Consider the following 144,179-nt stretch of genomic DNA (forward strand, 5'->3'; position numbering starts at 1 on the left):
TGTATAATAGTGCCAGTCTATGTACTGTATAATAGTGCCAGTCCATGTACTGTATAATAGTGCCAGTCTATGTACTGTATAATAGTGCCAGTCTATGTACTGTATAATAGTGCCAGTCTATGTATGGTATAATAGTGCCAGTCCATGTACTGTATAATAGTGCCAGTCCATGTACTGTATAATAGTGCCAGTCCATGTACTGTATAATAGTGCCAGTCCATGTACTGTATAATAGTGCCAGTCCATGTACTGTATAACAGTGCCAGTCCATGTACTGTATAATAGTGCCAGTCTATGTATGGTATAATAGTGCCAGTCCATGTACTGTATAATAGTGCCGGTCCATGTACTGTATAATAGTGCCAGTCTATGTACTGTATAATAGTGCCAGTCCATGTACTGTATAATAGTGCCAGTCTATGTACTGTATAATAGTGCCAGTCTATGTACTGTATAATAGTGCCAGTCTATGTATGGTATAATAGTGCCAGTCCATGTACTGTATAATAGTGCCAGTCTATGTACTGTATAATAGTGCCAGTCTATGTACTGTATAATAGTGCCACTCTATGTACTGTATAATAGTGCCAGTCCATGTACTGTATAATAGTGCCAGTCTATGTACTGTATAATAGTGCCACTCTATGTATGGTATAATAGTGCCAGTCCATGTACTGTATAATAGTGCCAGTCTATGTACTGTATAATAGTGCCAGTCCATGTACTGTATAATAGTGCCAGTCTATGTACTGTATAATAGTGCCGGTCCATGTACTGTATAATAGTGCCAGTCTATGTACTGTATAATAGTGCCAGTCCATGTACTGTATAATAGTGCCAGTCTATGTACTGTATAATAGTGCCAGTCTATGTACTGTATAATAGTGCCAGTCTATGTATGGTATAATAGTGCCAGTCCATGTACTGTATAATAGTGCCAGTCCATGTACTGTATAATAGTGCCAGTCCATGTACTGTATAATAGTGCCAGTCTATGTATGGTATAATAGTGCCAATCCATGTACTGTATAATAGTGCCAGTCCATGTACTGTATAATAGTGCCAGTCCATGTACTGTATAATAGTGCCAGTCTATGTACTGTATAATAGTGCCAGTCTATGTATGGTATAATAGTGCCAATCCATGTACTGTATAATAGTGCCAGTCTATGTACTGTATAATAGTGCCAGTCTATGTACTGTATAATAGTGCCAGTCTATGTATGGTATAATAGTGCCAGTCCATGTACTGTATAATAGTGCCAGTCTATGTACTGTATAATAGTGCCAGTCCATGTACTGTATAATAGTGCCGGTCTATGTACTGTATAATAGTGCCAGTCCATGTACTGTATAATAGTGCCAGTCTATGTACTGTATAATAGTGCCGGTCTATGTACTGTATAATAGTGCCAGTCTATGTACTGTATAATAGTGCCAGTCTATGTACTGTATACAGGGGCGTAGCTGAAGGCTCATAGGCCCTGATGCAAGAGTTCAGCTTGGGCCCCCCCTTCCCCGAAAGGGCAGGGGTGCATTTAGCCTTTCTGCTGCCTCTTACATCCAGGGTAATACAGCGCCTCATACCTCTTACATCCAGGGTAATACAGCGCCTCATACCTCTTACATCCAGGGTAATACAGCGCCTCATACCTCTTACATCCAGGGTAATACAGCGCCTCATACCTCTTACATCCAGGGTAATACAGCGCCTCATACCTCTTACATACAGGGTAATACAGCGCCCCATACCTCTTACATCCAGGGTAATACAGCGCCCCATACCTCTTACATACAGGGTAATACAGCGCCCCATACCTCTTACATCCAGGGTAATACAGCGCCCCATACCTCTTACATCCAGGGTAATACAGCGCCCCATACCTTTTACATACAGGGTAATACAGCGCCCCATACCTCTTACATCCAGGGTAATACAGCGCCCCATACCTCTTACATCCAGGGTAATACAGCGCCCCATACCTCTTACATCCAGGGTAATACAGCGCCCCATACCTCTTACATACAGGGTAATACAGCGCCTCATACCTCTTACATCCAGGGTAATACAGCGCCCCATACCTCTTACATCCAGGGTAATACAGCGCCCCATACCTCTTACATACAGGGTAATACAGCGCCTCATACCTCTTACATCCAGGGTAATACAGCGCCTCATACCTCTTACATCCAGGGTAATACAGCGCCTCATACCTCTTACATACAGGGTCATACAGCGCCCCATACCTCTTACATCCAGGGTAATACAGCGCCCCATACCTCTTACATCCAGGGTAATACAGCGCCTCATACCTCTTACATTCAGTGACGTCTCCTCTGATGTACCACCATGATTACTTCTTTCACCCATTTCTTGTCTCTGCAGAGTTTGACAGAACCTCCAATACTGTGCCCGCTCTGCTAACCAATGCTATACTGCAGAAACAGTCCCCATGAAAATACTTTTGCCACACATACAGTGCCCTAAAAAATAACTACGCCTAGCAAATAGTGTAAACATAATGACCCCAAAAAATAATTGTGCTGAGCTGATACTGTGCCAGGGTGCCCCCACAGTAATAGTGCCTCCAAAGTCCCAATAGTAACAATTATCTCCCAGAGCACATAGTGTTAAAGGGGATGTCCGGGTTCAGAGCTGAACGCGGACATACCCATATTTTCACCCCGGCAGCCCCCCTGATGCTAGCTGGATCGCTCAGGGCATGGGCTCTTTTGTTTACAACAGCACACTGCCGGGCGGAGGCTTCCGCCCAGCAGTGTGTTCGGTGACGTCACCGGCTCTGATGGGCGGGCTTTAGCGCTGCCCTAGCCGTTTTACTGGCTAGGGCAGCGCTAAAGCCCGCCCACCAGTGCCGATGACATCACCGGGGTTCCTGGCAGCCCTATGGAGAGCCCGGTACGTCACCGGAACTCCTAAAAATGCCTTTGTCCTGCGCGATTTAGCCTGTCCTCTGAACCCGGACAACCCATTTAACAGTGCCCCCTATTAGTAATAATACCCACATTGTGCCCATACTAGTAAATCACATACACCATAGCCCCCCAGTACTAAGACTTTTACCTTAATAGAGGATACCCTATACACACACACACTATATAGATGACACCCTATACACACCACACAGTATGTATATATATAAACACCCTATAAACCCCCTACACACTATATAGATGACCGCTATACCCACACTAGATAGATGACACCCTATATACATACACACTATATAGATGATGGCTATACACACACTACCCAGATGACACTTACCCTCTCCACAGTTCAGTCCTCCTCCTGTGCCCTGCTTGGCTGAAGGACCTTGATCAGGTGACTGTGACATCACCAAAGGTCCTGCAGGTTTCTGCTGTGTACAGCTTGTAGCCCCGCCCACTCCCCAGACCTCTGCTCACTGCTGGATTGCTGCTGGCTCTGGAGGAGAGGCATCCTGTGCAGGAGAAGGACCTGCACAGATCGCACAGTCCTGAGCACAGCCTGGAGGAGACCAAACTGGAGGGGTGAGTACAACTGGTGTAAAGTAGAACTTCCTTAGTTGCCCATAGCAACCAATCAGATTACTCCTTTCATTTTTCAGCGCTCCCTTGGAAAATGAAAGGTGGAATCTGATTGGTTGCTATGGGCAACTACGCCAGTTCTGCTTTACACCAGTTTTGATAAATCTCCCCCAGACTACAGTAGTTTCCCCTCCTCTTTTACACCCGATTCCAGAGCAGCCTTCTTCATTTCTGCCACAGAGGAGAGTGGAACCGGAGTGACATCACTAGTGCTGAGCGAAGCGAGATCCGTTTCCGTACAGCAGTCAGTTGTATGGGCTCCGGTGCGGTGACATTCGTTGTCTCTGAAGTGTCGCTTCCGACTTCGATTTTTAAACTTGAAAACCATTTTAAAACTTGAATCCGAAGCCGACTTCAGATCCAATTTTTATGGATCGCCGTACGGCAGTTGACACTAGTCATCACCCAGGAGCCGGAGAAGGGCTCCCTCTTACACAGTGGGGGTCCTACCGCTAATAACGAGACTGGGAGCCCTGTACCCCATACAACCCCCTGAAATGAAGGACGTGGCCGCTCTATTCATCTCTATGGAACTGCTGGAGATAAAGTGTTTCCGGCGGGTCCCATATAGATAAATGGAGCAGCAGCGCACCCACCAAATCTGCTGATCTGTTCATTTCAAGGGGCCCTGTGGGGTATGGGGTTCCTGTGATAAGTGGGACCCCCACTGATCTAATCATTATCCCCTATCCTGTGTATAGGTGATAACTCAAATTTGCTGTTACCTGGCCTCCGCCTGTGCCTACCTCATTCCTTCCGCCCACCTAAAGGGGGGATCTGCCTGTATTGCACAGAGCGCCCTCCGCTCTAGCATTTACTGACAGTCCTTTACCACCAGTCAGAGGGCCCTGGATTGGGACCTCTCCCTCTTTATGGCTCTGCAGCCGTTCCCTCACATATCTCAGGAACGTCTGGGAATTTGCAGGAAACCACAAACTTCACCTTGTCAGAAGTAAAATAATCAGGAAGTGGGGCCCCGGCTCCGTCAGGAACGTCCATAACCATCACGGTTTAGGCAGAGAAGGAAACACCTGCCTGACACAGTGAAGCAGAAGTCCAGCTGTGCTGACTCTGCGTTCATAAGATAAAGAGGCTGAGGGGTGGTGGCTGCTGCAGAACTACAACTCCCAGCAAGGATTCCAGCTCTGCTGCCGATGGAGGCTCTGCACACAGAATCAGCACCGGCGGGCAGATTTCTGACAGTCACGTGTCATTAAACTGCAGCTACTATTATAACTCTCATCATTGGATGTAGCGTTATTCATGTCTGCCACTGTCGGTGTTGTCAGCGGGACCTCAGGGGCGGGGCTTAATTATCGGGGCTCAGCCAGTCTCCTGCGGAACGCTCTGCATTCCTAAGGGAATGGGATGTGCGGTAAAATCGCGTGCCCATCGGCTGCCACAGGTGGGCAGTCTGCAGTTAGCAGCACCGTCGTGGCGTACCCTAACAGATATTAACATTTATAAAAGTTATGCAATGTTTGATAAATTTGATTCATCCAAATAAGACAGAAAATACAGCGGATCCGCGGCAAATACTGCTTCACCGTCTTCACTGCGAAGGGTGAAAGCTGCGATGTCAAATCCAGCATATCCGCCACGTGTGACTGTCTTGACACTTTTCTCCGCTTTTTGTGCCGACTCTTTGCTGGAGTCAGATTGAGACAATTTTTGCAACTTTTTCTAAACGTTCAATTGATAAATCAGCTCGACTGCTGACCACGCCCACTCCCCGCCCACTTCTCAAAACTTGAGTGAATGGTGTAAAAGGGCAAAAAGTTGCAAAATTTTGTGGAAAAATAAGCCCTAGAAACCTCAAAGCCAAATATATATATATATAAACTTTTTGAAGCCAGGATGCATTCACAACTGAGGGTCCGTTACAATGTATCCAGTCCAGACAAACCTCCTCCTGGACTTCTAACTATTGGGACAAGAGACGTTTGGGCCGGAGTGGTCAGCTCACAGAGGATTGTTTAGACTGGACATGATTGTAACGAACCTTCAGCGGTGAGAAGTATTAGGTTAAGGCAGGTTTTCAGCCTCTGTATGTAAACAAAAATGTACCGATTCACTGACAGCAAGCAGCATGAAAATGGTCAGATCGGAAACTATTACAAAATCGCAGAGCTTTGCATCTGCACAAATCCAGATCTCATGCTGATCTGACCAGACGCCTCCGCTGCCCTGAGATCACATATGAGCACGGCCTGTCTGACAATGCTGGGGTTTGTAGTTCGCCCCCCCATTGTTCCAGAGGACGCCTCATTCCTCAGATCTTGTAAACCGCCTGCGCTCAGACTTTCTGCTGCTCTGTTATTTTCTCCAGCTCCGCTCACATTTCCTTCAGTCTCTAATTACAGTCCTCAAAGTCTTATCCGACGAGCAAGAAAATGGGGCCTCACCGCAAATCTGTGAAAACAGCAGCAGAACGAAAATAGATCAAGATTCTGGGCTGCAGCCCCATGAAAGTACGCACAGCCGCCCTAGCAGAAGAGCTGGAGTCTGTGCTGCCGACGGATCCATCGAGGAGCTGTCATTCCCTGCACTAACGAGCCCAGAACCTCCGCACTATTCCCAACGAGCCTCACGTGAGTTTTTGGCAACTTTCACTTTCCTTCCAGTATCCTATAGAGCCCTCTATATCTGTAGACTGTTACAATGTATCCACCTGAGCGCGGATGTAACAATGTTACTTGTGGAACCGATTACCATCGGACACACAATTACAATCAGCAACAGAACGTGCTGCCGACTGTAAGCAACAGAGCTGTGCTGTGATTGGACGTTGTAGTAACGAGCAAATCTGCGCATGAATCAATCACCACGTAATGAGAGAGCTGCAACTTCTGTCCTGCTGTGTGTAATACTTTTCCAGCTAAGCTGTCCACTTGCTGTCAGCGAATGGCAACATACTTGTTTGCAGCCTGGGTTTATCAGTAGAGGTAAGCCAGAGCCTGGTCATAAATTAGACGCTTCCTCTGTTAGCACAGGGGGGAAACAAAGACCCCCTGTGTGTAAATGACCCCCAATGAATGTTTCCATTCACTGACAGGAAGCACAGATCTTAGAAGCATTACCAAATTGAAGTGCAAAGAATGGCTGCTTTCATAGAACTGTATTTTAGGGGGTTTACTATGACTACAACACAGGGGCCGATGAGGTTCTACTAAACCATCAGAGCATTGTGTTGGCCGCTCTAGAACATTCCTTTATATGGCGGCGCAGATTTATTATGTAAATCCCTTTACAGAACGATCTTATTATGCAGCTTCACCCGCTTTATAAAGGAAATTCACTTTCTATTCCTTCGTGGATTTTTTTTTTGGGGGGGGGGGGGGAATTCTGTATTTCTCTTGCTGTGATGCAGTTTCTTTAAGAGGACTGCCAAATTCCTGGGTAAAAGTCCAGACCCCTGTCACTGAGAGTAAAATCCCCACAATGAGTGAGGAATGTGGGGAGACAATGGGGCTCTGTGTGTGAAGGGCCCGAGGATTCTAGAGGCCTGCAGAACACTGATGCATTCTACAGACCCTGAGAGACGAGTGAGACAATGCATCGTCCCAAAGGCAAAAGCGACACAATGCATAGTCTTAGAGAGAAAAGTGATACAATGCATCGTCTCAGAGAGAAAACCGATACAATACATCATCCCAAAGGAAAAAGGGATACAATGCATCTTCCCAAAGAGAAAAGTGATACAATGCATAGTCTCAGAGGGAAAAGCGATACAATGCATCGTCTCAGAGAGAAAAGCGATACAATGCATCATCCCAAAGAGAAAAGTGATACAATGCATAGTCTCAGAGGGAAAAGCGATACAATGCATCTTCCCAAAGAGAAAAGTGATACAATGCATAGTCTCAGAGGGAAAAGCGATACAATGCATCTTCCCAAAGAGAAAAGTGATACAATGCATAGTCTCAGAGGGAAAAGCGATACAATGCATCGTCTCAGAGAGAAAAGCGATACAATGCATCATCCCAAAGAGAAAAGTGATACAATGCATAGTCTCAGAGGGAAAAGCGATACAATGCATCTTCCCAAAGAGAAAAGTGATACAATGCATAGTCTCAGAGGGAAAAGCGATACAATGCATCGTCTCAGAGAGAAAAGCGATACAATGCATCATCCCAAAGGAAAAAGGGATACAATGCATCTTCCCAAAGAGAAAAGTGATACAATGCATTGTCTCAGAGAGAAAAGTGATACAATGCATAGTCTCAGAGAGAAAAGTGATACAATGCATCGTCTCAGAGAGAAAAGGGATACAATACATCATCCCAAAGGAAAAAGGGATACAATGCATCTTCCCAAAGAGAAAAGTGATACAATGCATCGTCTCAGAGAGAAAAGTGATACAATGCATCGTCTCAGAGAGAAAAGTGATACAATGCATCGTCTCAGAGAGAAAAGCGATACAATGCATCATCCCAAAGGAAAAAGGGATACAATGCATCTTCCCAAAGAGAAAAGTGATACAATGCATCGTCAGAGAGAAAAGTGATACAATGTAATGTCCCAAAGAGAAAAGTGATACAATGTAATGTCTCAGCAATGCGACTAAATACTGTTGCACAGCTGGTCAAAAAAGGGGACTTGCGACAATTTCACACCTAAAATAGTTGCAAGTCCCTTAGTAAATGTGCCCCAACATGTTGCCTCAAAGAGAACAGTCCTGAGCAGGTTCCCCCTCATCTTCCAGACGCAGAGCGGAGAATGTAAATGGCACCAGCAATATATAAGCCTCCAAATGAAAAAACAGCGCCCCCGTGACACCAGTGGAGACGGGCAGAGCTGCAGGTGGTCTGTGTGCCACCATATGGCGCTGTAAGCACAATTTCATACGGAGCATTTACCGCATTGTTGGTGGCATTTTCACATGTCTCAGAGATCAGCATCTGAACCTCATGGGGGTCCCTGGCATGGGTCGATCTATTCCTTATATCTAAGACTGATTTACTGGCAGACAGGTGAGGACTGGGAGACACCTGAGACACAACCTGCAGGAGATACAGGCAGTCATGTCGGGCTATAAACACACGGTCAGGTTTCAGGAAGCAGTTGTCGAAGCCAAAACCAGGAGTGGATTAAAAAAAAAAGAGTAGTCGTGTCCGTCCTTAGCCTTTTCTCTCCTTTCATGATCCACACCTGACTTTGGCATTAAAAAGCCTGACTGTGGCCTCGTCGGCGGGTAAGATGGACTGCACCGCGCCAAACCCTCAGCAGAAACTGCAGAGGAGGAAAAGAAAATGAAACCAGTTAATAAAAATAAGAACTATTTCCAAAAACCTGAGAGCAGCTGCCACGGAGGAGACCCCTGAGCAGGGTAAGGGGTAGCCGCACTGAACAGCCTCTCCTGTTACAGCTGAATGTTTAATGAGTGACAGGTGACGTCACTGCCCCGATCTGTTACACCTCCTGCCTCACCTCTCAAGCCTCACGTACCCCCAGAAATGACCTCCAGGTGAGTGTGACCAAAACCCCATAAATCCCTGAGCGTGACCTCACCATACAGTGTGCAAGATATACTAATATAGGGATGTGGAGCATGCTGGTATAACCTGGGCATCTCCTGTATATTATTATATATGTACAGCTGGTATAACCTGGGCATCTCCTGTATATAATTATATATGTACAGCTGGTATAAGTTATACACCTTCTTGTATATAGTGGTATGGAGCATGCTGGTATAACCTGGGTATCTCCTGTATATAATTATATATGTACAGCTGGTATAAGTTATACACCTTCTTGTATATAGTGGTATGGAGCATGCTGGTATAACCTGGGTATCTCCTGTATATAATTATATATGTACAGCTGGTATAACCTGGGTATATCCTGTATATAATTATATATGTACAGCTGGTATAACCTGGGCATCTCCTGTATATAATTATATATGTACAGCTGGTATAACCTGGGCATCTCCTGTATATAATTATATATGTACAGCTGGTATAACCTGGGTATCTCCTGTATATTATTATATATGTACAGCTGGTATAAGTTATACATCTCCTTGTATATAGTGATATGGACCATGCTGGTATAACCTGGGCATCTCCTGTATATAATTATATATGTACAGCTGGTATAACCTGGGCATCTCCTGTATATAATTATATATGTACAGCTGGTATAACCTGGGTATCTCCTGTATATTATTATATATGTACAGCTGGTATAACCTGGGCATCTCCTGTATATAATTATATATGTACAGCTGGTATAAGTTATACATCTTCTTGTATATAGTGATATGGAGCATGCTGATATAACCTGGGCATCTCCTGTATATAATTATATATGTACAGCTGGTATAACCTGGGCATCTCCTGTATATAATTATATCTGTACAGCTGGTATAACCTGGGTATCTCCTGTATATAATTATATATGTACAGCTGGTATAAACTGGGCATCTCCTGTATATAATTATATATGTACAGCTGGTATAACCTGGGCATCTCCTGTATATAATTATATATATATGGCTGGTATAAGTTATACATTTTCTTGTATATAGTGGTATGGACCATGCTGGTATAACCTGGGCATCTCCTGTATATAATTACATATGTATGGCTGGTATAAAGGAGATGTTATTTACTGCATATATACACTCAGCTTTTAGGGCTCGTTCACACGACCGTTGGTGTCCCGCGCCTGTGCTGTGAACCGCAAATTGCGGTCCGCAATGCACGGGCACCATCCATTGGGCAGGCGCATGGGGATCGCAGACCCATTCACTTGAATGGGTCCGCGATCCCTCCGTTCCGCAAAAAGATAGAGCATGTTCTATCTTTTTGCGGTGCGGAGGCACGGAACGGAACCCCAGAAAGCACTACGTAGTGTTCTGTTCCATGCTTCCGTTCCGCATCTCCGGATTTGCAGACCCATTGAAATGAATTGGATCCGCATCCGTGATGCGAAATGACAATGGAACTGTGCCCGTGTATTGCTGATCTGCAAATGCGGTCCGCAATACGGGAGCGGGACACCAACGGTCGTGTGACGAGCCCTTAGTCTGTATTTTTTGGATCCTTTCATTATTGGTTGTTTGCAGTTTTATGGATTTTTCGTGATCCGCTGATCTTGTCTTTGGTGGGGAGACAATGGGGCTCTGTGTGTGAAGGGCCCTCACAGGCAGACGGGGCCGCGGAATCAGATGTAAGGCCTCCGGCTCCGCTGCACTGTGATGACTCCATTGAATGACATCATACTGGTTCATAAACCTGAGAATGAGAGTGATGTCATCATTGTCCTGGTGTTAGCCATATGTCATGGCAGAGGAGGTTTAAAGGGAGTCTGTCACCAACCTGACTGGTTTTAAACTAATTGCTTCGTTCAGTGGGACACAAAGACATGACATAGATCTTACCTGTGTTTCGTTTTTCGGATCCTCCAAATTGCCGAAATATAATAAAACATATAATAAAAACTACTTTTTCGGCGATTTGGAGGTAACATCTGTGTCATGTCTTTGTGTTCCACTGAACGATGCAATTGGTTTACAACTGGTCAGGTTGGTGACAGACTCCCTTTAAGGAACTGTCCATATCTGACATGATGTTACCTTCCTGTCGAGGGAGCGGAATTTATTTTGCCAGAATATTATCTCCCATGATGCATCATTTTCCTGGAGCTGAGGCTCAGTTTTGATTCGCAGAGAGGAAAAAAATAGAACATCTCAAGTAGCGTCCTGGTCCGCGTGCACACGGCCGAAGCCGTTATTAGCAGTTCACAAATTGTGGATCTACAAAACATGTGTAGTGTCCCACTACGTAAAGGTGGGCACTACTAAGGGTCAATTGGGTCATGTCGTTCCCCACCTCCTGTGGGAGATTGCTTATTGTATTTTGTATTGTATGACTGCATATTTCCCTGTTATTTCCTGTGTACCAGGCCTGCTAGGGGTGTAGTTTCTCCTCCGGAGCTGTAGAGGGAGCTAGGGAACCCCCTGGTAGATATAGTTAGGCCCAGACAGGAAGTGGGAGTTGAGTCTAGTCCAGGAGGCTAAGCAAGTTCAGTCTAGACTGCCTGAGGTCCTGAGTAAGTGAAGCTCAGAGGTTAATCCAGGAGAGGAGTTTTCTCCGGAGTTATCCTGCACCCTGCAGAGTCCAGAGCAGTGCTGATCCTATACAGCCAAGTGGAAAGCTGAGGGGCAGAAGTTTACTGTCAGCAAGAGAATTTATGCCAGAGGAGGTTTCCCTACCCAAGGATAAAGCCAGCTATTAGGCATACGGGCCTTGGAGAATGCCAGACAGGGTCTTCAGAAAGTACAGCCTGATCTGTGAGTCACCTTGCTAGGATTCTACCTGCCACCTATGTAAAGCCTGCCTGCTACTAAATATTCTTCATATGGAACTGTTTGGAGTTTGTACATAGTTTGAACTGTTCAGTAAAGAAGAATTCTAGTTCACTGCAATCGTGTGTACCTCCATTATTCCTCCTAACAATCGGTGTGCCACCGTTACCGGCACTGGCGTCACGAACTGTAAGGGATCTTGCCACAGGCACGCTAAACCTTCAACACCCAGGGCACCTCACCTATCACCCGGCCTGGTCCCTATATCTAGAGAGTGCCCCAGAGGATCTACGTGCCAGCCTCTTCATCACTGACTGTATGCCTGCCCAGGGTATACTACAAACTGTGAGTACTAAGAGCAACCCTGGGTCTGTCTACTGACCCCCGTGACCTCACACTCGCTCACCCTGAAGGACTGGCGTACTGCACATGGACGCCAGCCATGTGCGCTCCGCATTTGATGGATCACTAAGTCATGCCCTCTTTTAAAACTGCACAATCTTTTCCGCAAAATGGGTCATACGGATGCGGACAGCTGCATCTTTTGCAGCCCCATTGAAATGAATGGGTCCGCATCCAACCTGCATCTCTAGTTTCAGGAACACATTATGCCTCTACTATCTCCCGAATTTTGCTTCCTAACTCCATGGAGATGAGGCCTCCTCGAGTGAAAGGAGCTGGACACAGACAACCTAAGCACTGGTGCAAGATCTGTAACCGCCCCCCACCCCCATCCACCAGGATAGCATTGGTGCATGTTATGTAGCATGCTGGTCTTCAACGCAACCTGTTGTGGCCATTGATCTCTTCATTCTGTACGATCCCTTGGCCCTGGCTGGAACCACATCTCCACCAGTCACCGCTCTTTCATGTCTCGCTTCAAGTTTTGGTGATTTCTATAAATTCCTCTTCCTTTCTGGATAAAGAACGTGTCTCATCCCTCTGCATCTTTCCAGTTGGTTTGCTGGATATTGTACAGACTCTTTATACTGGATTACATTGTCCCCGAAGTCAAAATAATCATTAAAGTAACTCTGCTTCAGTGAACTGATTCTCTGCATTATATTTTGGATGACGATTCCCCATCAACAACGTCAAAGGGTCCAAATTACAGGAAGAAGAAATCGGAGAAATATTCCCATCCATCAGCACGCTGATATCTGACTTAGAAAGCTACATCAGAAACTGTAATAGATCAGGAGCTGAGAACAAAGAAAACTGTGTGCCCATAGAAAGACAATTATATACTACCATGCAATACACAGAGCCCAGGCTAACGCGAACTGAAGTGCAAGCTCATATGACAAACACTCAGAAGGTGATTAAATCTCAAAATACTATAATACTACCTCCTATGTACAAGAATATAACTACTATAATACTGCTCCTATGTACAAGAATATAATTACTATAATATGGCCTCCTATGTACAAGAATATAACTACTATAATACTGCTCCTATGTACAGGAATATAACTACTATAATACTGCTCCTGTGTACAAGAATATAACTACTATAATACTGCTCCTATGTGCAAGAATATAACTACTATAATACTGCTCCTATGTACAAGAATATAACTACTATAATACTGCCTCCTATGTACAAGAATATAACTACTATAATACTGCTCCTATGTACAAGAATATAACTACTATAATACTGCCTCCTATGTACAAGAGTGTAACTACTATAATACTGCCTCCTATGTACAAGAATATAACTACTATAATACTTCTCCTATGTACAAGAATATAACTACTATAATACTGCCTCCTATATACAAGAATATAACTACTATAATACTGCTCCTATGTACAAGAATACAACTACTATAATACTGCTCCTATGTACAAGAATATAACTACTACAATACTGCCTCCTATGTACAAGAATATATCTACTATAATACTGCTCCTATGTACAAGAATATAACTACTATAATACTGCTCCTATGTACAAGAATACAACTACTATAATACTGCTCCTATGTACAAGAATATAACTACTATAATACTGCCTTCTATGTACAGGAATATAACTACTATAATACTGCCTCCTATGTACAAGAATATAACTACTATAATACTGCCTCCTATGTACAAGAATATAACTACTATAATACTGCTCCTATGTACAAGAATATAACTACTATAATACTGCTTCTATGTACAGGAATATAACTACTATAATACTGCCTCCTATGTACAAGAATATAACTACTATAATACTGCCTCCTATGTACAAGAATATAACTACTATAATACTGCTCCTATGTACAAGAATATAACTACTATAATACTGTTCCTATGTACAAGAATATAACTATTATAATACTGCCTCCTATGTACAAGACTATAACTACTATAATACTGCTCCTATGTACAAGAATTTAACTACTATAATACTGCCTCCTATGTACAAGAATATAACTACTATAATACTGCTCCTATGTACAAGAATATAACTACTATAATACTGCTCCTATGTACAAGAATATAACTACTATAATACTGCCTCCTATGTACAAGAATATAACTACTATAATACTGCTCCTATGTACAAGGATATAACTACTATAATACTGCTCCTATGTACAGGAATATAACTACTATAATACTGCTCCTATGTACAAGAATATAACTACTATAATACTCCTATGTACAAGAATATAACTGCTATAATACTGCTCCTATGTACAAGAATATAATTACTATAATATGGCCTCCTATGTACAAGAATATAACTACTATAATACTGCTCCAATGTACAGGAATATAACTACTATAATACTGCTCCTGTGTACAAGAATATAACTACTATAATACTGCTCCTATGTGCAAGAATATAACTACTATAATACTTCTCCTATGTACAAGAATATGTTTACTATAATACTGCCTCCTATATACAAGAATATAACTACTATAATACTGCTCCTATGTACAAGAATACAACTACTATAATACTGCTCCTATGTACAAGAATATAACTACTATAATACTGCTCCTGTGTACAAGAATATAACTACTATAATACTGCTCCTATGTATAAGAATATAACTACTATAATACTGCCCCTGTGTACAAGAATACAACTACTATAATACTGCTCCTATGTACAAGAATATAACTACTATAATACTGCCTCCTATGTACAAGAATATAACTACTATAATACTGCTCCTATGTACAAGAATATAACCACTATAATACTGTTCCTATGTACAAGAATATAACTATTATAATACTGCCTCCTATGTACAAGAATATAACTACTATAATACTGCTCCTATGTACAAGAATATAACTACTATAATACTGCTCCTATGTACAGGAATATAACTACTATAATACTGCTCCTATGTACAGGAATATAACTATTATAATACTGCCTCCTATGTACAAGAATATAACTACTATAATACTGTTCCTATGTACAAGAATATAACTATTATAATACTGCCCCCTATGTACAAGAATATAACTACTATAATACTGCTCCTATGTACAAGAATATAACTACTATAATACTGCCTCCTATGTACAAGAATATAACTACTATAATACTGCCTCCTATGTACAAGAATATAACTCCTATAATACTGTTCCTATGTACAAGAATATAACTATTATAATACTGCCCCCTATGTACAAGAATATAACTACTATAATACTGCCCCTATGTACAAGAATATAACTACTATAATACTGCTCCTATGTACAATAATATAACCACTATAATACTGCTCCTATGTACAAGAATATAACTACTATAATACTGCCTCCTATGTACAAGAATATAACTACTATAATACTGCTCCTATGTATAAGAATATAACTACTATAATACTGCTCCTATGTACAAGAATATAACTACTATAAAACTGCTCCTATGTACAAGAATATAACTACTATAATACTGCTCCTATGTACAAGAATATAACTACTATAATACTGCCTCCTATGTACAAGAATATAACTACTATAATACTGCTCCTATGTACAGGAATATAACTACTATAATACTGCCTCCTATATACAAGAATATAACTACTATAATACTGCTCCTATGTACAATAATATAACCACTATAATACTGCTCCTATGTACAAGAATATAACCACTATAATACTGCTCCTATGTACAAGAATATAACTACTATAATACTGCCTCCTATGTACAAGAATATAACTACTATAATACTGCTCCTCTGTACAAGAATATAACTACTATAATACTGCTCCTATGTACAGGAATATAACTACTATAATACTGCTCCTATGTACAGGAATATAACTACTATAATACTGCCTCCTATGTACAAGAATATAACTACTATAATACTGCTCCTATGTACAAGAATATAACCACTATAATACTGCTCCTATGTACAAGAATATATGGAGAAATGATTCTCCTCCATCCCTCTTGATGTGGACCGAGAAGGTGGATCAGCTTACCGGTTTGAGGAGCTTGCACACTGGGAGACTCACTCTAGAGCAAAGTTTATCAAAACATGGTCCCCTTGGAAGCTTTATCGTAACTTCTAGATTCACACGAAGCATATGATAGACATCTATTACCCCCCCCCCCCCCCTTACCTCCTTTTCCCCCTCCCCTCTTCCCATGTCTTGTCTTTACTTTTCCGTATTAATTACTTTTATGCACATGTTAATGTGTTATTGAGTCATGTCGCCACTGCACTTGAATTGATGCGCTTAGTGAATAAGCATTTGTCCAGCTGCGCCTGGTATTTAAGTGATTGATTTGTCACATGACTATTTGCGTTTTCTTCAATAAAAAGAAATTTGATTAAGAATATAACTACTATAATACTGCCTCCTATGTACAGGAATATAACTACTATAATACTGCCTCCTATGTACAAGAATATAACTACTATAATACTGCTCCTATGTACAAGAATATAACCACTATAATACTGCTCCTATGTACAAGAATATAACTACTATAATACCGCTCCTATGTACAAGAATATAACCACTATAATACTGCTCCTATGTACAAGAATATAACTACTATAATACTGCTCCTATGTACAAGAATATAACTACTATAATACTGCTCCTATGTACAAGAATATAACTACTATAATACTGCTCCTATGTACAAGAATATAACTACTATAATACTGCTCCTATGTACAAGAATATAACTACTATAATACTGCTCCTATGTACAAGAATATAACTACTATAATACTGCTCCTATGTACAAGAATATAACTACTATAATACTGCCTCCTATGTACAAGAATATAACTACTATAATACTGCTCCTATGTACAAGAATATAACTACTATAATACTGCTCCTATGTACAGGAATATAACTACTATAATACTGCTCCTATGTACAAAAATATAACTACTATAATACTGTCTCCTATGTACAGGAATATAAGTACTATAATACTGCCTCTTATGTACAGGAATATAAGTACTATAATACTGCCCTATATTATTTGTAGGAGGAGATTTATCAAAACTGGTGAAATGAAAACTAAGTTACTTTTCCTCTGCACCATGTTGACAGCTCTCCCCACGTGTGCGGTTTTTCTGTCCTGTCTGGTTGCAGTTTTCTTTGCAGAGTGTTGGGAGCAGTTCGGGCTTTATTTTTGTGTTCTGCGTTCCTCCGGTCGGGGGAGGGTGAGGCTGCTCTCGCGGCGTCGCTCTGTGTACCTCCACGTCTGTGCTGCACAGTTTTTGCACTTTCTTCTCTGTAATTAAATCATTTCCTGTAAATTGCTGCCGTTTACCGTTCTGAGCAGAAGAGAATTATTTGCCAAATGGATGTGAGGAAGTTCTGGTTTAATGTTTTGCGGGGCACGGACTACTGACTCATCAGACGCGGGGATGGAGGGCGCAGTCACTTAGGGACAATTATAGAATTGGATTTTGTGACCCAATAAATGTCTGGAACTTTCCAGCAATTATCTGTGAGTGACACGCAGAAGCGCGAAGATCCGCGGATCTACAGAAAAAGCGTAATGTCGGAGATAATCTGCAGTCATCTATATCACTATATAAAGGATCGGGCAAGTCCACATCCGCCATCTTTGTGTGCCTGTCATCTGGCGCCCCGCCATGACCGTTGGATCGCTCACTTTTCCTGCCGCCATTGGTTTCATGTATAGGCTTCTGTAGAATTCTATTCATTATAATATGACATGTTATATTATAGATGACTATATATATAGTTTATAAGGCTTAAAAAAGACATCTGTCCATCCAGTTCATCCTGTTATCCTGCAAATGGATCCAGAAGAAGACAAAAAAAACCTGTGAGGTAGAACCCAATTTTCCGCACTTTAGGGGGGAAAAATTCCTTTCCAACTCCAATCAGGCATCAGAATAACTCCCTGGATCATAATAGCCTGTAATATTATTACACTCCAGAAATACATCCAGGCCCCTCTTCAACTCTTTTAGTCAATTCACAATCACCACCTCCTCAGGCAGAGAGTTCCATAGTCTCACTGCTCTTACAGTAAAGAGTCCATAGTCTCAGTGCTCTTACAGTAAAGAGTCCATAGTCTCACTGCTCTTACAGTAAAGAGTCCATAGTCTCACTGCTCTTACAGAAAAGAGTCCATAGTCTCAATGCTCTTACAGTAAAGAGTCCATAGTCTCACTGCTCTTACAGTATAGAGTCCATAGTCTCACTGCTCTTACAGTATAGAGTCCATAGTCTCACTGCTCTTACAGTATAGAGTCCATAGTCTCACTGCTCTTACAGTAAAGAGTCCATAGTCTCACTGCTCTTACAGTAAAGAGTCCATAGTCTCACTGCTCTTACAGTAAAGAGTCCATAGTCTCACTGCTCTTACAGTATAGAGTCCATAGTCTCACTGCTCTTACAGTAAAGAGTCCATAGTCTCACTGCTCTTACAGTATAGAGTCCATAGTCTCACTGCTCTTACAGTAAAGAGTCCATAGTCTCACTGCTCTTACAGTAAAGTCCATAGTCTCACCGCTCTTACAGTAAAGAGTCCATAGTCTCACTGCTCTTACAGTAAAGAGTCCATAGTCTCACCGCTCTTACAGTAAAGAGTCCATAGTCTCACCGCTCTTACAGTAAAGAGTCCATAGTCTCACCGCTCTTACAGTAAAGAGTCCATAGTCTCACTGCTCTTACAGTAAAGAGTCCATAGTCTCACTGCTCTTACAGTAAAGAGTCCATAGTCTCACTGCTCTTACAGTACAGAGTCCATAGTCTCACTGCTCTTACAGTAAAGAGTCCTCTTCTATGTTTGTGTACAAACCTTCTTTCCTCCAGACGCAGAGGATGTCCCCTCGTCACAGTCACAGTGATGGGCATAAGTAGATGATGGGAGAGATCTCTGTTCTGCCCCCTGATATATTTATGCATAGTTATTAGATCTCCCCTTCTCTCTGTTTCCTGTCATTACCCGGGTGTTGACTAATTAATGCACCCCCGGTGGAGGATCAGGGGACAGGATACAGAGAGGCGATGCTAAGCATTTTGTGGTTTTGAGAATGTCCCCCGAGCGCAGCTATCGCAGAGCTTACCAGCTGACATCTTGGTTTACGAAGCATTAGAGGCGGTAAGACAATTCTGTACAGTATGGGGGTGTCCAACCACAGCCTCCCGATGGAGGGGGTCCGACCCCAGCTTCCTGATTGGGGAGGGGGGTCCGACCCTGAGGGGGTTCGACCACAGCTTCCCGATGGGGGCCGGGGGGTTCTGACCCCAGCCTCCTGATTGGGGGAGTCCAACTCCAACCTCCTGAAGGAGGAGGGGGGCCCTCACATCCTGATAAATCACATTGTGAAACTTAAAAACTTTTTTTCTACTGAAAAATTAAACAATTTGAAAAAATGGGAAAAAACAGACAAATGTTCATCAAATGTAACATGAAAGTAATCTGCATCCTGTCCAACGCGGCTGTGGATCGGAAGCAGCAGGAATGTTGGGCGCAACCTGCAGATTTCGGGTCTTTCCTTCCCTCTGGTGGTGCCTTCTCTCTCTATCTGTACTGAGTGGGCGGAGTCTTCCTGCTGTGATGTCACAGCTGAGTGTCTCCTCCCTCTCACAGCACAGTGCAGCCGCATCCCCCCTCTGCCCCACGCACAATATACTCCTGTCTCTCCAGAAGTGAGGGGCGCCAATCTGATCTGAAGGGATATTTGATGTAATATTAGATTTTCTAGTCTTCATTCCGTTCCTTCTCTCTGGTCAGAGACTGAAAGTGTTCTCTGGACCGCCACGGTTAGGGTAGGACCACGCAGCGTTTAGGTCACGGCCAGCTTCGGTCAAGAACCATGTGGTCAATTAGGCCGCAGCAGGTCTTCATTGTTAAGGGAAACGCAGACTCTTCAGTAACTCGCGGCTATTAACAGTGAATACCGCGTATATAGTGCGGTCGTCGTTGGTTAAATAAAAGGCAGCTGCGGCCTGATTGGCCACGCAGTTCTGCAGCCGGCCGTGACCTGAACGGCTCATGACTGCACCGTGCCGTGTGCACCTCGAAACACGGATGCGGACACATTCACTTGAATGGGTTCACAATCCGGAAGGTCCGGTGCAAAATGGAGGCACGCACCACAAAAAAGTAGTGCATGCACTGCGGTGCGGACGGATCGCAGACCCATTCAAGTTGAACGGGATCCTTCTGCAGAATCCGCACAGATGTTGCCCGTGCATTGGGGACCGCAAATTGCAGTCCCCAATGCACCGAACGGCCGTGTGCACGAGCCCCTAGGCGGGTGGTTTATTTCTGGCTTTCACGTGATGTTATAACACTGTATAATAGATTATATAATAATGCTCTATAATACAATATACACATGCATTTCAGTGAAAATCATATATTCTATAGCTCCATTATACACACAGTGATCTCTCATATATTCTAGGATTGATTATACACAGTGATCTCTCATACAGTCAGGTCTATAAATATTGGGACATGGACACAAATCTAACATTTCTGGCTCTATACACCACCACAATGGATTTGAAATGAAACGGACAAGATGAGCTTTACCTGCAGACTGTCAGCTGTAATTTGAGGGGATTTATATCCAAATCAGGTGAACGGTGCAGGAATTACAGCAGTTTACATATGTGCCTCCCACTTGTTAAGGGACCAAAGTAATGGGACAATTGTCTTCTCGGCTGTTCCATGGCCGGGTGTGTGTTATTCCCTCATTATCCCAATTACAATGAGCAGATACAAGGTCCAGAGGTCATTTCACGTCTGCTATTTGCATTTGGAATCTGTTGCTGTCAACTCTCAAGATGAGATCCAAAGAGCTGTCACTATCAGTGAAGCAAGCCATCATTAGGCTGAAGAAACACCACAAACCCATTATAGAGATAGCAAAAACATTAGGCCTGGCCAAAACAACTGTTTGGAACATTCTTAAAAAGAAGGAACGCACCGGTGAGCTCAGCAACACCAAAAGACCCGGAAGACCACGGAAAACCACTGTGGTGGATGAGCGAAGAATTCTTTCCCTGGTGAAGAAAACGCCCTTCACAACAGTTGGCCAGACCAAGAACACTCTCCAGGAGGTAGATGTATGTGTGTCACAGTCAACAATCAGGAGAAGACTTCACCAGAGTGAATACAGAGGGTTCACCACAAGATGTAAACCATTGGTGAGCCTCAAAAACAGGAAGGCCAGATTAGAGTTTGCCCAACGACATCTAAAAAAGCCTTCACAGTTCTGGAACAACATCCTATGGACAGATGAGACCAAGATCAACTTGTACCAGAGTGATGGGGAGAGAAGAGTATGGAGAAGGAAAGGAGCTGCTCATGATCCTAAGCATACCACCTCATCGGTGAAGCATGGTGGTGGTAGTGTCATGGCGTGGGCATGTATAGCTGCCAATGGAACTGCTTCTCTTGTATTTATTGATGATGTGACTGCTGACAAAAGCAGCAGGATGAATTCTGAAGTGTTTCGGACAATATTATCTGCTCATATTCAGCCAAATGCTTCAGAACTCATTGGACGGCGCTTCACAGTGCAGATGGACAATGACCCAAAGCATACTGCAGAAGCAACCAGAGAGTTTTTTAAGGGAAAGAAGTGGAATGTTCTGCAATGGCCGAGTCAATCACGGACCTGAATCCGATTGAGCATTTCACTTGCTGAAGACAAAACTGAAGGGAAAATGCCCCAAGAACAAGCAGGAACTGAAGACAGTTGCAGTAGAGGCCTGGCAGAGCATCACCAGGGATGAGACCCAGCGTCTGGTGATGTCTATGCGTTCCAGACTTCAGGCTGTAATTGACTGCAAAGGATTTGCAACCAAGTATTAAAAAGTGAAAGTTTGATTTATGATTATTATTATGTCCCATTACTTCTGGTCCCTTAACAAGTGGGAGGCACATATGCAGACTGCTGTAATTCCTGCACCGTTCACCTGATTTGGATGTAAATCCCCTCACATTACAGCTGACAGTCTGCAGGTAAAGCACATCTTGTCCGTTTCATTTCACATCCATTGTGGTGGTGTATAGAGCCAGGAATGTTAGGATTGTGTCGCTGTCCCAATATTTATGGACCTGACTGTATATTCTATAGATTCATTACACACAGAGTGATCTGTTTCAAGCATTTATTTATTTTAATGTCTCAAAATTGGAATTTGAAACGGCTAATGAAAACCCAAAAGAACAATCGCACATTTTTTTTTAAGGCATTATATCTGTGTTATTAAACGCATTGCATTATAGCAAAAGCATTCTATGCCAACACTGACATTTTTATACCACTCCTTTAGGGGGCTGATGGCGTGCGCTCAGCCTCTGTGGAAGATTCCTAGCCTGCATTATTTCTCCCAAAATACCGTCCCTGCCTTGTACTCTCCCGTGATGGAGAACATGGGCCACTCCTTGCAATTGTCACCATGCAGCAAGGTTCACGCCACGGTGGAAACCTGGAGCAGCTCTTACAGGCGGGGACAGTACACGTCTTTCACGGCCCACTGGGTCAGTGTTGTTGGTGGCGGCGGGGCAGCACCTCAGCAACATGGCCAGATCCTATTGCCACCTCTACCATTGTGTCCGTGCGGCTCCCACACCCGGTCATCGGCCTCCTCCACCATGGGCAGCAGCAGGGCACACTATCACTCGCACTACACCTCTTTCCTATTACATGTATCAAGTCAAGCGTTGCCACGCCGTGTTGGAGCCGATCAGCCTGAGCACCAGTAGGCACCTCTGCGAACATTTGCTAAAGTACATCAAGCAGCAAACATCCAGCGGGGCACGGTGGTCAGGCAGTGGCAGCTCATCCAAGATGCCTCTCGAGTGCTGATGCCCTTCAAAAAGGTCGCAAAGTTTGTCAGCAGGGTCAACTGCGGCATGAACGATGTCATCCCTCTCATATTTATTTTAGATGCTGACGCTCATGCAGCAGGGGACGATGGTGGAAGAAGAAGAGCTAATGCATCTTGCTGTTCACCTTGTAGTTGTTGGGGAACACAAAGGATAAACTCCCATGGAGGAGGAGGATCAGGAGCTGCCACTGGAGGAGGAGGATCATGATGACGACATCGGAAACGACACCCAATCGTCACAGTGGGGGGCAGAGCTAGAAAGAAGTGGCTTCTTGGGCACGCTGGCCACAATGGCGACCTGTAGACTTGCTTGCTTCCACAGTGACAGGCGTATCGTTGAAATCAAGGGACAGCCATGCTTCTAGACCCTCGCTACCAAAGCAAAATGGGGGGAATGTTTTCCTCTGCCGGAAAGGGAGGACAACGTTACGTTATTACCAGGAAACACTGTGTACGCAGCTCATGGCGAGCAGACGCCAGGGTTCAGGCCTACCTACACTCTGGCCTGTCTCTGGCGCATATCCTGTTCCCTGACCCCATGGATTCCTGGGCAGGCAGACTGGAACAGTTGTCCGAACTGGCACGGCACACTCTCTATCTTTCTTGCCCAGCCTCCAGTCTCATCTCGGAGAGGGTTTTCAGTGCCCCAGGGGATGTGGTGACACCCAAACAGACCAAGTTGTCCTCCGTCAGTGTCCAAAACATCACATTTGTCAAAATGACCCAAGCCTGTATTCGGGAGGATTGTCACGCTCCTCCGGCTGAGGCAGATGAATAGATCTGGCCTTGCTGATGGTGCACCATCTTGCCACTGTCTGCCTGTCTACCATCATGTGCCGTACCTGCCGCCGCCGTCATACCAGTACATTTTTCTTGCTTCATGTTACTTTGTTTCCTTTTTTTGCGCTGACGTGTAGATGGCAGTGTTCGTCTTTCAGGGTCCGGTCACATGTAGCAGTGTTAGTGCGGCTTCTGGGATGTTGCATCTGTAGATTTATATCATTCAAGTCAATGGGAAATATCAAAAGATGAGTAGTGGACAGAAAAAGTTGCGGTTATAACGCTTGGCGACTTCTAATAACGACGAGGTGAGCCTGAACATGGCGGCCGTGCAGCTCTAGCCTTCAGCTACACCTACACAATGGTAGGAAGACGTGAATCATCAGACACGCGTCTGCGCGTTGTACTGCGGCGGGGTCATAGCAGCAGATTGCGCGGTATTCTGTGCGGCACTGTGACCGCTACCTGATAGAACGGAGGGCTGTCTGCACTGATACATTGTAACATCAGCTGTTGGAGCAGGAATAGGTCAGGGTGGGGTTTCAGTCTCAGATGTAAATCCCATTTGCTGACAGCAAGCAGAGATCTTGAAGATTGTGAGGAAGTGAAACAAGTCTATTGGGAAGTAGCACGTGTTTCAGTTTACAGTGATGACGTTTTATTTACTGGCCCTTTAAGGGTGAAGTATCACACCCCTCATCCTCTCTGGAGGAATTACCTGTTGCTCTATATGACAGGTCTTTTTTTTGCAGAAGATGTGCGCCAAAATGGTGACCGCGCACCGCAGACGTACGGAAATGCGTCGGCTGCACAGTAACGTTCAGCCGGTCGTTGCGCCATTTCTACCTCTGATCTTGTGTGCACTCCGCCGGCGCCCCCTTCTGAGGCGAGCTGCAGCTGCTTCTGTCTTGGCCACCATCGCTGGAGCCGCTTCGCCAGTTTCCCTTTCACCCGGAGTCTGACCACAAAAGCTTCTGGGCGGCTCATTAAAGGAACGCGGAATACGCGAACGGGAACTTTCCATTAATCTAAAAGGTTTTCTGCTGCTCGCAGCTCCTAGGGGCTGTGAATTATTCATCAGGCTGTTTAGAGTGTCAGCTCCTGTGCGCAGGGTTCACCATCTGCCGTCTCTGGCAGCGGCTTCGCGGATTGTTTGTCTCATCAAACCGTTAAGTGCAATTATTGTGAATGAAAAGAAGAACATTTGTCCTGGGAGCGGCGACTGAGCGTCCACAACAAGAGTGTCGGGGGGCCACCATAGATCGCAACTCCCTGACCTCCTATAGTCCCTGTGTGTGGGGGGAACGTATAGCTCTGTTCATCCTGAACCTCCTGGTTTATGCCCGACATGTGTGTGTCCATCACATGACCAGAACAGATTTTATCCCCTGGGTTAATTCATCATGAATGGCAGCAAGCAGAGATCTTGAAAACCATGAGGAATGGCTACAGAAGGTATATTGGACAATTATAGAACAGGAACAAGACCTAACGGCCCTTTAAGGGCTCATCGTCCGCAGTGAACGTCGCCCTCTTTTTCTTGGGCAATGTTCTCGTAGAGGGAGCCACATCAGCAAACCTATGGGCAAATCCAGAGTGCACAGATCCTTAAAGGGCCGGTGCACTCAATCCCATCATAGCGTAAGAGACTTTCTAATAATCTTTGTAGTTCAGTCTGTCACCATTTTAAATAGATCTGCTTGCTGTCTGCGAATAAAAGTATTCTTGTTTACATCCAGGTGCTGAAATACATCCTAGCCTAATACTACTTCTAGCTGGGGATTTGTTACAATGTCTGTCCTGCTCTGATAGTTTGTTACAATGTGTCAGTCTGGAGTCCAGGCTGCTGTTTAGGGGATGTTCTTCCCTGGACTGGGAGGCTCGGCTGGTCGGATCGGCAGTGGAGGTAGGAGTCATGTAATATAAGACAGAGCCCCCCCCCCCCACTCTATAACTTGGAGGGGTCTGGGTGTGGATTCCACTTTCTGTTCTTGAATAAACTTTGTGTCTTGTCCTTTCTTTCCAGTCCGATGGTCCCAGTAGATGCCGAGCGCAGAGGAGGATGGACACAGACTTACTGAGCACGCTGCCCGTCCAGCGGTAAGACCTGCGCCAGACATCCGTATTATTAACACTGGGTCATGTGATCGTATTATTGCATCCTGTTGAGGTCTGTTCAGATGACTTGTGGTCACTGCTGACAGTGATCAGTAGACGTACTACATGTCCCAGCAGTGCTGTCAGCCTCTGATGAGGATCCCTGAGCTCCGCCACACTAGCAGACACGGTTCCAGGGACATGGCGGAAGACATATGGGTCCTAATACAGAAGTTCAGCGTGGACCCCCCTCACCCTCCTCTTCGTTCCTGCCGGCCGGACACAACCCAATGCAACTTTCCGATGTGCCCCTGTCAGTGGTCTCCCTTTGCTTTTGTGAGTTTGGCAGTTTGCTGCTCCTGCAATTGCTGAATTTGGGGGTGCCTCCAACACTACGCTGAGTCCCCCGGACACTGTTGAGGGGTCACCACGTGTTGCAGCTCTCCGGGAGGGATGGTAAGGAGTTGTGCACCCAAATGGGAAATAAGTCGAGAGAGTCGGGGTCTGCAGTAACCAGGGGGCTTCTTTATTGGAGGAATTCAGGTGCAAAACAATACAGGTGAGGCATAGGGCTGGCTTCTCCAGTCTCCTCCCTGAGACGAGGCATAGGGCTGGCTTCTCAGTCTCCTCCCTGAGACGAGGCATAGGGCTGGCTTCTCCAGTCTTCTCCCTGAGACGAGGCATAGGGCTGGCTTCTCCAGTCTCCTCCCTGAGACGAGGCATAGGGCTGCCTTCTCCAGTCTCCTCCCTAGAACGAGGCATAGGACTGGCTTCTCCAGTCTCCTCCCTAGAACAAGGCATAGGGCTGGCTTCTCCAGTCTCCTCCCTAGAACGAGGCATAGGGCCGGCTTCTCCAGTCTCCTCCCTGGCAGAAGAAGGGTTTGATGCTGAGGAAAGGCCTGAGCGAGCTGTCCCCCTCTCTCAGAAGCCTGGTACCCCGGCCAAAGGCTGGAGGACCACGGTCTGTAGCTCAGTAAGTCCGGGTGGCTCCTTGGTCACAGGGCTGGCGACCCATGGTCTGTGGCTCAGCGTCCCCATCTCAGCGTCTTCTTCTGGTCACTCATGGTGACTGGCATAAGTCTCCCTCTCCAAGCCCTGGCCCCTAACTGCAGCACACTAGGGGCTCTGATTAATCTCCTTATATACCATTTCTAGTTAGACTGGAACCTTCTAGTGGGAGGGGTGGAGCGGAGAAACTTAGCACAAACAGTTTCAAAGTTACCACTCCTGTCTGTCATAGACTTACATTAGAGCTTCAGTGACACTCAATGGCAATGACACAGCAGTTTTTTTCAGACAAAGACAAGTTTCCAGACATAACAACAGAGCCAAACCAGACATTCAAAAGGTCAGACTGTCTGGGTTTGGTGGCAAACAAGTCTGGGTTTTTCCCTCCAAAACATGCTCATCTTTAAACTCTATGGCAGCTGTGGAAAATTACCAGCTTCTCATTCAAAGTCCCAAAAGTCTCTCTGTATCCATTAACCCTTTCCACAATTACAATGCAAATGGACAGGATATATATAACAACATACATATAAAATGCAGTTACACAGTATTATGACTTTGTGTAGGGACAGTAGGCAAATGTCCAGACTTCAAAGTACCCCTGCTCCAGGGCACTACTCTCCATGTAAGATAACATAAGGGCTCATGCACGCAAATGTATTTTTTTTGTCCGTGTCCTTTCCATTTTTTTTGCGGCCCATATGTGGAAACATTCATTTCAATAAAAACGGAAATGACTGCATGTGCATTCCGTATCCATATGTCTGCAAGTTCGTTCCGCCCAAAAATCCTATTCTTGTCCATTTTGCGGGCAAGGATAGGCATTGTTACAATAGATACGGGAAAAAAACATTTAACGCGGACATCACACGGATGACGTCCGTTTTTTTGGGGTTTTTTTTTCAGACGGATCCGTGTTTTGCGGACCGCAAAACACATACCTTTGTATGCATGAGCCTTAAAGCAGACAGATATACAAAGCCGATAGTATTATCCAGGTCTAGTGGAGTGAAGTGGTTATGGCATGCATCCCTGGTGGTCTTGGACTGTGAAGGGATTAATCTCAGTATAGCTGGTGGTATAGGGCAGTGAAGGGTTAGTGTAAGGATCCCTGGTGGGTGGCAGTTGAAGGGTTAGTGCTGCATACATGGGGTCCAGCGATCACCTATCTCCCCAGGTTCCAGCGTAGTCCAGGCTGTTGCTCCTGCGCTGATTATATTATAGCAGAAGGGGATAGAGTGGACAGAGCAGCTGTAACTCTATGGCTGCACAGTTCTCCCTATGATCAGGCAGAGTGATTAAGGTATACCCTACCTGTTCAGCTTTAGTGTGATGAGGGGGCAACCAGGTTCCTCTTCCCTGCAGGTTTTTTGTCTCTAGATCCTATAGATTTCTATCTGTTGATGTCCCTCAAATTCATTTTCTCTGGAGGTTCCACGGATTCCTCCTCTCTCTAGATCTTGCAAGTTTATTATCTCTCTAGGTCCCTCAGGTTCCTTATCTTTCTAGATCTTGCAAGTACATTACATCTAAAGATACTGTAGGTTGTCCAGGGGGCGTTTTTTTTTTTTTGTCTTTCTAGGTCCTACAGTTTTTTTTACCTCCTTTAGATCCTGTATTTTTATTTATTTTTTATGCTTTCTAGACCCTGCAGGGTTTTGTATTTTGCCTCTCTAGATCCTGCAGGTTTTCTGGTCTCTCTAAATCCTGCAGTGAGTTTCTCTCTAGATCCTACAGGTCTTTTCTTGTCTCTCTAGATCCTTCAGGTTGTAGCCTCTTTAGAACCTGTAGATTTTCTGGTCTCTCTCTTGATCCTACAGTTTTTTTTTTCTTTCTCTCTAGATCCTGCAGTAGTTTTCTTGTCTCTCTAGATCCTGCAGGTTTTTTTCTCTCTCTAGACCCTTCAGTGGTATTCTTTGTCTCTCTCTAGATCCTGCAGTTTTTTTGGTCTCTCTCTAGATCCTGCAGGTTTTTCTGGTCTGTCCAGATCCTGTTATTTGTGGGATCAGCCACCCAAACCTTGTATGAAAGACGTAAGAGCAGGAAGCGTGGCCTGGAGATCACCACGAATCCCGGACTGAGGATCACCTGTGCTATCATGTATCATCATGTATACCGGTCCGATTCTCCTCCGCTCGGCCGACTGACGCTTCTGCTAGAAGATTTTTCTGATTTCTCTTGATTCAGTCATTGATCCTGGAATTAGTTTTCTTTGCCATATGTGGAATTCTCACCTGATGGGCGTCAATACTTTTCCTGTCCCGTGTCCTTGTTGTCCACTTGTCTCCACATCTATACAGGCATGTTCACATTTAAAGGATTTTCTGCAGAGCGAGCATAATGGTTTCAGCATTAATCGGTGCAGATTTGTGGGTGTGCGGAGATCTTTCATTCATTCTTTATCCTACAAGCGAATTGCCTATTACATAGCCGATGGCTAAGGCGCTGCATGTGAACATGATCTAATGACTCACTGAGTAATGGCAGCTACATCTTGCCTCATCCTCCAGTCACATCCCAAGCCGCAGTCACAATTCAACTCTGTGCAATCAGATAGGTGCTCCCGCAATGCACCGCACTGTGATAAGGGGAAGCTGGCAGAATTTTGAATACAGCTCTAGATGTGTCTAGAGCATAAGACATGATTTTTCTAGAGTCCTCCACCATGTGCAGGTTACTCTCGCTTTATTTCCATGTAATCCGGAGGACAGACGGGGTGACTGGCGCCATCATCCAGGAAGGGCCCCCTCATGTCGTAGGACGCAGCTTCATATCTAGAGACAGTAATGAAAATGTACAGGGAGTAGTCATTATTGTAGACGGAAAAGTTCTATAACTTCCAAATAGATTTTGTGCTTCAGAGCCTCACCATCTTCCACATCTGTGCTGTCAGTGAGTGGAAACATTCTTGTTTTATTTAGAGACTGACTGGTCCTGATCACACAGCTGTGGGTTTGTTACACTGTATCGGTTTAGACAATTCTCTCTGCCCTGATACACTGTAAAAACCTGTAGCCGCAGGATTAAGAGGGGATTTTCAGTCCCTGGATGTCAGCAACAATTTTTCTACTCATTGACAGGTGCAGAGGTTTTGAGAATCCTGAAAAATTACAGTACAATGACTATTAAAAAGTTGCAGAACTTTTCACTCTCCAGTGAAGACGCTTTGTTGACAGAAATCTGGATAAGTGCGACCTGCCGACGGCGCCTGTGGACGTGGCCGCCAACGGCTCTGGACATGCCGCCGATGGCTCTGGAGGTGCCGCCGATGGCTCTGGACGTGCCGACGACCCCCTTGGACGTGCCGACGACCCCCTTGGACGTGCCGACGACCCCCTTGGACGTGCCGACGACCCCCTTGGACGTGCCGACGACCCCCTTGGATGTGCCGACGACCCCCTTGAACGTGCCATCGATGCCCCTGGACGTGCCGATGATGCCCCTGGACGTGCCGACTACGACTCTGGACGTGCCGACGATGCCCCTGGACGTGCCGACGATGCCCCTGGACGTGCCGACGATGCCCCTGGACGTGCCGACGTCCTTGATGGCAGCCAATCAGATTATGAGCCTGGGTCAGACAATGGAAGCTGAGACCTGAGGGCCTGTTTTGGGTGATTCCTCCACTTTTCTTCGCACAGTTTTCTATATTTGTAGGAAAGTGAATGAAACAAAACATTTTTTCACAGCTGCTCCTCGGCCGCAGAGCGTCTCATCGTCTCTCATCACTTCATTTTTACTGGTTGGTTTTTGCGATGTTTGCTCATTAGCAGTCAGGTATCGGGCCCCATTTGGAAGGCGGCGACCCTGTGTGTACAGGAGTATATATAGTGTCGGGGGCACTGGGTCAGCCCGCATTCGCGCTCTCGTGTGGACGTCATCGCTCGCTGCCATATTCTACATTCTAGGGTTCTCGTGGTGAATAATATATAAAATGTAAATTTCGTCTGGAGAATAATAGGCAGGTAATCGCCCTCTTGTCGGCTGAGGATCCGGCCCTCTTACATTAGCGCCGCAGCCGCCTCTATGAATGCATGCAGAGCGCGGGGGTCAATGAGGGGAACGCTCTTACCTCCTCTCATCATTGTGTATTATTGGGTCTGTAGATGAAGGGTATAAATAAGCTGCAGCAGATAGAAGTGAATGGAGTTGGGGGCTCGTGGCTAGCACGCTCAGGGGGTCAGTATACGGAATAGTGACACTTCCCTAACGGACTGATCTGCAGCGAAATGTGACGGGTCCGTGGTGATACTAAACGTGGATCCAGGAAAGTCCAGGAAAATCTGAAGGACGGGTCATGTGATCCCCCGATAGTTTACGGAAGTGCAGGAATGTGGATACAATGTAACCTGATCCCCAAACCAAATGTATCATCGTAAGGTCACACCTGTAAGACAGACGGACGGACGGATATGAGAAAAAAACAACGCTCCATAGTGAAACCATCCGATGTAGAATAAGCGCTCACCACACCTAGGGTCCCACGTGTGGTATGGAGAATGGCTGCTGCTCCCTCTGTACGGTCCCGGACCACGGAGGCCACAGTGAAAGTTCAGAAGAGAAGTAAAAGAACAGATCTCGGGGGGCGTTCCCCCTCCACAGTGTCATTAACGCCTTTGTGTCCGTATATATACACCCTCATGTCTATATCTGAAGAAGCCGATCGTCCAGTGGCGAAACGCGTTATACTTTTTTGGTTTTGATAAAAAGTTTTAATTGGATTGGCAGCGACCCGAGAACTGTCCTTTTAGTTCTCTTCTGGAGATATGGCTATGAGAGAGATAGATAATAGATAGATAGATAATAGATAGATAGATAGATAGATAGATAGATAGATAGATAGATAGATAGATAATAGATAGATAATAGATAGATAGATAGATGGATAGATAGATAGATATGAGATAGATAGATAGATATGAGATAGATAGATAGATAGATAGATAGATAGATAGATAGATAGATAGATAATAGATAGATAGATAGAAGGATAGATAGATAGATATGAGATAGATAGATAGATAGATAGATAGATATGAGATAGATAGATATGAGATAGATAGATAGATAATAGATAGATAGATAGATAGATAGATATATATGGGATGGATAGATAGATAGATAGATAGATAGATAGATAGATAGATATGAGATAGATAGATAGATAGATAGATAGATAGATAGATAGATAGATATGAGATAGATAGATAGATAGATAATAGATAGATAGATAATAGATAGATAGATAGATAGATAGATAGATAGATAGATAGATAGATAGATAGATAGATAAATAGATAGATAGATAGATAATAGATAGATATGAGATAGATAGATAATAGATAGATAGATAGATAGATATGAGATAGATGGATGATAATGGATTTTGTGAAGCATTTGCTGACATTTTCTTCCATGCGGGGAGTGAACTTTCTGTGGGTTTTTCTCTCTTGGATCCATTAACATTTGGGCTCCCCTTCTTGCCCGGATTCCAGACAATTAACCTTCTCTGATGAGTTTCCGTCCTCGCACCTACAGGACTCCTGATCTCATCTGCCGCTCCTTTAAAGGGCAAGTGTCGCAGTGAGGGGGGGGCCTGGCGCTCTGTCACTAGATGGACGATTCCATGGTTATCGCCGTTGGAGATTTCTTGGAATTAAGGAGCACTCCTCCCGAAGCGCTGTCCGGCCGCCGCCTCCTGACTGCATTATCTAATGACATCCCAGGCCGGCGGAAACAGATCTCCTCATCCTGCAAGACAATGTCCGGCCGCACCCAGACGTCAATTGTTATACATTTCTAGGAGGAGCAACAGCAGGAGTACAACACAGACGTAGGGCGCAAGCACTCTACCGCGCCGTGTTTTGCAGTCCGCAAAACGGACAAGAATAGGACATGTTCTATTTTTTTTGAAGGGGGGGGCACAGAACGGAGCAACGGATGCAGACAGCACACGGAGTGCTGTCTGCATTATTTGTGGCCCCATTGAAGTGAAATGTCACGGGGCATCCAAGTATTTACTGCAATAAACCAAAAGAAAACTACAAATCTCCAAATTCTGAACTAGAAAAAAATTAACTGATTTAATAATAATACCAGAGCTGAAATCCCTGAGCATCTCCTGCTTGTACCTCAGGATCAATTATGTAAGGTGTGACCACAGCAACTCCACCAGCAGAATAGTGAGTGCAGCTCTGGAGTATAATACAGGATGGAACTCAGGATCAGTACAGGATAAGTAATGTATGTACACAGTGACTGCACCAGCAGAATAGTGAGTGCAGCTCTGGAGTATAATACAGGATGTAACTCAGGATCAGTACAGGATAAGTAATGTATGTACACAGTGACTGCACCAGCAGAATAGTGAGTGCAGCTCTGGAGTATAATACAGGATGTAACTCAGGATCAGTACAGGATAAGTAATGCATGTACACAGTGACTGCACCAGCAGAATAGTGAGTGCAGCTCTGGAGTATAATGCAGGATGTAACCCAGGATCAGTACAGGATAAGTAATGCATGTACACAGTGACTCCACCAGCAGAATAGTGAGTGCAGCTCTGGAGTATAATACAGGATGTAACTCAGGATCAGTACAGGATAAGTAATGTATGTATACAGTGACTGCACCAGCAGAATAGTGAGTGCAGCTCTGGGGTATATTACAGGATGTAACTCAGGATCAGTACAGGATAAGTAATATATGTACACAGTGACTGCACCAGCAGAATAGTGAGTACAGCTCTGGAGTATAATACAGGATGTAACTCAGGATCAGTACAGGATAAGTAATGTATGTACACAGTGACTGCACCAGCAGAATAGTGAGTGCAGCTCTGGAGTATAATACAGTATATAACTCAGGATCAGTACAGGATAAGTAATGTATGTACACAGTGACTGTACCAGCAGAATAGTGAGTGCAGCTCTGGAGTATAATACAGGATGTAACTCAGGATCAGTACAGGATAAGTAATGTATGTACACAGTGACTGCACCAGCAGAATAGTGAGTGCAGCTCTGGAGTATAATACAGGATGTAACTCAGGATAAGTACAGGATAAGTAATGTATGTACACAGTGACTGCACCAGCAGAATAGTGAGTGCAGCTCTGGAGTATAATACAGGATGTAACTCAGTATCAGTACAGGATAAGTAATGTATGTACACAGTGACTGCACCAGCAGAATAGTGAGTGCAGCTCTGGGGTATATTACAGGATGTAACTCAGGATCAGTACAGGATAAGTAATATATGTACACAGTGACTGCACCAGCAGAATAGTGAGTGCAGCTCTGGAGTATAATACAGGATGTAACTCAGGATCAGTACAGGATAAGTAATGTATATACACAGTGACTGCACCAGCAGAATAGTGAGTGCAGCTCTGGAGTATAATACAGGATGTAACCCAGGATCAGTACAGGATAAGTAATGTATGTACACAGTGACTGCACCAGCAGAATAGTGAGTGCAGCTCTGGTGTATAATACAGGATGTAACCCAGGATCAGTACAGGAGAAGTAATGTATGTACACAGTGACTCCACCAGCAGAATAGTGAGTGCAGCTCTGGGGTATAATACAGGATGTAACCCAGGATCAGTACAGGATAAGTAATGTATGTACACAGTGACTGCACCAGCAGAATAGTGAGTGCAGCTCTGGAGTATAATACAGGATGTAACTCAGGATCAGTAATGTATGTACACAGTGACTGCACCAGCAGAATAGTAAGTGCAGCTCTGGGGTATAATACAGGATGTAACTCAGGATCAGTACAGGATAAGTAATGTATGTACACAGTGACTGCACCAGCAGAATTGTGAGTGCAGCTCTGGGGTATAATACAGGATATAACTCAGGATCAGCATAAGATAAGTAATGTATGTACACAGTGACTGCACCAGCAGAATAGTGAGTGCAGCTCTGGGGTATAATACAGGATGTAACCCAGGATCAGTACAGGATAAGTAATGTATGTACACAGTGACTGCACCAGCAGAATAGTGAGTGCAGCTCTGGAGTATAATACAGGATGTAACTCAGGATCAGTAATGTATGTACACAGTGACTGCACCAGCAGAATAGTGAGTGCAGCTCTGGGGTATAATACAGGATGTAATTCAGTATCAGTACAGGATAAGTAATGTATGTACACAGTGACTGCACCAGCAGAATTGTGAGTGCAGCTCTGGGGTATAATGCAGGTATCACTGTGTCTAATCCATCTCATTGCTGCAGTTTTTTCCCAGGATCCTCACTCCTATGCATTGTATGTTTGCACATTTGCTCTTTTAGGTTTTCGGTCCAGTCCCCTAGTCATTGGTCTTTTCTGCTGTTTTTGCTGTATCTTGTAATGCGGTGAATCACTTATCAGATAATCCGGGCTTTGAGAACACGTTCCAGGAGTATAAATTTTCTGAGTGACTCAGAGTTGCACATTTGTACAGTATCTGCTGAGTAAATTTAACATTCTCCATATCCTAACACTAAAATCAATGAATTTAATTACTTTTATTAAAACGGAGAAGACACGATGAGGAAAAGCTTCAGAGAGGAAGCAGAATTAAAGTGTGGTGGGGGAGGGGATGCTGAACCTCCACTCGTGACAAATGCTGGAAATCGCTCTGGTTTCTTCCAGTACCACAGAGTCCAGGAGCACAATGGCGACGTCCGTCACTAGCCGCCTGACTACTAACCCCACCATTGCAGTCTGACCCACCCTCCATAGCCTACAGTCAACTACATCCTGTTGTAGTTGACTTAGCCACAAGCCCACCGCAGCTGTCCTGCCAAACCAATGGGATCTGACCTGTGCTCCCCCACAGACAGGACATCCCATTATATCAGTGTGTGGCCTCTTTAAATGTAAGAACTATGGGGTGAAGTGTCACGACCCAAGCCCTGTGTAATGAATCTCCATATAATTTTCTAAAGTAGACAGTCGACTAATAGCGAAAGGTTTATCCAAACCTCCATGTGTGTCCTAATCTCCTGCCCTTGGTGGCGCTCAAGTAATATGTGGTGTCTGTTGCAGGATGAACCTCATGCAGGTGGACTCGGTTCAGCGGTGGATGGATGACCTCCTGCTGATGACGGAGTGCGAGTGCATGTGCATTCTCCAGTCTAAACCCATCAGCATTGACGATGACTCTCAGACCGACCTGATGTTCTCCTCACAAGACAGCACTCAGAACAGCTTGGAGATGCTGCTGAGGAGAGCTTGGATCATTAGCACCGAGCTCACAAAGATTGTCCAAAAGCTGGAGAAGAACCGCTGGAAACGGGTCCATTCTATGAGCATCAGAACCGACTGCCATGTGCAGTCCATGATCAAGGAATACAATATGTTCAGCAGAACATCAACAGAACAGATGCAAGAGGTAAGGTGAAAACTGTGTAGGCCCGTCAAAGTGTGCACATATTGGTCAAGAGGAAGTAAACAAGGTCCACAGGGTCCTGTCACCAACACTGAAATAGGTCCTGTAGATAGGAGGTGTAATTCTAGATGAGGCAGCCAAAAGGGATTCATGTCCATCTTTTTGCCACTTCCTACACGAGAGTAGATAGCTGTGAAGGTCTACTGGGTACTGTCCACCTTCCTGTCTCTTCATACACCAGAGTATCTAGCCACCTGGGTCTACCAGGGTTTTGCCACCTTTCTGTCTCTTCCTACACCAGAGTAGCTAGCCACAAAGGTCTACTGGGTCCTGTCCACCTTTCTGCAATTTCCTACACCAGAGTAACTAGCCATGAAAGTCTGCTCGGTCCTCTCCACCTTTAGATCTTTTCATACACCAGAGTAACTAACTACAAGGGTCTATCAAGGATCTGCCCACCTTTTGTATCTCTTCCTACACCACAGTAGCTAACCACCTGGGTCTACCAGGGTTCCGTCCACCTTTCTATCTCTTCCTATACAAGAGTAGCTAGCCACAAAGGTCTACTGGGTCCTGTTCATCTTTTTGCCCCTTCCTACACCAGAGTAGCTAGCCACAAAGGTCTACTGGGTCCTGTCCACCTTCCTGTCTCTTCATACACCAGAATAGCTAGCCACCTGGGTCTACCAGGCTTTTGCCACCTTTCTGTCTCTTCCTACACCAGAGTAACTAGCCATGAAAGTCTTCTCGGTCCTCTCCACCTTTAGATCTTTTCATACACCAGAGTAACTAACTACAAGGGTCTATCAAGGATCTGCCCACCTTTCTATCTCTTCCTACACCACAGTAGCTAACCACCTGGGTCTACCAGGGTTCCGTCCACCTTTCTATCTCTTCCTATACAAGAGTAGCTAGCCACGGGGTCTACTGGGGTGGTGTCCACCCTTTACTGTCGCCTCCAGCACTGGAGTAGGTAGCCACGAGGTGTCATTCTAGGAGGGGTCTAAGAGGGTATACCAGGTTCTGTCCATTCAGGGGAACAGACTCCTCTGCCATCACCTTAGCAGTTAGCACAGGAACTAGTTAAATAGTTGGCCGTGTCATTGGTGGTTGCCCTTCAGGCACTAGGGCACACGTTTGTCTTCCACCTGTACTGGGTCAATGCAACATTGGAGTCCACACAGTCTCTGTGTCTGCTTGACCATGGGCTCACTACTTTGCCCTGTGCAGCAGGCACTCACTGCCCCATCTGTCTAAACTCTAGCAAAGCCCCAGAGGATCGCTCTCTCTGCAATGTCCTGCATCTGGTGCCCAACTCTCTGCTGCTGAGTCCTAGCAGTGCGTCACCACCAAGGGATCCAAGCATCAAGAGGGGAATTGTGTACAGAGCACAGGTGCGTGCTCGGCCAAAGTTCTGGTTCCAGCTTTCCCTTTTTATAAGGTCCTTTTCGCTGCCCAGAGGAACACTATGGTGCAATGTCCTAAGGTCCCTGCTTTACATCGTCTCAAGCCACCCTGCACATGGCCATACCCAGGAAGCCTGTGCCCCATCCTGCTTACCAGGACTACACTCTGTCATACAGACCGCCATTGTCCATCAGACTCACCGTGGCCTGTGCAGAACACAGAGTTCTCTGCATCGGTGACCCCTACGGCCTGTGGTGCCCTCTATTTATGCACTAAATACTGATGCAGCACTTAACAAGTTAAAAAATCGGTCACAAGAAACTTTATCTTGACTTTTCAGTGGATTTTGTGTTTTATGTCAAGTTAAAGTTTGCAGCAACAGTGTATTTAACGCGTTGCCACTTGTAGTTCTTTCCTTAATAACCTCCTTCGGATACAACAGATTGGAGGCTTTAGGTCATTCAATGTTTTTGAGCTCTTTCTGGGGGGCGTCCAGGACCCTCACAGACCTTGAACCCGACAAGAGCAGATGGTAAAGATCAGGCATCCTTCTGGGGAAAGGTGCACAGATTACTACTGGACAAAATGAGCATACAATTGCCAGATTCACCAACTCGATATATACAGTACAGACCAAAAGTTTGGACACACCTTCTCATTTAAAGAGTTTTCTTTATTTTCATGACTATGAAAATTGTAGATTCACACTGAAGGCATCAAAACTATGAATTAACACATGTGGAATTATATACATAACAAACAAGTGTGAAACAACTGAAAATATGTCATATTCTAGGTTCTTCAAAGTAGCCACCTTTTGCTTTGATTACTGCTTTGCACACTCTTGGCATTCTCTTGATGAGCTTCAAGAGGTAGTCCCCTGAAATGGTCTTCACTTCACAGGTGTGCCCTGTCAGGTTTAATTAGTGGGATTTCTTTCCTTATAAATGGGGTTGGGACCATCAGTGGCGTTGAGGAGAAGTCAGGTGGATACACAGCTGATAGTCCTACTGAATAGACTGTTATAATTTGTATTATGGCAAGAAAAAAGCAGCTAAGTAAAGAAAATCGAGTGGCCATCATTACTTTAAGAAATGAAGGTCAGTCAGTCAGCCGAAAAATTGGGAAAACTTTGAAAGTAAGGGCTATTTGACCATGAAGGAGAGTGATGGGGTGCTGCGCCAGATGACCTGGCCTCCACAGTCACTGGACCTGAACCCAATCGAGATGGTTTGGGGTGAGCTGGACCGCAGAGTGAAGGCAAAAGGGCCAACAAGTGCTAAGCATCTCTGGGAACTCCTTCAAGACTGTTGGAAGAGCATTTCAGGGGACTACCTCTTGAAGCTCATCAAGAGAATGCCAAGAGTGTGCAAAGCAGTAATCAAAGCAAAAGGTGGCTACTTTGAAGAACCTAGAATATGACATATTTTCAGTTGTTTCACACTTGTTTGTTATGTATATAATTCCACATGTGTTAATTCATCGTTTTGATGCCTTCATAGTCATGAAAATAAAGAAAACTCTTTGAATGGGAAGGTGTGTCCAAACTTTTGGTCTGTACTGTATATATTCCAACATAACACATCGCACCAGCATATCCCAATGATAGCACATCTCTTTCTATGAGCAGCGAAGAGATTATTATTGCATTGGCTGAAGTTATTTCCCAGTTAAAAAAAAATGCTTAATGCTGGAGATAGTAGAGGTGGAAAGTAAAAAAACAAAGATGACAAACACCTTATTTTAAAAAAAAAAGGCAAACTTTTATTGAGAGTTTCTCAACAGACGAAGAAATACAAATGATAAGTGACACCTTTCCAATTAACAACATTGTATCTCTTAGGGAAACAGATTAGGCAGACTTCAGATAGAACTCCAAAATTCCACTGGCAGAAGGGAGAGTAGAGACAGATGAAACATAAAGTACTCCAGACATAACTTGTTACATCACTCAAAGAAAATCCTATGTTAGGAGCTCAAATAAATAACAGGAGACCGAACCACAATGCGACTATAAGATATCATTAGAAAAACAGATGACTGTGCTGAGAGAAGGGGTGGAAGGTAGAAAGGGAAGTTGGGGAAAATAAAAATATTGTTTAATAGTAAATAAAGCATATTCTATATTGTAAACACAGGATATATATTTCTGTTTACAGATGTTTCAAGTACCGATATGTGTAAACAGGTGATTGCTTTAATGAAAATAAAAAATGTTTAAAAAAAAAAAGATCCGGCGTCCTATGAGGAAGATGAGGGTTGTTGTATTTCTTTTCTTTTCCGTCTAAACTTTGTAAAATGTGCCGGAGCCTGGAGCAGAGAGAACGTCCAGACCTTCATTCTGCATTCAAGGCGCTGGGCGATGGCGGCTGCTAGTTAATTGTACGGATGACGGTTTATTGCGATAATTGAATGACTTCGGACGGTTCAGATGTTTTCTCTTTCAGCGTGAAACACAACCTGAATTATCTACTTGTAATTTCCCGAGGTCGGAGCCATCACATTCGCGGTGTGGCTTCTCGTCGCCGCCTCTCCACTCTCACACACTTATCCTTGTAATAGTTGCTTGGGATCGACATAAATTATGGGAAAAAATAATGTGTTATCAGGTTTCCGAGTAGAATAATAACGTCTAATGAAGTCGTTTCCGAGGAGAGTGAATGCAATCACACCGCGGCGGATGAAAAATATGTTTTTCGGACGATTGACTTGTTGGGTGGATGTTCTGCTGACCGCTTCGAGTATTTATAGATCGGCTGATAGTTACGGGCGGACAGCACATCAGCTTGATGTTTATGGGTGCTGGCCCTTTAAATGAGACCAATAACAAATGTTTCTTTTATTCCTCCACAGAATGAAAGTTTATTAATGGAGAAATGTTCTGAACTCACAGAAATCACTGAAAGGTAAGAACGAGTCATGGCGACATGAATGGCGCGAGCCGCTGGGTCTGTGAATATTGGTTCAGGGCACAATCTCTTATTACTTTAGGGGTACACTCACAATTATGGGGGGCAGCGGCTGCAGCTTGCTTAAAGGGGCTGGATGAGGAAAGAAAACTTGCTGTTTTTCCAGAAACAGCGCCATCCTTCTATATGGGCTGATCAGGTACTGCAGCTTAGCTCTTCCATTCACTTCTGTAATACCAGAGACACCCCTGGTCCCGGCCACATTGTGCTGCCCTCTGACCCTCCCCAAATTCTCTTCTAGATGCACCCGGACAAGTGATGAAGAAGTCCTTTCAGCAATGAAGGTCTCCATCAATGAGGTCCTGACTGCGGTCGGACAGTCCTTCAGTCAGCTGATTAATCTGGCTTTGATCCAGGAGGTGAAGGTAAATGAATATCAATAATATAATACATCAGAATACAAATAATATGTAATACAAAATAATAACAAAAGGAAAAATATAGTTCCATGCAAATAACATAATGCAACAGAATAATTCTAATAACGATTATAGAAAAATATAATTTCATGGAATGTAATATAATATAATACAATAATCCCACCCCGAGAAGTTGTTGTTGGGGTGAAGTTTCCTTCTGCTGAGCCCCTGGGAATGGTCTGGGCAGAGACGGGTGTAATGCAGCGGCCGCCTGGGTCTGGATGATGGGATGTCACACCATTCTCTCTACTGGTGTCTGTCTGGGCCGTCCGGAGCCTGTTCACCACGTTGGTGCCCTCGCGTAACCACATCTCCCAACAGAAAGGTCAGAACATCGAAACCACCATCCTGCTTCTCTCAGTCCAATGATGCGTTGTTATGAGGCATGTCTAGCCGTCACAATCTCTGACCAAGAAGTGCACTGCCCAGAAGTAGCCTCTGAGAGCCTTTCTATAAGGAAACAATTTTACGCACTCTTGTACAAAGACCCAGTGTCTAATCAGACCTCGCCTGTAACTTCTATTAGGACGGAATGAATAACGGAATGCCTGGTCCGTGGTAACGAAATCCATAACGCAACTCTTCTTTTGCCACCAAAGGAACCGTGAACGAATTTGAAAATATGAAATTCGCTCATCTCTAGTGACATTGTATCACTCAGTAGTTACTTTGTATACGGCGCAGCCAAAGAACATGGCAGATATGTCGTCACTTCCTGATCACGGAGGGTCTGAGGACTCTGCCACCCGTCCAGATCATACCGTATCTACCGCCTGGGGGTCTTTCATGCTGTAAGTGATAGAGTTGGATGTTTCAGTCTGAAATCTGCTACAAATCCGCAATGTGTGAACCCGGCCTGAGGCTTGTGGCGCGGCTGCTGCAGAGCTCGATGGGGATTTTTAGATTTAACCCTTTGTATTTTATAGTCTGAAACTCCCGATAATTCTGCAGCTTGATAGGGGCTGGCGGTTAGCGGCACGCCCTCACTTCCCTGCAGTGTTCTCTGCTCCATCTACACGGGGTTATAAAACCTCCATTCACAGGTATTGTAAATCTGTAGAGGATTTTTGGTGCAGTTCTGAAATAAATCTTTCACCTGTGAAATGGCTGTAGCGTACAGCATATTCCAGCGCAGCCGTCATTTAGGTTTTTTTCTCACAAATTCAGTACAATTTTTTCCCCACAGATTCAGGATAGTTGCAGCAATCAAGCTGTGAACATATGTGCAGTGTGAATATGGCCTAAGGGCGTGTTCAGACATAGCCACAAGCAAAGCTGAAACTACAAAGATGCGTATTAACCACTGACCGCCAGGGATCGCAGCACACACAGGACACTCCTTAAACCTGCAGCAATTAGTGGTAAGATGTGCCTGTGATCTTTGAGGGGGGCTTTGTCCTGCATGGACCTCCTGCACCAGGATTTGACTGGTGGAGGATTTGTCCTGCATGGACCTCCTGAACCAGGGCCTAACGTGGAGGGCTTTCTGTCCTGCACGGACTCGCTACACTAGGACCTGACCGGTGGGGGCTTCGTGACCTGCACAGACCTCCTGAACCAGGGCCTGACGTGGAGGGCTTTCTGTCCTGCATGGACCTCCTGCACCAGGACATGACCGGTGAGGGCTTTCTGTCCTGCATGGACCTCCTGCACCAGGACATGACCGGTGAGGGCTTTCTGTCCTGCATGGACCTCCTGCACCAGGACCTGACCGGTCGGGGATTTGTCCTGAATGGACCTCCTGCTCCAGGACCTGACCGGTGGGGGGCTTTCTGTCCTTCAAAGACCTCCTGCACCAGGATCTGACTGGTGGGGGGGGGGGCTTTCTGTCCTGCACGGACCTCCTGCACCAGGACCTGACTGGTGGGGGGCTTTCTGTCCTGCACGGACCTCCTGCACCAGGACCTGACTGGTGGGGGGCTTTCTGTCCTGCACGGTCCTCCTGCACCAGGACCTGACCGGTGGGGAACTTTCTGTCCTGTACGGACCTCCTGCACCAGGACCTGACCAGATGGGGGGCTTTCTGTCCTGCACGGACCTCCTGCACTAGGACCTGACCGGTGGGGGGCTTTCTGGCCTGTACGGACCTCCTGCACCAGGACCTGACCGGATGGGGGGCTTTCTGTCCTGCACGGACCTCCTGCACCAGGACCTGACCGGTCGGGGATTTGTCCTGAATGGACCTCCTGCTCCAGGACCTGACCGGTGGGGGGCTTTCTGTCCTTCAAAGACCTCCTGCACCAGGACCTGACTGGTGGGGGGCTTTCTGTCCTGCACGGTCCTCCTGCACCAGGACCTGACCGGTGGGGGGCTTTCTGGCCTGTACGGACCTCCTGCACCAGGACCTGACCGGATGGGGGGCTTTCTGTCCTGCACGGTCCTCCTGCACCAGGACCTGACCGGTGGGTGGCTTTCTGTCCTGCACAGTCCTCCTGCACCAGGACCTGACCGGTGGGGGGCTTTCTGTCCTGCACAGTCCTCCTGCACCAGGACCTGACCGGTGGGGAACTTTCTATCCTGCACGGACCTCCTGCACCAGGACCTGACCGGTGGGGGGCTTTCTGGCCTGTACGGACCTCCTGCACCAGGACCTGACCGGTGGGGGGCTTTCTGTCCTGCACGGTCCTCCTGCACCAGGACCTGACCGGTGGGTGGCTTTCTGTCCTGCACAGTCCTCCTGCACCAACACCTGACCGGTGGGGGGCTTTCTGTCCTGCACGGTCCTCCTGCACCAGGACCTGACCGGTGGGGGGCTTTCTGTCCTGCACGGTCCTCCTGCACCAGGACCTGACTGGTGAGGGGCTTACTGTATATACAGCTATAGTGGATCGTACACCGCTACATCCATTATTTCAGGGGACAGTGAAGTTCCTTTAGTCTGCAATCTGATTATTCAGAAAGTCTGAGGGTCATGTGAGTGCTGAACAACATGGAGTCTCACCAGAACAGAAGCAATGCGGTGACTCCCCTGGTGTGACGTGGTATTTCGGGCTCCTTCAGGTTGTCAGGCCTTACATGTTAAGCTTATGGAATTTTCTATGACCAACATCTGATAATCTGGCAGCAGTCGGATGCACTGGTTCCGGATTTCCCTGAATATTCTTGATGCTCCCACATTGCGTTGTCCAAGGGCTGGCAGCTGTTGGGTTAACCCCATCATGCCTCTCCGCTCTGATCGTTATAATTGGCCGTTGTCTGCGACATTTCCACAGCCCGCTTCCCCCCGTTAATCCAGAAGGGTCACCGTCTGCAGGATCGGATGTGACAGAGAAGATTATTTTTAAGGAAAAGAACGTTTTCATGTCAAGAGGAATCGTCAGGACTGAGCGTGCGGGGAATGGGCGCTGACGGGGCGCTCGCTTTGTGAATCCGGTGAGGTCATCGCTGAAGACGGATCTGTGTCTGCTGCGCCGTTCACTAATTCATATTGAGTGATGTCATCTGATGATGTAATGCTGCGCAGTGGAGCCGCACGTCTGCCTAAGGTCACATGGCTGCAGGAAAGGCCGCCGCTTATTGTCATCTCATCCAGATTCCACCGAAATCCACAAAAAGCTTTCATCCATTATTTACCAGAGTGACAGGCACTGAGCAGATCCGCACTGACATCCCAGGGGAGAGGGGGTGGCCTGACGTCCACTCTGGGGGTAGTAGTGCTGAGAATAATGTCAAACTGCTGAATTGTGTGGCCTTTCAGAAAGATCACCTCCTGCACCCCAGCTGGTTCCCCAAAAAGAGCAGAGCTGCAGGGTAAAGCACATGGGAGAGGCAGAAGCAGGTTGAGCATCCGATGAGATAGGTTGCTCATTTCAGACTCCAGCAGACCATCCAAGTTGGAGTCGCTGATTATATATGTGCCCTGTGTGCGGATTTGCTCTGGTAGTTAGGATTAGCGGGTGCAGCACAGAGGCAAAGTAAAAGTTCTTGGTTCAAAACATCAGTGTTTATTCACACGTGAAAGCAAAACAAAAATGCAAGTTGCTTGGTGATCGTTCACACACATGAAAAGTTCATATACAAAACAGTCACCTTTTCTCCTGGGTGTTACTTCACACCCTGTTGGAAGTTCTGCCTTGTCAAGTCCACAGGCGTTAGGCGGCCTGTTCGCCCTCACAGGGGTCTGAGCCCTCCAGCCCAACTCAAGCCGCGGATCCCAGGACAGCCCTCAGATCCCAGCACACACACCTCCTGTGCTCCACTGTCAGACGGAGGTAGTCCTCTCCACCTGGAATTGCTGGCTGGTTTTTATGCCTGACAAAACCCGGCCTGGAACATGGGGAGTAGTCACCCACTAAGCACTTTGACTACTCCCAGTAACAGCCATCCCGGATCAGCTATTATAGCCATACTAAGTATCAAGGTGTCAAACAGCAACTGCTGCTGACACATAAAAACCGCCTCTTACTCCACCGAGGCCAGGAACCTCAGTGACACGTACCTATCATCCATGATGATTCCTTGTATCTTCTTACCTCCCCCCCTTTTTTCAACACTGAGAGGGTGAACACTCGCCATACAGTATACTGGGGACAGGGCATCTGTGTTTCCCTGCAACCGGCCTGCCCTGTGTTCTATGGAGAGCTTAAAGTTTTGTAAGGACAGGAACCACCTGGTGACTCGGGCATTCCTCTCTTTGGCCTGGCTCTTCCACTTGAGAGGGAGTGATCGGTCACCAGGCGGAATGTTCTCCCCAACAAATAATAGCGGAGAGACTCGAGTGCCCACTTGATAGCCAGGCACTCTCTCTCCACTATACTGTACCTGGTCTCGGCTGGGGTGAGAGTCTCCTCTAACCCTATCGCGGATTTTTTGGGGTTAGTGGTTAGTTCAGCTTTCTGAAGGGAGTCCACTACAGCCTGCACTTTGGGCAGGTGACTTTCCCAGTCGGTACTGTGGATGACTATATCATCCAGGTAAGCTGAGGCGTACCGACGATGTGGTTGCAACACAATGTCCATTAGTTGCTGAAAAGTGGCGGGGGCGCCATGCAGACCAAAGGGTAACACTGGTACAGCCCCTCCGGTGTGATGAAGGCAGTTTTCTCTTTGGCAGCCTACGTTAGGGGCACCTGCCAGTACCCTTTGGTGAGGTCCAAAACAGAAAAATGCCAGGCTTGTCCTAACCTCTCAATCAGCTCGTCTACCTGGGGCATGGGATACGCTTCAAACTTGGAGATTTCGTTTAGTTTCCGGAAATCGTTACAGAATCGGAACGACCCGTCCGGCTTTGAAATTGAAATTAAGACTATCGGACTGGCCCATTCACTTCTAGACTCCTCAATGACGTCTAGTTGCAGCATGAGCTGTACTTCCTCCGAGATGGCTTGTCGCAAAGCCTCAGGTACCCGGTATGGTTTCAACCGGATTTTGGCCTGAGGCTCAGTGACAATGTCTGGATTATGGAAGTGCGTCCAGAGAGGTCCGAGAACACGTCCGTGTTCCGACTAACAAACTCCCTGGTCTCCTGAGCCTGTTTAGAGGAGAGGCTGTCAGTAATCTTCACTGTGGCAACCGCTTCTCTTGCTTTAGACAGAGGGGCCAGTACCTCTTTTCCTAGAAAACCCGGCCGCGGTCTTCTGTACAGGTTTCCCTATCCTTCCACGGTTTCAGTAGATTCACATGGTACACCTGCTCCGGCTTCCTCCGCCCTGGCTGGTGTACCTTGTAGTTTACTTCTCCAACCTTTTTGAGTACCTCGTAGGGTCCCTGCCACCTAGACAGTAACTTACTGTCCACTGTCGGTACCAGAACCAAAACCCGATCTCCCGGGTTAAAGATCTGGACCCGAGCCTGCCAATTATACACCCGACTTTGAGCTCGCTGAGCGGCCTCCATATGCTCCTTTACCAGTGGCAACACGGTTTCCATACGTTCCTGCATCTGGGTAACATATTCAATAACGCTTTTATATGGTGTGGGTTGCTGTTCCCACGCCTCTTTGACTATGTCCAACAGACCACGTGGATGTCTGCCATATAGAAGTTCGAAGGGCGAGAACCCAGTAGAGGCCTGGGGCACTTCTCGCACTGCAAACCTAAGATAGGGCAGAAGAAGGTCCCAGTCCTTCCCATCCTTAGACACTACTCGTTTTAACATTGTTTTTAACGTTTTATTAAACCATTCTACTAGGCCGTCAGTTTGTGGGTGATAGACGGATGTCCGTATCTGCTTGATGTTCAGCAACTTACAGAGTTCCCTCATGACCTTGGACATAAACGGGGTCCCCTGGTCAGTCAGAACCTATTTAGGTAGCCTCACTCTGGAGAACATCTCCATTAACTCCTTTGCTATGAGTTTGGCCGATGTATGTCGCAGTGGCACTGGCTCCAGGTAACGAGTGGCGTAGTCTAGGACTACCAAGATATGTTGGTGCCCTCTAGCGGACTTCGGTACTGGGCCTATGAGATCCATAGCGATTCTTTCAAATGGAGTCTCGATAATAGGGAGAGGCACTAAGGGACTGCAGAACAGGTTATGGGGGCCAGTTGTTTGGCAGGTTGGGCAAGACTTACAAACGTCATCCACCTCTCTGGGCCAGTAAAACCGTTGTAGTATCCGGTCCTGTGTCTTCTGCAGTCCCAGATGACCCCCGAGAACATGTTGGTGGGTTAACTCTAACACGAGTTTTCGATAAGCCTGGGGCACCACCAATTGTTGAATGGGTTCACCCCACGGCTGGTTTACCCGATATAGCATATTCTGGTTGACCACAAAACGGGGAAACATCGACTTGGCCCCAGGTTGTTGGGGTACCCCATCAACTATTACCACATTCTCCCAGGCCCGGGATAGGGTTGGGTCTCGGTGTTGGGCTGTACCGAAATTCTCCCCGGAGACGTCGAGGTTTGCCAACTCCGGTCCCGGTGGCAATTTATGAGTTCGTAGTGCAAGTTTGCGGCGACTGCCACTTCGTGGATCCACCTGCCAGCTACGGTGGTTAGAGTCACCAGCGCTGTGTGGTAGTCTTTTAAGTCTCCGTGAATGCACATCACCCCAACTTTCCGGCCAGTATACTCAGCGGAACGTACTAGGGTAGCCCTTACTAGGGTCACCAAGCTCCCTGAGTCCAGCAGCGCCTCAGCTTGAGTGTCTCCCACTTCCACCTGGCACAAGTGGTCTAGAGCCTCCGGGGTACCTGTGGCACACAGTTTCATAGCATACAGTGACTGACGGTAACCACAATTAGTGTCCATGTGCTCAACCCGATGAGGACACTCAGCTCTAGTGTGGCCAGGTTCCTGACACCGCCAGCAGATTACCTGGGTCCGGCCCATAGTGGAAACCTCGCAGATGGGTTTCACCGTCTCATACCGCTGGGCCTTTTGGGTTTACCTGCCATCTCCCAAAAGAACGCCCCTTAAGATTCTTAGTGGTCTCATAGCGTACCACCAGGTCCACCATTTCCAGGGCATTTCCAGAAGACACTTGGCCAATCCAGAGCTGGAGAGGGGGTGGCAGCGCCCTCCAGAATATGTCAGCCAATAGTCTATCCAGCATAGCCGTGGGACTCAGCACATCAGGCTGTAGCCACTTTTGCAAAAGGTGTAGTAAGTCATAATACTGGGGTCTCACGGGCTCAGCCGGATTAAATCCCCCACTGATGTACCCGCTGGGCCCGGAACAACACATTTACCTCCAGTCTTGCCAAAATCTCACCCTTTACCTTCGGGTAGTCGGCCGCTTGATAGTCCGGCAAGTCGAAATATACGCGCTGGGACTCTGATGCCAGGAAAGGAGCGATGAATTCAGCCCACTGGTCTTCGGGCAGCTTTTCCCTGGGGGCCACTTTCTCGTACATCGGCAGGTAGGTTTCGTTGTCGTCTGCGGGTGTCATCTTAGAAATCGCTGCACAGACTGCTTTCCGGGTATCGTGGACGCTTGGGGTTGCTCCTGCTGTCTGCAAAGCCATCACGTGTTGTAGCAGCAACTGGTTGGTCTCTTGCTGCTACTTATTAGCCTTGCATTGATGCAGGTTTGTCTCTCGATGCTGAAGATTAGCTTCCACGAGGGCCTTCACAACAGCCTCCAATTTGTCGTGGGGTACGGGTTGTAATACAGCTGGTTTAATGTACGACAAATAACCGTGCCCAAAAATGCACGGGGATTCGCTCTGGTAGTTAGGATTAGCGGGTGCAGCACAGAGGCAAAGTAAAAGTTCTTGGTTCAAAACATCAGTGTTTATTCACACATGAAAGCAAAACAAAAACGCAAGTTGCTTGGTGATCGTTCACACACATGAAAAGTTCATATACAAAACAGTCACCTTTTCTCCTGGGTGTTACTTCACACCTTGTTGGAAGTTCTGCCTCGTCAAGTCCACAGGCGTTAGGCGGCCTGTTCGCCCTCACAGGGGTCTGAGCCCTCCAGCCCGACTCAAGCCGCGGATCCCAGCACAGCCCTCAGATCCCAGCACACAGACCTCCTGAGCTCCACTGTCAGACGGAGGTAGTCCTCTCCACCTGGTAGTGCTGGCTGGTTTTTATGCCTGGCAAAACCTGGACTGGAACATGGGGAGTAGTCACCCACCCAGCACTTTGACTACTCCCAGTAAGAACCGTCCCAGATCAGCTATTATAGCCATACTAAGTATCAAGGTGTCAAACATGAACTTCTGCTGACAAAAACCAGGGCTGACTCTTACTCCACCGAGGCCAGGAACCTCGTTGACATGTACCATATTCCTTGTACCTTCTTACACCTGATAGAGCAGAGCTGCAGTGTAAAGCATTGAAGAAAGGACAGGGTCTGATTAGACTTGACGTGGGTATCGGACTCCAGAAGAGAGCGCAGCTGACTCCACGTAAATCTCTGTCTGCTCACCCTTGTCCTCCGTGAGATCCTCCACTGCACAGGGGGTGTGGACCTCACAGAACAGACGTAAGGTCTTGGTCAGCGGTCTGTGCTGGGGTCCGGGGGTCTCCAGGGGGTCTGTGATGCACTAATCCTTGTCCAATAGATTATTTATACATGAGTTCCTGCCTCAGATGCTGCAGAACATCCCCCAGGGCAGGAGCGCTTCGTGTGATGAGGGCTCAAGGACAACCCTGTAACATCCGCTAGGTGATGCTCCCCAGAGAGCAGCGACCTTCAGCGCATGTAATATTCTCCCGCTCCCTCCTAATGCACTGAGAATGTCTGGGCCCCCAGCACTGGCCCCTAACCACTCGACTAGCACAGAGAAAATACAGACAGACAGCTCCTCTGCTCTGCCACCTGATAGTCTGGAATGTCCTCTGCTCTGAGATCTGATACTCCGGAATGTCCTCTGCTTTGAGATCTGATACTCCGAAATGTCCTCTGCTCTGAGATCTTATACTCCGGAATGTCCTCTGCTCTGAGATCTGATACTCCGGAATGTCCTCTGCTCTGAGATCTGATACTCCATAATGTCCTCTGCTCTGAGATCTGATACTCCGGAATGTCCTCTGCTCTGAGATCTGATAGGCTGGAATGTCCTCTGCTCTGAGACCTGATACTCCGGAATGTCCTCTGCTCTGAGACCCGATAGGCTGGAATGTCCTCTGCTCTAAGATCTGATAGGCTGGAATGTCCTCTGCTCTGAGATCTGATACTCCGGAATGTCCTCTGCTCTGAGATCTGATAGGCTGGAATGTCCTCTGCTCTTAGATATGATAGGCTGGAATGTCCTCTGCTCTGAGATCTGATAGGCTGGAATGTCCTCTGCTCTGAGACCTGATACTCCGGAATGTCCTCTGCTCTGAGACCTGATAGGCTGGAATGTCCTCTGCTCTGAGATCTGATAGGCTGGAATGTCCTCTGCTCTGAGACCTGATACTCCGGAATGTCCTCTGCTCTGAGACCTGATAGGCTGGAATGTCCTCTGCTCTGAGATCTGTTAGGCTGGAATGTCCTCTGCTGAGCTCTGATAGTAAGGAAGGTCTTCTGCTCTGCCGCCTGATAGTCCAGAATGCCCTCTGCTCTTCTACCTGATAGTCTGGAACGTCCTCTGCTGTGAGATCTGATTGTCTGGAATATCGTCAGCTTTGCCACCCAAAGGCTTTCCTCACCCACCCCCCTGGCACCCAGAATGATGGGCGAACGCACCTCTATAAATATTACTGAAATATTTACTGTAACCCTGTGTGTACCCTCGATGGGTGTGGAACAAGTAACTGCTTTTGGGGCATGAGGGGCCCAATCCAATAATATGGCCCCCTTCCCTCCGTTTCATGGAGAAAGGGCGGCACAAGGGAGGCTTCTCTCCTGTAAAATGACGTGATTCAGAATAAGTGCGTCATTATAGCTCGGGAATCGTCCCTCCGTCCTCGTCTCCAGGTTTCGCTCGTTAATGATTCCTTCACGTTGTTCTTTATTTTCTTCACGAGTCGCTTTAGTAATTGGGGCCACGGAAGGACAAGTCCTGATGAGAGCAGCGAGGGGTTGCCCCCGCATTTTATTACTGATCCACACAGTGTAGTATCCATTACTGTACAATGTGATAACGGGGTCAGTGATGTCACCGCAGACTCTGTGATGTCACTCTCACATTGATGAAACATATCTCTGATTGATTTCAGGTGCTGGTAGAGGAGCTGGACACCTGTGAGAACGTGTACAGTATGAACACCGCCATACACAGCCTGTTCAGCCTCACCCAGGAGGGAGAGAGACTCTGCCATCTGGTTGCGCAGGTGAGAAAGTTACAATCTGTGAGATAACTGTGCGAGAAGATATCATTGAAAAGAAATCGCCGTAATGTACAAGGCAAGTCCAAAGAACATCATGTGGAGGAATGGCAGCTCCATCATCAGCATAGGAAAGAGTTCTTTACAGTAAGAGCAGTCACGGAATGGAAAATCCACAGCCACAGGACATAATGACGGCAGATACAATGACATCATCTATACCAGATAATGACATCAGAGGTTGTGATTAATGCAGACATGAATGGCATATAATAGATCTCAGGGAAATTATATGACTTCAATTTGGCATCAGGGGGGCTTGTTCTGGCCTCCTCTCCCCCAAACAGCTTGAGATGAAAAAGGTTAAAGAAGCACTCCAACACAGTAACATGGAGCACCCTGGGTGCACCTTCTGTATACTTGTTTTAGTTGATGAGCCATTTGTGGGATTTCTGCCATCTTCATTCCTTCATCCCCTCGGTTATGGTTCCCTCAGCCTACATTTCCCATCAGGCCTCTGATTTTGCAGACAATGGGTGGATTGGGTTTCATCAGTAATAAGTGACATTGAACCTATGCCCCCTAGCTCACACTGCAATGTAATAGTGTATCCTTTGAGATGCATCTTCAGCCCGTCTTCTCTACCTCCTGCTTGTGATAGGTTTCTCCCTGTCAGCTCTAAAAAGTAGGAGTCAGAAGAAGCAGTGTGAAGCTGTATCTCATAGGATACACTGGAGATTCGGTATACAGCAGAGAGATAGTATAGACATTGTGAGGCAGAGGACATCAGTGTGAAGCTGTATCTCATAGGATACACTGGAGATTCTGTATAGAGCAGAGAGATAGTATAGACATTGTAAGCGGAGGACATCAGTGTGAAGCTGTATCTCATAGGATACACTGGAGATTCTGTATAGAGCAGAGAGATAGTATAGACATTGTGAGGCAGAGGACATCAGTGTGAAGCTGTATCTCATAGGATACACTGGAGATTCTGTATACAGCAGAGAGATGGTATAGACATTGTGAGGCAGAGGACTGCAGTGTGAAGATATATCTCATAGGGTACACTGGAGATTCTGTATAGAGCAGAGAGATAGTATAGACATTGTAAGCGGAGGACATCAGTGTGAAGCTGTATCTCATAGGATACACTGGAGATTCTGTATAGAGCAGAGATATAGTATAGACATTGTGAGGCAGAGGACATCAGTGTGAAGCTGTATCTCATAGGATACACTGGAGATTCTGTATAGAGCAGAGAGATATTATAGACCGTGTGAGGCAGAGGACTGCAGTGTGAAGCTATATCTCATAGGATACACTGGAGATTCTGTATAGAGCAGAGATATAGTATAGACATTGTGAGGCAGAGGACATCAGTGTGAAGCTGTATCTCATAGGATACACTGGAGATTCTGTATACAGCAGAGAGATATTATAGACATTGTGAGGCAGAGGACTGCAGTGTGAAGCTGTATGTCATAGGATACACTGGAGATTCTGTATTGAGCAGAGAGATAGTATAGACAATGTGAGGCAGAGGACATCAGTGTGAAGCTGTATCTCATAGGATACACTGGAGATTCTGTATAGAGCAGAGAGATAGTATAGACAGTGTGAGGCAGAGGACTGCAGTGTCAAGCTATATCTCATAGGATACACTGGAGATTCTGTATAGAGCAGAGAGATAGTATAGACAATGTGAGGCAGAGGACATCAGTGTGAAGCTGTATCTCATAGGATACACTGGAGATTCGGTATACAGCAGAGAGATATTATAGACATTGTGAGGCAGAGGACTGCAGTGTGAAGCTGTATCTCATAGGATACACTGGAGATTCTGTATAGAGCAGAGAGATAGTATAGACAATGTGAGGCAGAGGACATCAGTGTGAAGCTGTATCTCATAGGATACACTGGAGATTCTGTATAGAGCAGAGAGATAGTATAGACAGTGTGAGGCAGAGGACTGCAGTGTCAAGCTATATCTCATAGGATACAATGGAGATTCTGTATAGAGCAGAGAGATAGTATAGACATTGTGAGGCAGAGGACATCAGTGTGAAGCTGTATCTCATAGAATACACTGGAGATTCTGCACACAGGACACACATAGTATATACAGCATGAGTCAGGGGAGTTATGTAACTCAGCAGTTAAACACTGTATAGATCATTTTACATGTCTGCTCTCCTGGTCCTTTAGACGGGGCATAACATATCTGCTTATTTTTTCATCAATAATCCATGAATTGGGAAGGGGGTGGAATGGTGTCTGAGAGCTGCCAGGAGAGATTTGATAGGTGATGATGCAATCCTCATAATTTAATAGATGCCACCTGCAGTCCTATGTAACACCACAGCAATAACACTTTGTGTACAGATAATGTAGTGGATGTCACCTGCAGTCCTATGTAACACCACAGATAACACAGTGATAACTCTGTGTACAGATAATGGAGCAGACGTCACCTGCAGTCCTATGTAACACCACAGATAACACCAGTACAAGAATATTTAGCAGTTTCCCGAGTTGTAGATGAACTTAGTAATGTTGGCTGCGAGTGGGGCGAGCAAGTGACCTCACATTTACACTGCGACTCCTGGGGGCAGGAGGAGCGACCTTCACACTGTGATACATATTAACCTGCTGCGGATACAATGTAACAAGTGACTCTCCAGACCCTGGAGAAGATGAGGCTGCAGAGCCCATAGGATCATGGGAAACAGACATCAGTGACAACCATAACGTACGGAGAGGGGACGAAGGGCCAGCAGGGTGTCACACTTTACGAAGCCCCTAGTTATATAGGGATATAGGAGTACCCTGTCATAATGAAGTACATTTCCTGAATAAATAGTGGGCACAATGCCAAGAGAGCCACTTACTGCATGCAAGTACATAGTGTGTCATACAGCTCCTGGCTGGTGCTATATGTATGACATGGTTACATGAAACACACCAGAGTGCCCAGAATACCACCCTTTGTCCCCATAGTGCTTCCCAATGCCCACACACAGACCTATTGTGCAACCAGAGTGCTATATTGTGTTTATACATGTAGCGTCCACATGGTGCCCACATAGAGCCATACTGTGACCCTCAGTTGCCAGACATTGTTACATTTTGCTTACATGGTGAAAACCGTTTTTCTATCCCAAGCCGTGCACAGAGCGCTATACTTTGCACAGTGCCCCCACAACGCAGGGCATCCATCATTGGTCCACCTCCTGTCAGTGCTGAGAGGGCAGAGATGGAGATAACGGCAGCTGATCCCATTCTTTGTACTGCAGCAGATCCCAGTGCCAGGGCGCCTTTCCCTATGAACACAATGGGCTCTGCTACCTTTGCACTCGTTAGCTCCCGGGCGATTAGCTCGAAAGTAAAAAAGATTGATTTAAACTTTTATCTGACTCATTGGACCTGACGGCCTTTTGAAAGTTCTATAAACTGCAGCTGGTGAGCCGTACAGTGAATAGAGCGGACGGTGGGTAAACAGAGCGAGGACGCAGACGTCGAAGCCTCAGTGTTTGCATTTACAATTTGTATGGAAAACAATTTATTTGAATCGATTTGTAAATACAGAAGTCGCTCTGTGAATATCATGTGGGCCCAGCGATGCCAGGTCGCCTTTGTCTGCAGCCAACTGCGCGGACGCTTCAATGGAAGATGTAAACAGAACATTTCTCTGCACCCGTCACATGGGGATAAGGAGAGTCTCTAATGTGGACTGGCATGAATATGTCTAGGACAAAAGCAACACTGGGATTCCTAGGGCATAAGGTCAGGTCTCCAGCCTGGAATCACCCGACATACATGGGGCTCTGTGTACGAATTATTATATATTAGAAATGGCACACGAGTCTCACCCAGCAAATCACCTGTAATAAACATAGAAATCACACTGTTACATTATCCACTCAGATAAACTATTTATATACAGTTGCAAGAAAAAGTATGTGAACCCTTTGGAATGATATGGATTTCTGCACAAATTGGTCATAAAATGTGATCTGATCTTCATCTAAGTCACAACAATAGACAATCACAGTCGGCTTAAACTAATAACACACAAAGAGTTAAATGTTACCAAGTTTTTATTGAACACACCATGTAAACATTCACAGTGCAGGTGGAAAAAGTATGTGAACCCCTAGACTAATGACATCTCCAAGAGCTAATTGGAGTGAGGTGTCAGCCAACTGGAGTCCAATCAATGAGATGAGATTGGAGGTGTTGGTTACAGCTGCCCTGCCCTATAAAAAACACACACCAGTTCTGGGTTTGCTTTTCACAAGAAGCATTGCCTGATGTGAATGATGCCTCGCACAAAAGAGCTCTCAGAAGACCTACGATTAAGAATTGTTGACTTGCATAAAGCTGGAAAGGGTTATAAAAGTATCTCCAAAAGCTTTGCTGTTCATCAGTCGACAGTAAGACAAATTGTCTGTAAATGGAGAAAGTTCAGCACTGCTGCTACTCTCCCTAGGAGCGGCCGTCCTGTAAAGATGACTGCAAGAGCACAGCGCAGACTGCTCAATGAGGTGAAGAAGAATCCTAGAGTGTCAGCTAAAGACTTAGGCTGAGTTCACACGAGCGGATGCCGTGCGTGGCATCCGCTCCGTGAAAGAGTGCCAAGACCCGATGCAGACTGCAGAGGCACGGAGCATTAACATGACTGATAATGCTCCGTGCCTCTCTGTGATCTCTTTACTACAAAGTCACAGTTGTCACTGTGATTTCGTAGTAAAGAGATCACAGAGAGGCACGGAGCATTATCAGTCATGTTAATGCTCCGTGCCTCTGCAGTCTGCATCGGGTCTTGGCACTCTTTCACGGAGCGGATGCCACGCACGGCATCCGCTCGTGTGAACTCAGCCTTACAGAAGTCTCTGGCATATGCTAACATCCCTGTTAGCGAATCTACGATACGTAAAACACTAACCAAGAATGGATTTCATGGGAAGATACCACAGAGGAAGCCACTGCTGTCCAAAAACACATTGCTGCACGTTTACAGTTTGCACAAGAGCACCTGGATGTTCCACAGCAGTACTGGCAAAATATTCTGTGGACAGATGAAACCAAAGTTGAGTTGTTTAGAAGAAACACACAACACTATGTGTGGAGAAAAAGAGGCCCAGCACACCAACATCAAAACCTCATCCCAACTGTGAAGTATGGTGGTGGGGGGGAGGGGGCATCATGGTTTGGGGCTGCTTTGCTGCGTCAGGGCCTGGACGGATTGCTATCATCAAAGGAAAAATGAATTCCCAAGTTTATCAAGACATTTTGCAGGAGAACTTAAGGCCATCTGTCCACCAGCTGAAGCTCAACAGAAGATGGGTGTTGCAACAGGACAACAACCCAAAGCATAGAAGTAAATCAACAACAGAATGGCTTAAACAGAAGAAAATCCGCCTTCTGGAGTGGCCCAGTCAGAGTCCTGACCTCAACCTGATGGAGATGCTGTGGCATGACCTCAAGAAAGCGATTCACACCAGACATCCCAAGAATATTGCTGAACTGAAACAGTTCTGTAGGGAGGAATGGTCAAGAATTACTCCGGACCGTTGTGCACGTCTGATCTGCAACTACAGGAAACGTTTGGTTGAAGTTATTGCTGCCAAAGGAGGTTCAACCAGTTATTAAATCCAAGGGTTCACATACTTTTTCCACCTGCACTCAGATCACATTTTATGACCAATTTGTGCAGAAATCCATATCATTCCAAAGGGTTCACATACTTTTTCTTGCAACTGTATACCATAATACTGCCCCCTATGTACAAGAAATAACTACTATAATACTGCCTCCTATGTACAAGAATATAACTGCTATAATACCGCCTCCTATGTACAAGAATATAACTACTATAATACTGCCTCCTATGTACAAGAATATAACTACTATAATACTGCCTGCTATGTACAAGAATATAACTACTATAATACTGCTCCTAAGTACAAGAATATAACTACTATAATACTGCTCCTATGTACAAGAATATAACTGCTATAATACTGCCTGCTATGTACAAGAATATAACTACTATAATACTGCTCCTATGTACAGGAATATAACTACTATAATACTGCTCCTATGTACAAGAATATAACTACTATAATACTGCCTCCTATGTACAAGAATATAACTACTATAATACTGCTCCTATGTACAAGAATATAACTACTATAATACTGCTCCTATGTACAAGAATATAACTGCTATAATACTGCTCCTATGTACAAGAATATAACTACTATAATACTGTCTCCTATGTACAAGAATATAACTACTATAATACTGCCTCCTATGTACAAGAATATAACTACTATAATACTGCCTCCTATGTACAAGAATATAACTACTATAATACTGCTCCTATGTACAGGAATATAACTACTATAATACTGCCTCCTATGTACAAGAATATAACTACTATAATACTGCTTCTATGTACAGGAATATATCTACTATAATACTGCCTCCTATGTACAAGAATATAACTACTATAATACTGCTCCTATGTACAAGAATATAACTACTATAATACTGCTCCTATGTACAAGAATATAACTACTATAATACTGCCTCCTATGTACAAGAATATAACTACTATAATACTGCTCCTATGTACAAGAATATAACTGCTATAATACTGCTCCTATGTACAAGAATATAACTACTATAATACTGCTCCTATGTACAAGAATATAACTGCTATAATACTGCTCCTATGTACAAGAATATAACTACTATAATACTGCCTCCTATATACAAGAATATAACTACTATAATACTGCTCCTATGTACAAGAATATATCTACTATAATACTGCTCCTATGTACAAGAATATAACTACTATAATACTGCTCCTATGTACAAGAATATAACTACTATAATACTGCCTCCTATGTACAAGAATATAACTACTATGGGGGCGGAGCCTGGCTGTGTAGCTGAATGGCTGCAAGTTGCTGAGCTCCTCAACCTTACCGGCGAATTAACCCCTAAAATAAGCTCACAGCACCGCTATGATGGGCAAAACGGGCAAGGATCGATTTAAAGATCAGGCAGATTCGACTCCTGCGAGATCCAGACAACCTGACATGGATCAATTTGTTAAAAAGCAACCGAAGCTCAGGTCGGCTGAGACCCCCAAGATGGCGCCCGCTCCAGCCCAGGCATCTGACATGGAGGAAGACACAGATGGCGGCAGTGTCTCAGATGCCTCGACTAACAAATCGACTAGACAGAGGGGCTCATTCACCAAAGCGGCACTATTGGAGGTGATGAATGCGGCACTAGCCCCTATTAAGAGGGACCTGTCTGAGATTAAGGAGGACCTCCGGAACATGGGTCACCGGGTGTCGGATCTAGAAGGCGCGCAGGACGCGGCTCTCCGGAGGGAAGAGAGATCCTATAAAGCACTAAACTCCCACACTGACCTGCTTAATGAAGCGCTCCTGAGGGTCGAGGACCAGGAGAATCGGAGCCGCAGGAGGAATCTCAGGATTCGCGGGCTCCCAGAATCCTTCGCCAGTGAAGCGCTGGAGAAAGTGGCGCAGGAGATATTTGCTGACCTGCTGGGGCCTGAGAGAGCGGGCCGAATAATAATCGAGAGGATTCACCGGGCGCTGAGGCCTAAGCCGAAGAATACAGAACCCCCACGGGATGTCATCTGCGGCCTCCTTAGTTTTATCGACACCGCAGCGATTATGAGAGCAGGAAGAGAAGCGGAGCAGCTGCAGTATGGAGGTACGCCGATTATGTTTTTCCAGGACCTGGCCCCATCCACGCTTGCTAAACGGCGCATCCTCAAGCCGCTCCTGGATGCCCTTAGAGCTGCAGCTACCCCGTTTCGGTGGCTTTACCCGTTCGGGATTGCGGTCCTCAAAAACGGACGCCAGATTTCTATTAGGTCGCCGAAAGATCTACATACCAGCTGGGCTCAGCTGGGATTAAGCCCGATTGAAATTCCATCATGGATGCCGGCCGACATGGAGGATCCACCTCTCCCGCCACCCCAGGCGGCTGAATGGCGCCCTGTCTACAACAAAAGGTCTCCCAGGGCTAGGGCTGAAAAGTCTGACCGCCCTCCTACCTGAGCATAGAAGATGTCTGAGGAATTTTCTATTCTGTTCCTGTTCCAAGCGAAGTTCCTGGGACTGATTGCCTGATGGTGAAGTTAGCTGATGCTTTTATGTTCTCTGAGGGCTTTAGGCCTGACTACAGGCCAGTCATGTCCGCCTGTTGCGGAAAATAATGTCTTAGACTGCAGTTATAGTCTGATTCATGTGAGGTTTTGTACCTTGCCTGTTCCCTGGGAGCTTTAGGCCTAAATACAGGCCAGTCATGTCCGCCTGTTGCGGAGAATATTGTCTCGGCGTGCAGTTATGATCGGAATCAAATGAGGTTCTGTACCTTGCCTGTTCCTTGCTCTTCTTTCTAATATGCAGGGGTTAACCCGGTCTTACCTTTGGGTCACCCCTTTTCCTTGTTAGATGGCCAGTATATGGTCTTCTGTAGCTCTGCGGGACCCCCCACCTGACAGACCCCGGCTGGTAGCCGTGATGAGAAAGGGTCGTACAGTCAGGTGCTCAGTAGAGTTTTCTATGCAGAATATATTTGCACTATTGTTTAATGTCTTATCTGTTTGTCTCCCCTCCTTACCTCTTGTGTCTCCCCCCCCCCCCCCTCATCCACCATCAGATGTCATATATGTCACATATTGCATATTCAAATGCTGATTGTCTGTTTTCTATTTCAGAATGTCGTCTATTGTGATCTCTTCCTTTAACGCCCGGGGAATGAACGAGCCTTGCAAACGATCCCAAATCCTGGCCCTTTTACAGAGGGATAAAGTGTCTATAGCATTCTTCCAGGAAACCCACTTCCGAGAGGGTAAGACCCCCAAATTGCCCCCCAAAAGATTTTCCCAGTGGTTTCACAGCACGTATAGTTCGGCTAGCAGGGGTGTCAGCATAGCGATCCACAAGCAGCTCCCCTTTAAGCACTCTGCTGTCTCTGCAGACCCTGAGGGTCGTTACCTGTTTGTTAAGGGCACTATCGCTGACACTCCTGTTACCCTGGCAACTGTATATGCTCCCAACAGAGGGCAGGTTGCTTGGCTCGTTCAGACCCTTGGCCTACTATCCTCCTTTAAGGAGGGAATGGTGATTCTAGGAGGTGACCTTAATGCTACCCTTGATCCTGCACTAGATTCTTCTAATGGGAAGTCTGCCATTACACATGCCCGTTTGCGGCGCCTTAAACTGGCCCTACAGAGGTTAGGGGTTCTAGATATCTGGCGCACCACAAACCCTACTGGTAGGGATTTTTCCTTTTATTCAGCTGCTAAACTATCTTACCATAGATTAGATTATCTATTCTTATCCAAATCCTTTGCTAACAGAGTTGTTAGTTCCCATATAGGGAACATCACCCTGTCTGACCACGCTCCGGTATTCCTGAGTATGTCTCTGCAGGACCTCCCAAAGAGGGAATGGAATTGGCGTATTAATGAGACCATTATCTCAGACCCCTCCCATGCTGCTAAATTATCTTCTATCATAACTGACTTCTTCACAACTAATACTTCAGGCCCTGATGCTCCCTCCCCGTCCATTATTTGGGAAACCCATAAAGCGGTCCTGAGAGGAGAACTAATAGCCTTAGGTGCCCATATTAAGAAACAACGGAATCAGGCTGTGGCGACACTCCTCTCCCAGATTCAGGCTCTAGAGCTAACGCACAAAGCCTCCCAGGCCCTTAGCTGTGCCTTGGAGCTCTCAGAAGCCCGTACTAAGCTCAAGAACCTGCTAAATGTCACGTCAGCTAAGCTGTTACTTAGAGCCAAATTCCGCTCATATGCGCACGGGGACAAAGGGAATAGGCTAATGTCCGCTTTAGTGAAGAAACAAAAAAACTGACTCCTTCATTGCTGCAGTTAAAGACGACAAAGGCGTCCTTCATAAAGGGACTCCAGACATAGCAAAGACCTTTTGTGCCTTCTATAGGGACCTATACAACCTTAAAACACCAGATAATATGTCGCCAGCTCAATTAGGTGAGGCAACTGAGAAGTTTCTCTCCTCCCTCCAGTTACCTACTATTACCCCAGCTCAGTCAGCCCAGCTCTTATCTCCTATCACAGACGATGAAATTGGTAAGGTTCTCTCCTCCATACCCTCAGGGAAAAGCCCAGGCCCTGATGGTTTTACCATCTCTTACTACAAAACCTTTAAGCAGACCCTAATTCCCCATTTTAATACCTTATGTAACTACTTACTCCAAGGGGGCTCCCTTCCTCCCCAATCGCTTTCAGCCCATATCACAGTAATCCACAAGGAAAATAAGGACCCCCTAAATTGCGGGAGTTACCGTCCTATCTCGCTTCTAAATACTGATGTGAAGTGGTGGGCCAAAATTATGGCTCAAAGGATTCAGTCGGTTCTCCCTGGCATTGTCAACGAGGAGCAGGTGGGATTCGTCTCTGGCAGGCAGGGGAGTGAAAATACGGTCCGTGTCATACAATTGATCACGCATGCTCGCCAGCACTCAATACCTTTAGCTCTTCTCAGTACAGATGCAGAAAAGGCCTTTGACAGGATCAGCTGGCAATTCATGTCTCGGGCACTGTCGAAGTTTGGCCTTCCGGACCAGTTCATTCAATCCATTTTCTCACTTTATTCGCTCCCCTCTGCCAGAATACGGATTAATGGAACACTCTCTCCAGCTTTTCCCATTACTAATGGGACGAGGCAGGGGTGCCCACTCTCACCTGCCCTCTTTGTTATTGTCATGGAGACCCTGCTGGCCAAGATCAGGCAGGATCCAGACATTAAGGGGATCACCTTGGGGTCGCATACCCATCTAACGGCCGCTTTTGCAGACGATCTTTTGGTCATAACGTCCAACCCTCTAACCTCTTTCCCCAGACTTCAAGCCCTTTTTGAAGAATATGGAGCGGTCTCAAATTTTAAGATCAACTATACTAAGTCACAGGCCCTGAATATTTCTTGCCCATCCGCTACTGTAGACACGCTTAAAGGTTCCGCTGCTTTTTCGTGGGCCACTAAGTCAATCCCTTTTCTAGGTACCCATATCTCAGCAAAACCAGAAGATCTTTTCGAGTTAAATTATGTCCCTTTACTGAAATCCATTAGATCACACTTACACTCTCTAAAACTTCCGTTTATCTCTTGGATTGGGCGGAAAAACTTCATTAAAGCTTTTATTGTCCCCAGACTGCTCTATCTCATCCAAACACTTCCTATCTGGCTACCCCATTCCTTCTTTGTGGAGGTCCGCAGGGTCATCTCAACCTTTGTTTGGTCTGGCAAGTCCCCTAGGTTGGCTTATGCCACTCTCACTCGGGAGAGGAGGTTGGGAGGCTTCGGCCTACCCGACATCTACCTTTACTACAAAGCATCGATGCTGAACAGAGCTTTGAGCCTCATTTCTTGGCGCCCTCTCGGCCTTGTTTCCCGACTGGAGTGTTATTTGCTTTCATATAGGGACAAGTTAGTTCTATGGGGCTTACGCAAATGTACTGCTAATAATAAGTTTACCTCGCCCTTATGGAAGGGTCTGTTACTGGAATGGACTAAACTATATGGGTCCTCGACCCTTAGGTTCCCAAGTTTGAGTCTCCCCTTAGATCTGCTGCAGGCACACGTTCACCCTACCACCTCTGATGCAACAGGAATTTGGGCTTTACTATCTAACTTTAAACTGAAAGACATCATAACTGTATCAGGTGCCTTAAATTGGAGTAAAATATATGAAATCCCGAGGGTTCAAGGAGCCTCTTTCTTGGCGCTTATGGCCTTTAAGAAAGATTTGGCGCTTTTGGAATCTTTTCCCAGGCCTACGGTAGATCCCTCTTGGTTGGAGGGGAAAATCTCTAACGCCCTTCGCCCCAAGAAACCTCTCTCCACATTCTACAGGGAGCTACTCTCCTCCGCACCTCCAGATCTGTGGTTCCTTGCAGCCTGGGAAAAGGAGCTGTCTCTGTCCCTGACAGAACCTGAAAAAGCGTTCATCCTCACACACTCACATGGTTTCAACCGTTGTATTAGAATACAGGCAAACTCTTATAAATTACTTACAAGATGGTACAAGACACCGGAGTTCCTTCACAAGCTCAATCCCGCTATCCCAAACAGTTGCTGGAGGTGTGGAGGAGACATTGGTTCTTTATCTCATATCTGGTGGAGCTGCGAGAAAATAAAACCGTTTTGGGTTGAAGTAGAAGCAGCTATCAACAAGATATGTAATAGCCAGATTACCTTAGATGCAAAACTCCTGCTGCTCTGGTGTCCAAATGGCACGCTAACCCCCTCAAAGTATAATCTACAAACCATGCTTATTACAGCAGCTCGATGCTGATCCTCTATTGTGGAAAAATGAATCAGCTCCCTCGTTCTTGATGTGGACCGAAAAAATTGACCAACTATATCGGTTTGAAGAATTAGCCCATTGGGAAAATCACTCTAGAGCAGTTTTTGTAAAAGTATGGTCTCCTTGGAAGCTATACCGCAAATTCTAGGCTTAGATATGTCTTGACTTAAGACTTTGATTGACATCCAACTCTCCCCCTCCCCTCTCTATCCCCCAACCCACCTTCCTTTGTCTTGTTATAGCCCCCCCCTCGTCAGATATTTGTTTACGTATTTCACTCCATTATCTGAAGTCGTGTATGCAATCATCTTGAATATATTGTGTTTGCTGACTGTGCACTTATCCAGCTGCGTCTGGACACACGATGTATGTCTCTCTACATGACTATGTATTTTTCTCAAATAAAAAGAAATTTGATAAAGAATATAACTACTATAATACTGCTCCTATGTACAAGAATATAACTACTATAATACTGCTCCTATGTACAAGAATATAACTGCTATAATACTGCCTGCTATGTACAAGAATATAACTACTATAATACTGCTCCTATGTACAAGAATATAACTACTATAATACTGCCTCCTATGTATAAGAATATAACTACTATAATACTGCCCCCTATGTACAAGAATATAACTACTATAATACTGCTCCTATGTACAAGAATATAACTGCTATAATACTGCCTCCTATGTACAAGAATATAACTACTATAATACTGCCTCCTATGTACAAGAATATAACTACTATAATACTGCTCCTATGTACAAGAATATAACTACTATAATACTGCTCCTATGTACAGGAATATAACTACTATAATACTGCTCCTATGTACAAAAATATAACTACAATAATACTGCTCCTATGTACAAGAATATAACTACTATAATACTGCTCCTATGTACAAGAATATAACTACTATAATACTGCTCCTATGTACAAGAATATAACTACTATAATACTTCTCCCTGTGTATGATATAATTACTGTATAGGTTCACGTAGATGTTACTGCAGACAAGCAGAACCTAAATGCCAAAAACGCTACAATACCGGTCTTATTCAGTATTTGCGGTATGAAACTACGTTGTATGATGTGGAGGCACACCAATTTGTTGTAGTCCTTGTGCAGTTACTGTGGCCACAAGATGTATGGGTCCCCTTAATACTGCAGCTTGTAGATAACACTAGGAGTACTCTGTCCCTCTTATAGGTATAATTTCTGCCTCCTGTATCTGCAGGTGACATCATGAGGCCTGAGTCTCGTCTGTTCTGTTACGTGTCATTGTCAGGCGGGTTTATATTTCTTTCTCTTGTCTATTAATACCTACAATTAGTATCTTGTGTATTAACGTCTTGATAATTAGGCAGAAACATCTCAGTTCTGGGAAGACTTCAATTAATACGATTTCCTTTTTGACTTTTTCATCAGTTTTAATTAAGATGATATTTATAAAAGCTAAAAGTCAACGGTGTAAATAATCGTATTGTGCGCACATCAGACGCAGAACAAAAGTCTGCAGCATCAGAGGTCACCGGTACTGCTGCCCGTTATTTGCTCACTGTGTGCGTCTGGTGAGAGGTTGAGAGTATTTCAGTTTGTTGCTATTTCTGGACAGTAGTGTAACATACTGTATACATATGTGTACTAGAAAGGGTATATGGATTGTGAAAGGTACGTACACTGAGGACCAGAGCAGTTATAGATCTTATATTTTTGTAGACAAGAGACATTATTATAGTAGTTATATTCCTGTACATAGGAGCAGTATTATAGTAGTTATATTCTTGTACATAGGAGCAGTATTATAGTAGTTATATTCTTGTACATAGGAGCAGTATTATAGTAGTTATATTCTTGTACATAGGAGGCAGTATTATAGTAGTTATATTCTTGTACATAGGAGCAGTATTATAGTAGTTATATTCTTGTACATAGGAGCAGTATTATAGTAGTTATATTCTTGTACATAGGAGCAGTATTATAATAGTTATATTCTTGTACATAGGAGCAGTATTATAGTAGTTATATTCTTGTACATAGGAGAAGTATTATAGTAGTTATATTCCTGTACATAGGAGCAGTATTATAGTAGTTATATTCTTGTACATAGGAGCAGTATTATAGTAGTTATATTCTTGTACATAGAAGCAGTATTATAGTAGTTATATTCTTGTACATAGGAGCAGTATTATAGTAGTTATATTCTTGTACATAGGAGCAGTATTATAGCAGTTATATTCTTGTACATAGGAAGCAGTATTATAGTAGTTATATTCTTGTACATAGGAGAAGTATTATAGTAGTTATATTCTTGTACATAGGAGCAGTATTATAGTAGTTATATTCTTGTACATAGGAGCAGTATTATAGTAGTTATATTCTTGTACATAGGAGCAGTATTATAGTAGTTATATTCTTGTACATAGAAGCAGTATTATAGTAGTTATATTCTTGTACATAGGAGCAGTATTATAGTAGTTATATTCTTGTACATAGGAGCAGTATTATAGTAGTTATATTCTTGTACATAGGAGCAGTATTATAGCAGTTATATTCTTGTACATAGGAGCAGTATTATAGTAGTTATATTCTTGTACATAGGAGCAGTATTACAGTAGTTATATTCTTGTACATAAGAGGCAGTATTATAGTAGTTATATTCTTGTACATAGGAGCAGTATTATAGTAGTTATATTCTTGTACATAGGAGCAGTATTATAGTAGTTATATTATTGTACATAGGAGCAGTATTATAGTAGTTATATTCTTGTACATAGGAGGCAGTATTATAGTAGTTATATTCTTGTACATAGGAGCAGTATTATAGTAGTTATATTCCTGTACATAGGAGCAGTATTATAGTAGTTATATTCTTGTACATAGGAGCAGTATTATAGTAGTTATATTCTTGTACATAGAAGCAGTATTATAGTAGTTATATTCTTGTACATAGGAGCAGTATTATAGTAGTTATATTCTTGTACATAGGAGCAGTATTATAGTAGTTATATTCTTGTACATAGGAGCAGTATTATAGCAGTTATATTCTTGTACATAGGAGCAGTATTATAGTAGTTATATTCTTGTACATAGGAGCAGTATTACAGTAGTTATATTCTTGTACATAAGAGGCAGTATTATAGTAGTTATATTCTTGTACATAGGAGCAGTATTATAGTAGTTATATTCTTGTACATAGGAGCAGTATTATAGTAGTTATATTATTGTACATAGGAGCAGTATTATAGTAGTTATATTCTTGTACATATGAGGCAGTATTATAGTAGTTATATTCTTGTACATAGGAGCAGTATTATAGTAGTTATATTCCTGTACATAGGAAGCAGTATTATAGTAGTTATATTCTTGTACATAGGAGCAGTATTATAGTAGTTATACAGGGAGTGCAGAATTATTAGGCAAGTTGTATTTTTGAGGATTAATTTTATTATTGAACAACAACCATGTTCTCAATAAACCCAAAAAACTCATTAATATCAAAGCTGAATATTTTTGGAAGTAGTTTTTAGTTTGTTTTTAGTTTTAGCTATTTTAGGGGGATATCTGTGTGTGCAGGTGACTATTACTGTGCATAATTATTAGGCAACTTAACAAAAAACAAATATATACCCATTTCAATTATTTATTTTTACCAGTGAAACCAATATAACATCTCAATATTCAAAAATTTACATTTCTGACATTCAAAAACAAAACAAAAACAAATCAGTGACCAATATAGCCACCTTTCTTTGCAAGGACACTCAAAAGCCTGCCATCCATGGATTCTGTCAGTGTTTTGATCTGTTCACCATCAACATTGCGTGCAGCAGCAACCACAGCCTCCCAGACACTGTTCAGAGAGGTGTACTGTTTTCCCTCCTTGTAAATCTCACATTTGATGATGGACCACAGGTTCTCAATGGGGTTCAGATCAGGTGAACAAGGAGGCCATGTCATTAGATTTTCTTCTTTTATACCCTTTCTTGCCAGCCACGCTGTGGAGTACTTGGACGCGTGTGATGGAGCATTGTCCTGCATGAAAATCATGTTTTTTCTTGAAGGATGCAGACTTCTTCCTGTACCACTACTTGAAGAAGGTGTCTTCCAGAAACTGGCAGTAGGACTGGGAGTTGAGCTTGACTCCATCCTCAACCCGAAAAGGCCCCACAAGCTTATCTTTGATGATACCAGCCCAAACCAGTACTCCACCTCCACCTTGCTGGCGTCTGAGTCGGACTGGAGCTCTCTGCCCTTTACCAATCCAGCCACGGGCCCATCCATCTGGCCCATCAAGACTCACTCTCATTTCATCAGTCCATAAAACCTTAGAAAAATCAGTCTTGAGATATTTCTTGGCCCAGTCTTGATGTTTCAGCTTGTGTGTCTTGTTCAGTGGTGGTCGTCTTTCAGCCTTTCTTACCTTGGCCATGTCTCTGAGTATTGCACACCTTGTGCTTTTGGGCACTCCAGTGATGTTGCAGCTCTGAAATAGGGCCAAAATGGTGGCAAGTGGCATCTTGGCAGCTGCACGCTTGACTTTTCTCAGTTCATGGGCAGTTATTTTGCGCCTTGGTTTTTCCACACGCTTCTTGCGACCCTGTTGACTATTTTGAATGAAACGCTTGATTGTTCGATGATCACGCTTCAGAAGCTTTGCAATTTTAAGAGTGCTGCATCCCTCTGCAAGATATCTCACTATTTTTGACTTTTCTGAGCCTGTCAAGTCCTTCTTTTGACCCATTTTGCCAAAGGAAAGGAAGTTGCCTAATAATTATGCACACCTAATATAGGGTGTTGATGTCATTAGACCACACCCCTTCTCATTACAGAGATGCACATCACCTAATATGCTTAATTGGTAGTAGGCTTTCGAGCCTATACAGCTTGGAGTAAGACAACATGCATAAAGAGGATGATGTGGTCAAAATACTCATTTGCCTAATAATTCTGCACGCAGTGTATTCTTATACATAGGAGGCAGTATTATAGTAGTTATATTATTGTACATAAGAGCAGTATTATAGTAGTTATATTCTTGTACATCGGAGCAGTATTATAGTAGTTATATTCTTGTACATAGGAGGCAGTATTATAGTAGTTATATTCTTGTACATAGGAGGCAGTATTATAGTAGTTATATTCTTGTACATAGAAGCAGTATTATAGTAGTTATATTCTTGTATATAGGAGCAGTATTACAGTAGTTATATTCTTGTACATTGGAGCAGTATTATAGTAGTTATATTCTTGTACATAGGAGCAGTATTATAGTAGTTATATTCTTATAATAGGAGCAGTATTATAGTAGTTATATTCTTGTACAGAGGGGCAGTATTATAGTAGTTATATTCTTGTACATAGGAGCAGTATTATAGTAGTTATATTCTTGTACAGAGGGGCAGTATTATAGTAGTTATATTCTTGTACATAGGAGCAGTATTATAGTAGTTATATTCTTGTACATAGGAGCAGTATTATAGTAGTTATATTCTTGTACATAGGAGCAGTATTATAGTAGTTATATTCTTGTACATAGGAGCAGTATTACAGTAGTTATATTCTTGTACATAGGGGCAGTGTTATAGTAGTTATATTCTTGTACATAGGAGCAGTATTATAGGAGTTATATTCTTGTACATAGGAGGCAGTATTATATTAGTTATATTCTTGTACATAGGAGCAGTACTATGGTAGTTATATTCTTGTACATAGGAGCAGTATTATATTAGTTGTATTCTTGTACATAGGAGCAGTATTATAGTAGTAATATTCTTGTACATAGAAGGCAGTATTATAGTAGTTATATTCTTGTACATAGGAGCAGTATTATAGTAGTTATATTCTTGTACATAAGAGACAGTATTATAGCAGTTATACTTTTGTACATAGGAGCAGTATTATAGTAGTTATATTCTTGTACATAGGAGCAGTATTATAGTAGTTATGTTCTTGTACATAGGAGCAGTATTATAGTAGTTACATTCTTATACATAGGAGCAGTATTATAGTAGTTATATTCTTGTACATAGGAGCGGTATTATAGTAGTTATATTCTTGTACATAGGAGCAGTATTATAGTAGTTATATTCTTGTACATAGGAGGCAGTATTATAGTAGTTATATTCTTGTATATAGGAGACAGTATTATAGCAGTTATACTCTTGTACATAGGAGCAGTATTATAGCAGTTATATTCTTGTACATAGGAGCAGTATTATAGTAGTTAGTTATGCTCTTGTACTTGAGAGGTAGTATGATAGTAATATTGTTTTTAGTATGCTGTATATTAGCAGTCTGTGGAGTAATTACCCTGGGAACTGGTTCTTTACTGTAAGAGCTTTGAATCTGTTGAGTAGGGCTCCACGGTGTCTTGCAGAGTTGTGGTCCTAATTTTGAATCTGACTAGTGACAACTTTTTCATGCAGTTTTGTATGTTTTCCATGTGTTTGCACAGGTTTCCTCTGTGTACTCCTAACACACTCCAAAGTAATACTGATAGGGACTTAGATTGCGATGTCTATTGTGGACAACATGTGATTATAGTATCTGTAAAGCACTGCGGAATATGTCAGCGCTATATAAGTGAGTAAAATAAATTGTGACCTCATATGCTACTTCTCTACTGTAAGAGCTGTGAGTCAGTAGAATGGTCACCTTAGGAGCTGGTTCTCTAGTGTAAGAGCTGTGAGTCAGTAGAATGGTCACCCCAGGAGCTGGTTCTCTACTGTAAGAGCTGTGAGTCAGTAGAATGGTCACCCCAGGAGCTGGTTCTCTACTATAAGAGCTGTGAGTCAGTAGAATGGTCACCCCAGGAGCTGGTTCTCTGCTGTAAAAGCTGTGAGTCAGTAGAATGGTCACCCCAGGAGCTGGTTCTCTACTGTAAGAGCTGTGAGTCAGTAGAATGGTCACCTTAGGAGCTGGTTCTCTAGTGTAAGAGCTGTGAGTCAGTAGAATGGTCACCCCAGGAGCTGGTTCTCTACTGTAAGAGCTGTGAGTCAGTAGAATGGTCACCCCAGGAGCAGGTTCTCTACTGTAAAAGCTGTGAGTCAGTAGAATGGTCACCCCAGGAGCTGGTTCTCTGCTGTAAGAGCTGTGAGTCAGTAGAATGGTCACCTTAGGAGCTGGTTCTCTAGTGTAAGAGCTGTGAGTCAGTAGAATGGTCACCCCAGGAGCAGGTTCTCTACTGTAAAAGCTGTGAGTCAGTAGAATGGTCACCTTAGGAGCTGGTTCTCGACTGTAAGAGCTGTGAGTCAGTAGAATGGTCACCCCAGGAGCTGGTTCTCTACTGTAAGAGCTGTGAGTCAGTAGAATGGTCACCTTAGGAGCTGGTTCTCTACTGTAAGAGCTGTGAGTCAGTAGAATGGTCACCTTAGGAGCTGGTTCTCTACTGTAAGAGCTGTGAGTCAGTAGAATGGTCACCCCAGGAGCTGGTTCTCTACTGTAAGAGCTGTGAGTCAGTAGAATGGTCACCCCAGGAGCTGGTTCTCTAGTGTAAGAGCTGTGAGTCAGTAGAATGGTCACCCCAGGAGCTGGTTCTCTACTGTAAGAGCTGTGAGTCAGTAGAATGGTCACCCCAGGAGCTGGTTCTCTACTGTAAGAGCTGTGAGTCAGTAGAATGGTCACCCCAGGAGCTGGTTCTCTAGTGTAAGAGCTGTGAGTCAGTAGAATGGTCACCCCAGGAGCTGGTTCTCTACTGTAAGAGCTGTGAGTCAGTAGAATGGTCACCCCAGGAGCTGGTTCTCTACTGTAAGAGCTGTGAGTCAGTAGAATGGTCACCCCAGGAGCTGGTTCTCTACTGTAAGAGCTGTGAGTCAGTAGAATGGTCACCCCAGGAGCAGGTTCTCTACTGTAAAAGCTGTGAGTCAGTAGAATGGTCACCTTAGGAGCTGTTCTCTACTGTAAGAGCTGTGAGTCAGTAGAATGGTCACCCCAGGAGCTGGTTCTCTACTGTAAGAGCTGTGAGTCAGTAGAATGGTCACCTTAGGAGCTGGTTCTCTACTGTAAGAGCTGTGAGTCAGTAGAATGGTCACCTTAGGAGCTGGTTCTCTACTGTAAGAGCTGTGAGTCAGTAGAATGGTCACCCCAAGAGCTGGTTCTCTACTGTAAGAGCTGTGAGTCAGTAGAATGGCCACCCCAGGAGCTGGTTCTCTACTGTAAGAGCTGTGAGTCAGTAGAATGGCCACCCCAGGAGCTGGTTCTCTACTATAAGAGCTGTGAGTCAGTAGAATGGTCACCCCAGGAGCTGGTTCTCTACTGTAAGAGCTGTGAGTCAGTAGAATAGTCACCCCAGGAGCTGGTTCTCTACTGTAAGAGCTGTGAGTCAGTAGAATGGTCACCCCAAGAGCTGGTTCTCTACTGTAAGAGCTGTGAGTCAGTAGAATGGTCACCCCAGGAGCTGGTTCTCTAGTGTAAGAGCTGTGAGTCAGTAGAATGGTCACCCCAGGAGCTGGTTCTCTACTGTAAGAGCTGTGAGTCAGTAGAATGGTCACCCCAGGAGCAGGTTCTCTACTGTAAAAGCTGTGAGTCAGTAGAATGGTCACCTTAGGAGCTGGTTCTCTACTGTAAGAGCTGTGAGTCAGTAGAATGGTCACCCCAGGAGCTGGTTCTCTACTGTAAGAGCTGTGAGTCAGTAGAATGGTCACCTTAGGAGCTGGTTCTCTACTGTAAGAGCTGTGAGTTAGTAGAATGGTCACCTTAGGAGCTGGTTCTCTACTGTAAGAGCTGTGAGTCAGTAGAATGGTCACCTTAGGAGCTGGTTCTCTACTGTAAGAGCTGTGAGTCAGTAGAATGGTCACCCCAGGAGCTGGTTCTCTACTGTAAGAGCTGTGAGTCAGTAGAATGGTCACCCCAGGAGCAGGTTCTCTACTGTAAAAGCTGTGAGTCAGTAGAATGGTCACCCCAGGAGCTGGTTCTCTACTTTAAGATGTATGATCATGTCGAGTGGTCATATCATTTAATCACAGCAGTAACAGTTGATTGCTTAAAAACAATTATGATTTCTTAGAACAGAATAGCATCAGTGTTTTGTAAATGTATAGAATGTTTTCCCCTCTTTTCTTGTGGTTGTATTGATGGACCTATGTATGAATATGTAACACCCTTTCCCTGCTGGTAGGTACCATATACTTTACTGTGCTGTTTTTAGTTCTTACTTTGAATCTTCTCATTTCTGGTTATCTTTTATTCCTCTGGTTCCATCTTTCCAGTTACTGATTGATTTTCTTTTCTGTCCATTCTCAGGAGGGAGCAGTTGTCGCCCTGTTTAAAATTTGCCGTCAAGATCGCTTTAAGTGTTTGTACCCGTCTGCCCTGAGGACGCTGGCGTCCGTGTGCTCCGTGGAGGAGGGAATCCATCAGCTGGAGAAGGTAAGATTCTTCTGGATGAGGAGGGACCCAATGTGTGGCCCCTACATCAGTTCATTGTGAGATATAGATGGTCATCCTTATGATTCCGCAGCGGACTCCAGCCCTTCTTCTGTTGTTTAAACTGAAGTGAATAAAGACTTAAAGTATCACTCCCATCATCCTAGGGGCTCACAATACAATCTCCCTGGCCATGTTGACTCTCTCTGCCCCTCTATGCCTTTAACTCACCCTGCAGGTGGGACCTTGTATACAGTAGGTACGCTATATTACATCTTTGGGTCCTCTGGGTCAAGGTGGCCCCTTCCTGTTCCTCGTAGATTGTGTCTATGTTTACCTAGAAGTAACGGAACTTTAGGAATCAAGTGAAGGGAACAAACTGATGGCCACCTCCCCGATAGGCTGGAAAGGGGTATATGAATCATTGCTGGCCTGTGTGGGGGACGTGGTGGTGTAATTTGGCACCAGTAGGGGGCTCCACTGCCTTTTCTGTTGCCTCACTCTAATCTTTGGTGAGTGGATCAGGTACTATAACCCTCACCATTTCTTCTAGGTTCCTGTGACCAGTATTCCATTGTAATAGTTGCTTCCTCCCTGAGCTCATGTGTTGTCAGCTTTTCATATAATGCATTTCTTGCTGTGGATTTTTCTGATACTTTAAAAACCCAGTAAAGATCAAGGAGCGACCGAAACGCATTAATCCATGAATGGCGCATAAGAAGATGCAGAGGCTCTAAATGTCAGTATCAGGTCTGCAGCGCCCTGTCGTCAGCGCCACGCGTTTCATATTCATCCCGGTGATGGGGTCGCTCATGACTCCCACACAACTTATTTCTCAGCTGCGTTTATTTCTGCCAGACCTGGGACATCAAGTGCGAGAGCGAAAAGATGTCGTAAGGATGAAAGATGATTCTACGCATGATAAGAATGATGAAAGTAACAAACAGCAAAAATATAAAAAAGTAACAAATAATAAATACATTATCTGATGAGAAAATAATAAATACAATAATAGCATCAACAACAACATAATAATAATAATAATAATCTGGAAATAATAATGTGGATATGGTAAATATAATACTTCTACTGATAACAATACTTTACACATAATATGATGCTAAGAACGATGCACAGTAAATTATTACATTTCAGTAGATTCTTAACTGTATAAAACATGTTTTCTGCGTCCGATCTCCGCATCTCTCTTCACGTCGTGTTCATCTTTGTGTAAATCATCATAATTCTAACATTTAGAGTATTGTTAACCAGAGATTTGCCAGTGGTTAGAAGTCCTGGACCGGACGCAGGCAGACAGTATCACACATCATAGGATTAGATACACAGCTCAGCAGACAGTATCACACATCATAGGATTAGATACACAGCTCAGCAGACAGTATCACACATCATAGGATTAGATACACAGCTCAGCAGACAGTATCACACATCATAGGATTAGATACACAGCTCAGCAAACAGTATCACACATCATAGGATTAGATACACAGCTCAGCAAACAGTATCACACATCATAGGATTAGATACACAGCTCAGCAGACAGTATCACACATCATAGGATTAGATACACAGCTCAGCAGACAGTATCACACATCATAGGATTAGATACACAGCTCAGCAAACAGTATCACACATCATAGGATTAGATACACAGCTCAGCTAACTGTATCACACAGGATAGGATTAGATACACAGCTCAGCAGACAGTATCACATATCATAGGATTAGATACACAGCTCAGCAGACAGTATCACACATCATAGGATTAGATACACAGCTCAGCAGACAGTATCACACATCATAGGATTAGATACACAGCTCAGCAGACAGTATCACACAGGATAGGATTAGATACACAGCTCAGCTAACTATCACACAGGATAGGATTAGGTACACAGCTCAGGAGACAGTATCACACAGGATAGGATTAGATACACAGCTCGGCAGACAGTATCACACAGGATAGGATTAGATACACAGCTCAGCAGACAGTATCACACAGGATAGGATTAGATACACAGCTCAGCAGGGAGTATCACACAGGATAGGATTAGATACACAGCTCAGCAGGGAGTATCACACAGGATAGGATTAGATACACAGCTCAGCAGACAGTATCACACAGGATAGGATTAGATACACAGCCCAGCAGGCAGTATCACACAGGACAGGATTAGATACACAGCTCAGCAGACAGTATCACACAGGATAGGATTAGATACACAGCTCAGGAGACAGTATCACACAGGATAGGATTAGATACACAGCTCGGCAGACAGTATCACACAGGATAGGATTAGATACACAGCTCAGCAGACAGTATCACACAGGATAGGATTAGATACACAGCTCAGCAGACAGTATCACACATCATAGGATTAGATACACAGCTCAGCAGACAGTATCACACATCATAGGATTAGATACACAGCTCAGCAAACAGTATCACACATCATAGGATTAGATACACAGCTCAGCTAACTGTATCACACATCATAGGATTAGATACACAGCTCAGCAGACAGTATCACACATCATAGGATTAGATACACAGCTCAGCAGACAGTGTCACACAGGATAGGATTAGATACACAGCTCAGGAGACAGTATCACACAGGATAGGATTAGATACACAGCTCGGCAGACAGTATCACACAGGATAGGATTAGATACACAGCTCAGCAGACAGTATCACACAGGATAGGATTAGATACACAGCTCAGCAGGCAGTATCACATATAATAGGATTAGATACACAGCTCAGCAGACAGTGTCACACAGGATAGGATTAGATACACAGCTCAGGAGACAGTATCACACAGGATAGGATTAGATACACAGCTCAGCAGACAGTATCACTCAGGATAGGATTAGATACACAGCTCAGCAGACAGTATCACACAGGATAGGATTAGATACACAGCTCAACAGACAGTATCACTCAGGATAGGATTAGATACACAGCTCAGCAGACAGTATCACACAGGATAGGATTAGATACACAGCTCAGCAGGCAGTATCACATATAATAGGATTAGATACACAGCTCAGCAGACAGTATCACACAGGATAGGATTAGATACACAGCCCAGCAGGCAGTATCACACAGGATAGGATTAGATACACAGCTCAGCAGACAGTATCACTCAGGATAGGATTAGATACACAGCTCAGCAGACAGTATCACACAGGATAGGATTAGATACACAGCTCAGCAGACAGTATCACTCAGGATAGGATTAGATACACAGCTCAGCAGACAGTATCACACAGGATAGGATTAGATACACAGCTCAGCAGGCAGTATCACATATAATAGGATTAGATACACAGCTCAGCAGACAGTATCACACAGGATAGGATTAGATACACAGCCCAGCAGGCAGTATCACACAGGATAGGATTAGATACACAGCTCAGCAGACAGTATCACACAGGATAGGATTAGATACACAGCTCAGCAGACAGTATCACACAGGATAGGATTAGATACACAGCTCAGCAGGCAGTATCACATATAATAGGATTAGATACACAGCTCAGCAGACAGTATCACACAGGATAGGATTAGATACACAGCCCAGCAGGCAGTATCACACAGGATAGGATTAGATACACAGCTCAGCAGACAGTATCACTCAGGATAGGATTAGATACACAGCTCAGCAGACAGTATCACACAGGATAGGATTAGATACACAGCTCAGCAGACAGTATCACACAGGACAGGATTAGATACACAGCTCAGCAGACAGTATCACTCAGGATAGGATTAGATACACAGCTCAGCAGACAGTATCACACAGGATAGGATTAGATACACAGCTCAGCAGGCAGTATCACATATAATAGGATTAGATACACAGCTCAGCAGACAGTATCACACAGGATAGGATTAGATACACAGCTCAGCAGGCAGTATCACATATAATAGGATTAGATACACAGCCCAGCAGGCAGTATCACACAGGATAGGATTAGATACACAGTTCAGCAGGCAGTATCACACAGGATAGGATTAGATACACCTCAGATACTCTTACATCGTACATGTCACATATACGTGCACCGTTTTCTCTTTTGTGCAGTTGAAGTTTTAATTGTTTCTTTCCCTTCCCTGATAATTACGAGGTAATTACGGTGGCGGTATTTACAGCGCGGAGAGTAGAGCGCAGCCGCCGGCACTTCCTGACGACCATTGTGGTTGAAGGTTATTAAAAAGTGAGCGGAGCGGATGTTTCTGCGCCGTCGTCTCATATTCCTCAGCGTCTTCTATCAATAAGTAGCTTCCAGGTACAATATTAAAGAATACGGCGCTCGCAGGTTTACTGGTGTAAGGGACGCGCCCAGGATGTTAACCCCTTGTGTGGAGTGGATTACGGTCGGCTGTGTAATTAGATAAGTCCTAATATTTATCTATGGAAGGAAACAATGTGCAGGTAATGGTAACAATGTATCCATTATCAGAATGGGAGGAGCCAGGCTCATCTTAAAGTAACAGTAACACCACCCAGAGAGCCTCTACTTATTAATGATCTTGTAGAAGGCTTGCCCAGTAAAATATAAATTTTTGCAGATGACACTAAACTGTGTAAAGTAATTAACTCAAATACCGGATCCGTCTCATCCGGTATCATCCGGAATAACGGATCCGGTATAAAAAAAATTCAAGTATCAAAAGCCCCCGCGCATGCGCAGACCGGAAAACCGGATCCGGCGATGCGGCAATTTCCAGAACACTTGGTATCGGATCCGGCATTAATACATCTCTATGGAAATTAATGCCGAATCCGGCAAGTGCGGTACTGATCCGGGATTTTGGCCAGAAAAAATACTGCAGCATGCAAATATCGTACAAGGGATGGAACGGAAGACATCCTGATGCATACTTGAATGGATTGCTTTCCATTTAGAATGCATTAGGACAAAACTGATGATTTTTTTGGGCAGTATTGAGACCCTTTACTGGATTTCAATACAGGAAAAGAATTACGGTAGTGTTAAAGTACCCTAAAAGAGTTCAGGAGGGGCCTGGATGCATTTCTGGAGTGTAATAATATTACAGGCTATAGCTACTAGAGAGGGGTCCTTGATCCAGGGAGATATTCTGATACCTGATTGGAGTCGGGAAGGAATTTTTTCCCCCTTAAAATTGGCTTCTACCTCACGTTTTAGTTTTTTTTGCCTTCCTCTGGATCAACTTGCAGGATAACAGGCCGTACTAGACATTTACCTGACCTTCTCGCCAGTACTGATTCGCAAACGCGATCAAATGTTCGCAAACCGCAAGTTCGCGGCGGGCCCCATTCACTTTAATGGCAGGCGAACCTGAAGAACCTTCAGGTCATATTTTCAGCCACCAAATACTTACTAGAAGTGCACAAATCGTCCCACAACATGGACAGTAACATACCAGAGGGATCAATGGCAAAAATTCCCACAAAAAATATGTATTTTAATCAGGGGCCATTTTTATGCGCCTTAAAGGAAAACTGTCAAAAATGTGCCCTGCTGGAGACTAGAATTTTTTTTATTTTAGACCACGGGAGTACAGGTCCCAAACATTAGGCATTCACCGGACAGAAAACATCAAGTGATTATGTGGCTGGAGGTACATTAGACGGTCATTGGATATCAATTTTACTGCAGGCCAGTGGAGTACAGGCCCCAAAAATTATTAATTCACCGTACAGAAAAGAACAATTGATAATGTGGCTGGAGGTACATTAGGCGGTCACCGAATAACAATTTTACTGTTGGCCAGTTACATTACAGGCCCCAAAATTTATGTATTCACCGTACAGAAAAGATCAAGTGATTATGTGGCTGGAGGTAGATTAGACGTTCATTGGATATCAATTTTACTGCAGGCCAGTACAAATACATGTCAAATACATATGTTTAAAAGAACTAAAAATATAAAATTGGATTAAAAACATGGCTAACGGAATCCCCCTCCTGAAAAAAACCCAAATGATAAGAGTTGAAAATTTGATAACACGTGGTCATCACAGGTGTTGAATTCCTCCGAGGTCCCAAACATTAGACATTCACCTGACAGAAAAGACCTTTTATGCCGCTGTATTTACCTAAGACAAGGAGCATTCTTTGTTCCGGGTGGTGGCGGATATGTGTGGGCTGGCATGAGGAAATTCAATTACACGTGGTCTTTCACATGTGTTGAATTCCTCCGAGATCCATGCCTCATTCATTTTTAGAAATGTGAGGAAGTCCACACTGTCGTGAGCTAGGCAAGTCGCTTATCGGTCACGATCCCCCCCCCTGCTGAGCTGAACGTACTTTCGGACAGGGCACTCGACGAGGGGCAAGTCAAGAGTTCCATGGCAAATTGTGCCACAGGTCAAGCCTGCACACCCAGTAGTCCAGGGGTTCCTCGCTTCTCAGAGAGTCCACATCGGCCGTTAACCCGATGTAGTCTGACACCTGTCGGTCTAGGCGTTCCGGAGGGCGGCTGTCGATGGGTTGGCTGCAAGAATGATCTCATATCCGAAATGACCAACACCTCTTCAAACCCCCCACTTCTTTCAGGCGCGGTAGGATTGGTACCCGCAACGATTTCTCTGTGGGTGGAAATTCCTCTGCCAGCGCCCGCAACAGCAGACTGCAGCATCTCTCGCAGCAAGGCCTGGAAATGCTGCATTCTGCCAGCACTCTGTGATGCTGGTAACATGTCCGCCATTTTGTGTTTTTACTGGGGGTCTAAGTACGTTGCCACCTAGTACTGGTCCTTGCCCCTTATGCTTTTTATACGGGGGTCCCTCTTCAAACACTGGAGCATGAAGGCCCCCATTTACACTAAATTGGAAGCAGTGGAGCACCCTGGCTCCTGCTCATCGCCCAGGAGAATGTCGTCCTCGGTCTCCTTCCCCCCAGCCATGGACAACACCAGGAATCCCAGAAAAGTTTAAAGCCTGCTCTTCTTGCTCCTCCTCCTCCCCCAGGCACCATCCTCCTCTGACTCCTCTTCAGACTCCTGCTGACTTGTCTCAGATGGAGTAGCCTCCCCCGGGAATTCAGCATTGCGACTTCCTCATCTTCCTGCTCCTCGACGGGTTGATCAATGACATGACGCAATGCACGCTCCAGAAAGAAGGTGTAAGGTACGATGTCACTGATGGCGCCCTGGCTGCAACTGACCAGTTTGGTGATCTCATCAAATGGCCGCAGAAGTCTGCATGCGTTGCGCATGAGCAGCCACTGGCGCAGTGAAAAGAAACCAAGCTCCCAGAACTTGTCCTGCCGCAGAGTTCGTACAGGTAGTCGGTAACGGCACGTTTATGCTGGAACAGCCTGTCAAGCATATACAAGGTGGAGTTCCAGCGCGTCGGGCAGTCGCAAATCAGACGTCTGACGGGCAGGTGGTGTCGCCGCTGAACGTCAGCGAGGCGAGCCATTGCCGTGTAAGATCTTCTAAAATGGCCAGCCACAAGACGTCCTGGACCTCGGGGTATTTGGCAACGAATCGCTGCACGACTAAGTTCAGGACGTGTGCCTTGCACGGCATGTGTGTCATTTTGCCCCATTTCAGCGCGCTCAGCAGATTGCCACCGTTGTCGCACACCACTTTACCAACTGTCAAATTGAGCGGGGTTAGCTACTGATCGGCCTGTGACCGCAGAGCTGAAAGGAGTGCATGACCGGTGTGGCTCTTGGCTTCCAGGCACAACAGCCACAGCACAGCATGGCAACGTCTCACCTGGCACGTCGAATAGGTTCTGGGGAGCTTGGGGGGTGCAGTGGAAGAGGCGGTAGAAGTGGAACAGGAAGAGACGGAGGAGGAGAAGAAGAGGCAGGCCTGCATGCAAATCCACATGGGAGCCACGGATTACATGCTTGACGGTCGTCAGGTTTACCCAGTGGGCAGTAAAAGTTATGTACCTTCCCTGCCCGTGTTTTCTAGACCACATGTCTGTGGTCAGATGTATCTTGGCACCGACACTGTGTGCCAGAGATATATTCACTTGCCGCTGAACGTGGCCATATAGCTCTGGGATGCCCTTCTGGGAGAAATATTTCCTTCCGGGGACCTTCCATTGCGGTGTGCCAATGGCCACACATTTTCTAAAGGTCTCCGAGTCCACCAGTTTATATGGCAGTAGTTGGCGGGCTAGCAGTTCCGACAAGCCAGCGGTCAGCCGTTGGGCAAGAGGGTTATCCGGCGTCATAAACTTTTTACGTTCGAACATTTGGGCCATGGAAGCCTGCCTTCTGCCAGATGATCGCGACGACGGCACGGTGAGACGTGGAGTGGAGGACAAATGAGAGGAGAAGAGGCAGGACGTGGAGCGCCGGGAGTGTGGCTTTGTGGGTTCTGACGGCGTTGCTCCCACTGGGCTCGAGATGGGAGGCCAGGTGCCTTCTTAAGGCGTCGTCCCTAGGTGAGTGTTGGGCTTACCGCGACTTATGCGTTGACAGCACAGGCTGCAGATGGCAACACTATTGTCAGCAGCGGACACGTTAAAAAAAGCCCACACTGCGGAGCCATGTGCCGGCGTCCTGGGAGCGCCAGATGTGACCGTGCATGGTGGATGGCTCGCTCCAGATACATTTGCAGTCTGCTTTTTGCCTCCTGTGCCCTGCGAGCTCTGCCTGCTTCTCCTCCTTCTCCTCCCTATCTGCTGCTCCGTCTCTCCCTCTGATCTCCCCTCCTCTTCCTCTCTTCTACGCACCCACTTGACATTCATCGACACGTCATCATCGTTACCTTCACCACCACTGACATTAGAGATCTCGGAGTGGGCAGCAACAGCGGGGACCTCCCTCCTTGGGCTGATCTGGGTACTGTCGTCAGACCGCTGGGTGGCGGCCGTTGCTACCTCCTCTTCCTCATCCGATGCCAAGAATGGCTGCGCATCGGTAAGGTCTGGGAATGGATGGGAAAATAATTCCTCTGACTCGTGTGGAGGGGCTATGGTGGTGGTGGTGTCTTTGGGGGTGCACACAGCAGAAAGTGAGGAGGGTGCTGATACAGAGGATGAGGAGGGTGCAGATACAGAGGATGAGGAGGGTGCAGAAGCGGAAGGCTGAGTGAGCCCCTCAACCAACTCTGATGCGTCCTTTGACGTAATCGCACGCGCCTTCTCCAACTTCCCACTTAGGCTCCGGCCTGGTGCACCTGCCCGACCCCTACCACCCCTGCGGAACGGCCTGCCTCTTCCTCTGCCTGTCATTTTCAAAATGACCCTGAGACAAAGTCCCTATAGAAGAGCAGTATTTGTGGAGGCAGGTATATCGCAGGCCTCAATCAGTATTTTGTGGAAGCAGGTATATAGAACCCCTTAATCTGTTTTTTTGGGGGCAACAGGTATATGACACCAGTTGCAATTAGTTTTTCCAATAGCGTTTGTCCCTCTATATACCTGCGGTATCGCAGCAGAACCGCACACAGCTGCTGCACAATACAAATGCACTTACTTATGTTAGAAAGTATATTATAAGTATATTACACCCCTCTGTGTATCACACCTATCGATAGCACACCTATACTAGTCCTTAAAATTACTTTTGTGGCCCTATTAGCTAGCGTTTGGTGTCCCTAACAGCCTGTCCCTGCTCCACACAGCAACCTCCCCCTACACTGGTAATACACTGAATGTAAAATGGCGGCCAGATCAGGTTTATTTATAAGGTAGGGGGTGTGTCCATGTGCTGAAACGTGTCTATTAGCTGTCCTGTACCTCCTGACGGATGTGTCATGGGTCAAAGTTCTTCACAATGCTAAGAATATGGCGCCAGCGGACATCGCCATATGTTCACCTGTTAGGCGAACCGCAAACGATCAAAATTCGCCATGAAACGACCACCGGGCGAACCGCAAGGCCATCTCTACTCGCCAGTAACAATGGTGCATCAGTGGCTAGAGGCGGAGGGGGGGTTTAATATCGGTCAATGTTAGTATTCGTTATGATAAATAACCGTCATATCTGAATCGCTCCCTTAATTCTAACCGTCTCATTATAGCGTCTCGTGTCATGGCGCCTCTTCCGCTTTCTTACCATAGAATTTCATTATCGCTCACATTTCATCTCCGCAAATGCAAATAGAATGAATTCCCTTAAAATAGGAAGCACAGAAAAGGCTTTTACAGATCAGGGAAACGCTCCTGATGACATCACTAATGGCTGCAGCGTCTCCCATCCTGTGAAGAATCGTCTATAATTCACAACCATAATGACCTGTAATAAAAGCCGCTGAGAAGAAATGAGAACAGAGACATCAACAGGGCCAAAACTTCCCAAGCGTCCCCTATACAAAGCTGCCACCTAGTGGCCACCTGGGAGGACTGCAGGGAGGGGACTCCTTCATGTAGGTTATTATATCTGCAGCTGCATCGTTAGGACAGACCCCTTTATATTAGTGCATTCACTATTGAGTTAGAGGCTGAGTGTGATGTGACCCAGACCCCTGTACTGATAGCAGACCCCATTATTATCAGAACCAGAGACCAGACCCCTGTACTAACAGCAGACCCCATTATTCTCAGAACCCCAGACCAGACCCCATTATTCTCAGAACCCCAGACCAGACCCCTGTACTGATAGCCGACCCCATTATTATCAGAACCCCAGACCAGACCCCTGTACTGATAGCAGACCCCAGACCAGACCCCTGTACTGATAGCAGACCCCAGACCAGACCCTTGTACTAATAGCAGACCCCATTATTATCAAACCCCAGACCAGGCCCCTGTAGTAATAGTAGACCCCAGACCAGGCCCCTGTAGTAATAGCAGACCCCATCATTATCAAACCCCAGACCAGGCCCCTGTAGTAATAGCAGACCCCTGTAGTAATTATTAATATCAGACCCCAGATCAGACCAATGTACTAATACCAGACCCCAGACCAGGCCCCTGTACCAATAGCAGACCCAGGACCAGACCCCTGTACTATTAGCAAACCCCAGACCAGACCCCCTGTACTAATACCAGACCCCAGACCAGGCCCCTGGAGTAATAGCAGACCCCATTATTAATATCAGACCCCAGACCAGACCCATGTACTAATACCAGACCCATGTACTAATAGCAGACCCCATTATTAGCAGACCCCAGACCAAACCCCTGTATTAATAGCAGACCCCATTATTAGCAGACTCCAGACCAATTGGACAGAGGTAATATAATAGCTTGGGGATCACCTATGATTTACCAAAAGACTGCACTAGAAGAGCGATCCAAAATCATTGTAAGTAGATAAAATGTAACTTTTTTAATACTGTTCTAGCTAATACAGATAGCCCTTAAGATGAATCGATAATTGAAAAATAACACAAAAATATACAAAAACATAAATGGTCGGAGTCGAGGTGCACGGCGGCATAAGACCATTTGTCCTACCAGTTCCTTTGTGGGTTCCGCAATTCTTCCATAGTCCCAGGACAATAAATCGACGCTGTCCCTGTGGTAGAGGAGGAAATTAAGCAGATGGCGGGTCTCCCTGCAGAACGGGTGCTATGCTGACCCTGATAACCTAACCACAGAGCACCCGCCCTGACAAGGGCGACCCCGTCCTGAACCTTACCCTAGATCAATTGACCCTAGTTGGCCCTACCCTACCCTTCCACCTAAATATATTGCGACCACACCGTAAGGTATTTCAGCCCCCAGACCGGAGCATGGTCTATATTTGCCCTTCTGACACTTGTCCGGCTCTGGGCGCTGCTGCTCTTGGCTTTTTACATCAGTCTTTGTTTCTCCCCCCCTAATCTATGGTTAGGCATGCACCAAAACTAAACTGGCCCCCAACGGACACCTCCCTGACGGGCGGCCCCCAACTGGAGTCATTTTTACTCCTCTTTTACGGCAGTTTTAGGACCTAGAGCAGAGGCGCCCAGAGCTGACCGGTGGCGAAGAGCGGTGTGCACTGTCTGCTGGGGTAATAATCCAATAGGTAATGGAGTATAGATATCTATCAGAGGAGGGGTCCCTGCTGTGCACCGCAGGCCATACAGTCGGTGACTCCCGCCCCGCTGTCACCTCTTTGAGGGCGTCCTCTCCCATATCATAAGTTGTGGAGCCTGAAGGTGTCGTAACCTCCCAGGTGTGCGGCGAGTGCGGACATAGTTCATGCGACTAGAACCCAAGGAGTCAGGGCTATAAATAAGACAGAATCAGGCATGTGGACCCTGCGCTGCTGGAGCAGAATGCACCCTGCGCTGGGGTTACGTAACCGCTCCCCACACGCTAATGATTCACTGATCCACGACGGGTTAATGACGCAAATAATTCAGGGAATCTGCTCCGGAAACATGAGGAAATTGTAAGGACATTTATAAAAATGGAAAATCAAATAAGCTGGTGAACCCGACCGTAAGACAACTGCACAGCGAGACGGAAACTTGTCCGTAAAGCAATCCATATATATATATCAAATACATGGTTGGTGCTTCCCCTACTGGACTGTGCTGGTATAGCCGGCTCATAATTCTGATTCCACACAGCTCTCCTGTATTATACAGTGGATAGAAAAAGTCTGCACACCCCTGTTAAAATGTCCGGTTTCTGTGATGTAAAAAAATGAGACAAAGGTAAATCATTTCAGAACTTTTTCCACCTTTAATGTGACCTATAAACTGCACAACTCAACTGAAAAACAAACTGAAATCTTTTAGGTGGAGGGAAGAAAACTAATCTGGTTGCATAAGTGTGCACACCCTTAAACTAATACTTTGTTGAAGCACCTTTTGGTTTTATTCCAGCACTCAGTCTTTTTGGGTAGGAGTCTATCAGCATGGCACATTGTGACTCTTCTTTGCAAAAACCCTCCAAATCTGTCAGATTGCGAGGGCATCTCCTGGGCACAGCCCTCTTCATCGTGTTCAGGTCTGGGCACTGGCTGGGCCATTCCAAAACTGTCATCTTCTTCTGGTGAAGCCATTCCTTGGTGGATTTGAAGAAAGAAGAAAACCTGTTCTGTCCAGCCCTGTTCACGCAGCTGAGGGTCTGTTACAATTGTATCCAGTCCAGACAATCTTCTGTAAGCTGCATATCCTGGACTGCAGATTGCTACATTGTGACTAACAGGACAGAAGAGAGATTTAAAACAGAAGGACAGTCAGCTCCAACCTCTCATAATAGAGGACGTCCGTGCTCAGAACCCGGAGTAGACAGGACACTATGTGAACAAGAAAGAAACTCCACCGCACGATGTCTCCATAGAAGATCCAGCACTCCGGGTGCCGCCAACGTGTTTCCATCAAAGATAATTGTCTAGACTGATACATTGTAACAAATGCTTTGAGAGCAGACAGGTGAGGCTACTTTCACACTAGCGTTCAGAACGGATCCGTTCAGACTTGACATTGTAAGTCAATGGGGAACAGATCCGCTTGAAGATTGAGCCATATGGTGTCATCTTCAAGCGGATCCGTCCCCATTGACTTCCATTGTAAGTCTGGACGGATCCGCTCGCCTCCACACGGCCAGGCGGACACCCGAACGCTGCAAGCAGCGTTCAGGTGTCCGCTCACTGAGCGGAGCGGAGGCTGAGCGCTGGCAGACTGAAAAATTCTCAGCCGCTTGTGAGCCCCTTCAAACGGAGCGCACGAGCGGACACCCGAACGCTAGTGTGAAAGTAGCCTTAATAGTCCAGAACAGACCCCTGTACTAATAGAAGACCTCATTATTATCAAACCCCAGACCAGACCTTTGTACTAATAGCAGACCCCAGACCAGACCCCATTATTATCAGACCCCAGACCAGACCCCTGTACTATTACCAGACCCCAGACCAGACCCCTGTACTAACACCAGACCCCAGACCAGACCCCTGTACTAATACCAAACCCTTGTACTAATAGCAGACCCCATTATTATCAGACCCCAGACCAGACCCCTGTACTATTACCAGACCCCAGAGCAGACCCCTGTACTAACACCAGACCCCAGACCAGACCCCTGTACTAATACCAAACCCTTGTACTAATAGCAGACCCCATTATTATTATACCCCAGACCAGACACATGGAATAACCAGTCCCTGAGAGAAGTGATGGCCAGTTCGCCGTGTTCGCTCGCGTTTGTTTCAGACCGGCTCACGCACAGACGCAGGTAAGGGCTTACCTGCGCATCGCCGGACTTGTGAGTTAAGGCTACTTTCACACTAGCGTTCGGGGCTCCGCTTGTGAGCTCCGTTTGAAGGCTCTCACAAGCGGCCCCGAACGGATCCGTAGAGTCCCAATGCATTCTGAGTGGATGCGGATCCGCTCAGAATGCATCAGGATGGCTCCGCTTGGCCTCCGTTCCGCTCAGCAGGCAGACACCTGAAGGCAGCTTGCAGCGTTCGGGTGTCCGCCTGGCCGTGCGGAGCCAAACGGATCCGTCCTGACTTACAATGCAAGTCAATGGGGACGGATCCGTTTGAAGTTGACACAATATGGTGCAATTGCAAACGGATCCGTCCCTCATTGACTTTCAATGCGAAGTCTGGACGGATCCATCTGAGCAACTTTCACACTTAGAATTTTTTCTGAAATATAATGCAGACGGATCCGTTCTGAACGCAAGTGTGAAAGTAGCCTAAGATGGCAGCCCGCATGTGTTCGCTGGCAAACACGGCCTGAGAGCAAGCAAAGATCTTGAGAGCGGCGAGGAACGGCAAATCTATTAGAATTTTCATTGTAGAATGATAGAAACATAGAATATAGAAACCTAGAATGTGTCGGCAGATAAGAACCATTTGGCCCATCTAGTCTGCCCAATATACTGAATACTATGGATAGCCCCCGGCCCTATCTTATATGAAGGATGGCCTTATGTCTATCCCATGCATGCTTAAACCCCTTCACTGTATTTGCAGCTACCACTTCTGCAGGAAGGCTATTCCATGCATCCACTACTCTCTCAGTAAAGTAATACTTCCTGATATTACTGTTAAACCTTTGCCCCTCTAATTTAACACTATGTCCTCTTGTGGTAGTTTTTCTTCTTTTAAATATGCTCTCCTCCTTTACCGAGTTGATTCCCTTTATGTATTTAGCAGTTTCTCTCATCTCCCCTCTGTCTCGTCTTTCTTCCAAGCTATACATGTTAAGGTCCTTTAATCTTTCCTGGTAAGTTTTATCCTGCAATCCATGTACTAGTTTAGTAGCTCTTCTCTGAACTCTCTCTAGAGTATCTATATCCTTCTGGAGATATGGCCTCCAGTACTGCGCACAATACTCCAGATGAGGTCTCACCAGTGTTCTGTACAGCGGCATAAGCACTTCACTCTTTCTACTGCTTATACCTCTCCCTATACATCCAAGCATTCTGCTGGCATTTCGTGCTGCTCTATTACATTGTCTTCCCACCTTTAAGTCTTCTGAAATAATTACTCCTAAATCCCTTTCCTCAGATACTGAGGTCAGGACTGTGTCAAATATTCTATATTCTGCCCTTGGGTTTTTACGCCCCAGGTGCATTATCTTGCACTTATCCACATTAAATTTCAGTTTCCAGAGTTCTGACCATTCTTCTAGTTTTCCTAAATCCTTTTCCATTTGGCGTTTCCCTCCAGGAACATCAACCCTGTTACATATCTTTGTGTCATCAGCAAAAAGACAAACCTTACCAGCGAGGCCTTTTGCAATATCACTTATGAAGATATTAAACATATTAAACATGATGACGGATTACTCGCACAAGGCTGGACACCGTCCCTTTAATAAACAATTCACGCCTGTGGCTTTACTTTTTAAAGGGATATTTCAGTTTTAGCTCTGTAGAATGAAAAGCGCCTGCGCAGCGGCGAGGACTGGCAGCCAGCACACGCTGATCACTTCATTAGGAAGATGTACTCATATCATCCACTTATTCTCTGAGACAATCAAAATGTTCTGACGGCACGAGCGGTGAGGATGAGTCACAGGCCAGAAGCTTTCACTGTACATCACCGTAAGAATGGTGCCTGGCAAAGGAACGAAACGTGCCCCAATATACGTGTACTGTGTTAGAAGAGAAAAGACTATTCAGATCCTGCAGTGGTCGATAGCTTTTAATCAGGGCCTTAATCAGTATACAGTATAGCACCCTATAGTATACAGCCCCCCACAGTATGCAGTATAGCACCCTATAATATACAGCACCCCACAGTATGCAGTATAGCACCCTATAGTATACAGCACCCCACAGTATGCAGTATAGCACCCTATAGTATGCAGTATAGCACCCTATAGTATACAGCCCCCCACAGTATGCAGTATAGCACCCTATAGTATACAGCCCCCCACAGTATGCAGTATAGCACCCTATAGTATGCAGTATAGCACCCTATAGTATACAGCCCCCCACAGTATGCAGTATAGCACCCTATAGTATGCAGTATAGCACCCTATAATAGACAGCACCCCACAGTATGCAGTATAGCACCCTATAGTATACAGCCCCCCACAGTATGCAGTATAGCACCCTATAGTATGCAGTATAGCACCCTATAATAGACAGCACCCCACAGTATGCAGTATAGCACCCTATAGTATACAGCCCCCCACAGTATGCAGTATAGCACCCTATAGTATGCAGTATAGCACCCTATAATAGACAGCACCCCACAGTATGCAGTATAGCACCCTATAGTATACAGCCCCCCACAGTATGCAGTATAGCACCCTATAGTATACAGCCCCCCACAGTATGCAGTATAGCACCCTATAGTATGCAGTATAGCCCCCTATAATATACAGCACCCCACAGTATGCAGTATAGCACCCTATAGTATGCAGTATAGCACCCTATAGTATACAGCCCCCCACAGTATGCAGTATAGCACCCTATAATAGACAGCACCCCACAGTATGCAGTATAGCACCCTATAGTATACAGCCCCCCACAGTATGCAGTATAGCACCCTATAGTATACAGCCCCCCACAGTATGCAGTATAGCACCCTATAGTATGCAGTATAGCACCCTATAATATACAGCACCCCACAGTATGCAGTATAGCACCCTATAGTATACAGCACCCCACAGTATGCAGTATAGCACCCTATAGTATACAGCACCCCACAGTATGCAGTATAGCACCCTATAGTATACAGCACCCCACAGTATACAGTAGAGCAGTATAGCACACCACAGTATAGCACCCCACAATATACAGTAGCTTACAGTATATTAGTATAACAGCCCCTGTCACCTTTTCCTGATGTAATCTTCACAAAAAATGCTCCACAGTTAAGGCAAACTTCTCCTGCAGCAACACTCCTGGTAGAAAGGACCTTTGATGATCTCATAGCCATGTGACCAGTAATATTGCTAGGTTACTGGTCACATGGTGATGATGTCATCTAAGGTCCTAGAGAATCACAGCTCTCACAGTTCTCTGCCTGGAGTGCCTACCTTTTAATGGCTAACTGATAAGATGATGATGACACAATTACAAGCTTTTAAGGCTACTTAGACCTCTTCCTCAGGTGTCTTGTTAGCATCTGAAGATTCACATATTTATACACAAAATTAAATAGAAATAATGAGGAAGAAGACAAGTGATGTAAAGCAGATCAATGTGCATGGAGAAATCAACAAACGTTGTAGCAGTAAATTTTTGTAGCAATTATAAATAAGGAGCATGGAAGTTTTATTGTCCTCAGATATCCAGTCCATGAATGCGATCAACCCAAGATCTCTGAGGGCCACATTAGAAGGACATAAATCCATGTGTCAAAGGTCATCATGAGCATGTATTCCCAGACTCTCCTTTCCTGAAATTTGAAATTCCCTTTTAATATCAAGACTTCCATGTCTGTGATGTCGTGGTCATGGCTGCAAAAGTGTCATGGTGCAAGCAGATCTTTCCTTCTTCTTTTGTGTGGCGATGAGAGTTCATTCTTGTTCTAAGCTTTTTACCAGTTTCCCCGAATTAGAGACCCCCCAGGAGCACATTTGGCGTAGCACAGGTAGAGGTACCTGGTGTCACGGCGGGGAGTGGGGGAAACCCCCCCCCACACCGTGCGGTGAGGAGGCAGCAAGGCCAGGAGGAGGAATAAGGGAGCAGGTCACCTCCTACAGCGTCCCTAATTCTGGCCCTGACTCCTAACTGTATGAGCGGACCCCGATGGTAGGAGGGCTCATACTCCGGAACCTCGGGGCCCTACTAACCCTCAGGAAATCCCTGGACTAGGAGCAGGGTAAGACGACCTGTTCCTCCACAACAGGAGTCTCTATCTGAGGCCAAGCTTCAAGGAGAGGGGAACACATACAGCTATAGAGATGGCAGGTAAGCGAGACCAGTAACACACTTCCCTGCCACAGACACACTGACTGGAACCCGTGCACAAGTGCTGGTGTCCCCACCGACATAGGACACAGCACAAACCACACAGGGAATCGGGACACCCATAACTGCAATAAACAAGACGGGAATATCTAGCAAATATGCTGGACACCAAACACCACCAGACATACAAACACCCTGAACATAACCCACTAAATACAAATAAGGACAGGAAGGGAAAGAGACACCGGGATGACATTGATGACCACAAGGGTGGCCCTCACTGGACAGATGGAACCACCAGACAGAGCGGAGCTCCAGCACACACCACGGCTGGAGTACCACGGACTCCTGACCTAAAGCCACAGGTAAGACGAAGCACCTAGTGACCACGCCCAACAAGGTGGTTAACCCCTCCAGCACTGGACAGAGGAGGAAACAACTGAAAGGGGAAGTGCACACACCAGCATAAAAAGCTACACGTTGCCGCAGGCAACAACATGCAAGGCAACCATGTCACGGCACACACCACAAAGGCCGTGACACTGCCCCCGCATGCAGAAACAGCAACACGTTGCCACAGGCAACAGCAAGCGTGGCATAAGTGTCACAGCGCACACTAAAGGCCGTGACACTTGGGATCTGGTAGTTCTGTAGGATCTGTACCTTGTCGGTGGTCGTTATGTATGGACAGGTCTTACATTTGGTCTGTTTGCAGGGGAATGTTCCAATACTATAAAATGACTGTTTTTAATCCATATTTCCAGACCCCCCACTCCTGTGCTAAAGGCAGCCCCCTAATCTTAAAAACATCACTGTCAGAAGCTCACTGTCCTCTCCAACAACAGGAACATTCCCCAGACCAAATGTAAGGCGACTTTCACACTTGCGTTAAAGTTTTCCGGTATGGAGTTCCGTCACAGGGTCTCAATACCGGAAAAAAAGCTTCAGTTTCATCCCAATGCATTCTGAATGGAGAGCGATCCGTTCAGGATGCATCAGGACGTCTTCTGTTCAGTCCCTCTTACGGTATTTGGCCGGAGAAAATACTGCAGCATGCAGCAGTATTTTTTCTGGCCAAAAGTCCGGAGCACTTGCTGGAATGCTGGATCCGGCATTAATTTCCATTGAAATGTATTAATGCCGGATCCGGTACCAAGTGCCCTAAGACCGGTCCATACATAATGACCACACTCCTTCTCTGTAACTGCTACAACAATTTACTGCTACAACTGTCTGTTTTCTCCTCCACTCCCATTGATCTGCTTTACATCATTTATCTGGTCTACTTCATTATTCCTATGTAGTTTGGTGTATAAATATGTGAATATTAAAATACTTTCTTAAAAGATACCTGAGGAACTCTGCACCATCACAGGAAATAATCCAGAGGTTATGTCCTCCTAAAATAGTGCACACTAGAGGTTATGTCCTCCTGAGATGGTGCACACTAGAGGTTATGTCCTCCTGAGATGGTGCACACTAGAGGTTATATCCTCCTGAGATGGTGCACACTAGAGGTTATATCCTCCTGAGATGGTGCACACTAGAGGTTATGTCCTCCTGAGATGGTGCACACTAGAGGTTATGTCCTCCTCAGATGGTGCACACTAGAGGTTATATCCTCCTGAGATGGTGCACACTGGAGGTTATGTCCTCCTGAGATGGTGCACACTAGAGGTTATGTCCTCCTGAGATGGTGCACACTAGAGGTTATGTCCTCCTGAGATAGTGCACACTACAGGTTATGTCCTCCTGAGATGGTGCACACTAGAGGTTATGTCCTCCTGAGATGGTGCACACTAGAGGTTATGTCCTCCTGAGATGGTGCACACTAGAGGTTATTTTCTCCTGAGATGGTACACACTACAGGTTATGTCCTCCTGAGATGGTGCACACTACAGGTTATGTCCTCCTGAGATGGTGCACACTAGAGGTTATGTTCTCCTCAGATGGTGCACACTAGAGGTTATGTCCTCCTCAGATGGTGCACACTAGAGGTTACGTCCTCCTCAGATGGTGCACACTAGAGGTTATTTTCTCCTGTGATTGTGCACACTAGAGGTTATGTCCTCCTGAGATGGTGCATATTAGGGGTTATGGACTGCTAGGATGGTTCACACAAGAGGTTACGTCCTCCTCAGATGGTGCACACTAGAGGTTATATTCTCCTGAGATGGTGCACACTAGAGGTTATGTCCTCCTGAGATGGTGCACACTAGAGGTTATGTCCTCCTAAGATGGTGCACACTAGAGGTTATTTTCTCCTGAGATGGTGCACACTAGAGGTTATGTCCTCCTGAGATGGTGCACACTAGAGGTTATTTCCTCCTCAGATGGTGCACACTAGAGGTTATGTCCTCTTCAGATGGTGCACACTAGAGGTTATGTTCTCCTCAGATGGTGCACACTAGAGGTTATATTCTCCTGTGATGGTGCACACCAGTGGTTTTATTCCCTATAGCACACCCCTGGTGGTGGCTGGTGATGTGTTCCGTCATGGTCACACATGAAGGATATGTTGTCTGAAAGATAGTTAACGCAAGTTTCTGTTTTTGTACAGAATCAGGAAAATGGAGAAGAATCATCAGAGAGCAAAAGAAATGAGAATGAGACTTGTCTCCTCCATGAAAGTCAGATTTCCTCAGAGCAGCTTTTCTGTGGAGCATCCATCGTCCTGTGTCCTCTCCCCAAATACCTGGAGCCCCAGCACTCCTAACCCCTGGCTGCCTTTACCATGAATGAGAATTGTCCTGTCACAATACAGAGAGGTGTGTCAGCACTGTCAGACATTGCCATCTGGTGGAAAAGTGGGGAATTGCAGGTTCATGGTGAATTGATTAGGAAATGTTAGATACAAAAAGAAAAGGGAGAGTAAGGTCTGCTACTTTCACAGTCGCGTTTTGTGCGGATCCGCCATGGATGGATCCGCTCAGAGATATACAACCGTCTGCGTCCGTTTAGAACGGATCCGTTTGTATTATCTATAACATAGCCAAGATGGATCCGTCTTGAACACCATTGAAAGTCAATGGAGGACGGATCCGTTTTCTATTGTGCCAGATTGTGTCAGTGAAAACACAATGTAAGTCAATGGGGACGGATCCGTTTGGCTCAGTTTCATCAGACGGACACCATAACGCTGCAGGCGGCCTCCAGAGCGGAACGGAGACTGAACTGATGCAAACGGATGCATTCTGAGCGGATCTTTATAAATTCAGAATGCATTAGGGCTGAACTGATCCGTTTTGGACCGCGTGTGAGAGCCTTGAACGGATTTCACGAACGGAAAGCCAAAACGCCAGTGTGAAACTAGTAATATGTCCCCTGCAAAGATGACATAACCCCTAGTGTGCACCATTTCAGGAGGCTATAACCCCTAGTGCAGGGATCAGCAACCTCCAGCGCTCTAGATGTTCTGAAATTACAATTCCATTCACTTCTAAGGGAGTTGTGAGAAGAGCCGAGCATGTTTGCATGCTGGGAGTTGTAGTTTTACAGCAGCTGGTGTGCCGAAGGTTGCTGACCCCTGCCCTAGTGTGTACCATCTCAAGAGGACATAACCCCTAGTGTGCCCCATTTTAGGAAGACGTAACCTCTAGTGCAGGCATCCTCAAACTGCGGCCCTCCAGCTGTTGCAAAACTACAATTCCCAGCATGCCCGAGCAGCCTACAGGTATCAGCCTACAGCAGGGCATTATGGGACTTGTAGTTTTACAACAGCTGGAGGGCCGCAGTTTGAGGATGCCTGCTCTAGTGTGTGCCATCTCTGGAGGATGTAACCTCTAGTCTGCACCATATAGCGACCAGATAACAACGTCATACAGCTACCGGAAACCGCCTCCATATAGCGACAGGATACCGCCTCCATATAGCGACAGGATAACGCCTCCGTATAGCGACAGGATAACGCCTCCATATAGCGACAGGATAACGCCTCCATATAGCGACAGGATAACGCCTCCATATAGCGACAGGATAACGCCTCCATATAGCGACAGGATACCGCCTCCATATAGCGACAGGATACCGCCTCCATATAGCGACAGGATAACGCCTCCATATAGCGACAGGATAACGCCTCCATATAGCGACAGGATACCGCCTCCATATAGCGACAGGATAACGCCTCCATATAGCGACAGGATAACGCCTCCATATAGCGACAGGATAACGCCTCCATATAGCGACAGGATAACGCCTCCATATAGCGACAGGATAACGCCTCCATATAGCGACAGGATAACGCCTCCATATAGCAACCGGATAACGCCTCCATATAGCGACAGGATAACGCCTCCATATAGCGACAGGATAACGCCTCCATATAGCGACAGGATAACGCCTCCATATAGCGACAGGATAACGCCTCCATATAGCAACCGGATAACGCCTCCATATAGCGACAGGATAACGCCTCCATATAGCGACAGGATAACGCCTCCATATAGCGACAGGATAACGCCTCCATATAGCGACAGGATAACGCCTCCATATAGCGACCGGATAACAACGTCATACAGCTACCGGAAACCGCCTCCATATAGCGACAGGATACCGCCTCCATATAGCGACAGGATAACGCCTCCATATAGCGACAGGATACCGCCTCCATATAGCGACAGGATAACGCCTCCATATAGCGACAGGATAACGCCTCCATATAGCGACAGGATACCGCCTCCATATAGCGACAGGATAACGCCTCCATATAGCGACAGGATAACGCCTCCATATAGCGACAGGATACCGCCTCCATATAGCGACAGGATAACGCCTCCATATAGCGACAGGATAACGCCTCCATATAGCGACAGGATAACGCCTCCATATAGCGACAGGATAACGCCTCCATATAGCAACCGGATAACGCCTCCATATAGCGACAGGATAACGCCTCCATATAGCGACAGGATAACGCCTCCATATAGCGACCGGATAACGCCTCCATATAGCGACAGGATAACGCCTCCATATAGCGACAGGATAACGCCTCCATATAGCGACAGGATAACGCCTCCATATAGCGACAGGATAACGCCTCCATATAGCGACAGGATAACGCCTCCATATAGCGACCGGATAACAACGTCATACAGCTACCGGAAACCGCCTCCATATAGCGACAGGATACCGCCTCCATATAGCGACAGGATAACGCCTCCATATAGCGACCGGATAACGCCTCCATATAGCGACAGGATAACGCCTCCATATAGCGACAGGATAACGCCTCCATATAGCGACCGGATAACGCCTCCATATAGCGACCGGATAACGCCTCCATATAGCGACAGGATAACGCCTCCATATAGCGACAGGATACCGCCTCCATATAGCGACAGGATAACGCCTCCATATAGCGACAGGATAACGCCTCCATATAGCGTCAGGATAACGCCTCCATATAGCAACCGGATAACGCCTCCATATAGCGACAGGATACCGCCTCCATATAGCGACAGGATAACGCCTCCATATAGCGACAGGATAACGCCTCCATATAGCGACAGGATAACGCCTCCATATAGCGACAGGATAACGCCTCCATATAGCGACAGGATAACGCCTCCATATAGCGACAGGATAACGCCTCCATATAGCGACCGGATAACAACGTCATACAGCTACCGGAAACCGCCTCCATATAGCGACAGGATACCGCCTCCATATAGCGACAGGATAACGCCTCCATATAGCGACAGGATAACGCCTCCATATAGCGACAGGATAACGCCTCCATATAGCGACCGGATAACGCCTCCATATAGCGACCGGATAACGCCTCCATATAGCGACCGGATAACGCCGCAGTGGGATGTAGGGGAGGTCTGATTAGACACTGGGTCTTACCACAAGAGGGTGTAAAATTGCTTCCCTGCTGCCATATAAAAAGACTCTCAGAGGCTACTTTTGAGTAGTGTGCTTCTTGGTGAGAGATCGGTGACTGCTAGACAAGCCTCTAACACGCACTGGAATACATCTGCCCAGTTGTCAGACTTTGACAGGAGGCGAATCATTGGACTGAGAGAAGCAGGATGATCTTTTCGATGAATTGCCGCTATCTAGGCCGTTGTAACCTTCCTGTTAGGAGCAGTGGTTACGTGAGAGCACAAACATGGTGAACAGGCTCTGGACGGCCCAGACAGACACCAGTAGAGAGAATTGTGTGACCCACCAACAAGCAGGATGAGTCCCATCATCCAGACCCAGGCGGCCCCTGCATTACACCCCTGTCTCTGTCCAGACCATTTCCAGGCTCTTAGCAGAAGGAGATTTGGTGTCACATCCCCCATTACGTGATGATCGGGGGAGCCCTCACATATGACAGCCGGTCACCCCTCGTAGTGATTTGAGGACACTAACAGCTCTGTGATATGTGCAGGACATCCAGCCGCCACAAGTGTTCCTCTCATAACAGAGTTGACAACTTGTCACGGCTGAGGATGGGGGAAACCCTCAGCCGTGCGATGCCAGGAGATGGAAGGTCGCTGCTTGGCCAGGACCACAGGATTAGGGAGCAGGTCACCTCCTAACGCATCCCTAATCTGACCCTGACTCCTAGCTGCATGAGCCGACCTTGATGGTAGGAGGGCTCATGCTCCGGAACCTCGGATCCCTACTGACCCTCCGCCGATCCCTGAACTAGGAGCTGGGTAGACCACCCGTTCCTCCTGGATGCGGAGAAACAGGAGTCTAAACTGGCCGAGCTGCAAGGGAAATAGGAACATGAACAGCCTATGGATATGGCAGGAGGATGAAAAGCACTTCCACCCCTACCTGCCACAGACACACTGACTGGATCCCATGCGAACAAGCTGATGTCCACACACACATAACCACACAGGAACCCAGATCCACAGGTGCATTAAACATGAAAGATAAAACAACATCAACTAAACATCATGCATAACATCTGCTATGACCACAAGGGTGGCCCTCACTGGCAGGTGGTAGGCGGATGACTCCAGCAGACCATGGCTGAAGTACCCCTCTGACTACTGCTCTCAGCAGAGGCTATATAGGCCCAAGTAGCCACACCCAGTGCTCACAGTCTAGGAAGGGAATTAACCCTTCTCAACCCAGGGAAGGGAAGACCGCAACTTAAAGGGGAAGTGTACTCATAACATAAATCCCGTGCACACCAAAACAACAAAAGTGCACACATACAAACACAGGTGCAACCGCATGCACATTACAGCTAGGTGCCTAACACCAACTCAGGCTGCTATACTGCCACATACATTATAAGAACATGTTGCCAACGGCAACCACAAGTGAGGCAACATACAAGCGGCCCTCACCTGTGGTTGAAACAATGACACGAGACAACAGCATGCAGTTAAGGAGTCACGACCATGACCATGGTCGTGACACAACTGCTGGTGTGATGATCGGGGGAGCCATCGCATATGACCGTCATCACCTTGTATCTAGGCTAGAGTGTATATGCATTTTCTTTCTGTTAGTCTTCGCTTGCGCCACCCCTGTCTGCCGCCTGGGACACTAGCACCTTGTTGTTTTTATGGCCCAGTTGAGACGCTCTTGTTTTTTGTCTGGTTTGGGCTCTGTTCCTCCTGGCAGACATGTTGTAGACCGCAGCGGGCGGGGGGAGTGTCTCATTAGCGGGGCATATCCATTATACTGCAGGATATTATTGTCCATCTGCACTTTAGATATCACAAACATCATTAAAGCTGCCATGCTGCATCTCCCCCTCCCGTAACCGACTGTGAAGAATTCATCATCTCCCTGAAATAAAGATCTTGGTGCATCATTGTTGAGAGGAGCGTCTAATCTGATGTGAGGTGGCAGGGCTGGAGTATCGTCAGTGGAGCCCCCCAAACAGCATCATGATACTCCTTTATTGTCGGTGCTCTCCAAGCTGTGACCCCCAGCTGTCATGAAACTACAACTCCCAGCAGCTTCAGAGTGCTAGACGTTGTACTGTGCATGGTAACCACCAGCAGGGACATAAGGAACGTGTCCAGTCACTGTCCTCCTATCTGGGTCTTGCCCACGTCCGTGGCCAACTTCACTCTGGGATCCGATCTCATGTGTCCATGAAGAATGCTCCTCATCATCTTGTAGGCTCTGAGGATCTGGGATGCTGGGGTTGTCCTGAAGAGATTATCCGGAGGGAAGAGAAGGGGAGAACATTTGCAGATGTCTCTTAGATGACCTCTTGGCCACAAATGACACATCCGCCATCGGATATCCATCCTGATAGACGACTTGTTGGAGTCACGGGTTTGGGCAGATGGTTAAAGGGGAATTCCATGTGATGAGATGTGTCAGAACAGGCCAGGCAGCCCATGTACCAGCAGAGGAGATCCCTACTGTATCTGAGCGGATGCTGGTGCACATGGACCTAGAGAAGTGAGTGATGCTATGAAGCTTCCAGCATGTCCCTTCTTGGGATGCTGAAGTCAATTGTCTTGAGTGGTCACCAGGTCCATGACATGTGTGGACGTGCAGACCTCACTGCCATGCCACAGACAGATGACCACATGACGTAACCATAGAGCAACCATCTAGACCTGCTCCAGATTTATCACAGGAGCCCCAGCTGATCATACAGGGGCCCCGATGCAGACACTTTTCTCTAACTTCATACCAACTATTGCTTGGTTTACTTTGAGACATTATGGGCACAATGTTGCATATTACCTCGTGCCCCTGTCATGTGAACGCCCTCTCTTTTCCAGAATGTCACGCCCCCTTGTTGGGCTTAGCACAGATCATTTCTAATAAATTTTTGTTTGTTTTACACCAAAATCTAGGCGCACTCACACTAGCAAATGCAGGGCAATGTCTGGAGGCAAACAGAGACAGATCATTAAATAGTCAAGGGTGAGATCTTCTCAAAAAATAAAATAATGCCATTTGAAAGTTCCTCAGGGGAGGAGCTATATGATGTGTATCATTAAAGTAGCAATAATTTAGCTCCATATAAAGATGGTTTTGAGCATTGTTGGGCGCTCACATCTGCTATGATTTGTGTATTTGTTGTCTGAAGCCCTTGATGGCAGACCCGGGGGCTGACCAGGTTATGGGGGACCCCGGGAGGGAAGGGGACATTTCTTCTGTACAGTCTTATAATATTTACAGAATTGTTGATGATCAGTCACAATCTGCGTCTTGTATATTTTATGCCCTTTTTTTTCTTTCTTCTTCCGTTTTTGTAGATTCTTGTAATCAGTTTGCCGTTTGCCATGGAGATTGCTGCTCTGAAGACTTAATAAAGTCCATTCTTGTCAGTAGCTAAAACTAGCCTGAGGGGATCAATGCAAATCTTGTCCGGATTAGGCACATTTTCTCTGAAACTTTTGATTCTTTATTTTTATTTTTTATGTGGTTATTTATGATTTTTTTTTTACATTTTCAGCCAATTTCTCATTAGTGTCCGTCACGTAAAAATGCAAGCAAACAAAAAAAATGTAAAAAGACCGCAACTAGGCGCAGGACGGAGGCACATTTGTCATTTGTTTAACTCCGACCAGCTATCGGATCCATAATTCATGTGTCAGTAATAAGAGCGCCCTCCGCGCGCAGCCCGCCCAGTGATCCTCTCACTCCAGGCTATGTCAGACGGAGATCCTCATGTTTGGGTGATTCTTGTGTCATGATGTCTGTGGGGACTGACAGCTCATCAGCCGCCCGTCCGTGTCATGTCCATCACCTCCATTAATAATGCAGGACGCTCAGTCATTTGCCACTTTGTAAATAAGACTCCCTTGATTTGGGGCCCGGTCAGCAGCCGGAGCCCAGGATACAGCGCTGTAGACGGAACATGAAGCGGACGCTCATCTCTTATTCATCACCGCACTCGCAGCTAGAAATTCCTTCACTTGGGCCCCAGAATCAGTTTGTTGCCCCTGACCTTGTACTTGACTAGCCTGGGCAAGGTAGAGAGGCTCCATGGTGCCCCGCTGGCACCATGCATTTAAGGCACATACCCCACAAGGCCCCATCCCCCATAGCTGCTGGACTTCTTCCAAAATAATGACATGGAAATAAGATTTTTTTAAATCAGAATCGCATTGCAAAAGATGCAGAAACTGCATTGACTGTCCTCCTTACATCCCTTGCAAACCCGTTTATAGCTAGTCCTGCTCACAGCTGAGGGTTTGTTACACTTGTTTCCAGTCTAGACCATGCTCTGTGAGATAAACGCATCAGCAGCTGCACCAATGTCTCTGCTAAATTGCAACATTGTATCACTGCGGGCTGTGCAGTGTCTACACTGGACACAATTGTATCCACTTCTTAGACTACCTAGCTGTGTACAGGATTACTGCCTCGGAATGGAAACCAGAGTGCTCTCATTCCCTGACAGCAAATATCTTCAAAATTCAGATTTTTTTTTTAATTATTTTTTTAAGTTGTAAAACTTCTCATCCATATATGGATTCAACTTCATTTATAGAAAACTGGAAAACCCCTTTAAAGGGATTGTCCCAAAAATTTTATGTATTTCCTATCCACAAGAGAGGCGAAAAGTGTCTGATGGATCCGACCCCTGGGGCTCGGTGATCATGAGTGTCCTGTGTCCCCCTATAATGGAGCATGCAAGGGCAGCGCGTGGCTGTCTGCCAGCCTCATGGTGGCACATGGTCGAGCATGGAGGGGTGGGCATAGGACCCCATCCTCGTGTGGAACAGTAATACAATTAAATCTTGGGACAATGGGACACTGTAATCTTTGAGAACTTCTCTCCCTTCTTCAGACATTACAGACTCTCAGCTTTCTAAGGGCTCATTCACACAAACGTTTTTTTTTGCGTTCCGTATACGGGCCGTTGATTGCGTTCCGTATACGGTCCATATACGGAACCATTAATTTCAATGGGTCCGCAAAAAAACGGAATGTACTCCGTGAGCATACCGTTTCCGTATGTCCGCAATTCCGTTCCGCTAGATTTTGAGTCTTGTCCTATTCTTGTCCGCAAATCACGGTCCGTGGCTCCATTCAAGTCAATGGGTTCGCAAAAAAAAACGGAACACATACGTAAATGCATCCGTATGTCTTCCGTATCCGTTTTGTTTTTTGCGGAACCATCTATTGAAAATGTTATGCCCAGCCCGATTTTTTCTATGTAATTACTGTATACTGTATATGCCATACGGAAAAACGGAACCGAAACGGAAACAAAAAACGGAACAACGGATCCGGAAAAAACTGCCCGCAAAACACTGAAAAAGCCATACGGTCGTGTGAAAGAGGCCTAATGGAAAGACTTTCTACTTCTTACCAGCGAAACACAGGGGTTAGAGCAGAAATCAAACTTTCCATCATTAATAAAGTAAGAAAATATTAAAAAGTTATCGATTTAATATGATTGGTTTATATTTTACCCAATATATATATATATTTCCTCGAGTTTCGACCATAAGAAATCAATCCTGTTCTCCACTAAGGGATTAAATGCAGTTAAAAATTGTGGCAAACCACAAACCTCAGCTACATTTATGTTACATTGTAGAGAAATTATTTACCGTTATGAAAACCCAGGATATTCTAGAGGACAAGCTCCGCCCCTGAGGAACCCAGAGACCTGTTCTTCCATTAATTACAGACTTTGAATTGCCGCAATAATTGATGTTTTAGATGAAGACGTTGATATAACGATAGGAAAGTGACAAAATGTGGGATGGAATGAAAATATTGCTCTGGTGGACACAAAACCCATCCTCAAATAACATTAGGCCACTGTTATGTCACCATATGTGTGAACTGATGTGACGCATTGCCTGTGGTATAAGGGACCGGGGCATGGGCCTGCAGCTTATAAGTGGTTAATCTTCCTTTATTCATGGACCCCCGTTATACAGAGGAGGGGTTGAGCTGCACTCATGAACAATAGCACTAGGGGGCGACAGTCAACACGGTTTACACATTCTGCAGGTGGAAAATGACTTTGGACGTTAGAGGACAGCGGGGAATTGAGGAGTGAACTCGTCTCCGATACTTCTAATCCCACAAGGAATAACCGTCAGATGGATTCAGAATCTCTCAGCGAGAAAACGATAATTAATCCTGACATAATTAAAACCAAAACAAGCGCAACTAATGAATCAATTAGAGGCTGATTAATGTGGATTTATTCAATTTGGGGAGAAACGGAAAATAATCCACTTTAAGTAAAAATGGGGCCAGAACTGACCGATTCTCCACGCCGGAATCACACAGAAGAATATCCAAAACTAATGTATTTGACCTTATATGGAAAAACAAGAAGAACTTCGCAGATAATCCGGATCTGTGAGAATTTTCTTCCCAGTTCTCCAGCTTCCTCACACTTCAGTGGTGGGGACGTCCGCTCATTTCAGACACATTTCAGTCAATGAAAAGGATGATTAATGTCCCAGAGTCTCGTCTGCCATAAATCTGTGGAAATTCCAAAATTCTCTGAAATGTCATTTTGGAAAGATTTCACTTCACACCGAGAATAGCAGATTATTAAGGGTTCATTCAGTCGAGTGATGTTATTGTTGCCCGTGTTCCAGCGGCAAAGACAGACGCTCACTAAAGGGGACGTGGATGGCGTCTGCGCGCTGAGATGTTCTACATTGACTATTTATCCATACAGTACCTACAAAGTGGTGTGCTGCTACTTCTAGTTCTACATATATAATACCTACGATAAAAATTACAGACCTCTCTCCTTTGGAAAAACCTGCAAAATCGCCAGTGTATCAAACACTTATATAAATATATATACTGCAGAGGACAGTATACTGTGTGTATATATATACTACAGAGGACAGTATACTGTGTGTATATATATACTGCAGAGGACAGTATACTGTGTGTATATATATACTGCAGAGGACAGTATACTGTGTGTATATATATACTGCAGAGGACAGTATACTGTGTGTATATATACTGCAGAGGACAGTATACTGTGTGTATATATACTGCAGAGGACAGTATACTGTGTGTATATATATACTACAGAGGACAGTATACTGTGTGTATATATATACTACAGAGGACAGTATACTGTGTGTGTATATATACTGCAGAGGACAGTATACTGTGTGTATATATATACTACAGAGGACAGTATACTGTGTGTGTATATATACTGCAGAGGACAGTATACTGTGTGTATATATATATACTGCAGAGGACAGTATACTGTGTGTATATATATACTGCAGAGGACAGTATACTGTGTGTATATATATACTACAGAGGACAGTATACTGTGTGTGTATATATACTACAGAGGGCAGTATACTGTGTGTGTATATACACTCACCTAAAGAATTATTAGTGCCCCCATACTAATACGGTGTTGGACCCCCTTTTGCCTTCAGAACTGCCTTAATTCTACGTGGCATTGATTCCACAAGGTGCTGATAGCATTCTTTAGAAATGTTGGCCCATATTGATAGGATAGCATCTTGCAGTTGATGGAGATTTGAGGGATGCACATCCAGGGCACGAAGCTCCCGTTCCACCACATCCCAAAGATGCTCTATTGGGTTGAGAGCTGGTGACTGTGGGGCCATTTTAGTGCAGTGAACTCATTGTCATGTTCAAGAAACCAATGTGAAATGATTGGAGCTTTGTGACATGGTGCATTATCCTGCTGGAAGTCGCCATCAGAGGATGGATACATGTTCTCATTCTGTTTACACCAAATTCGGACTCTACCATTTGAATGTCTCAACAGAAATCGAGACTCATCAGACCAGGCAACATTTTTCCAGTCTTCAACAGTCCAATTTTGGTGAGCTCGTGCAAATTGTAGGCTCTTTTTCCTATTTGTAGTGGAGATGAGTGGTGCCCGTTGGGGTCTTCTGCTGTTGTAGCCCATCCCCCTCAAGGTTGTGCGTGTTGTGGCTTCACAAATGCTTTGCTGCAGACCTCGGTTGTAACGAGTGGTTATTTCAGCCAACGTTGCTCTTCTATCAGCTTGAATCAGTCGGCCCATTCTCCTCTGACCTCTAGCATCCACAAGGCATTTTCGCCCACAGGACGGCCGCATACTGGATGTTTTTCCCTTTTCACACCATTCTTTGTAAACCCTAGAAATGGTTGTGCGTGAAAATCCCAGTAACTGAGCAGATTGTGAAATACTCAGACCGGCCCGTCTGGCACCAACAGCCATGCCACGCTCAAAATTGCTTAAATCACCTTTCTTTCCCATTCTGACATTCAGTTTGGAGTTCAGGAGATTGTCTTGACCAGGAGCACCCCCCTAAATGCATCGAAGCAACTGCCATGTGATTGGTTGACTAGATAATTGCATTAAGAGAAATAGAACAGGTGTTCCTAATAATTCTTTAGGTGAGTGTATATATATATATATATATACACTACAGAGGACAGTATACTGTATATACACTGCAGATGACAGTATACTGTATATATACTACAGAGGACAGTATACTGTATATATACTACAGAGGACAGTATACACACTACAGAGGACAGTATACACACTACAGAGGACAGTATACACACTACAGAGGACAGTATACTGTATATATACTACAGAGGACAGTATACACACTACAGAGGACAGTATGCTGTATATACACTGCAGATGAAAGTATACTGTATATATACTACAGAGGACAGTATACTGTATATATACTACAGAGGACAGTATACACACTACAGAGGACAGTATACACACTACAGAGGACAGTATACACACTACAGAGGACAGTATACTGTATATATACTACAGAGGACAGTATACACACTACAGAGGACAGTATGCTGTATATACACTGCAGAGAATATACTGTCATGCTGGAAGAAGCAGTCACAACCCATCTTCAATGCTCTTACTGAGTAAAAAAAGCTGTTGGCAAAAATCTTGCGATACCTGGCGCCATCCATCCTACTTTCAATACAGTGGAGTTGTCCTGCCCCTTTTGCAGAAAAGCACCCCCAAAGTATGTTTCCACCCCATGCTTCACAGTTTGGATGGTGTTCTTGGGGTTGTACTCATCCTTCTTCTTCCTCAAAACACGGCAAGTGGTCCCGGCTCTCTTCAGGTCATTGACTAGGTCCTCCCATATAGTTCTGGGCTTATTCCTTGCCTTTCTCAGAATCATCCTTACCCCACGAGGCGAGATCTTGCATGGAGCCCGAGGAGAAGATTGACGCTCATCTTGTATTTCTTCCATTTTCTAATAATTGCGCCAACAGTTCTTCTCACCAAGCTGTTGCCTATTGTCCTGTAGCCCATCGCAGCCTTGTGCTGGTCTACAACTTTGTCCCTGGTGTCCGTAGACAGCTCTTTGGTCGGCCATGGTGGAGAGGTTGGAGTGTGATTGATTGAGAGTGTGGACAGGTGTCTTATATACAGATAACGAGTGCAGAGTAGGAGGCTTCTTATAGAAAAACCAACAGGTCTGTGAGAGCAGAAGTCCTGCTGGTTGAGGTGATCAAATACTTATTTCATGTAATAAATTATTTAAAAATCATTCAATGTGATGTTCTGGATTTTTTTTTTTATTCTGTCTCTCACAGGTGAAGTGGACCTACAATACAAATGACAGACTCTCCATTCTTTGTAGGTGTGAAAACTAGATAGATAATGAGATAGATAGATAGATAGATAGATAGATAGATAATAGATAGATAGATAGATAGATAGATAGATAGATATGAGATAGATAGATAGATAGAGACAAGATAGATAGATAGATAGATAGATATGAGAGATAGATACATAATAATAGATAGATAATAGATAGATAGATAGATAGATAGATAGATAGATAGATAGATAGATAGATAGATAGATAATAGATAATAGATATTAGATAGATAGGAGATAGATAGATAGATAGATAGATAGATAGATAGATATGAGAGATAGATACATAATAATAGATAGATAGATAGATAGATAGATAGATAGATAGATAGATAGATAGATAGATGGTACAGACTGAGCGCCCACAGCCTGCTCATCGAATCCGGGCGTCACCCACAGAGGTACAAGCCCAGGGAGAGCAGACTGTGCCAGCAGTGCGACCAGGAGGCCGTGGAGGATGAAGCACCAAATACTCAGCAGTGAGGGAGACTGACTTCAGGAGACTGTCTGATCTCTGCCCAGACTTCATCTCCATGGAGGAGGAAGAGAATCTCTCCATACTGCTGGGGGCAGAGGAGAAGACAGCGGCCACAGCAGCACAATATATTACTGCCTGCCATAGTCTGAGAGGAGCCTGATATACCATGGACTCCTTTATCCCCACCCTGTATATGTCCCCATCCCTTAACCCTACCCAATTATTTCCCACTTGCTTTGGCAATGCTAAAATGTATTTAGTCCTGACAATAAAGCTGATTTGATTTGATTTGATTTAATAGAGACGAGATAGATAGATAGATAGATAGATAGATAGATAGATAGATAGATAGATAATGGATAGATAGATAGATAGATAGATAGATAGATAGATAGATAGATAATAAGAGATAGATAGATAGATAGATAGATAGATAATAGATAGATAGATAGATAGATAGATAATAGATAATAAGAGATAGATAGATAGATAGATAGATAGATAGATAAGGAGATAGATAAGGAGATAGATAATAAGAGATAGATAGATAGACGGACGGCAGAGTCTTCATTTACACTTGGATTTTCCATTGATTCATTATCTCGTAGTCAGCGACTAAATGACCGTGAAATTCCAATATAATGAAGTAAAGTGGCAGGGGGCACATTGTACTGACGGGGCTCCTCATCGCCCGCACCCCCCATGACGCCTCGTCCTTCCCCTCAGTCCCTAATAACATTATTACAATTCATATATTAATTGTCAACGTTTAACCCCGTGTGAGCTGTGACAGGTTCATCTTCATTCCTTGTTCTCTGTTGAAGGTGGACGGACTCCTCTGCTTAACAGAAATTCTCACCGATGAGACTCAGAACGAGGCCACAAAAGCGGAAGTGGCGGCTGTGATCGCGCAAATCACGTCTCCTCATTTCACCTTCACCCAACATCTCAGCACCTTCCTGGAGAACATGGAGGAACTCATTACAGCTCTGCTCAGTAAGTGCAAAAAAACCTGCCTGTATATCCTGTCTGAGAGGTTGTCACAGCCCCGCCCCCTGCTGATGACATCACTGATATAATGACATGTGATCAGACATGAGATCACACACCTGATACTACAGGAACATCTATTACTGCTGACAACCTGCCTGTATATCCTGTCTGAGAGGTTGTCACAGCCCCGCCCCCTGCTGATGACATCACTGATATAATGACATGTGATCAGACATGAGATCCTCACACCTTATACTACAGGAACATCTATCACTGCTGACAACCTGCCTGTATATCCTGTCTGAGAGGTTGTCACAGCCCCGCCCCCCTGCTGATGACATCACTGATATAATGACATGTGATCAGACATGAGATCCTCACACCTTATACTACAGGAACATCTATTACTGCTGACAACCTGCCTGTATATCCTGTCTGAGAGGTTGTCACAGCCCCGCCCCCTGCTGATGACATCACTGATATAATGACATGTGATCAGACATGAGATCACACACCTTATACTACAGGAACATCTATTACTGCTGACAACCTGCCTGTACATTCTGTCTGAGAGGTAGTCACAGCCCCGCCCCCTGCTGATGACATCACTGATATAATGACATGTGATCAGACATGAGATCACACACCTTATACTACAGGAACATCTATTACTGCTGACAACCTGCCTGTATATCCTGTCTGAGAGGTTGTCACAGCCCCGCCCCCTGCTGATGACATCACTGATATAATGACATGTGATCAGACATGAGATCACACACCTTATACTACAGGAACATCTATTACTGCTGACAACCTGCCTGTATATCCTGTCTGAGAGGTTGTCACAGCCCCGCCCCCCTGCTGATGACATCACTGATATAATGACATGTGATCAGACATGAGATCACACACCTTATACTACAGGAACATCTATTACTGCTGACAACCTGCCTGTATATCCTGTCTGAGAGGTTGTCACAGCCCCGCCCCCCTGCTGATGACATCACTGATATAATGACATGTGATCAGACATGAGATCCTCACACCTTATACTACAGGAACATCTATTACTGCTGACAACCTGCCTGTACATCCTGTCTGAGAGGTTGTCACAGCCCCGCCCCCTGCTGATGACATCACTGATATAATGACATGTGATCAGACATGAGATCACACACCTTATACTACAGGAACATCTATTACTGCTGACAACCTGCCTGTACATTCTGTCTGAGAGGTTGTCACAGCCCCGCCCCCTGCTGATGACATCACTGATATAATGACATGTGATCAGACATGAGATCACACACCTTATACTACAGGAACATCTATTACTGCTGACAACCTGCCTGTATATCCTGTCTGAGAGGTTGTCACAGCCCCGCCCCTTTTACTCACATGCTTTTTCTTATATATTCCTCATTTTCCGTGTAGGGTTGTGTGAAGAGGCTTCCAATGGAGAGGTCTGTTTACTGGCGTCTGCTGCATTGGCCAATATAACGTTTTTTGATACAATCGCTTGTGAAATCCTTCTCCAGATGAACGCTGTGAAAGTTCTGCTCAGCGCCTGTTCAGACAAACAAAGAGTTAATTCCTCATATGCGCGAGACCAGGTAAATCCTGTCCAAGGCCGATCCCCAGTACTTCATCAGGAATTATTACTGCATATAGTGATATGAGCCATGCTGGTATAACCTGGGCATCTCCTGTATATAATTATATATGTACAGCTGGTATAACCTGGGCATCTCCTGTATATAATCATATATGTACAGCTGGTATAACCTGGGCATCTCCTGTATATAATTATATATGTACAGCTGGTATAACCTGGGTATCTCCTGTATATAATTATATATGTACAGCTGGTATAACCTGGGCATCTCCTGTATATTATTATATATGTACAGCTGGTATAACCTGGGCATCTCCTGTATATAATTATATATGTACAGCTGGTATAACCTGGGTATCTCCTGTATATAATTATATATGTACAGCTGGTATAACCTGGGCATCTCCTGTATATTATTATATATGTACAGCTGGTATAACCTGGGCATCTCCTGTATATAATTATATATGTACAGCTGGTATAACCTGGGCATCTCCTGTATATAATTATATATGTACAGCTGGTATAATCTGGGCCTCTCCTGTATATAATTATATATGTACAGCTGGTATAACCTGGGCATCTCCTGTATATAATTATATATGTACAGCTGGTATAACCTGGGCCTCTCCTGTATATAATTATATATGTACAGCTGGTATAACCTGGGCATCTCCTGTATATAATTATATATGTACAGCTGGTATAACCTGGGCATCTCCTGTATATAATTATATATGTACAGCTGGTATAACCTGGGCCTCTCCTGTATATAATCATATATATGTACAGCTGGTATAACCTGGGCATCTCCTGTATATAATTATATATGTACAGCTGGTATAACCTGGGCATCTCCTGTATATAAGTATATATGTACAGCTGGTATAACCTGGGCATCTCCTGTATATAATTATATATGTACAGCTGGTATGACCTGGGCATCTCCTGTATATAATTATATATGTACAGCTGGTATAACCTGGGCATCTCCTGTATATAATTATATATGTACAGCTGGTATAACCTGGGCATCTCCTGTATATAATTATATATGTACAGCTGGTATAACCTGGGCATCTCCTGTATATAATTATATATGTACAGCTGGTATGACCTGGGCATCTCCTGTATATAATTATATATGTACAGCTGGTATAACCTGGGCATCTCCTGTATATAATTATATATGTACAGCTGGTATAACCTGGGCATCTCCTGTATATAATTATATATGTACAGCTGGTATGACCTGGGCATCTCCTGTATATAATTATATATGTACAGCTGGTATATGTTACACATCTTCTTGTATATAGTGATACGGACCATGCTGGTATAACCTGGGTATCTCCTGTATATAATATATATGTACAGCTGGTATAAGTTATACATCTTCTTGTATATAATGATATGAACCATGCTGGTATAACTTGGGTATCTCCTGTATATAATTATATATGTACAGCTGGTGTAAGTTATACATCTTCTGTATATAGTGATATGGACCATGCTGGTATAACCTGGGCATCTCCTGTATATAATTATAGATGTACAGCTGGTATAAGTTATACATCTTCTTGTATATAGTGATATGGACCATGCTGGTATAACCTGGGGATCTCCTGTATATAATTATATATGTACAGCTGCTATAAGTTATACATCTTCTTGTATATAGTAATATGGACCATGCTGGTATAACCTGGGTATCTCCTGTATATAATTATATATGTACAGCTGGTATAAGTTATACATCTTCTTGTATATAGTGGTATGGAGCATGCTGGTATAACCTGGGCCTCTCCTGTATATAATTATATATGTACAGCTGGTATAAGTTATACATCTTCTGTATATAGTGATATGGACCATGCTGGTATAACCTGGGTATCTCCTGTATATAATTATATATTTACAGCTGGTATAACCTGGGCATCTCCTGTATATAATTATATATGTACAGCTGGTATAACCTGGGCATCTCCTGTATATAATTATATATGTACAGCTGGTATAACCTGGGTATCTCCTGTATATTATTATATATGTACAGCTGGTATAACCTGGGCATCTCCTGTATATAGTTATATATGTACAGCTGGTATAACCTGGGCATCTCCTGTATATAAATACATATGTACAGCCGGCATAACCTGAGCTTTGTTTGCTTTTTCTCTTTTTGGTCACGTTTCAGTGTATTTCTGTTTTCTCTACTTTCTGAAAGTTGCTGAGGAGTGTTTGGGGTGAATGATGAGATAAAGTTGGCCTCGTCGTCACGAGGGAGAAGTTTTTCACGCTGATAACCGTATGTTTTACTCCTAAAAGATAATGAAATCACGGCTCAGTCTCAATTTCTCGGAGGTGTCTCGGCGCTTCCACTATAATTAGTAATATGTAATTGAAACATTTATGATAACCTCGCAATCACATTTATATTTTTTTGCATTTGAAATTTGATGATTATATTGATGAAAACCTTCAGTCATCAGAGAACCATATAGTGCTGCGCCGCGCTAATGAATGAGTCTGATGCATCTACTTAGGACGAGACCTTGCGGGATTTGCGGCGTTTTTTTCTTTCCATTTGACTAAATGTTGTTTATGAGTGACAGCGGCGCAGACATAATGACACTTCCTGCTACTTTCCAAATCAGGGACAAGTGTTCACAGTTTATGGAGTTTACTTTTTGAAGCTTTTAGAGAGTAGAAGGTGACGCCGCCCGGGTGGAGGACTCTACACGTCTGAAGTGATCCCCATATCAACCTCTGAAGGGGCTTATTTATTATATATATAGTGACTGGAGGGTCCTGTGAAATCTGAAAATGGATGTTTGTAATAGACATTGTGGTTTTTAGTGACCTTTTCAATATCTCTGCTTGCTGTAGGTGAATGTATCCTGTATCAGTTAAACAGCCTGGGCTCCAGCCTGTCACGTTGTATCTGCACTGATACATTGTTGCAGATTCTCTCGGCAGTATGGTTAACCTCACACTAGGCTTCTCCCTTGGAGTTGGGGGTGATATGATCTGAAGGTTGCTGGTTCTGGGAGAGGGGCCCTCTGCTGTCTGTGGGGGCCCTTGCTTTAAGTTTACATCCACTTTTGTTCATTAGTTTTCGCACCTGTTGCATTAAAGGCACTGCCCATCCCCCACTGACTACAGAGATCTCTGATGTTATGGCATGCAGTAGTCAGAGTACCATCCTACGGGCTGTGTCAGAGGGGGGGGGAGGGGTATTTGGGCCATGACCTTTGCTCCTCCTTATATAGCAGAATAATACCGCCGCTTCCTGATCTATAGAGATGAGAGCGGCTGAGATTCGCTGCCGCTAACTACTCCCCCCACCATTGCGCAGAAGCAGCCTGATTGTTGAAGTGATATCATGTTGAGATCTGAATGACGGGTAATTTCATCTCTCACAATGTTAATTCTAAGTGGAAAATTGTTTTGAAACAAATTTGCAACCAAAATCTTCATCTGAAGAAAATAGGAAAAACTTCACTGGAGCGAATGACCCCCAACAGGGGTAACGGCAGAGCCCGTGACTGATAAGCAAGGTCCGGATCCCGCTAATGGGGGCCTTTACTTCTATCAGCACCTCCATTTACAGCCGGATCCGAGCTTTTATCTGAGAGGCCGATAAGGAATTTAATAAATGTGGGGGATTGACCAGAACAGCGCCCCTCCTGCCCAGGGCTGCGCCTGGTATTGCACACAGTCCACAGATTTACTAAAATTAAAGTTTCTTACTCCAGTAAAAGTAATTTGCCCCATAGTGCGGTTTCTTGAAACACAGGCGGACCCTTCCTTCTAATTCTAGACGACCCCTTTAATGCCTTATATTTCTTAAAATGTAATTTTTACATTTTGTCAATATTTTTTAGATTGTGACCATTATAGCAAATCTATCCATCCTGGAGCAGACGGCGACAGATATCCTGCGGGAGAACGGTAAATTACTGTCATGCACAAACTGTGGCACCTCTACCCAAGTCACTGCGTACATACATTGTATTAATATTCCAGCATTGTACTCTAGAGCTGATTCTGAGTTATCCTGTATTATACTCCAGAGCTGCACTCACTATTCTGCTGGTGCAGTCACTGTGAACATACATTACTTATCCTGTTCTGATTCTGAGTTACATCCTGTATTATACTCCAGAGCTGCACTCACTATTCTGCTGGTGCAGTCACTGTGTACATACATTACTTATCCTGTACTGATCCTGAGTTACATCCTGTATTATACTCCAGAGCTGCACTCACTATTCTGCTGGTGCAGTCACTGTGCACATGCATTACTTATCCTGTACTGATCCTGAGTTACATCCTGTATTATACTCCAGAGCTGCACTCACTATTCTGCTGGTGGAGTCACTGTGTACATACATTACTTATCCTGTACTGATCCTGAGTTACATCCTGTATTATACTCCAGAGCTGCACTCACTATTCTGCTGGTGCAGTCACTGTGCACATACATTACTTATCCTGTATTATACTCCAGAGCTGCACTCACTATTCTGCTGGTGCAGTCATTGTGTACATACAATACTAATGAACAGTGATGGCCAGTTCGCCTTGTTCGCCAACAAACACATGCGGGCTGCCATCTTAACTCACAAGTCCGGCGATGCACAGGTAAGTCCTTACCTGTGCCTGTGCCGCGAGCCGGTCTGAAACAAATGCTGTCACCGGGAGCAGGAAGTTCCGAGAACAGCTGATGAAGGCCCCCGGCGGCTGTTCACGGAACTGCCTGCTCCCGGTGACCGCATTTGTTTCAGACCGGCTCCCGGCGCCCGACTTACCTGTGCATCGCCGGACTTGTGAGTTAAGATGGCAGCCCGCATGTGTTTGTTGGCGAACAAGGCGAACTGGCCATCACTGCTAATGAATACGTCAAATGGAGGCATAAAAATTGATGTGAACCCACCCTTACTGCTGAATATGAATGACGCTGATCTCCGTTGTAATGATGCCGCTTCTCCTCACACACAGGGGTGGTGACCCTCGTCAGCATGCTGACAGAGAAGACCCTCACCGGGAGTGCCGCCGAGGTCTCTGCCTGTGAACGGGTTCTACAGAAATCAGCCGTCACAATCGCACGACTCTGCCGGGATCCTGACATCGCACAATCTGCCATAAAGCACAACTGTACGTCCACGACTAAAGCACAGAGTGTTATACAGAGACAGTCAATGCCGACACTACTCCCTGAATGTACTGCACTCTGCTACATGGCACTGCAGGAGATGCCTACATATGACTACTGCACATGACTTGCACACTACATCCCCCACCATGCTCTACAGCAGAATGTCATCTGTACAGACTCTGATCCAACAGGAGGGTCTGGAAGAAGCTCAGGAGTCAGAAGGGACCAGAGGAGTCTGCAGAGGACAGAGAAGTCTGGAGGGGGACAGAGGAGTCTGGAGGGGGACAGAGGAGTCTGGAGGGGGACAGAGGAGTCTGGAGAGGGCGGAGGAGTCTGGAGGGGGACAGAGGAGTCTGGAGGGGGACAGAGGAGTCTGGAGGGGGACAGAGGAGTCTGGAGAGGACAGAGAAGTCTGCAGAGGATGGAGAAGTCTGGAGGGGACAGAGGAGTCTGGAGGGCGACAGAGGAGTCTGGAGAGGGCGGAGGAGTCTGGAGGGGGACAGAGGAGTCTGGAGAGGACAGAGAAGTCTGCAGAGGATGGAGAAGTATGGAGGGGACAGAGGAGTCTGGAGGGGGACAGAGGAGTCTGGAGAGGGACAGAGGAGTCTAGAGAGGGCAGAGGAGTCTGCAGAGGACGGAGAAGTCTGGAGGGGGACAGAGGAGTCTGCAGAGGACGGAGAAGTCTGGAGGGGGACAGAGGAGTCTGCAGAGGGCGGAGAAGTCTGGAGGGGGACAGAGGAGTCTGGAGGGGGACAGAGGAGTCTGGAGAGGGCAGAGGAGTCTGCAGAGGACGGAGAAGTCTGGAGGGGGACAGAGGAGTCTGCAGAGGATGGAGAAGTCTGGAGGGGACAGAGGAGTCTGGAGAGGACGGAGAAGTCTGGATCGGGACAGAGGAGTCTGGACGGGGACACAGGAGTCTGCAGAGGACGGAGAAGTCTGGAGGGGACAGAGGAGTCTGGAGGGGGACAGATGGGGTCTGGAGAGGGCAGAGGAGTCTGCAGAGGATGGAGAAGTCTGGAGGGGACAGAGGAATCACCCAGGAAAGGGGGGGGGGGATTGGCAGAGTAGTCTGGAGGGGGACAGAAGAATCTGGAAGGGGACAAAGAACTCAGAGGAGTCTGAAGAGGGGCAGAGGAGTCTGGGGGGGGACACAGAAAAATTTGTAATCCCCCCCCAATCAGCACCCCTTACTCCTGCGACTAGTCAAGATGGCTCTCTCAGCCCAGGCCCGGCAGCTGCTCCATCCGTTTCCTACATGTATATACTGTGTGTCATGTCACTGTATATATAGTCATTGTGTAATACTGTCCGCCCTGACAACGAAATCTGTCAGCCCATAGCAGCCTCCTCCCCTGCTTCCACTATAGCTACCCTCCTGATGATATATTCTACTCCAATCACATCCAGAGCTCCAGTTCTAATTATGTTAAGTGAAGTCGAAGGTGGAGAAGTCACTGAAACTGTGGAAAGATCTGGAGAAATAGCAGGAAAAAGAGATAAGAACCCAAAATGACAAATATAAGGCTCCAAAACTCTGACTGTACCTATAGATGATATGACTGTATACTGGTACCTATAGACTGTATGAATAACATATCAGCACCTTCATTTCACCTGACAGGTATCACACGCCTTATTGCTCTCTGTCGCCACCCAGAGGAGAGGTTCAGCAGTGACGCCGTACTCGTAGCCTGTCTGGTAAGTTTATATTTGTAGAGGAGCGGCTGATATCAGTCACATATGATGTAATGTCTCTGGAGGTTATATCAGCGCTGGAGCGTTATAAGAGGAGCGGCTGATATCGGTTACATATAATGTAAAGTCTCTGGAGGTTATATCAGCACTGGAGCGTTATAAGAGGAGCGGCTGATATCAGTCACATATGATGTAATGTCTCTGGAGGTTATATCAGTACTGGAGCGTTATAAGAGGAGCGGCTGATATCAGTCACATATGATGTAATGTCTCTGGAGGTTATATCAGCACTGGAGCGTTATAAGAGGAGCGACTGATATCAGTCACATGTGATGTAATGTCTCTGGAGGTTATATCAGCGCTGGAGCGTTATAAGAGGAGCGGCTGATATCAGTCACATATGATGTAATGTCTCTGGAGGTTATATCAGTACTGGAGCGTTATAAGAGGAGCGGCTGATATCAGTCACATATGATGTAATGTCTCTGGAGGTTATATCAGCGCTGGAGCGTTATAAGAGGAGCGGCTGATATCAGTTACATGTGATGTAATGTCTCTGGAGGTTATATCAGAGCTGGAGCATTATAAGAGGAGCGGCTGATATCAGTCACATAGGATGCAATGTCTCTGGAGGTTATATCAGAGCTGGAGCATTATAAGAGGAGCGGCTGATATCAGTCACATAGGATGTAATATCTCTGGAGGTTATATCAGCGCTGGAGCGTTGTAAGAGGAGCGGCTGATATCAGTCACATATGATGTAATGTCTCTGGAGGTTATATCAGAGCTGGAGCATTATAAGAGGAGCGGCTGATATCAGTCACATAGGATGTAATGTCTCTGGAGGTTATATCAGTGCTGGAGCGTTATAAGAGGAGCGGCTGATATCAGTCACATATGATGTAATGTCTCTGGAGGTTATATCAGCGCTGGAGCGTTATAAGAGGAGCGGCTGATATCGGTTACATATAATGTAAAGTCTCTGGAGGTTATATCAGCACTGGAGCGTTATAAGAGGAGCGGCTGATATCAGTCACATATGATGTAATGTCTCTGGAGGTTATATCAGTACTGGAGCGTTATAAGAGGAGCGGCTGATATCAGTCACATATGATGTAATGTCTCTGGAGGTTATATCAGCACTGGAGCGTTATAAGAGGAGCGACTGATATCAGTCACATGTGATGTAATGTCTCTGGAGGTTATATCAGCGCTGGAGCGTTATAAGAGGAGCGGCTGATATCAGTCACATATGATGTAATGTCTCTGGAGGTTATATCAGTACTGGAGCGTTATAAGAGGAGCGGCTGATATCAGTCACATATGATGTAATGTCTCTGGAGGTTATATCAGCGCTGGAGCGTTATAAGAGGAGCGGCTGATATCAGTTACATGTGATGTAATGTCTCTGGAGGTTATATCAGAGCTGGAGCATTATAAGAGGAGCGGCTGATATCAGTCACATAGGATGTAATGTCTCTGGAGGTTATATCAGAGCTGGAGCATTATAAGAGGAGCGGCTGATATCAGTCACATAGGATGTAATATCTCTGGAGGTTATATCAGCGCTGGAGCGTTGTAAGAGGAGCGGCTGATATCAGTCACATATGATGTAATGTCTCTGGAGGTTATATCAGTGCTGGAGCGTTATAAAAGGAGCGGCTGATATCGGTTACATATAATGTAAAGTCTCTGGAGGTTATATCAGCGCTGGAGCATTATAAGAGGAGCGGCTGATATCAGTCACATAGGATGTAATATCTCTGGAGGTTATATCAGCGCTGGAGCGTTATAAGAGGAGCGGCTGATATCAGTCACATATGATGTAATGTCTCTGGAGGTTATATCAGTACTGGAGCGTTATAAGAGGAGCGGCTGATATCAGTCACATGTGATGTAATGTCTCTGGAGGTTATATCAGCGCTGGAGCGTTATAAGAGGAGCGGCTGATATCAGTCACATGTGATGTAATGTCTCTGGAGGTTATATCAGCGCTGGAGCGTTATAAGAGGAGCGGCTAATATCAGTCACATGTGATGTAATGTCTCTGGAGGTTATATCAGCGCTGGAGCATTATAAGAGGAGCGGCTGATATCAGTCACGTGATGTAATGTCTCTGGAGGTTATATCAGTGCTGGAGCGTTATAAGAGGAGCGGCTGATATCAGTCACATAGGATGTAATGTCTCTGGAGGTTATATCAGCGCTGGAGCGTTATAAGAGGAGCGGCTGATATCAGTCACATAGGATGTAATGTCTCTGGAGGTTATATCAGTGCTGGAGCGTTATAAGAGGAGCGGCTGATATCAGTCACATAGGATGTAATGTCTCTGGAGGTTATATCAGTACTGGAGCGTTATAAGAGGAGCGGCTGATATCGGTTACATGTGATGCAATGTCTCTGGATCGTTATGAGAGGAGTGTGTCTGGAAATGGTTGATGGAAATGAGCAGATAGCGTTGTTATTGTCGCAGTCTCTTTTTAACCCTTTTTCATCCATGTTTTCCAGGCTGCGCTCCGCAGATTGGCGATTGTTTTTCCGGAAGGATTTGATGACTCAGATCTTCAGCAGTTGGTCAGGCCGCGTCTTGTAGACTCGTTTCTCTTGTGTTCTAATATGGAGGAGAGCTTTGTATAGAGGAAGGTAATGATATATGCCCGTCCCACACCTGGTGCGGCCGCCGCCACAATCCTCTTAAAGTGCCAGTCAAATCCTGGGACATCCAGTACAGGGGATTCAGTATCCTGCAGCTTTAAGAGCTACGTTTTTATATTGGACATTGTGTTGACGCTGTATTATATATATATTGTTTTTTTGGCTCGTTTCCTCTTTTGTAAACTGAGATTTGATTGTCGGACGTTTCTATACAGCAGAAATAATATATGAAAGACGAACTTTTACAATTAAAGTGAAACTTGAATATAAAACATCAAGTATGACCTGATCACTGCCTTCTAGTCTGAGATCTGATTGGTTGATGCTCCTGGTCCAAAGTCCGAGGCTGCACTACTGAGAGATTCTGCATGCGATTTGTCAGGATTATCCTTCCCGGCAATCACCTGTCCGCTAGCGGAGGAGACCGCTGCTATTACATGCAGCGATCACCTCCACAGTTTGGGGAGCAGCGATCGCTAATGCCATCAGTGGAGTGTGGAGGAGGGAGAGAGAGGAGTGTGGAGGAGGACAGAGAGGGTGTGTGGAGGAGGACAGAGAGGGGAGTGTGGAGGAGGACAGAGAGGGGAGTGTGGAGGAGGACAGAGAGGGGAGTGTGGAGGAGGACAGAGAGGGGAGTGTGGAGGAGGACAGAGAGGGGAGTGTGGAGGAGGACAGAGAGGGGTGTGTGGATGAGGACAGAGAGGGGAGTGTGGAGGAGGACAGAGAGGGGAGTGTGGAGGAGGACAGAGATGGGGAGTGTGGAGGAGGACAGAGAGGGGAGTGTGGAGGAGGACAGAGAGGGGCGTGTGGAGGAGGACAGAGAGGGAAGTGTGGAGGAGGACAGAGAGGGGAGTGTGGAGGAGGACAGAGAGGGGAGTGTGGAGGAGGACAGAGAGGGGAGTGTGGAGGAGGACAGAGAGGGGAGTGTGTAGGAGGACAGAGAGGGGAGTGTGGAGGAGGACAGAGAGGGGAGTGTGGAGGAGGACAGAGAGGGGAGTGTGGAGGAGGACAGAGAGGGGTGTGTGGATGAGGACAGAGAGGGGAGTGTGGAGGAGGACAGAGAGGGGAGTGTGGAGGAGGACAGAGATGGGGAGTGTGGAGGAGGACAGAGAGGGGAGTGTGGAGGAGGACAGAGAGGGGCGTGTGGAGGAGGACAGAGAGGGGAGTGTGGAGGAGGACAGAGAGGGGAGTGTGAAGGAGGACAGAGAGGGGCGTGTGGAGGAGGACAGAGAGGGGAGTGTGGAGGAGGACAGAGAGGGGCATGTGGAGGAGGGAGAGAGAGGGGCGTGTGGAGGAGGACAGAGAGGGGAGTGTGGAGGAGGACAGAGAGGGGAGTGTGGAGGAGGACAGAGAGGGGAGTGTGGAGGAGGACAGAGAGGGGAGTGTGGAGGAGGACAGAGAGGGGAGTGTGGAGGAGGACAGAGAGGGGAGTGTGGAGGAGGACAGAGAGGAGTGTGGAGGAGGACAGAGAGGAGTGTGGAGGAGGACAGAGAGGGGAGCGTGGAGGAGGACAGAGAGAGGAGTGTGGAGGAGGACAGAGACGGGAGTGTGGAGGAGGACAGAGAGAGGAGTGTGGAGGAGGACAGAGAGGGGAGTGTGGAGGAGGACAGAGAGGGGAGTGTGGAGGAGGACAGAGAGGGGAGTGTGGAGAAGGACAGAGAGGGGAGTGTGGAGGAGGACAGAGAGGAGTGTGGAGGAGGACAGAGAGGAGTGTGGAGGAGGACAGAGAGGGGAGCGTGGAGGAGGACAGAGAGAGGAGTGTGGAGGAGGACAGAGAGGGGAGCGTGGAGGAGGACAGAGAGAGGAGTGTGGAGGAGGACAGAGAGGGGAGTGTGGAGGAGGACAGAGAGGAGCGTGGAGGAGGACAGAGAGGAGCGTGGAGGAGGACAGAGAGGAGCGTGGAGGAGGACAGAGAGGGGAGTGTGGAGGAGGACAGAGAGGGGAGAGTGGAGGAGGACAGAGACGGGAGTGTGGAGGAGGACAGAGACGGGAGTGTGGAGGAGGACAGAGACGGGAGTGTGGAGGAGGACAGAGAGGGGAGTGTGGAGGAGGACAGACGGGAGTGTGGAGGAGGACAGAGAGAGGAGTGTGGAGGAGGACAGATAGGGGAGTTGTAACGGACTGTTTCAGCAGACAAGGGGTTAAAATCCGTTTAGGCGATGTGCCCCTTTCTGAGAGACAGGCACAGCTACTGCAGGATACACCAAACTCCCGAACTGGATACAAAATAGCACTCCAAACTGGAACCTCACGAATAGCTGCTAGCAGACGAACAGGAATCAGCTTACACTCCTGGCAATCAGCCTCTAACAGCATACAGCGGATCCCCCCAATAACGAGACAAGGCTCCGTGTTGAGGGTCAAGCAGTGGTCTGACTGTACTTCACGTACAGCCTCTTTTATTCATAAACCATAAACATAGTACTGCCCACAGGGGTTTGAAATGCAACCAATCAGTAATTTACAACACATACAATGTAACTACAGCAACCAATCGTTCACGCCCCCAGAGGACCAGAAGGAAGACTTGTGACATAGGACAGATATGCAGCACTGTAGGATACACAGAGACAATACATCCCCACAATGCATCATGGTTTCCTCCTCTCTGCCCTGGAGACACCCGAGGCGTAATCCAATTATCTCTCAAGACAAAGAGAAATCACCAATCCACATGTGGATATAACAGGACAGACATCACCATTTAAACACACAATGGGACAATGGCACAATTGAAACCCACCCAGCATATTCCTCCCAAGCTGACAAGTTACACTTATTATAAATTGTTACAACTTTGTGAGTTTACATTGGCCATACACATATCTAACATCAATTTAAACAGTATACCTTGGGGACAAACCTATCCAAAATTCACTTGAATAGGTTCAGGGGTTTAAAAGTTAGTATATGGCCCATAATCCTGGGGCAAGAGGCCATTAAACAGGCCTCTCCAAAACCCAGTGGCGAGGTTGGTTTCGCCACACATCTCCCCCCCCCAGGGAAGACTAACCAGATAGCTGACCTCACGCCGGTCAGTACCTGAGTTAGTCTGGCAGCCCACCCACAACCAAATACTGGACCTGTTGAATTTAGTAGCCTGTCTCTGTCCAGTGAGTCCACCAAGATTATATTGGTAGCTGGTACTCCCGGTCTCTGTGTTGCTCCCTGGCTTGGAGTGGAGGTTGCTTTGTGGGCAGGTATCAGCGGTACTCTGTCCTGGAGCCAGTGTTACCATAGAAGAAGCCTGGTTGGTGCCTGGTTGTTGGAGGGGGAGACCGACTGTCTCCCCTTTGGATACCCAGCTTTGCTGCTGGAGGGGGAGACCGACTGTCCCTACCCCCTGTGCTGTAAGTGCAGAGACCACGGTCCCATCTGTACTGTTGTGGGGCTTACTGTCTCCCCCTGGTGCGTTAAGCTGCCGCTGGGGAGAGGGGGTAACGAGCTCCTCCCCCATACATACTTCCAGCCGCTGGGGAGGGCGACCGACCGTCTCCGCTCCCAATACAGTGTCCTGCTGCTGGGGAAAGGAGACTGGGCTCTCTATTCCCTGCTGGACACTCTGCCGCTGGGGGACAGGACCGACTGTCTCGGCCCCCTGTAACTCCGCTTGCCGCTGGGGAATGGAGACTGGGCTCCCAATTCCCAAAAAATCATGCTGCTGCTGGGGGGCAGGAACAACTACCTCTGCCCCTGTAACTCAGCCTGCCGCTGGGGAGGGAGGACGCTGCTCTCCACTCCCTGCTTTTCACACTGCCTTCCCGGCATATCACTCTGCTGCTGGGGGGCAGGAACAACTACCTCTGCCCCCTGTAACTCAGCCTGCCGCTGGGGAGGGAGGATGCTGCTCTCCTCTCCCTGCACTTCACACTGCCACGGGGAATGGAGACTGGGCTCCCAATTCCCTGCAATTCACACTGCCGCTGGGGAATGGAGACTGGGCTCCCAATTCCCTGCAATTCACACTGCCGCTGGGGAATGGAGACTGGGCTCCCAATTCCCTGCTGGACACTCTGCCGCTGGGGAGAGGAGACTGAGCTCCCTCTGTCCCGCAACTGTAACTTCCGATGGAGGTCCACCCAACGTGGCAGCTGACCGTCACCTTCTGCCCGGTATAGTAGGGTCTTGAACACTAGACTCCTCACGAACTTCACGTATTTCTCAGCTGGATTGGGTCCGAAGAAGTTCAGCCGCAACCACATCATACGGTCAAATTCCTCCACAGAGTATCTGTACTCCACTGCTGGTTCCATCCTGGTGCTTTTAGGGTCGCTGTACTGAGACATGCGTTGCCATTAAGTTGTAAAATCCAAAGAAATGGTGTCTCCTGTAGCTGTCCTTCTGGCTGTAGGAACGATCCCGCTGCTTGCCACCAATGTAACGGCACGTTTCAGCAGACAAGGGGTTAAAATCCGTTTAGGTGATGTGCCCCTTTCTGAGAGACAGGCCCAGCTACTGCAGAACACCAATTTCCCGAACTGGATACAAAATAGCACTCCAAACTGGAACCTCACGAATAGCTGCTAGCAGACGAACAGGAATCAGCTTACACTCCTGGCAATCAGTCTGTAACAGCATACAGCGGATCCCCCCAATAACGAGACAAGGCTCCGTGTTGAGGGTCAAGCAGTGGTCTGACTGTACTTCACGTACAGCCTCTTTTATTCATAAACCACAAACATAGTACTGCCCACAGGGGTTTAAAATACAAACAATCAGTAATTTACAACACATACAATCTAACTACAGCAACCAATCGTTCACGCCCCCAGAGGACCAGAAGGAAGACTTGTGACATAGGACAGATATGCAGCACTGTAGGATACACAGAGACAATACATCCCCACAATGCATCATGGTTTCCTCCTCCCTGCCCTGGAGACACCCGAGGCGTAATCCAATTATCTCTCAAGACAAAGAGAAATCACCAATCCACATGTGGATATAACAGGACAGACATCACCATTTAAACACACAATGGGACAATGGCACAATTGAAACCCACCCAGCATATTCCTCCTAAGCTGACAAGTTACACTTATTATAAATTGTTACAACTTTGTGAGTTTACATTGGCCATACACATATCTAACATCAATTTAAACAGTATAACTTGGGGACAAACCTATCCAAAATTCACTTGAATAGGTTCAGGGGTTTAAAAGTTAGTATATGGCCCATAATCCTGGGGCAAGAGGCCATTAAACAGGCCTCTCCAAAACCCAGTGGCGAGGTTGGTTTCGCCACAGGAGTGTGGAGGAGGACAGAGACGGGGGTGTGGAGGAGGACAGAGAGGGGAGTGTGGAGGAGGACAGAGAGGGGAGTATGGAGAAGGACAGAGAGAGGAGTCTGGAGTGGGATACACAGGAGTCTGTATCCCACTCCAGAGGAGTCTAGAAAGGACATAAACTGCTTCCCTGCTAGGACGTCCAGTGATCTGCTGTAATCCTGACAGTAAGTGTTCAGTTTCCTTGCAGTGCCTCTACAGGGGAAATTAAGTATTACAGGGTCCATTCACATGAGTGGGTTATCTGTATAATGCAGGACACGACCTCCAGACCAAGAGGAACTCTCCACTCTGCCCAAGAGATGAGGATCCAGAACAGAAAACCACCCTCTGGTAACTAAGATTCCCTAATATGAGAGTACAGTGGTCCCTCAAGATACAATATTAATGGGTTCCAGGACGACCATTGTATGTTGAAACCATTGTAAGTTGAGTAGTCGGTTCCAAAGCTCCAAAATGTCATCCAAGACTGAAGAAAAATAAGCAGATAAATATAACAGTCAGGAATAGCTGCTAATACCAGAGAAGTGGCCTTGATTGGCTGGATCTGAGTCTGAGGCTTTGTATGTGGAGTCTGGTCCAGGAAACACCATTGTAAGTTGAAAATATTGTATCCTGAGGCCATTGTATTTTGAGGGGGACCACTGTACTTAGACTGGACAACCCTAAGATGAACATTTCTGGGGAATTCTACTTTAACCTGAACATTTAGAACATTTGCCAGGATTCATGAGGTTACTGGACGCACGTCCTGAGTTCTGACATTTCTGGGTCTTCTCTTGGAGGCTCTGACTGTGACATATGGTGCTTGTCTCATGGTCCCTGAGTGCAATGAGTCACCGCACAGGATCGGTGTCCGCACCGCTGTCCTTTAGACAAGCCAATGAAATGAAAGTCCACAAGGCAGAATGTCAGGATAGTGATATCGGAAAGAGGAGCGGGCAACCGCTTATCCGAGGAAAGTGGAGGATGCGACCGCAAAAATGAGAACCCGAACCAGGGAGAGTCCGGCAACTATCACACTGAAGTCATAGGAAATAACCATGAAGACAAAACGGGGTCCATCTGTATATACACCTCCAGCTCCACCTACTCCCAATATCTACAGTATACAGGCAGTACAGTATATACCATATACATGATACAGATCCTCAGCTTCTGCCTGCAGACTGTATATAGAAGGGTGCATTCACATCACTGTTTAGCTTTCTGTTCTTCTGATCCATCAGAAAAAGAGAGAGAGGAAAAAAACAGGATCCTGTAAAAAAAAAAACGGATCCTGTTGCATCAGTTGTCATCCGCATTTCCATCTGAGATCCGTTTTGTAGACAGAAACCAAAGTACTGCACACAGGACTTTTTTTCCCGTCTAAAAAACGGATCTCAGACAGAAACTGATGCAACAGGATCCGTTTTTTTTACAGGATCCAGTTTTTTTATTTCTCTCTCTTCGGCCTCCTTCACACGACCGTATGGCTTTTTCAGTATTTTGCGATCCGCAAAAAACGGATCCGCAAAAAATACGGATGACGTCCGTGTGCATTCCGTTTTTTTGCGGAACTGAACATCTGGCCCCTAATAGAACAGTACTATCCTTGTCTGTTATGCGGACAATAATAGGACATGTTCTATGTTTGAACGGAACGGAAATACGTAAACGAAAGGCAAGCGGAGTACCTTCCGTTTTTTTTTGCGGATCCATTAAAATGAATGGTTCCGTATACGGTCCATATAAGGAACTCAAAAAACGGAACGGAAACGGGGGAAAAAAAACGTTTGTGTGCAGGAGGCCTTATTCTGAGGGATCAGAAGAACGGAAAGCAAAACGGTGATGTGAATGCACCCTTAAGGCTCGTTCACACGAACGTATTTTGTGTTCCGCATACGGGCCGTTTTCTGCATTCTGCATTCGGTCCGTATACGAAACCATTCATTTTAATGGATCCGCAAAAGATGCGGACTGCACTCTGTGTGCTGTCCGCATCCATTGCTCCGTTCCATGGCCCCGCAAAAATTATGAGTCCTGTCCTATTCTTGTCTGTTTTGCGGACAAGAATAGGCATTTCTTTAATGGGCCTCCTGTTCCGTTCCGCAAATTGCGGAAAGCACACGGGCGGCTTCCGTTTTTTGCGGATCTGCAATTTGCAGATCGCAAAAAAACGGAACGGTCGTGTGAACGAGCCCTTATGCACATAAACTGCAGGGGTCCAAGTGGTAACAAATGTATCCAGTGTAGACAATGCTGTAGGAGCTACACATCCTGCACTCCAGACTGATACATTGTGACGAAACAACCAACCAGAAAGATTCATGCAGCTGCTGTGTTCACAGAGCATGGTCTAGACTGGATACAGTTGTAACAAACCCTCAGCTGTACAAGCTACTAGCTATGTACAAGGTTACTGCCTGTGGGTATAAATTGTAGAACTTTCCATCATACGGAGATTACGATTTATTTATTCAACACTGTAGACCCCCTGCGGGGAGACCAAAAACCCATTTGTGACCTTTTGTCTTTTATCTGGGTGCTGATCCGATGTTATAATGGCGCCACCCAGTGAATGTGCGGAGCAGTGTTGTAATCCTGCCATATAGTGCCCCTGGAGGCCTCTGGGGTCACTCCTGTGCCCCCCAACATCAGGCCAAACCTGCTGTAATCATGACTACAGTGACATCATATATCTAATGGAAATTGCGCAGATCTGCCGCTGCTTCTACTTTAATATTGTGGTTCACAGTAAAGAATGAAACTTATGTGTCGTCATGGAGAGATGAAAGGAGCACACAGCGGGGGCCGCGAGTGATCAGCGGCGCAGAAGGAGATGGTAAATTATTAACTCGTTTCCCTCGTCCCAGGGAAACGCTTGAAGGGTCCCATAAATAAGACTGGACCCTCTTTCTTCTCTCTTCACTCTGAACCTTTGGGAAGGAGACCTGAGGAGTCATGGCCACCGGACGGGTCAAGAAACTGTCCGTTAAGAAGGTGGAGGACACGGCAGCCCTTCAGTGGGCGCGAGTCGTGAACCGTGGCGAAGAGTCCAGAAATGCTCACGTCATCAAAGTTCTGCAGAAAACAGTCGCCATACGTCGCTGTGACTTGCAGAGAGAAGCCGTCGCCCTCAAGAAATTCTTAAAGAAAGTGAATGCGTCCAGTGGTTACTTAGACGAGAGCGAAACGAGGAAAAGGTTGAGTTAATGGGCATCGTGGATGGAACGGTCATCGCTTTAATCGAGTGGAGAAACAAATGAAGAGATCGGAGAGGTGAACGGTACTGTCCCCCAGAGACGCAGCGCAAATTCACCCTCATGTTACATTATTATAACAAGAGTGGCTGCAACGTGTCCTCCGCCGCTTATCCTTGTGGTGGGATCACATGACTACCGGCGCAGGGGGAGGAGTCCAGGGAGACTTTGGGCCACTGCATTTTATGACCAGGTTGACCACTGATGTTTGTTACAATGTTACAGAAGATACACTGACATTATACATTGTGATATTCTAGATGACACATTGTAGTGAATTGCACTTTAAAACATCCTATTCACACTATGGGCCAGATTTATCATAAGTCAGAATAATGGAGTGAAAAAGTAGCAAATTTTTGCGCAATCGCTTAAACTGCGCAAAAATTTGCGACTTTTATTGGCTCTGCACTATGCTCGCCAGTTTTCTGAAAGTGGGTGTGTTTTCATATGTAAATGAATCTCTAGACAGATTTACTATTGCGACTATTTAAAAAGTCGCAAAAAAATGCGCAATTTCACTCCAGTGAGGACCATGCTTATCTTATGCGACTTTTTAATAGAACATGCGACTTTTTCGTAAAGACGTGCGACTTTTGTAAAGCTGCTTACTGACGGATAAACTGCTACCGTCAAACCACATTTATTACAGTCTTAAAGGGCCGATCATAAATCTGACTTTAGCCATATGTGTAGACCGGGAAACCGGATCCGTTTTGCCAGAACACTAGGTACCGGATTTGGCATTAATACATTTCGATGGAAATTAATTCCGGATCCGGCGTTCCGGAAAGTGTTTCGGAATTTTGGCCAGAGAAAATACTGCAGCGTGCTGGGGTATTTTCTCCGGCCAAATACCGGAAGATTGAATGAACTGAAGCCATCCTGATGCATCCTGAACGGATCGCTCTCCATTCAGAATGCATTAGGATAAAACTGAAGCGTTTTTTTTTTTTTCCGGTATTGAGCCCCTAGGACGGAACTCTATGCCGGAAAAGAATAACGCTAGTGTGAAAGTGCCCTAAGAAAGCACAAGCGGAATCATAATATAAAGTGTGAACAGGACCTGGTAACAGTATCCACAGCACAAACCTCTCCTGCCCTATTTGTTACATTGTATCAGCCTGCAGCTCTTTCTACTCACAGGGTTAGTGCAGAGGTAGGCAATCTCTGGCACTCCAGCTGTTTTGAAACTACAACTCCCAGCATGCATTCTTCCTCTACTCTTCTTAGAACTCTCATAGAAATGAATAGGGCATGCTGGGAGTAGTTTCACAACAGCTGGAGTGCGGAAGGTTGCTGACCCCTGGATGAAGCCTCTAGGAACACCGTCCGTGAGATACCGGACTGGCATTGCAGGAGCGCACAGTGTCATAGCAACCAATGACGCTGTGCTCTCCTGCAATTCCAGTCCGGTATCTCACGGACCGCGTTCCACGGACGTCTGCAAATGGGTAACATTGTAGTAATAATCTATATAATACTGCTCCTCTGTGTGGTGCTCTGGATCTGCGCCACATCTCTCTATGTGTCCCCATAGCACTGTGGCCACAAGGGCCAGTCCCTTCGATGAGACAAATCATTATAGGCAACTGGATTCACTAGAACGGAACCAGGTGAGAATAATGCCTTAGGCCTCTTTCACACATTTCAATGGTTCCGCAAAAAAAACGGAATATACTCCGTATGCATTCCGTTTCCGTATTTCCGTTTCGTTGAAAGATAGAACATGTCCTATTATTGCTTGCAAATCACGTTCCGTGGCTCCATTCAAGTCAATGGGTCCGCAAAAAAAAACGGAACACATACGGAAATGCATCCGTATGTCTTCCGTATCCGTTCCGTTTTTGCGGAACCATCTATTGAAAATGTTATGCCCAGCCCAATGTAATTACTGTATACTGTATATGCCATACGGAAAAACAGAACGGAAAAACGGAATGGAAACAAAAGAACGGAACAACAGATCTGTGAAAAACGGACCGCAAAACACTGAAATAGCCACACGGTAGTGTGAAAGAGGCCTGATTGACATGTCAGTGTTCAGTCAGTGATTTCCATCACTGAACAGGGGCAGATCTTTCCATTATGCCTCATGTCTGTGGAGGCTCCAACCCTGGTTTTTGCTCACAATCACTGATGGAAATCACTGACCAAACACTGACGTGTGAATGAGGCTTTACACAAGGATGGACGTTTTTCATCTTTTGAATTGCCCCATTCTCTGTATGGCCCCCTACCCTATACAGGTGAAACTCGAAAAATTTGAATATCGTGCAAAGTTCATTTATTTCAGTAATGCAACTTGAAAGGTGAAACTAACATATGAGACTCATTACAGGCAAAGCGAGATATTTCAAGCCTTTGTTATAATTTGGATGATTATGGCTTACAGCTTATGAAACCCCAAAGTCACAATTTTGAGGTCCCCTTTGCTCAGGGGGTATGGACTAATTATCTGACTACAGTCTGACACTTTGAGCCTGGAATATTGAACCTTTTCACAAAATTCTAATTTTAAGCTGTATTAATGCAATTCCTTTTAATTTGCATTACTGAAATAAATGGACTTTTGCACGATATTCTAATTTTTGGAGTTTCACCTGTATGGCGACCTTCCTTGAATGTCCCGCTTCCCATATATCGCCCCCTTTACTGGTGTTGCCCCCCTATGGCTCCTAGAACTGCAGCTCGTTTGCTGGTACAGTCATAATTTTAGGTCTTTAGGTGTTGCGCTCGTATGCAGATGTTTGCGAGTTGTCGGCTCCCCCAGGACCTGCCACCTGCTGAGCATCAACTTCTCTGCAAACTCATCGCTGAAATTTTACCACTGGGAGAACGGTGATTTCTCTGAGCACAAACGACCTGTTGCTGCATATTATCCTCCCGCATGATCGCTGCAAGTACTGCTAATGAGCTGAGGAAGGCAGAAGACGCCACGATAACACTTAAAGAGCCCATGTGTGGATCCGGACTAAGAGCTCTAGGGGTGCAGGAACCCCGTAACGGAAAAACGGACACCCATCAAGTCATTATGTCACGATGGCTCATGGGGCCCCATAGCAAAACTTGTATTGGGGCCCACTCCACAATGACTGTCTTCATTAGCAAGTTCAGAACATTAGCAGCTTATGATTATGTTGATTTCCCTGAAGAACAGGGATAAGGCACACAAAGATGTCACAATTCTGGGATAATGTGCACAGTGATATCACAGTAGCATGATAATACACATGGTGATATGCAGAAATGAATCAGTGAGTTCACCGCACAGAAATAATGCAGAAGGTAATGCAATCTTCCATTGTTCATATTCAACACTAATTACACCTATGTCTGAGTGGAGATGGTCTCCCTTAAATATTGGGCCCCTTAGCAGTTGCAATGTCTGCTACCCTGGTATTTACACCCATGAGACCCGTTTAGATTTAACTCTACACTGCAGACTAGAAAGTTGAGAATTATTAAGGCAGCTCTGGATGAGACTGGAGTATAGGACATGATGTAACTCCAGATCCGGAAAGGCAAAACAAATCATTTACAAAGTGATTACTTTATATCTAGAGATCCTGTAAAAGTTTCCATAAGTGGAGTTTTCCTTGAAGCTGACTTTATATGATGTGGTGCCCTCTCCAGGCACCAGGATGTCATTTTGCCAAAAACCTTAATTTTACAGCTTCCAAAAACAACGACCCTTCAGAAAAACCATGGATTTGGCAAATGATAAATACCTAGAGCAGCCTGAACCTTTCCAGATACGTAGAGCAGCCTGAAGATCTCCAGATACTTAGAGCAGCCTGAATATATCCAGATATGTAGAGCAGCTTGAACCTCTCCAGCTACGTAGAGCAGCCTGAACCCCTCCAGATACATAGAGGAGCCTGAACCTCTCCAGATACATACAGCAGCCTGAACCTCTCTAGATACATAGAGCAGCCTAAACCTCTCCAGATCCATACAGAAGCCTGAGCCCCTCCAGATACAGTATGTAGAACAGCATGAATCTCTCAAGATACTGTACATAACACAGACTGAACCTCTCCATATATATATAAAGCAGACAGAACCTCTCCAGATACATAGAGAAACTTCAACCTTTCTAGATACATAGAGCAGCTTGAAAATCTAGAGACCCTCTAAACGTTTTCATAAGTGGAGTTTTCCTTGAAGTGCACTTTTATGTGCTGTGGCACCCTCTCCAGGCACCAGGTTGTCATTTTGCCAAAACACTTCATTTTACAGCTTCCAAGACCTAGAGCAGCATGAACCTCTCCAGATACATACAGCAGCCTGAATACCTCCAGATACGTAGGGCAGCTTGAACCTGTCCAGATACGTAGAGCAGCTTCAACATCTCTAGAAAAACAGAGTAGCCTAAACATCTCCAAATACATAGAGCAGTCTGAAACTCTCCAGATACATACAATAGCCTGAACCTCTGCAGATACATACAGCAACTTGAACCTCTCCAGATATGTAGAGCAACGAGAACCTTTCAAGATATGTAGAGCAGCCAGAACCTCTCCAAATACGTAGAGCAGCCAGAATCTCTCCAGATATGTAGAGCAGCTTCAACCTCTCCAGATAAGTAGAGCAGCTTGAATCTCTCCAGATACATACAGCAGCCTGAACCTCTCTAGATACATAAAGCTGCTTGAACCTCTCCCGATACATAAAGCAGCCTGATCTCTCCACTGGAGAGATCAGGCTGCTTTATGTATCGGGAGAGGTTCAAGCAGCTTTATGTATCTAGACAGGTTCAGGCTGCTATTTGTATCTGGAGGGGTTCAGGCTGCTTTATGTATCTGAAGAGGTTCAAGCAGCTTTATGTATCTAGAGAGGTTCAGGCTGCTGTATGTATCTGGAGAGTCTCCAGATACATACAGCAGCCTGAACCTCTCTAGATACATAAAGCTGCTTGAACCTCTTCAGATACATAAAGCAGCCTGAACCCCTCCAGATACAAATAGCAGCCTGAACCTGTCTAGATACATAAAGCTGCTTGAACCTCTCCAGATACATAAGGCAGCTTGTACTTCTCCAGAAACATAAACAGCAGTCTGAACCTCTCCAGATACATATAGCAGCCTGAACCTCTTCAGATACAGTACATGGTGCAGCTTCAGATAAGTAGAGCAGTCTGAGTCTCTCCAGATAGGTAGAACATCCTAAATATCGCAAGATACTGTACATAAAGCAGACTGAACCTCTCCAGATACATAGAGAAACATCAACCTTTCTAGATACATAGAGCTGCTTGAACATCTCTAGATAAACAGAGTAGCCTAAACACATCCAAATACATACAGCAGTCTTAAACTATCCAGATACATACAGCAACTTGAACCTCCACAAATACATATAGCAGCCTGAACCTCTCCAGATACATAGAGCATCCTAAACCTCTCCAGATACATAGAGAAACCTCAACCTTTTATAGATACATAGAGCAGCTTGAACATCTCCAGATACATACAGCAGTCTGAAACTCTCCAGATACATACAGCAGCCTGAACCTCTGCAAATACAAACAGTAACTTGAACCTCTCAAGATACATAGAGCAGCCGAAACCTCTCCAGATACAAACAGCAGCCTGAACTTCTCAAGATGCTGTACATAAAGCAAACTAAACCTCTCTAGATACAAAGAGGAGCCTGAAACCTTCCAGATTAATACAACAGCCTGAATATCTCCAGATACATAGAGCAGCCTGAACCTCCACAGATAAATACAGCACCCTGAACCACTCCAGATACATACAGCAGCCTGAGCCCCTCCAGATAATGTTGAGCAGCCTGAAACTCTCCAGATACATAGGACAGCCTGAACCTCCCCAGATACATAGAGCATCCTGAATCTCTGAAGATACTATACATGAAGCAGGCTGAACCTCTGCAAAAACATAGAGCAGCCTGAACCGTTCCAGATTCATACAGCAGCCAGATTATCCTAGATACATAGAGAGCAGCCTGAACCCCTCCAGATACATAGAGCAGCCTGAACTCCCACCAAATACATAGAGCAGCCTGAACCTCTCCAGACAGATACATAGAGCAGCCTGAACCTCTCCAGATACATAAAGCTGCCTGAACCTCTCCAGATACATAGAGCAGCCTGAACCTCTCCAGATACATAGAGCAGCCTGAACATCTCCAGATACATAGAGCAGCCTGAACCTCTCCAGATACATAGAGCAGCCTGACCCTCTCCAGATACATAGAACAGCCATCATCCCGAAGCATACTGGCCTGAGAGTGCCGGTTTGTTTCTTTCCCTCAATTTAACTGTCTACCTGAGTAGGAGGTCAGCAAGAAGCAGGAGGAACATAAGATTGTAGGACTTGACAACACAGAAAGTATGTAGTATATCTCCAACCATAGAGACTCACAGCTCGGCAAAGGTGTATACAAAACAAATGCAGCATTTTAAGAGTCAGAGCACTTGGACTTGTATTTTTTTTCCTTGAAGACATTTCGCTTATTATCCGACTGGCTTTCTGAATTAGAATGACTTGTATAAGGATTCTTCTACATTAAATGTTGGGTGACTCATACTTCAGTCGTAGAGGTAAGATGTTAATTGTATTTGAATGTTTTTTTTACACCAGCACCTGGATCTGAATACTTTCATAATTGCATGTAATTAAATATTTAGTACAGCCACTGAGTTATTCACTGAAATCTGTCTGTATAGCTCCACCTGCTGTTTGCCATTTTTCTAAATTCTCTGTCCACATCACTGAGGTTGACATACATGCTCAATTTCATCCTTCAACTGACACCAGCTTCAGCAGAGAGGACATGCCCCCTGAGAAATAATACCCCTCTCCACCCCTTCCTGAGCTGAGACCTTAAAATAAGTTTAAATAGTATATGGGATACTGCACACCTCCTCTCCGATAATTGCACTGATTCCCCCACTACGGGCAGCCACTAACACATGTGCAACTGGCGGCCTCCCCCTTGGGCCTCTATGTCAGGACCCAGGTGTAGGAATTGTTGAGTGGTATGTTGCGGCCTAAAATGTCTCTTTATGTGTGTCATGGTGCTCCTACCTGGATATGGCTGTTCTCCAGGGTTTGGCTCCGAAGCAATAAATAGGGGGAATAATTGAGGGATTTGAAGAAATAACTTGAGTCCAGACCTTGAGATGAACTTCAATGGCAGCTTTACTTGAATAAATGTTTCTCCAAACAGTTTCAGGCTATGTCTTGGTTCCAGCAGGCTTTAGCATTAAACTGGCAGGCAAACTCAACTCTGCTATATCTTTCTTTCACTCTGCTGTACTGACAAGCTAACTTGGTGTCTTTGTTTCATCTTTATGCTGCACTTCACTCTTATAGTCGGACTTATATTCAGCCAAAAAGTAGGTTACAATCCTGGCAGCTCCAACATGGAGTCTCAACCAGAACAAACCAGAACTGCCACACTTCCTTCTGGTAGCAAGCAGGACTGACTCACTTCTGCCCACAGGGGGGATAATGGAATGGTAAGTTCCATTCTCTCTAAGGATAGCTCTACCATTTACGCTAGTCACGCTTGCCACCTGCTGGTGAACCAGGCACATTACATGTAATAAACAGTTACATAACAAGATTATGAATGCACATTGTGGAGGACCTGGAAAGACATACATAAGATGACATTATATTAGCCCATTAGAGATAGTAGCAGGGTGCAGTAGTGGTAACACCACTCTGGGGTGTTACACATGTCAATCCAAATCCAAGATTACCTTGCTGTTGATACTGTGTCCGTGGCTAATATTCTCTTTATCCTTCTCTGCAGGTTTTAATTCAGAGAATATCGGTCAGGTATCTATAACATGGAGCGGTTGCGCCGCTTTTTATAGTTCAAAAACTCGCGCTCACATGGAGCAACTAGTGACGTCACTATTAGAGCTACGGATAGTCGTGAGTGCCAAATTTTCAATGCATTTCGAACAGTACACTGTTCTTCGTCAGGGACCTTATCGAAGAGGAGGTGCGCGGTATCCCATATACTATTTATACTGTGAAGTTTTCTCTTTAAGCAGCAGGGAGTGCGGTACTGCTGCTATACCGCAGCATAGACAGACAAGGAGAGCACAAGCGCCAGTGGAATAGTTTTAGTATAAATAAGTTTAGCAGAGCAATGAATGGGCAGATTCATGTGAGGTACAGGGTTGGTTCTAAGTTTGTTAGAAATAGATTGTTATGACCTATAAGACATCTGATTTTTATTTTTTACTTTATTCATGGGATAACGCCTTTAAAGGGTAACTGTCATGTCTTCATGAAAAAAAAAAAACTATTTTAGCATATGTTACTGCTGCAGCAGCATTTATGCATAAAGCAGTCTTTAGTTTATTCACATACCACTGTTTTCCTTAAGTTTTTTCTTTAGTTATGGCTGTTTGAACATTTACAATATAAGGACCTTCTCAAGATGGCTCCTCTGCCAGTTCTCTGAGGCCAAAACTGCTTTCCCTCACTTCCCATACACACTTGCTGTAGCCAGCAGCTCCCTGCCAGCCAATCAGATTGGATTACTGAGAGACACGCCTCCTCACTCTGAAGCCTAATGCAGGCATGCAGTGTGGAGGACCGCCCCTCCGTCTTCTGTTTATACTAAAGGGAATACAGGCAAGCTCTAGGAACAGTCTTTTAAGGGAGCAGTGGAAAGGGACAGAGGACATTAATGAAAGCTGTTATTATAAGGTAATTACAGATTTTTTGACAATCACTGACAGACTAACTCAGGTATACATGCCGAGCTCTAATAAACTAGCAAATAAAATAAAAAAATGACAGTTAACCTTTAAAGAGGCTCTGTCACCAGGATCAACCCTAAACCAGACATACTGCCTGATATGGCTCATCATGCTGATTAAAACGATACCTTTCTTTTGTCTGGATGCTAAACAGCTGCAGAGATCTGTGTTTCATGAGCAAATTGGAGCACCAGGAGGCGGGGCTGAACCCTTTGAGCACTGCTTTGTAACATGCCCTGTGCTGTGCACACTCCCCCCCCCCCCTCCGCTTGATTGACAGGGCTTGACATCAGCATGCTGAGGGCAGAGCTGTGTCCTAGCACGTATGTATCATATACACTAATTACTGTAGCTTGATTTTCTATGATTAGAAGCTGATCTACATATTTCTGCCGTATGCACAAGCACAATATATGATTATAAAGACAGCAGTAATATGTGTTTTCTTCTAAGAATAGAAAAGCCAATCTTCTTTATTTACTGTCTCATTTAACCTGTAAGAAAAGGCAATATACTATAGTTGGGCTTGATTATAGATCCGAAGTTGATTCATTCTAAAACTGTAATAAGTCTCCAAGTGTATTATATTTATGTATGAAAAATACATCAACCTGATTTGGTAATCCTCTCCAAATCTAGTGTATGCTTATTTGGAGTAAAGAACACCCGGAGGACTCAGCACCAGGATTCAACAAAAGTTATAGAAAAAATGTATAATGCGATTTTTTTTTCAGTCTTCATAAGAGTTGATTACTTACAGAAATAGTTTAGGAAAAGTCTTAATGTCCTTGAAGTATCATTGTTGAAGGTTAGGAATCTTCAGGCTCCATGTGTCTCCATCTCTAGCCAGAAAACACCCCCAACAGAGTGAGTGTAAGAAGACCACCCCTTGTCTGTCTCTGTCAGTCATTTATACCATAGATACAGGCGTGTCTTAGTAATGGATGGCTTATACATTGTCATATATGGAGACTTCAAATATAGTCTTGACGTCCTCATACAGACCTCCCATTGCCAAGTGTATTACTATAAATGGTGTCACTGTGTAGTGTAATACATACTTTATATCACATACCAATTAATATTATATCACATATTATTTAACATTTCCCCCTCTTGAGGGTGAGATAATCTTTTCGAACACACAACATCAAAGTTTACAATTATCTTGGACTCTTCATTCTTCTTTTCTTCTTTATAAATTAATTGTCCTTCAATTATTTACTTGACAACAAAATAATAATATTTGCTGAACATATGGTAAACTGTGATTGAATACCAATAAAATAAATTTAGGAACTAATCTACTATTAGGCATCTTCCTCTGGTCTCGTCATGATCTTGATACTGTCATTTCACTTATTCCTCTTAAAGTCTATGATAGCACTGATTGATAGAGCTGTATGTAGACGATGTGCAGTCCTTCAACTGAATTGTATCATATTTTCCAATGATGTTCATGTACAAGATTTATCACTTCTTACTAATTGTGACACAGCTTTCCTGAACACAGATTTTAACTTACAAATCAGGAATTCCTTGGTCTTCTTCAAAAGCGTCTGAGAACAGCTGTGACTTCTTTGTCATTCCCCTTTCTTTCTCACCAGTTATAATGTAACTTGGTAGAACTTTATAAGGAATTTTAAGTAACTGTCCATTCAGCCTCATATGAAGAATTTCATGCTCTCAGCACGATTGTTGACAATAAAATGAATGCAGTCCTTTAACAAAGCTTTTAACTTTAGTATCACAAGTAGCAGATTCCTAAACTTCACAGAGGTGTTTATGGCTCTCCAATGAAATAGCTTTTTCAGAAAAAAAAAAAAAAAACCTAGGCCGAACTTTGGTGCTAAAATATCTGACTTCTTGAACCCTATCTATTCTAAATCCAAATCACTTACTGAAGCTCTTCAGCACTCGCTCTCCTTGAGCTCATTCTCCATTTTGGATGCCAGTCTTTCTGTCACAGGTTTCCTTTCTGTGTGGACAGAACTTTCTTTCTATGAACTTGACCTCTGGAGTTGTCTATGGACAGGTGTGCTTCACCCTGGTCTTGGCTCACTCTCCAGAGCCCCTATCTTAACACCTTTCCCAGAATATAACACAGATTTCTTTACCTCCAAGTCTTTTCCTGGGATTCTGTGCATATCAGTCTTTATGTTTATAGACTTCATGAATATCACAGTCTCCAGAAAACATTACATTTCCTGTTGACTTTAGTCTTGATTGAAGATCTCTTCTTCTTTCCTATTACTACACCAAAGTTGGTGATTATAGCTAACCTATATTATCACAGTGTACCATACCATTCATTTATTACCATATTATATTTCAACATAATATAGATGTTTATATATCATTTAAAATATTATCCTAATACAAAATCCTTTATGTAAGTGTAGCCTTTTTATCTTTATTCCTTCAGTCATATATCTTTGTGTATGTTTGTGGAATATTTATAAATAAAAATTAGATTGATTAATTTTATTGACCACACAAAATCTTTCTTTCCACAGTAAAACCAAATCTTTACCTTTTACTCTATTAAATATCATTGTATTCTTCTTTTTTAAACTATAACTGTAAATATAAACCTTTGTTTAGAAAAGCAACACATATGTATTAGCGTAATCCCTATAGCTGAAATGCTTTCCAATATAGTTGACCTTTATATTTAAATGACCATTAATAAGTTTCAATTCCTATCACTGATCCAGAATTAACTCCTTCCATATTTGGAACCTCTCTAGAATACAATATCCAAAATAACATTTACATTAACTCCATGATCACCACGTATTCCATGTATGTCATACTCACATATCCTGATTAGGTGATTCATACAATTGAGTAATAGATAACTACATAATATTTCATTATGCACTTGTATTTGCATACTTTCTTTTGTATAGCAATACTTATTTACTCTCAATTAAATAAATGTAACTATTTGTAGACTTTAACTCTTGGGAGACATGAGTTTGTCTTGACCATCTGTGGACATCACTCCTGTATAAACAAAACATGAGTTCTTTACCATAAAGTAACCTAAGAATCTTGAAACCCTTACAAATGTTCAGTTGGGATATATATATATATATTAGTCATTCACATTAAGACCAATATATTACTAGCATGTATAAAATATATAGCATTTGTATATCCTGTATATGAGAATATAGTTGTGTATGTGTGTGTAGTATCAATAATAAATCATCAGTATAAATAAATAAAACCACTTTTGAAAACCAAAAGAAAACAATCTTATAAAAAGTAAATCCCATAAAAATATTACCATGAAACATATGTAAATTAAATTGAAAAATTTACCTATGAATCTTTATGATTCTATATACTGGATCATCAAATATTTAACTTAATATAACTTATAATGTTATAGAACATTTAACCTGTAACAATAGGATCAAGTGTCTTCTTGGACATATGTGTCACATTACTATTATAAGGCCTCAAAATTATCCTTATTCTTAACACAATTTAGACAAATTTCCTTTATCTCATTTCCAGTATAAATGTTAGATATATAATTGTCAACACAAATAATGAAATATGTTGTATAATCCTTTAAATATATCTGACAAGTCATAAATAATATGACCATCTTTTAACTAATAATTGTTTATTAATTTCTAACTCCTATTTTATGCTCAGTCTTAGAATAGCATTCATACATACTCACATAACACAGCAGCTGCTCACATCACTCTTACATCATCACATGCTCATATAGCCAATAAACTTCAATTAATAAAATGATGTAATGGAACCCATACGTATATATATTTTGTAATGCGCATTATGAAAGAAATTTTAGTTATAAACCTGAAATACTTCATTTGTGGACCACAAATAAACAATCCTTTGGTATTTTGTATAAACTTGAGATCTTTGAATTTCTAGAATTTTGGTCTTTCCATACCATTAACCTATTCTTAGACAAAAGATCTCGAATGTCATCATGTGACACTGTCAATCAACTGACCACATGCTTTCCTCACTATGGCTGAACACAAGAATCATGCTTCATGCTTTTCCAAAAGTAAGTTACATCTTTAATATCTTACATTTAGTATTATTCTGTTAGTCAAACATTGTTACATAGATTAACAGTTTGATTACTAGATATTCCATGCAATTATGAAAGTTATTTAGCAATGTGGAGAAAATTGCCATGGAAGGAAAACTGTGATTTCGGTAAAATGCTGCTTCTTAAGAAAAATTTCAACTAGAGAAAATATAAAAATAGAAAATATTAGATACAACAGAAATATATTTCCCCTCAATATTATCTGTATAAAGAATATACAAAAATCGTATTCTTCTATTCTCTGACCTCCTATGGTTTAGAGAGAAATGTCTCTAGACTCAAGACATATTAGAATAGCATCCTGTTACTTTTACAATTATAGCTTCTGTCTCCTATACCAGGCATGCTCAAACTCTACATGTCCTTGTACAAAAATAGAAAAGAGAGGATGGAACCATAATCTAAATACATGGTTTATCCTACAATGTGCTGATCTTACAATAAGTATTACATGTCTCTGTATATACTTACAGGGGCGTAGCTAGAAATGCATGGGCCCCATAGCAAAAAAAAATTATGGGCCCCCCCCCTCTGTGCCATCCACAGATCCCCCTCCCCTAAATAGTGCCATCCACAGATCCCCCTCCCCTAAATAGTGCCATCCACAGATCCCCTCCCCTAAATAGTGCCATCAACAGATCCCCCTCCCCTAAATAGTGCCATACATAGATCCCCCCTCCCCTAAATAGTGCCATCCACAGATCCCCCCTCCCCTAAATAGTGCCATCCAAAGATCCCCCCTCCCCTAAATAGTGCCATCCACAGATCCCCCCTCCCCTAAATAGTGCCATCCACAGATCCCCCTCCCCTAAATAGTGCCATCCACAGATCCCCCTCCCCTAAATAGTGCCATCAACAGATCCCCCTCCCCTAAATAGTGCCATCCACAGATCCCCCCTCCCCTAAATAGTGCCATCCACAGATCCCCCCTCCCCTAAATAGTGCCATCCACAGACCCCCCTCCCCTAAATAGTGCCATCCACAGATCCCCCCTCCCCTAAATAGTGCCATCCACAGTTCCCCCTCCCCTAAATAGTGCCATACACAGATCCCCCTCCCCTAAATAGTGCCATCAACAGATCACCCCTCCCCTAAATAGTGCCATCCACAGATCCCCCTCCCCTAAACAGTGCCATACACAGATCCCCCTCCCCTAAATAGTGCCATCCACAGATCCCCCTCCCCTAAATAGTGCCATCCACAGATCCCCCCTCCCCTAAATAGTGCCATCCACAGATCCCCCTCCCCTAAACAGTGCCATACACAGATCCCCCCTCCCCTAAATAGTGCCATCCACAGATCCCCCTCCCCTAAATAGTGCCATCCACAGATCCCTCTCCCCTAAATAGTGCCATCCACAGATCCCTCTCCCCTAAATGGTGCCATCCACAGATCCCCCTCCCCTAAATAGTGCCATACACAGATCCCCTCCCCTAAATAGTGCCATCAACAGATCCCCCCTGCCCTAAATAGTGCCATCCACAGATCCCCCCTCCCCTAAATAGTGCCATCAACAGATCCCCCCTCCCCTAAATAGTGCCATCCACAGATCCCTCTCCCCTAAATAGTGCCATCCACAGATCCCTCTCCCCTAAATAGTGCCATCCACAGATCCCTCTCCCCTAAATAGTGCCATCCACAGATCCCTCTCCCCTAAATAGTGCCATCCACAGATCCCCCCTCCCCTAAATAGTGCCATCCACAGTGCCATCCACACTCCCCTAAATAGTGCCATACACAGATCCCCCTCCCCTGAACAGTGCCATCCACAGTATCAGGTGCCTCTCTCTCCCCCCCCCCCATGTGCCAGTATCAGGTGCCAAACCCCCCCCCCCCAGGTGCCAGTATCAGGTCAGGTGCCAACCCCCCTCCCCCATGTGCCAGTATCAAGTGCCCCCACCCCCGCTCCCCCCATGGCAGTAACAGTCGGGTATTAAAAAAAAAAAAAATAAACACTTCTACTTACCTCCATGTCAGCGATGCGATGCAGCCTCTTCCTGTATTGTGTCCCGCCCCTGTATGTCCATATATGGAGTCACTGCTTGTATTTCAGAAAAGGTTTCTGCTGGGATTCGAACCCACGACCTTCTGTATCAGAGGCAGAGCACCTAACCACAAGACCATAAGAACAGCCTTGCAGCTGACTGAAAAAATATGAGACTTCTACTGTTATAGCTGGCTAAGTGTACATCTATACACATAGCTGCTCATATATAGAGATATAGCAGAGCTGAGTGTGCTGGGATAGCTGTCATATAGAGATATAGCCGTGCTGGGTGTGTTGGGGCAGCTGTCATGTGTATAGATGTACACTTAGCCAGCTATAACAGTAGAAGTGTCAAATTTTTTCAGTCAGTTGCAATGCCTTCTTTATGGCTGTGAGGGTTAATGCTTTGCCTCTGATACACTGATACATTGGAGGTTGTGGGTTCGAATCCCAGACACATCAGGAGACTTTAGTATATACAGTAAGATTAGAGCACATTAGCGAGGGAACATTAAGACCGCTGCTGTGAAGGGGCCCTGAACAGTAAGACATCGATATTTAACTAACTTGAAAATAAACTGTCGGGCCCCGAAGCAGCTGCTTCCCCGGTAATTACGCCACCTCCTGGCTGCCTGTGTGTAGTGTCTGTGTGTG

General features: G+C 45.2%; 1 protein-coding gene and 1 long non-coding RNA gene across 2 annotated transcripts; one reads left to right on the top strand and one right to left on the bottom strand.

Moving 5' to 3' along the window:
* Positions 1-6,083: 6,083 nt before the first annotated feature.
* On the top strand, positions 6,084-120,258 carry INSC (INSC spindle orientation adaptor protein). The gene is made up of 12 exons (XM_040409628.1): positions 6,084-6,179; positions 36,175-36,520; positions 40,778-40,830; positions 41,135-41,258; positions 51,850-51,963; positions 73,624-73,749; positions 108,855-109,026; positions 110,458-110,636; positions 114,526-114,592; positions 115,643-115,798; positions 117,421-117,497; positions 120,003-120,258. Exons 2-12 carry the CDS (start codon positions 36,176-36,178, stop codon positions 120,129-120,131), a joined length of 1,542 nt encoding a protein of 513 aa, XP_040265562.1. The 5' UTR covers positions 6,084-6,179; position 36,175; the 3' UTR covers positions 120,132-120,258.
* On the bottom strand, positions 108,864-112,955 carry LOC120980492. Its single transcript, XR_005774534.1, has 3 exons — positions 112,856-112,955; positions 110,422-110,590; positions 108,864-108,989 (listed from the first exon to the last, which is right to left on the bottom strand). It is a non-coding gene; the product is annotated as an uncharacterized LOC120980492 (long non-coding RNA).
* Positions 120,259-144,179: the final 23,921 nt, after the last annotated feature.

This window comes from Bufo bufo, chromosome 10 (genome assembly GCF_905171765.1).
Source record: "Bufo bufo chromosome 10, aBufBuf1.1, whole genome shotgun sequence".
NCBI lineage: Eukaryota > Metazoa > Chordata > Amphibia > Anura > Bufonidae > Bufo > Bufo bufo.

What these genes read in the sequence shown, in the direction of transcription:
- INSC (XM_040409628.1), top strand. Translation starts at nt 36,176, where the DNA reads ATGAACCTCATGCAGGTGGACTCGGTTCAGCGGTGGATGGATGACCTC. An exon ending in CTTTGATCCAGGAGGTGAAG is followed by an intron (nt 41,259 to 51,849) that starts GTAAATGAATAT and finishes GATTGATTTCAG; the next exon opens with GTGCTGGTAGAGGAGCTGGA. An exon ending in ACTCATTACAGCTCTGCTCA is followed by an intron (nt 109,027 to 110,457) that starts GTAAGTGCAAAA and finishes TTTTCCGTGTAG; the next exon opens with GGTTGTGTGAAGAGGCTTCC.